At 40.3% G+C, this 144,179-nt stretch overlaps 1 protein-coding gene and 2 pseudogenes across 3 annotated transcripts; 2 read left to right on the top strand and 1 right to left on the bottom strand.

Annotated features, from left to right (window-relative positions):
* The first annotated feature begins 32,902 nt into the window (after window positions 1-32,902).
* On the top strand, window positions 32,903-35,698 carry LOC127485541 (NIF3-like protein 1 pseudogene; annotated as a pseudogene).
* A 44,034-nt stretch (window positions 35,699-79,732) lies between these two features.
* LOC127485540 (zinc finger protein 717-like) lies at window positions 79,733-130,837 on the bottom strand. 3 transcript variants are annotated; one of them, XM_051828642.2, is made up of 4 exons: window positions 130,571-130,837; window positions 86,851-86,977; window positions 86,514-86,606; window positions 79,733-83,228 (listed from the first exon to the last, which is right to left on the bottom strand). In XM_051828642.2, the coding sequence occupies exons 2-4, from the start codon at window positions 86,972-86,974 to the stop codon at window positions 81,298-81,300; spliced, it is 2,148 nt and encodes a 715-aa protein (XP_051684602.2). In that variant the 5' UTR covers window positions 86,975-86,977; window positions 130,571-130,837; the 3' UTR covers window positions 79,733-81,297. The 3 variants fall into 3 exon arrangements, with proteins under 3 accessions (XP_051684602.2, XP_069910914.1, XP_069910915.1); XM_070054813.1 differs by lacking the exon at window positions 130,571-130,837 and adding an exon at window positions 95,088-95,214; XM_070054814.1 differs by lacking the exon at window positions 130,571-130,837 and adding an exon at window positions 91,096-91,440.
* Window positions 104,872-105,761, top strand: LOC100343283 (vacuolar protein sorting-associated protein VTA1 homolog pseudogene; annotated as a pseudogene).
* Window positions 130,838-144,179: the final 13,342 nt, after the last annotated feature.

Here is a 144,179-nt window from a genome sequence, read left to right as displayed (position 1 = left end):
ATTAAGTGCAATGTAAGATATTTGCAGGTTTAAAATTACCAAACATATTTGCATCAGATGTTATGGTAAGTACTAAAGTTACATAGTGGTGAACAAAATTAACATAACCTCACCCATATCAATCTGATAGTCCAAAAGAGAAAAACTTAAATAACCAAAGAAAAACCTATAAATCTTATGAAAAGTCAATATGTTAGACTCAACATTAAATTTATTTCTACATTTTAATGATCTAACATTAAAAATCCAAGTATAAATAAATAAGTAAAAATCATTTCTTAAAAAGTCAGTCCCTGGTATTCTCTAAGACCATTTTTAATTTAAACAAAGATGACAAAAGAAGTGTTATTCTTGAATTTATAGTAAATTCATTTACCTTAACAACAGACATTAATATGATAGTCAATGTGTTAAAAGCATTTCAATGTACTTTCATTAGTTTCAAAAATAATTTCATAGAAAATGAATGTCAGCAAATATTTTGAACATTTTTGATAAAATGAAAATAAATGCTCCTAAACAATTTTTTTAAAGATTATTTATTTATTTATTTGACAGGTAGAGTTACAGACAGGGAGAGAGAGAGAAAGGTCTTCCTTCTGATGGTTCACTCACCAAATGGCCTCCATGGCCAGAGCTATGCCAATACAAAGCCAGGAGCTAGGTCCTTCTTCCTGGTCTCATGTGGGTGCAGGGGCCCAAGCACTTGGGCCATCCTCCACTGCCTTCCTGGGCCACAGCAGAGAGCTGGACTGGAAGAGGAGCAACCAGGACTAGAACTTGGTGCCCATATGGGGTGCCGGCACTGTAGGCAGAGGATTAACATAGTACGCCACCGTGCCACCCCACCCCTAAACAATTTAAAATATTGTCACTATAGTGTAAGTTTTTCTCTTAAAGAGGTACAGGGAAGACATTTTATTCCATCCTGAAGTGACAGGTAATCTCTCTCTCTCTTTTTTATTTTTTTTGACAGGCAGAGTGGACAGTGAGAGAGACAGAGAGAAAGGTCTTCCTTTTGCTGTTGGTTCACCTCCAGTGTCTGCCGCCGCCAGCGTGCTGTGACCGGCGCACCCCGCTGATCCGATGGCAGGAGCCAGGCACTTATCCTGGTCTCCCATGTGGGTGCAGGGCCCAAGGACCTGGGCCATCCTCCACTGCACTCCCTGGCCACAGCAGAGAGCTGGACTGGAAGAGGGGCAACCGGGACAGAATCAAATGCCCCGACCGGGGCTAGAACCCGGTGTGCCGGCACTGCAAGGTGGAGGATTAGCCTAGTGAGCTGCGGCGCCGGTGACAGGGAATCTCTTAGTGTAAATCTCTTACAGTAAAACTGATGCTTGTGTTCACATATATGCACTCTTGTACATATAAATGTCATGCATTTCTTCCAAAACTATGCATATTATACATAAGTAAATAAAAATAAATGTTATAAATATTCATTACTTATACATCCATTTTTAAAAGTTTTTAATTGGTGACTATCAATTCTCTTTTATTTTAAAGATTTATTTCTTTATTTGAAATAGTTACTCAGAGAGAGATGGAGAGGCAGAGAGAGAGAGAGGTCTTCCATCCACTGGTTCACTCCCAACTGGCACAATGGCCAGAACTGTGCTGATCTGAAACCAGGAGCCAGAAGCTTCTTTCAGGTCTCCCACATGGGCACAGGGGCCCAAAGACTTGGACCATCTTCTACTGCTTTCCCAGGCCATTGCAGAGAGCTGGATTGGAAATGGAGTAGCCAGGACTCAAACCAGTGCCCATATGGGATGCCAGCACTGCAGACAGCAGCTTTACCCACTACATCACAGCACTGGCCCCACATATACATCATTTCTATAAAGCATTTTTTTAATCCCAGAAAACAAATATTTTGTATTTTTTATTAACATGTGGTACTTGTAAAACTTATGGAGTATAATCCAATATTTCAAAACGTGTATAAGTAGATCAATCAAGTAATTAGTGTTTCCATTACCTTATAGCATTTTTCTAAGCTCATCAGCTCCTCCCCTCTAATTGTTCATATAGTATATAATGCATTATTGTGATCTATAGTTACTTTCCTGTACTAGAAAAGCTAAGAACTGATTATTCCTATGTAACTAGATTTTCATAGTTTTCATGTCATCTGTCTCTCTTCCCTCATCTTTATTTTGATTAAAATTATTTTAGAATGAAAATATTTTAATTTAAAAATTGGTTATCTTCTGTAATGACTCCAATTCTAACTTTCTCACAAGCATACTAGTATTTTAAAGCTGAATATCATATGGTTATTTTGTATATGAAAAACATAAAAATACCATTGGTACTCCAAGATGTGCAATAAGTATTGTCATTCTGACTACATTTTTAAATATAAAGACATGTAAACATGTAATTTCTTTATTTTCTACTGTTAGGCACACAAGTATGCCTCTATTTTTACTCATCTTATCCTAGAAGAAATAGATAAATTCTTGTACACTTACAACATACTTAAATTGAGCCATGAAGACATAGAAAACCTAAACAGACACATAACAAAGACAGAAATTGAATTAGTAATAAAACCCTCCCAACAAAGAAAAGCCCTGGACTGGATAGATTAAATGCTGAATTCTACCAAATACTTAGAACTAACCAATTCTTCTGAAATTTTTTAATAAATTGAAAGGGAGAGAATCCTCCCAAATTCTTTCTATGAAACCAGCATCACCTTAATTGTTAAAGCTGAAAAAGATGTAACAGAAAAAGAGAATTACAGACCAATTTCCCTGATGAACATAGACACAAAAATTTTCAACGAAATTCTGGCCAATTGAATCCAACAACACGACAAAAAATCATTCACCTGGACCAAATGTGATTCATTCCTGGTATGCAGGGATGGTTCAACATTTGCAAATCAATGTGATACATCACATCAACAAATTGAAGAACAAAAACCATATGCTTATTTCAATAGATGCAGAGAAAGCATTTGACAAAATACAACACCCTTTCATGATGAAAAATCTAAGCAAATTGGGTTTAGAGGAACATTCTTCAACACAATCAAGGCAATTCATAACAAACACATGACCAGCTCATATTGAATGGGGAAAAGTTGGAAGCACTCCCACTAAGATCCGGTATCAGTCAGGGATGCCCACTCTCACCATTGCTATTCAATATAGTACTGGAAGTTTTAGCCAGAGTCATAAGCCAAGAAAAGAAATCAAAGGGATACAACTCAGGAAAGAGGAAGTCAAGCTATCCCTATTTGCAGATGACATGATTCTGTATATAGAGGACCCAACAGAATCTACTAAGAGGCTACTGGAACTCATAGAAGAGTTTGATAAAGTAGCAAGAAATAAAATCAATACACAAAAGCCAAAAGCCTGTGTATACACAGACAATGCCATGGCTGAGAAAAACTTCTAAGATCAATCCCATTCACAATAGCTACAAAAAAAGTCAAATACCTTGTAATAAACTTAACAAAGGATGTCAAAGATCTCTACAATGAAAATTATGAAACATTAAATAAAGAAATAAAAGAAGACACAAAAAATGGACATATAATATTTGTCCCCCTGGGATTGGCTTATTTCACTCAACATAATGTTTTCCAAATTCCTAACAGGGATCACTTTTCAGTTAAAATTTACACACCTAAGAAAAATTGTGTGTCAATTACAGAGTTCAACCAATGGTACTAGAACAAAAAAATTACTAAAATGGATAAAATATTACATTGTACATCAACAGTCAGGACAAGAGCTGATCAAGTCACTGTTTCTCATAGTTATTCTTAAGTGTTGAAACTTAACTGACAAGTGATCGCTGTTAAATATAAGAGTGGGAATAAGAGAGGGAAGAGATGTGCAATTCGGGACATGCTCAAGCTGACTTACCTCAAATGGTAGAGTTAGAAACATACCAGGGGATTCCAATTCAATCCCATCAAGGTAGCATGTACCAATGCCATCTCACTAGTCCCACTGATCAATTTCTGTTCACAATTGATCATAATGATAGGCCTAAGAACCAAAGGGATCACATAAACAAGACTAGTGTCTGCAAATACTAACTGATAGAATAAAAAAGAGAGAGAACGATCCAACATGGGATGCAAGATACGCAGCAGACCCATAGAATGGAAGATGTCCTAAACAGCACTCTGGCCTCAGAATCAGCCCTTAAGGCATGCAGATCTGGCTGAAAAGCCCATGAGAGTATTTCAGGCATGGAAAGCCAAGACACCCTGGTTAAAAAAAAAAAAAATGACCTAAATGAAGGATCTCCGCGAGTGAGATTCCTGTGGAAAGAACAGGTCTTCAAAGAAGGAGGTACCTTTCTCTACAGGGAGGAGAGAACTTCCACTTTGGCTATGGCCTTGTCTAAATATGATCAGAGTCGGTGAACTGAGGGGGATTCCATAGCCTTGGCAGCTCATGACAAGAGCCTAGGGTGATTACTGATGCCATAAACAAGAGTGTCAATTTGTTAAGTCAACAACAGGAGTCACTGTGCACTTACTCCTCATGTAGGATCTTTGTCCTTAGTGTGCTGTACATTGAGATTTAATGTTATAACTAGTACTCAAACAGTATTTTTCACTTTATGTTTCTGTGTGGGTGCAAACTGTTGAAATCTTTACTTAATATATGCTAAACTGATCTTCTGTATGTAAAGAAAATTGAAAATGAATCTTGATGTGAATGAAAGGGGAGAGGGAGTGGGAAAGGGGAGGGTTGCGGGTGGGAGGGAAGTTATGGGGGGGAAGCCATTGTAATCCATAAGCTGTACTTTGGAAATCTATATTCATTAAATAAAAGTTAAAAAAATAAAAAAATAAAAAAATGGACAAATTTTCCATGTTCATGGATTGGAAGAATAAATACATCAAAATGTCCATTCTTCAGAGAGTAATTTACAAATTCAATGTGATACCAATCAAAATACCAATGTCACTCTTCTCAGATCTAGAAAAAATGATGCTTAAATTCATATGGATCCACAGGAGACTTTGAATAGCTAAAACAATCTTATACAACAAAAAAAGTAGGAGGCACCAAAATACCATACTTTAAGACATAATACAAGACAATTATAAGCTAAACAGCCTGGTACTGGTACAAAAACAGCTGGACAGATCAATGTAACAGAATAGAAACACCAGAAATCAATCCAAACATCTACAGCCAACTTACATTTGACCAAGGAGCTAACCAATCCCTGGAGGAAGGACAGCCTCTTCAACAAATGCTGCTGGGAAAACTGGATTTCCACATGCAGAAGTATGAGGCAAGACCCCTACCTTACACCTTACACAAAATTCCACTCAACATGGATTAAAGATATAAAACTATGACCTGATTTCATCAAATTATTAGAGAACATTGGGGAAACCCTGCAAGACACTGGCCAGGCAGAGTTCTTGGAAAAGACCTTGGAGGCACAGGCAGTCAAAGCCAAAATTAACAAACAGGATTACTTCAAATTGACAAGTTTCTGTATGGCAAAAGAAACGGTCAAGAAAATGAAGAGGCAACCAACAGAATGGGAGAAATTATTCACAAATTATTCAATTGATAAAGGATTAATAACCAGAATCTAAGAGATCAAGAAACTCCACAACAACAAAACAATCAACCCAGTTAAGATATGGGCCAAGGACTTAAACAGACATTTTTCAAAAGAGGAAATCCAAATGACCAACAGACACATGAATTTTGTATTCCTTAAAAAAGTTTTCTTTGGGGAAAAAACAGATTGTAATTGGTATTGTTAAGATTGTGATTGGTAATGTGAAGAATGTAATTGAAGTATTAAAGTGACCATATAAATAGGATTAAGTGTTTGGCAATAATAGAATTCAAAAGGAGTGAATTCTCCAACATAGAAAGTAGTCCATACAGCAGACTCATAGCATGACAATTGCTTTAAGTAGCACTCATCTCAGAATCAGCCCTTAAATCATTCTTGCCTGACTAAAAGGCCCGGGGTTGCATTTCAGGCATGGAAACCAAGGCACTGTGGCAAAAAATGCTCTACATGAAGGAGCTTGGTGAGTGAGACATCAGTGGAAAGAAGTGGTCATCAAAGAAGGATATATTTGTCTGAATGGAGGAGAGAACTTCTACTTTGCTTATGGCCTTGTCTAAATATTGATGGAGTTTGTGGATTTAAAAGTCTTCCATTGCCTAGGCTGCTCAAGTCCAGAGTCCTGGGTGATCACTGATGTCATACATAAGAGTTTTAATTGTTAAATAAACAACTGGAGTCACTGTGCACTGACTTTCCATGCAGGACTTCTGTCCTCAAAGAGTTGTATTGTGAGACTTAAGAGTAAAACTTGTTTTCAACAATTTATTTTGTTTTAGTGTATAAAATGGAGCATAGGAAAAGCTCTTGTCTCAACTGTTGAGGAATGATTTTTATTTTTTTTCTGTGTGTGCAAATTGTTGAACTTGTTACTTAATATAGAGTTGGTCTTCTGTGTATAAAGTTAATTGAAAATGGATCTTAGTAGAGAATGGGACTGAGAATGGGAGAGGGAGTAAAAGGAGGGATGGGAGGGGGGTATGGTGGAAGAATCACTTTATTCCTAAAGTTGTACTTATGAAATGCATGAAGTTTCTATTCCTTAAATAAAAGACTTCTTTAGGGAAAAAATACTGTAATTGATATTAGTTTTGCATACATTTTAGGTCAGCTTAACCCTAATGACATGTATTACCCCTCTGCTCCTTGTGGTTTTTGCCTATATAAGCCCTGTTGCTATGTGTTTTGGAGTCTAGAGTTCTTTAGGGCTTGAGCCCATTTTCAACTGCTGGCATTAAAGGACTTCAAAGTCTAAAAACTACCCCACAACAAGGTTCCACCTCACCCCAGTTAGAATGGCTATCATAAAGAAATACACAGCCGGCACCGTAGCTCACCAGGCTAATCCTCTGCCTTGCGGCGCCAGCTCAGGGCACCGATTCTGTCCCAGTTGCCCCTCTTCCAGGCCAGCTCTCTGCTGTGGCCAGGGAGTGCAGTGGAGGATGGCCCAAGTGCTTGGGCCCTGCACCCCATGGGAGACCAGGAGAAGCACCTGGCTCCTGCCATCGGATCAGCGTGGTGTGCCGGCCGCAGCATGCCAGCCGCGACGGCCATTGGAGGGTGAACCAACGTCAAAAGGAAGACCTTTCTCTCTGTCTCTCTCTCTCTCACTGTCCACTCTGCCGGCCAAAAAAAAAATATACAAACACTGAAAAACATCATAATTAGTGAAATAAGCCAATCCCAAAGCGACAAATTCTATGTTTTTCCTGACCTGTGATATCTAATAGAGCACCTAAAAGACAACCTGTAGAAATGAAAATGATGCTTTAAGAAACAATGAATTTGAACAGCCTTTCTCTTGACTGTTGAGAAAGTTGTTTTTTAATTTTTGTTTTTCTTTTCTTTTCCTTTATCATATTTTTCTTATTTTTTCTTTCATACTAATTGTTGAAATCCTTACTTAACAGAATTAATCATATGTGTAAAAAGTTAATAGAAAATAGATGTTAGTAAAAAATAAGGGAAAACAAAAAAGGGAAGAGGAAGGGGGTGGGGGTGTGGGTGGGAGAGTGGGCACAGTAAGAAGAATTACCAAAATTCTAAGTATGTAATTGTAAAATGTATGAATTTTTTAACTGTAAAGCAGTATAGTTCTGCATACATTCATACGGACTTACTTCTAAAGGTACAGTATAAAAACTTGCAATGGCACCCCAAATTCCCTTAAGCTGCTGGTAGAAATAGCAACTCAAGTATTATAGGTCATATGGATAGGCTTAAGTGGTAAAGTGATCTTATAGATAGGATCAAGTGTTAAACTGATCAGATAAGTAGTATTAGGTGTTTGGTAATAATAATAGAGAGAATTCAAAAGGAGTGAATGCTCCAACATGGAAAGTAGTCCATAGAGCAGACTCATAGCATGACAATTGCTTTAAGTAGCACTCATCTCAGAATCAGCCCTTAACATCATTCTGGTCTGACTGAAAAGCCCAGGAGAGCACTTCAGGCATGGAAAGCCTAGACAATGTGACAAAAAATGTTCTAGATGAATAAGCTCTGTGGATGAGACATCAGTGGAAAGAAGTGGTCATCAAAGAAGGATATATTTGTCTCTGAATGGAAGAGAGAACTACTTTTCTTATGGCCTTGTCTAAATACTGATAAAGTTTGTGGATCCAAAAAGCTTCCATAGCCCAAGCAGCTCATGTTAAGAGCCTTAGGTGAGTGCAGTCAACTGAAAGTTCCAAGTTGACCCACCACACTTGGATATTCCTGTGAGAGTTCTCCCAGCCAGCCCTGCACTCACCGGCTATTGAGGCTCTGCTCTCCCTGAGCTGAGATTCTTCTTTTTTGAAGTCCAAACACCAGCCAGATGCTGAGACTCTAATCGCCTTGGAGATCTGTGCTTTCTGACTCAGAGGCACCACCCCTGTAGACTCTGTGCAATTCCTCTCTCTGGGTCTAAGACATGTCATGAGGAGCACGAGAGGTTCTTTGAGATCCCTGGGTGGTTGGTTTATACAGTGTGTTGTATTATACAAATTAAAACATGTGATTTTACTACTGCATAATAAAAAGCCTTATTGGAACCAAGACCAGCTCCATGCCATTACTACACTCATGACAGTTGGTGTAGTCAGCAGGATTTTAAAAATATCCACTCACAAAATCTCTCCCAGGTGATTTTAAGCTTGATATGAGTATCTGGCAAGAGTCATCTCCAAAAGGCACCCAGTGCTAAAGCTAAGTGGCTGAGGCTGTGGTAAGACTGACTCTGGCAGGGGCTTCTTGATACTTACCCAAATTCAGTATTTGGCAAGAGTCACCTCCAAAAGGTACTCATGGCTAAGGCTAGGTGGCTAAGGCTGTGGTAAGACTGGCTCTGGTAAGGGCTCACCAATATCCACCTAAATTGGGGCCTTGATGAAGGGGACCCAAATTAGCGATCTCCAAAATGTACACACAGCTAAGGCTAGGTGGTCAAGGCTGTAAAAAGACTGGCTCTGGTAGGGGCAAAATGGGTTTCTAGATTCAAGACTCCCATACTAAGTCTCTTGACCACAGGGGCACCAGATTAGTTGCCTCCAAAAGGCACCCATGTCTAAGGCTAGGAGAGCAAGGTTATGGTAAGAGCAGCTCTGTTGGGGGTAAAATGGGCCTTTGATGCTGATCTCATGAGAACTAAGTTTTAAATGTGTGGCTGGCTGTCTAAAAGGCTATGTAATTACCTAGAATGGGAATTTTACTATGTAGTTATGTAGTAAGCATTAAAGATCAATGTGTGAAGGTTAGGAGGTACTTGAGGGCTAAGTAGGTTAAAGTGCTAATCAATCTGGCCATCTATATAGCATAATTAACCTTGGTTAAAAAAAAACCCTAAAATATCAGCATAAATACATATGTATTTATTTATATTAGTATAAGCAAGTCATATGGGTATTTTGTACTTTGTGTAGATATTTACATAATATAGGTACAAATTGCCATATTGTTTATAAATATAAGACAAAATTAGTGAGATCTGTGAGAAAATAAAAAAAAATGGAAGAAAAAAGAGGTAAATGAATTAATGGTTAATAAATCTTGATGCAAGGTGGAATTTATTACTCAAGAAAAATTCACTAAGAGTAAAAAGGGGACTGATGTTTATAATTAACTTACACTCTCCAGAAGTAGTGGAGCCAATCCTGACAAGAGCTCCCCTTCATGAAGTCCCTAAGATAATATGCAGATACTGACTCAGATTTATCTAAGGGAAGGGAATTAGACAGACAGGTATTAGACAAGACCAAAATTAATCCATTCTTAAATAATTACCCATTCTTAGAAAATAAACAACCTAAGTCCAGCTTACCAGTAGCTGCTAATAAGGAAAATAGGACTCAAAGAACAAGAGATACCAAAGTCAGCATAGAAATCAGAGTTTACACAAGCTGAACTTCAAAAATACAGGCAGGACGTTGCCCGAAAATGGACTTAAGATGTTGAGTTCTTATACAAGCTCTGGACTAAAGGAGCAAATGGCATTTCAGTTAGTGGGTGAGAAATGAATATTTTAGCTGGAATAGTAGAAAATTGGGTAATACATGACAACTGATTATATGATGAACAGTCAATTTTTGACTGGATAGTGGAAGCTTGGCAGCAAGCTTTCCCAATATTAGATTTAACATCTTTCAATGCCCAGATTAAATGTAATAATATCAACCAAGCCATAAGGCTATGTAGAAAAATTGGGGTGTTAATGATATATTCCTGAGAGGTAACCACTCCAATGATGGTGTCAAGGGATTAAAAATCTAATTATTAAGGGTGGACCACAACACTTGCATCTTACCATGATCTCCACCCAGATGGGGACCAGGGTAAAGCAAGAAATTGTTGATTACTTCCACCAGGCTAGAGACCTAGAAGAGGGTCAAAATTTATCATTTTTAACACCCAAACTCAGACATTTGCCTCTTTTTTTGCAAATCCTAATGGGGAAGGGTTTAAAAACATCCAGTGGAAACCCAAACCAAAACCACAAAATAATTATCAAAGGGGAAACATAGCAAAAAACTTCAACAGGGAACCCCAGAATTATCCACGTTACACCAGAAATCTGTTGGGCCTCAAATTCCCTCCAAACTCTCTAAGGCCAACAAAGGCTCCCTTATACCACCAAAACAGGCAAGAGTCAGGGAATAGCCCAATCAGCTCAACAGCACCCCTCAAGGGGGATACAGGAAATTCAAGTTCCCAAAATGGAAACCCAAACCCAAAAGATACAATTAAAATGTAACTATATAGATAATAGACATTTATAAATTTAGTAATTAACATTAAAAATATAGGTCATGTTAAAATTCTTAACAGATATAGGAAGCCAAGTAACCATAATTAGAAACATAGACACTAAAACTAAAACTAAGATAACTATTGAAGGCATTAGTGGACAGACTATAGAGGTGTATGACATCCTGATTAAAATAAAAAATTATGATAGGAAAGATATTTTAGGTAAAGCAATTCTAGCATAATCCCCATGTAATATTTTGGAAATGAATTGGATCCCAGTGATATTTAAAGACCACATTCACCTTAAAAATCAGTAAAACAATCATTACTAGCAACTATTAATATTCAACCAATTGAATTATCAATACCAAAACCAACTTTTGCTAAACAATACCCCCTAAAATAGAACATAAAGAAATAATACCAAAATAGGGGAGCTTTTAAAGTAGGGAATAATTGAACAAACCCAAACCTTTAATTTCAATAGTCAGGTATGGCCTATAAAAAGACCCCAATGGTGAGTATAGATTCACAGTAGATTTTAGAAACTTAAATAGAAATGTACCTGCCATGCCAGGAAACTTACCAGAGGTAGAAAAAATTATCAATAAGCTTACTATGGACAATCTTAATTATTTTGCCACAATAGACCTAATTGATATATTCTTTAGCACTCCATTATCTAAAAATTCAAGAGAACAAACTATATTTACTTGGAATAAAATTCAATATCAATTCACTAGTCTATGTCAGGGATATAAAAATAGCCCAAATATTGCACATACAATAATAAATGGATATTTAAAACAAATTAAAAATAAAAATCCAGATATGCAAGTTTTAAGATACATTGAGGATTTAATGATTTATGGAGATACGAAGAGTGGCTAACACACTTTAGATAAGCTTCTACTTAATATGACTGGTTTAGTTCTGTAATTGATGCACAGTTATTCTTAAGTGTTGAAAATTAACTGAAATGTGATCCCTGTTGAACATGGGAGTGGGAATGGGAGAGGGAAGAGATGTATAATTTGGGACATGCTCAGGCTGACTTGCCCCAAGTGGTGGAGTTGGAAGCATACCAGGGGATTCCAATTCAATCCCATCGAGGTGGCATGTACCAATGCCATCTCACTGTTCCAGGTGATCAATTTCAGTTCACAGTTGGTCATGGTGGAGGGACTGGGAGTCAAAGGGAGCACATAGACAAGTCTAGTACCTGCTAACGCTAACCGATGGAGTAAATAAAGGGGAGAGTGATCCAACATGGGAAGTGAGATACTCAGCAGACTCATAGAATGGCAGATGTCCTAAATAGCACTCTGGCCTCAGAATCAGCCCTAAAGGCATTCGGATCTGGCTGAAAAGCCCATGAGAGTATTTCAGGCATGGAAAGCCAAGACACTCTGGAAACAAAAACAAACCTAAATGAAAGATCTCTGTGAGTGAGATCCCAGTGGAAAGAACAGGTCATCAAAGAAGGAGGTACCTTTCTCTGAAGGGAGGAGAGAACCTCCACTTTGACTATGACCTTGTCTAAACAAGATAAGAGTTGGAGAACTCAGAGGGCTTCCATAGCCTTGGAAACTCATGACTGGAGCATAGGGAGATTACTGATGCCATAGACAGGAGTGTCAATTGGTAAAGTCAACAACAGGAGTCACTGTGCACTTACTCCTCATGCAGGATATCTGTCCTTAATGTGCTGTGCATTGAGATTTAATGCTATAACGAGTACTCAAACAATATATTTCACTTTGTGTTTCTATGGGGGTGCAAACTGTTGAAATCCTTACTTAATGCATACTAAACTGATCCTCTGTAAAAAAAAAAAAAAAGAAATTATCAACTCCCAACTTGACTCTTTACTGGGATTAAACATGACAATAGGTCTGCTCTGATTTCATCACCATTTAAAAATATCATCTATTATTTTTCACTTTATGTTTCTGTGTGGGAGCAAACTGTTGAAATCCATACTTAATGTATACTAAGCTGATCTTCTCTATATCAAGATAATCGAAAATGAATCTTGATGTGAATGGAAGGGGAGAGGGAGTGGGAAAGGGGAGGGTTGTGGGTGGGAGGGACGGTATGGGGGGGAAGCCATTGTAATCCATAAGTCATACTTTGGAAATTTATATTCATTAAATAAAAGTTTAAAAAAAAAAAAGAAGTACTGGATGGACAATCACCCAATCTAAAATACAAAATTCAAGCCACCAAGTAAAATTCTTAGGCATAGAATGGAACAATGAGGGTAAAACTATCCCTAATACTATAATAGATGAAATAGGAGGTTTATCTGCTACAATAGAAAAAAATGGAGTACAAGATTAATTGGATTATTTGGATATTGGAGGAGTCACATTCCATATTTACAAAGTATATTTAAAGCAATATATAAAATTACTAGAAAAGCATCCAAATTTACATAGGCCAACAACAACAAGCCCTCCAAACTTTCAAATAATATGTATACTATGTTAAAACATACCAAGAATTACATAATATAAAGGGAGATAAAAGTACTATAGACATTATATTCTTGGAAGGGTATGGTATGGTATGGAAGGGCACTTTATAAAATTATTGAAAAACACAGTATACCAATTGAATTCTACTGCAAGTGCTTTCCATACTCAGCTTTCAATTATTGGTTATTTCAAAAAATAATATGGACTTTATATGAAGTGCTGAAAAATGTGAACCCCTGTGCCAGGACCAACCTATAGAAATCCGAACCACGATACCTGTACTACCATGGGTCAATTTGACTGGGTAGGCAATCTGCAGAGTACATCTGGAACCAAAGGTTTTAACTTGGAAATGGCATATTCAAGAATTCCTGAAGAACCACAAGGCAAAGACAGGTGGCAACATATCAAAAGTCACTGCACAGGTGGCTGAGATGACAACTCCACCACCACAAACACAAAACCCACCACCTAAACCCATTGGCACTTGGGGACCAACGTGATCAGAGCAACTCAGGAATGCCTGGTTTACAGATGGCTCAGCCTTGGTAGAACCTGGAAAGGTGCAGCCTGTAGACCCTCAGATGGAATGATCCTGACAAAAGAGGGAATAGACAAATCAGCACAACATGCAGAAACTCTTGCAATTTGGTTAGCAGGAGAGAAAACAATCCAAGAAGGACACAAACACATTTACATTTGCAATAATTCATAGTACTCATACAATGCAGTCACAATTTGGCCTAGTAAATGGAAGAAAAATAATTGGCAAATCTATGGTAAAGATATATGGTCCAATGAGACTTGTACTAAGATATCTGAGTCCAAATAAACTTAAAATAATGATTTAAAAAACTTAAAGTAATGATTACTCATGTAGATGCCCATACTAATAAACCCAATCATGAAGCACAATACAATGAGGTGGTAGACAGATTTAGTAAAATAGATCAAATAGCAACTATTAAGCTAAAAAAACCCCTAATAATTGGTAGATTAACATACCTAAATTGATAATCACTAAATAAAATTGAGAATATAAAGTAAAAATACACTAAAATTAAGGAAAAATCCAAATGGAAAATAGTTAATACTGATCCATTAGAAATAACAAAAGAAACTTTGCAATTACATCAATGGCTAGGATACATAGCAACACATGCAATGTACAAATGGGTTCCTGATTGAAATCTACCGATCACATGGCAACAGTGTAATAATGCTATTAAAATGTGTACAGATTGTCTAAATATATCACCAAGATTTAAACAGAGAACCACTATTAAATTATAAAATTAGAACATTTAGCTGTTTACTACAAATAGACTTTATAGATCCATTACTCAAGTTCCAAAAGAAATGTGCATGTACAATAGTAGACACTGGAGCAGGACTGGAAATTGCTAGAGAATGCAAGCACCCAAACCAGGACAACACTATTAGCACTGTTAATACTTTTCACTCTTTTCACTCTTTGGAATCCCAATAGTGATTGAAAGTGATCAAGGATCCCACTTTATGGGATATAAAGTGAAAAGATGGGCAGAAATGTTTGACATAATATGGAACTGGGGCTGGTGCTGTGGCGCCGTGGGTTAACATCTTGGCCTGAAGCACTGGCATCCCATATGGGTGCCAGTTCTAGTACTGACTGTTCAACTTCCTATCCAGCTCTCTGCTATGGCCTGGGCAAGCAGTACAAGATGGCCCAAGTCCTTGGGCCTCTGCACCTGCATGGGAGACCTGGAGGAAGCTCCTGGCTCCTGGCTTCAGATTGGTACAGCTCAGGTCATTGAGGCCAATTGAGGAGTGAACCATCAAATGCAAGACCTCTCTCTCTCTCTTTCTCCACCTCTCATTTCTCTGTTTAACTCTGACTTTCAAATAAATCAATAAAAAAATAATATGGAACTATCATATGGCATATAATCCACATGCTGGTGTTAGCATAGAAAGGTTTAACAGATGAATTAAACCTGAAATACTTCTAGACAATAATAATAAAAGAATTTCAAAATGCCCTAGACATTGCAGTTTATGAATTAAACTCCAGAACAAGAATAAACACAGAACACCCACATAAAGTATAATACAAAATGCCAATGACTTACTAGAAGTAACACCACAACAAAATTCCAAACACAAAGCAAATCTTATAAGTTAATTTAAAAAAACATTTAAGGATCAAATGTTACCCTCACAAGAAATTATAGCTAACGGACCAGGAAACACATACTAGACTACAAGCAATAAAGAACAATTAAAATTCCCAAGGAGAGATGAGTTAATATTTTTGTAAACTCAGGTCAATACTCTTATACTGGGGCTAGCACTATGGTGCAGCAAGTTAATGCTCTGGCCTGAGGTGCCAGCAAGCCATATGGGCACCATTTGAAACCCAGCTGCTCCACTTCTGATCCAGGTCTCTGCTGTGGCCTGGGAGGGCAGTGGAAGATGGCTCAAGTCCTTGGGCCCCTGCACCCATGTGGGAGAACCGGAGGAAACTCCTGGCTCTTGGCTTCAGATCAGCACAGCTCTGGTCATTTTGGCCAACCAATGGATGGAAGACCTCTCTCTCTTTCTTTGCCTCTCCTCTCTCTGTGTAACTCTGACTTTCAAATAAATGAATAAATCTTTAAAAAAAAAAAAAAAAAAACTTGTGCTTATCTGGAGTAGGACCATGCCAGCAAATAGCCAACCCAACCTGGATCCATCAATAATGCAAGCCATCACTACTTTCATTAAAACCATTACTGCCCTTGGATGGATTTATGACAACCAACTACTAGACATCCTGGTGAGTATCCTGCACAAGAGTCCAACCTCAGAGTTTGAGCCCAACATCTTCAACATTTACACTGACACAGACATTAAATTTAACACTGATCTACCCTGATGATGGGATGCCAATCTGCCTGTGCAACCCCATGAAATCAACTTCAAGATTCTTCCAAACGTACTTCTTAAAATATATACAACCTGTTTAACCTTTACTGCGGTTGTCCTTTCTTGACATTAACATTTTATGAACAGTCAGTGAGCAGCACTGACTGGTAGAGAAAGCTCATCTCCAACTACACCTTCTGTTTGATCAAAACCTTAAAATAAAATTCAATGGATATTAATAACTGAACTATAATCACTACAAACCCATATACATATATGGTAGACCTGCAGAGCCCAGAAGGAATTATACAAAGATTCCATTCATCACCTTTTACACTGGATCAATTCCCAATTGGATACACACCCAGGAATGTGAATAAAGAGCCCAGGAGTGTATGGAAACAGATGAAAATTATGAAGATGTCATCTTGATTGATGATGAGACAGATAGCATTGGTATAAATCAAGAATAGTTCATCAAAAATATAATAACCTATATCAATGACTTACTTCCACAATTAAATATTCATCATCCCACCATTGTATACCAATTATTGGGATGACCAATTAGAAGACATCTTGACAAACTTTACTACTGCTCCTGAGACAGAAACAGAATAGTATGAGATGCTTCATCATTTCCTATATTACCCTTCAATTTCTTCAAATTTCAATCTCAAGCCCCCCCCTCCATATTTCACCACCAACTCTACTACTCCAATCTACAATCATACTGACAATCTGGAAACATCTTGATGAAAATATTACCAAAGTGGCCGGGCACTTTGATCATAAATAGCTTGCCAAAAACATCTCTTATAACATTAATAACTTTTATGCCAAATATGCCTTCTGCTTTTATGTAAGTCAGTATGTTTATACAGAACAATGCAAAAAATACTGCAAAGCAAATAGAAGATACAGTGTCTGGCAAGCAGAGTTTTGGCCAGTGAACAATTTGGCAGAGCTTTGGCAAGATGCAGCAGATCCACTCAGCCATCACTTGCAATAAGCCATTGTTGCCCAAGAGGATGGAAAGCAGTTGTGAGGCTTGATTTTTATCCCCCTCTGGGGTAGGTGGGCAGTGATTGTGATCTAGGGCGTCCCCAATCACAGGCCCATCCTTTTTGGGTGTCACCAACCAGAAGTTGGTTTTGGGTGTGGCCAATGGTGTGATAGAAGCCTTCTGAGTGTGACCAACTGTGATACGGTAAAGTGGGTGAAGTAATGTAGTGGCCAACTGGTTGGCTGCTTCTTTACGATGTAATGTTCCCCTGTCCTTATCATGCTGACAAGCTGTGTCTGTTTCTGGCAGAAGGTCTGGTCAGTTCCTTGTGCTTAGTAGCATTAGCTTAAGTAACTCCATCTTGGTTTGATTTTTCTCTTTCTTTTTGGGCTAGTGGTGCTCTGTAACTCTTTTGGGACTCCTGCGGGATTCCCCACAATGTGCCAGCAGGAGTTGTCTATTTTGAAATTGGAGATATAGATTCAATGGGGATCTTTGAGAAGAGAAAGTGGGAAAGCCACACTCAATTGTTGCTGACTTCCCTTTGTCAACTCAATTCCTCTGTCTGAATCAATGTTATACCTCCCACATAGTGATTAGCGCTTGTAATTTCAAGCCGCTTATCAATGACCTGAGTACTAATATATATTTTGTGTTAAATCTACAAAAATGTATATAATGTAGCTGCAGTGGTAAACATAAAGAGAGTGATAATCAGAGTGGAATTGACTGAGGATCTTACAAGAATTAAGATCTAAGTCAATCTTGTAATAATCATTAATGAAAATATATACATTCATGCATCTTGAGTCTGATTATGTTTAGTTCTATATTAATTCATTTAATATTCTTTAGAAACAGACATAGATAAGATAAATATCACTTTCCTCTTCACCATCCACAGAAAACCTGCTCCCTGAGTTAATCATTCTATTAAGTTTAATTTTCTCAAGCATTTTTATCCATGTCTACATATAGAATGCATAACAAAGAATGAGAATTGTCATTTTATGCAAACTTGATTTTGGAATATTAGTGTATAAAGTGTTACATGAATTCAAATAATTAAATGTACATGTTTTAAAATGATCTGAAATACAAAATTTTAATTACTTATGGAGATATTATTTTCACTTAATTATCATGTAACTTTTCCATTCAGAGTGTACAATTGAGTGGTTTTAACAGATATATGGACTCATGATGGCTGTCAATTTAGAACACATTTACCACTTTAGCTACAAACTCAGTACCCTATAATTGTTCCTTAACGATGGCTTCATCCCTCCAACCCAAACTAAACACAAAACTTCTTATTTTTTTTCATAGATTTTTGTACTGTGAACATCCCATATGATGGATGCAGGTTTCCAAGAGTTCTCATGCCCAGTGTGGAGCCCATCCACAAGTTGGGCCTGGGGCCCACCTCACCGTTGCACTCACCCAGTGCATAGGAACAGCAACAGGCCCATGGAAAGGAGAAGTAGAGATGATTTCTCACATCCACGGTATCCAGTCAACTGGCAGAAAAGAAAACTTCCCATTCTTGGCTTCACACAATTGGACTGCAGTTTACTGACAAAGATTCAGGAAAGGAGAGGGAAAGAGAAAATCTAAATTCAAATATCATTGAATTTCCATGCTGTTACTTAATCTTAGCAGATTTTTTTTAAAAAAAGATTTATTTATTTTGAAAGGCAAAGTTACAGAGAGGCAGAGGCAGAGGCAGAGAGAGAGAGAGAGAGAGAGAGAGAGAGAAGAAGTCTTCCATCCACTCATTCACTCTCCAGATGGCTGCAACTACCAGATATGCACTGATCCAAAACCAGAAGGCAGGAGCTTCTTTTGAGTCTCCCAAGTGGGTTCAGGGGCCCAAAGACTTGGGCCATCCTCTACTGCTCCCCCAGACCATAGCGGAGAGCTGGATCAGAAGTGGAGCTTTACCCACTATGCCACAGCACCAGCCCCAATCTTAGTAGATTTTAGCAGTTATATTTTCATTCACTGCTGTCTTTGAGACCATTTAAAGAGCATTTAGAGGGTTGGATTTCTGTTTATATTTAAGGAATTTTCACCAATTTTAGAATAATGTCTATATAACTACTTGCTGTCCTATGAGAAATCTTTATAAAGATCTTTCAATTGTAATGAATAAATCCTCAGTAATTCATGAATTACTTGTAATTGTCATACAGTAATGACACATTAACTTTGACAAACAATTAACATCATCAATCAGTTGTCAATATCCTGAGAGTCACATTGTTATTGAAATCCTTTGGAGGCCTTGAGGAAGCCAAAGTGTCATATGTGTTGTTATACTTTAGCAACTAAAAAATTCTAGAGGCCGGAGGTCTGGTGTAGCAGGTAAAGCTGCCGCCTGTGGTGCTGGCATCCCATGTGGGTGCCAGTTCAAGTCCTGGCTGCTCCACTTCCAATCCAACTCTCTGCTATGGCCTGGGAAAGCAGTGGAAGGTGGCCCAGGTCCTTGGACCCCTGCACCCACATGGGAGACCTAGAGGAAGCTCCTGGCTCCTGGCTTTGGATCGGCACAACTCCGGCCATTGCAGACAGTTGTGGAGTGAACCAGCAGATGGAAGATCTCTCTATCTCTCTGCCTCCCCTTCTCTCTCTGTGTAGCTCTGACTTTCAAATAAATAAATACATCTTTAGAAAAAAATTCTGTACTAGTCACCCCAAGTTCATTGAATTAATAAAATTCATTCAAGTATTTAAAACACCTTTGACAATAATTTTGAAAACCTTAGATGATACATAAAATTTCAAGGAATTGAAAATTCATTGATAATGAAGTATGAACTTAATTTAATAGGTAATGAAAAGATAAACGAGAGAATATGCCAAAATTTTAGTTGCATCAATAGATTATGCCTTTTTGGATTGTTTCTTTCCTATGTGTTCTATAATCCTAATGGCTAATTTAGAGCAACAAGTTAAAATTTGCAAGGTCTTTAAGAAAACATCTCTCATGTAGACTAGTCTGTATTGATGTAAGGCATGATTTCTAGAAATCATGTATTAGAAATCATGTATTCTAAGGTTTACTTTTTAGGAACAATGAATGGTGGATGTCATATATATGTGAAACTGCAGATTTTATTACCATTTTTCTACTTCTCATCACAGTTAATTGTTCCCTAATTTCATCATATCAGATATTATATTGATTTTACCTGTACAAAACACTTAGACATCCCATACTGGTTTGTGTATGTGTATACAAGTGTAAGTGTCTGTGTGTATGTGTGTTCATGCAGGTGCCCATATAAGAGAGCGATTGTATTGAAAATGCTGTGAGGAGCCCTACTCCTAACTTCAAATACTCAGTCCTCCTTAGAACTGCCTACCTCTGAGGCAGAGCAGTGGGTCCCTTTTCATTGTTCTGGGCTGAATTATTTGTCCTCAAAATTCATATCTTGAAACACTAATCCCAGGGGCCGGCGCCATGGCACAGGTTAATCCTCTGCCTGTGGCACCGGCATCCCATATGGGCACCAGTTCTAGTCCCACCTGCTCCTCTTCTGATTCCACTCTCAGCTATGGCCTGCGATAGCAGTGGAGGATGGCCCAAGTCCTTGGGCCCCACACCCGCATGGAAGACCAGGAAGAAGTACCTGGCTCTTGGCTTCAGATCGGCACATCTCTGGTTATTAAAAAAAGAAAAGAAACACTAATCGCAAATTAAACTATTTACCAATAAAACAAATAGGTAGTTGAGTTTTTTTTCCCCCTCTCATTCTGGTGTGTTGAACTGATTTTGTCTCTTTGCTGCAAAAGGGAAATGGAAAGTTTTATTAAAAGCTGTGAGATGTTTTTATACTCTCTTTCAAAATATGGAAATGCATATTAGTCATATTTAATGTGAAAGAGTTCTGAAGTACAATGTAGTAAGCAGAAACTGGTAGGATCTTTAAGTCAAAATGGAAAATGATCTACTAATTCAAATCATATATTACTAAGTGTGATTTACCCTACCAGAGGAAACCTCCATGGTGTCTCTCACTGTTTCCTTCAGAGAAGTAGTCATTATTCAAAGATGTAGAAATACACATATTGCTAATAAGTTTCAAATGCCTGATTAAGGAATGGGAGAATTAATTTCTTGGTAGCTGTCAGATCACTGGACCGAAAACTCAGAAATATTTGACCTCTTCAAACCAAACCAAGAGATGCTGTAAACACTCAAAGGGCAAGCTCTGAGACCTGGGGCCCTTTGTGTCACTTCTTAGGAGCAGGTGCCAGGGTGTGCTCAGCCATCCCCGTCCCCACACACCAGTGGGTCTGTAACAGTAAGTCCTTTCTCAAACGTGTGATATTTGCAGCATGATGTGTGTGTGTGATTAGAGCCAACTGCGGTTGATTGGTTGCAAACTAAAAGGCTAGAGCTCAAGAGCAGCATGCAGGAGAGCAGTGGGCATGTGGAGTGGTGTCATCACAGAGAAGGGGCTGTGCTGGTGGGTTCTGCTGCCATCTGGAAGAAGTCAGTACACTGTAATTACCGCTTAGCCAGTGATAGTCTGTTGCATCCAGAGCCGAAAACTTGCCCAGATGTGATTTTTATAATAAAGGTGATATGCCAAATAACTTTTTAAAAAAAGATTTATTTATTCAAAAGTCAGAGTACACAGAGAGAGGAGAGGCAGAGAGAGTGGTCTTCCATCTGATGGTTCACTTCCCAATTGGCCGTAATGGCCGGAGCTGTGCCAATCAGAAGCCAAGAGCCAGGAGCTTCTTCTGTGTCTCACTTGTGGGTGCAAGGGCCCAAGAACTTGGGCCATCTTCTACTGCTTTCCCAGGCCATAGCAGAGAGCTGAATCAAAAGTGGAGCAGCTGGGTCTTGAAGTGGCTCACATAAATGATGCTGGCACTTCAGGCCTGGGCGTTAACCCACTGCCTGATATTAAAATAGTGCACTCAGAGAATTTCATCATAACAGCCTCCATTTTGGACTACACCTTCAGCACTGTAAGTTTCTACAGCACCAACAGCAGTGTGGGCCATGAAGGATTCTTGCTGGGAGAGATAAGAGGGAACTTTCAGCATCAGTGAGTCATGCATTAGAAAGAAAGAATTTCTGCAAATAATTTAAATCCATAACCATCAGCTTTGTTCAAAACTTCATTTTCTGTAACTGTGAAAATGAAATTAAGGGAGAGATTTGAGACAGAATTCTTAAAGATACGTGAAACAAGGTTACTGAGTGGTATCTAACTTGGCAAACCTGCAGCAGCAGGCTTTATATAAGGAACAGATCACCCATAAACAGCTCACTCACACCACCAGAGTGCCCAATCTTGGCTTCCTTCTCATCAGCTTCACCTCCACTATTAGCAATTTTATTCCTGTTTTAGAATTTAGGCTTTCTTTAGTTCAATTTGAAGGTATAATCAGAGGATATCACTACTCCCAATCTAGGTAATACTAGCAAGCAAAAACACAGTGTCTTCAGTGTCAAACACTTTTCAGTATTATGCCAAACTTATTAAAGAACATGATACAGGAATTTTTACAATGATGGAATAATAAAAATCATTAGAGCAATTTATCAGGTTTATAGTGCACACCAAAAGAAAGTGTTGTCGTCTGTCAAATGTAGAGCACAGTGTGCAAATTGTTGAATATTGTCAGGGAGAAGTGAAAAAAATTAAGACAAATCATGCTGGGTAAAAGTATATGGGAACAAAATTTCAGCAGGCAATGTTAAGCAGAGAAGCACCACATAGAAGTATGGAATCATTGTTTATTCAATGGATGCCCTAGTCTGGGTTCACAGCTGGGAGGTAGAAATACACTTGGAGATACAGAGGTGCCTTATCCTCTTCATGATGACTTTTACCCAACCAAGACAGTATTCTCAGTCATTCTCACATGGAAGCAAGTGTCTTTTTGCCTTTAGCTCAGCTGTGGGCTCTTTCCGTTATGCTTCCACCAGTGCTGGACTTAAGTATCCTGCAAGTGGAGCAGATTTTCTTCCCCAGCAGAGCAGCTGGAGACAACAGTGGGGAATCAGATGTCAATGATTGTGAAAATGTAATTGAAGCTACAGAGCCCTCTAGTGGTAGATAGTCACATTCAACTGATTCATGACCCATTATTATATCCCAATGAGGACCCCAGCAACACTCAGGCCTCCCAGAGTTAATTAAACCAAAGATGCTCTCCAGTTAGCACATCTTCTCTCACTTGTTATTGAGAGAGGCACTTGAGGACTTAATCTAGGAGAACTTCCTTGTCAGATGCTTTGACCCCCAAGAGGAGAGTTCTTGCACACAGTAATCATAAGCCTCTCTCCCTGGTCCATGTCCTTGGATGCAATGTGCAAGCTTCATGACACAGAAAAATTAACAAAAAGTAAGAAAGAAAAAAAAGAAAGAAAAAGAATGAAGAAAAGAAAAATAAATAAAAAGAAAGAAGAAAAAAGAAATAAGAAAAGAAAAAGAAATAAAGAGAAAGAAAAAAGAAGAAAAGAAAAAGAAAGAAGAAAAAAGAAAGAATAAAGAAAAAGAGAGAGAAAAAGAGAAAGAAAGGAAGAAAGAATGAAAGAAAGAAAGAAGAAAGAACAAGAGAAAAAGACAGAGGAAGGAAGGAAGGAAGGAAGGAAGGAGGGAAGGAAGGAAGGAAGGAAGAAAAAATTATGCTGTGGTGCAACTCATGGGTTTACTGTAAATTTAGATAAAGTGGGGGCCGGTGCTGTGCCATAGTCATTAAGCCTCTGCCTGTGGCACTGGTATCCCATACAGGTACCAGTTCATGCCTTGGCTGCTCCATTTCCAATCCAGCTCTGTGCTAAGGACCTGGGAAAGCAGTGGATGGTGGTCCAAGTGCTTGGACCCCTGCATCCATGTGAGAGACCCAGAAAAATCTCCTGGCTCCTGGCTTTGGACTGGCTCAGCTCTGACTATTGTGGCCATTGGGGAGTGAACCAGCAAAGGGAAGATCTCTCTGTCTCTCTCCTGTCTGTCAAATAAGTAAGTAAATATTTAAAAAAATAGATAAAGTGAAATTTTTCTGTGTAATTTCTGTTCTATAAAGTAAATCAGAAATTAGAGACTAAGCATAATTGGTTTTCCAATGTTCTATAAATCAAAAATTTACCTCTTGTAGATTCATGCAGTAAAATTTACTTTTTCAAAGAGGAACAATTTTAACAAGAGCCTTCAAAGTATTTTCTATGATGAGCCAAATTCATTGTTGTCAGAAAAAAATTTGTAAATTTTAGGAAGGCCTAATAGAATGAATCAGATGTGCCTTCTATTCACATGACTTTGTGAGATTAAGAGAGTGCTTTATTTCCACCTTTTTTTTTTTTTGACAGCAGAGTTAGAGAGAGAGAGATGGAGAGAAAGGTCTTCCTTCCATTGGTTCACCCCCTAAATGGCTGCTATGGCCGGCGTTACACCAACACCAATCCAAAGCCAGGAGCCAGTTGCTTCCTCCTGGTCTCCCATGAGGGTGCAGGGCCCAAGCACTTGGGCCATCCTCCACTGCCTTCCTGAGCCACAGCAGAGAGCTGGACTGGAAGAGGAGCAACCGGGACAGAACCAGCGTCCCAACCAGGACTAGAACCCGGAGTGCCAGTGCCACAGGTGGAGGATTAGCCTAGTGAGCCATGGCGCCAGCCTGTTTCAACCTTTTTCTACGAAGCTGATGAATAATGTCACTTGAAATGTTTTCATTTAAAACTACATTCTTATTACCAATAATCAATCATTCAAATTAATACATGATAATACACATTAATTATTTTTCTTTTAGTACATCATAGTGACAAAACTGCAGTAGTAGCACACTTATAGTCTGTTCTGGAGACCTTATTAAAATATTTATTTATTTATTTTTTTGAAACTGTTCTGCTTTCCTAGTTTCTTTTTTAAAAAATTATTGATTTACTTATCTGAAAGTCAGACTTTTCAGAAGAGAGAGAGGGAGAAGGAGAGAGAGGGAGACAGGGAGAGTATAAAGTACTGTTTGAAGATTACTTTTACAGTTAATTCTCATAGTACAACACATTAAGGATAGAGGTCCTACATGGGGAGCAAGTGCACAGTGACTCCTGTTGTTGATTTAACAATTGACACTCTTACTTATGGTGTCAGTAATCACCTGAGGCTCTTGTCATGAGCTGCCAAGGCTATGGAAGTCTCTTGAGTTCACAAACTCTGACCTTATTTAGACAATGCCATATTCAAAGTGAAAGTTCTCTCCTCCCTTCAGAGAAAGGTACCTACTTCTTTGATGGCCTGTTCTTTCCACCAGGATCTCACTCACAGAGATCTTTCATTTAGGTCATTTTTTGCCACAGTCTCTTGGCTTTCCATGCCTGAGAAACTCTCATAGGCTTTTTAGCCAGATCTGAATGTCTTAAGGGCTGATTCTTAGGCCAGAGTGCTATTTAGGGCATTTGTCATTCTATGAGTCTGCTGTGTATCCTATTTCCCTTGTTGGATGGTTCTCTGCTTTTTAATTCTATCAATTATTATTAGCAGGCACTGATCTTTTTTATGTAATCCCTTTGACATTTAATGCTATATTTCTGATCAATTATGAACTTAAACTGATCACTTCAACTAGTAAGATGGCATTGGTAAATGTCAACTTAATGGGATTTGGAGTCCCATGACCTATGGCAAGAGAACAAGTTTTTCAAATGCTGTTTTATTAAAAGCATATCCATGGGGTCTTGTATATTTTTTCTTATTTAATCTTTGAAGTACACCTCTACTTATGGATTGAATTCTTAATTCCGTGTGAGGAGAAATGTAGGTCAAAGTTTTAGTAACACAACAAAATTGCCTTGCAAAATATAAATGGCAAGAATTTGCATTCATGTGTACTTCTTTTCAAAGCTCAGAATCCTAAACATGTACATCTTTAGGGGTACATATCAGATGCAAATTTTATCTGGAATATCACCTTCTAGCTTATTCACACTATTGTTCTATATGACTCATTTGTAGTACTGCAAGGGGATTCCCCCTCTATTGGACCCACTTCCAATAACTCCAACCTCTTATTCATATTTTCCAGTTCACTGTAGTTATTCATTTAATCATACATTAAAAAAGACTCTAAACTCTCATTCACCACGTCTTCTGGTTAAGGATGTACACTTGGTAACTCCAAACATTTGCAGATCCTGTTACTGCATCTGACAGAGCATATACTGGTGTATTTATACTGGTCTAACTAAACTCATCTTTACAAAATCACTTAATATGTGTATTTGTCTATATCTAAAAGTTACACAATTTTTTATCCATGAATACTTCATATCATCAAGCATGGATTGAGTATTTTCACATATTCACATCACCATTCCCTGTTCATGTGGAATGGATAATATGACATAATGTCTCTACTGATGCCATAAGATTTATACATAGGGGCTGGCACTGTGGCATAGTGGGTAAAGCCACTGCCTGCAGTGCCAGCATCCCATATGGGAACCAGTTCAAGTCCTGGCTACTCCACTTCCAATTCATTTCAATAATAATTTTATTTTGCACATTGGAATCAAAGGGTGAAGCCAACCACAACTCTCTCCATTCATCTTCTCTTCCAGTTATGATCATAAGGACATCTATATATTTCCAAGATCAAAGAAAAATAATTTTTCTCCAGTAAGGTGATTACTTAATTATTCTTCAGCTTATTTTCAGTTTTCTCTTATTTTTAATTCAACTTTCTGCAAACTCTTTGAAGTATGCTTCTTATGTTGGTTGCTAAATAATCTCATGGGCCTGACACTGTGGTATAGTGGGTAAAGCTGCTGCCTGCAGTGCTGGAATCCCATATAGATGCTGGTTCAAGTCCTGCCTGCTTCACTTCCCATCCAGCTTTCTGCTATGGCCTTGGAAAGCAGTGGAAGATGGCCCTAGTCCTTGAGACCCTGCAATCACATGGGAGGCCCAGGAGAAGCTCTGGATCCTGGCTTCAGATTGTCTCAGCTCTGGCTGTTCGTAGCCATTTGGGCAGTGAACAAGTGGATGGAAGATCTCTCTCTCTCTCTCTCTCTCTCTCTCTCTCTCTCTCCTTCTCCTTCTGCCTCTCTGTAAATCTGCCTTTCAAATAAAAAAATAAATATTAAAAAAATCCTTCCCTATTCTCATTAGAGAACAGACATGAACTAAATAAAAAAAAATGGGGCTACTACTATGGCACAACTGGTAAGCCTGTTGCTGGCAGTGCTGGCATCCATATGGGCACCGGTTAAAGTCCCAGCTGCTCCAATTCCAATTCAGCTCTCTCTATGGCCTAGGAAAGCATTAGAAGATGGCCCAAGTCCTTGAGCTCCTGCACCTGCTTGGGAAACCTGGAAGAAGCTCCTGGCTCCTGGCTCCTGGCTTCAAATCAGTGCAGCTCCAGCTGTTGCAGCCAGATGGGGAATGAACCAGCAGGTAGAAGACCCCTCTCTCTCTGCTGCTGCTCCTTCTTTCTCTCTGTAACTCTTTTAAATAAATAAATCTTTAAAAAAATTTTAAATAAAAAATTAATAGTCTCATGGCTTTCTAAAGTTCTGTGCATTTTCCTTCTCTTTTTTTTTAAATTAACATGATATCCTCCAGAAGCTAGTGTTCTGTTTTGTTTTAAAGGTTTATTTATTTAATAGGCAGTATTACAGAGAGAGGGGAAGAGACAAGGAGAGAGAGAGAGAAGGAAAAATAGAGAGACAGAGGAGGGGTAGAGAGAGAGAGAGAGAGAGAGAGAAAGAGAGAGAGAGAGAGAGAGAGAGAGAGAATATTCTATCCATTGTTTCACTCACCAATGGCTGCTATGTCCAGGGCTGGGTCAAGCTGAAGCCAGAAGTCAGGATCTTCATCCAATTCTCCCACATGAGTGCACACTCTCAAGTACTTAGGGCATCTTTTGTTGCTTTTCCAGGCATATTAATAAGGAGTTATCAGAAGTAAAGCAAGCTGGGACTAGAATCAGTGCCCAAATAGGATGCCAGCACTCCAGGCAGCAGTTTAACGTGCTAAGCCACATGCTGACTCTCCATTTTCCTTCTCTCTTTCCTAAAGATAAGAAAATATGTATTGATCTATTTTCAGTCTTAGCCTATTTTGTGTTGTTAAAAACCAGTGTACAATGTGTAATTTATAAAGAAAAAGTGTATCTTACAGTCCATATGAGAAGTCCATGATCAAGAGCCCCATCAGGAGAGGGCCATATTCCTGTAACTTAACGTGGCAGAAGTCATTACATGGTGAGAGAGAGTGTAAGAGATAAAACTTATCACCTCAAGGTCCTTTCAAAATTGCTGTCAATCTATTCCTGAGGGTTGAAACTATTGTCTTGGGGATTTTTTTTAAGATTTTGTTTATTTGAGAGATAGAGCTACAGACAGAGGGAGAGACAGAGAGAAGGGTCTTCCATCTGATGGTTCACTCCTCAAATGGCAACAATGGCTGGAGCTTGGCCAATCTGAACCTAGGAGCTAGGAGTTTCCTCCAGGTCTCTCACATTAATGTAGGGGTCAAAGCACTTGGGTCATTCCCCACTGCTTTCACAAGTGGCAGAGAGCTGGATTGGAAGAGGATCAGCCAGGACGTGAACTGGTAACCATATGGGATGCTGGCACCACAGGCAGAGGTTCAGCCCACAGTGCCACAGCACCAGTCCCAGGTATTAGGTTTTCAATGCATCATCTGGGATGATACATGTTAAAGTCAGACCTTTTTTAAAATTATATTACATTTTTATTACTATTCCAATTTATTTGGCCTACAAGTAGAATTTTTTTATTGTAGTTATTCCATTTTACAGCTATTGAAATTAAATGTCAGTTTTTATTTTTTTTTAATTTAAGGTAAACATATTTCATGTATTTCACATATACAGATTTAGGAACATAGTGATACTTCCCACCCTATCCTCTCTCCCACCAACACATCCTCTCTCATCCTTTCTCTCTAATTCCCTGTCTCATTTTTTCCTTAAAGATCCATTCATTTTTTTTTATTTGAAAGGCAAAGTTACAAAGACAAAGGAAGGAAGAGACAGAGAGAAATCTTCCATCCACTGGTTTACTCCCCACATGGCTGCGATGGCTGGAGATGGGCTGGTCCAAAGCCAGGAGCCAGGAGCTTCTTCCAAGTTTCCCATGTGGTTGCAGGGGCCCAAGCCCCTGAGTGATCTGATCTTTTCCAGACACATTAGCAGGGAGCTGGATTGGAAGTGGAGCCTCTGGGACTGAAACTGGGCACAGTTCTCCACACTACACCGCAGTGTCAGCCCTACTTCTCTTACTTTCTACACTGATCTACTTTCAGTGGACTTTTTACTCTTAAGATTCACCCTATACTAAGTAAAGAGTACAGCACTGTTGTTCAGCAGTAGAGACAAGGGCTGTAAACAATCATAAACTCTCAAAATATCAATTTCACTCCTATACATTCCATTTTTTGCTGCTCTATTAGTTACCACAGATCAAGGAGAACATAAGGTGTTTGTCTTTTTGGGATTGGCTTATTTCACTAAATTTAATGTTTTTTGATTGGATTCATTTTGTTGCAAAACAAAGGATTTCATTGTATTTTATAGCTGAGAGGTTGTTTATTTTATATATATATATATATATATATATATATATATCACAATTTTTTTATCCAGTCATCAGTTGATAGACATCTAGGTTGAGTCCATTATCTTAGCTATTGTCAATTGAGCTGCAATGAACATTAGGATACAGATAGCTCTTTCATATGCCTATTTCTTTTTTTAAATATTTAATTAATTTATTTGAAATACAAAGTTACAGAGATAGGTAGAGACAGAGAGAGAGGTCTTCCATCAGCAGATGATTGCAATGGCCAGAGCTGCACTGATCTGAAGCCAGGAGCCAGGAGCTTCTGCCAGGTCTCCTATGTGGTGCAGGGGCCCAAGGACTTGGGCCATCTTCCACTGCTATCCCAGGCCATAGCAGAGAGATGCATCGGAAGAAGAGCAGGCAAGACCAGAACTGGTACCCATATGGGATGCCAGCACTTCAGGCCAGGGCATTAACCTACTGCACCACAGTGCTGGCCCCTCATGTGCCTGTTTCATTTCACTTAGATTAATTCCCAGGATTGAGATTGCTGAGTCATATGCTATACCTACTTTCAAGTTTCTGAGGTGTCTCCATACATCTTCCACAACAGCTGTGCTAGCTTATTTTCCCACCAATAGTGGATTAAGATGTCTTTTCCCCACATCCTGGCTAGCATGTGTTGATTGTTGATTTCTGTTTGAGAGCCACTCTGACAGGGGTGAGGTCAAACCTCATTGTGATTGTGATTTGCATTTCTCTGGTGACTAGTGATATTGAGCATTTTTCACTTGCCTGTGGTTTTTAAAAATTTCTCTTTTGATTAGTGCCTGTAGAGCAGCTCACATTGGTTGCCCAGAGAACCAGCTATATCCTGTGCCTTCTTATGCAGTCACAGGGTTTCCACAGTCTCAGCACACAGGGCTCCCATTGTCAATGGGTGCAGAGGATTTGATCCACCTTGCTAGACTGTCTCATTCACAGAGAGGCAGAGACATTCCAAGAGCCTTGACAGTTTGAGCATTGGAGCCTGTGACATGTTGAGAGATTGGGGGGACCTCAGTAATATGTGGGTGCACAGACTCTAGTCAATTTGCCCAGCCAGACTCAAAGTCAGTGGGAAACATGGAGTTTTCCTTCTGTTAGAATCTAGATCACACACATGCACAATAGCCACCAACCAAATGCTTCCTTCTCCCCACCAGTTGCAAGTTGCACGCATTCAAGCTGCTGCCACTGGTACTGGTAGTAGATGGCATCTTGTCTCAGCCAGGTGCTGGGCACGTGCACAAGAGCTTCTGCAGCTTCTGTTTCTGTCCAAAATGGTGCCCACCTTCTCTCAACTGATATTGGGCACCATTGCTTAGTGAATGTAGTGAGAGAAACATGCCCCCCCTTGTTTTTTACTGGGTCAGTGGGTACACTTTCCCCTCAGAGCTCCAGGCCAGGCTCACGTCAAAGTCTCCCTCTGTCTGTATCACCAGTGGTATGGGTTGCTGCAGTCTGATCTCACCTCACTCTCCAAAGCTGGTGCTTTCTCCTCCTCTTGGCTGCTGGCATCATGTTGTGTCTGTGTTCATGCTGCATGTCTGCATCTTCCACACAGATCCATGGCATTTCTCTCCTGTAGAATTTCCACCACAGTTTTCTCTAACTCTTCCCCAATAATGTACTTCCAACATTTTTTGAAACTAGTTACCACTAGTATATGCACTTCCCTATTCCACCATCTTGGAATCCTCCAACATGCATGCTTTTTATGAAATTTTAGGTATATAAAATCTGGAGATACTCTATTGAAGAGCTAACATGGCATCCCATGGGTACCCCTGTATTAAGAGGAACATAGTTAATATCATTGAATTATTTTTACATTGTTCAGTTGTTAGTGACACATGATCTTTGCAATTCTGTAATTAATTTGGGTAATAATTCTTAAAATTATATTATCTTTACTAATTTAAATTTTTTACAAAATCAGTAGCAAATGAATGTCTTCATGAAACTAAGTTGTGTTTGATCTTTACTAATTAATAAATTGTGTATGCCCTTTCAAGAATGTCTTTCCAGCCTGTAATCATGGGTAAAACACTATTCTTGCATAGGGAGGTTTATTGTTTTTGTTCTTCCAGCTTATATATCTGTTATTCTGTATACATTTCTATCATAATCTTGTTTTGCACAGTGAAATGTAGGTACAGTCCTGACCAGTTCTCTCAATACCACCTTATTTCATTTTCTCTTCCAGATATAGTTCTATTGACTTCTATATGTCTACATGTTTCTAAGACCAGAGAAATTAATATATCTCAGTAACTTGCTTACTTCATCATTCCTCAGCTCATTTTACATTGTCCTTTAGGACCTTTATGAAAATTTGTTAATTAAAATGGAAAGGCAAACACAACATTCATCCTTAGAGAATGCACATGAACAACATGAAGTTGGCACGGTTATAAGACAATAGAGCCATGTAAGCTGAGAGCAAATTAGTATCTTGTCTTTCTCCCATCCATGCACTAACCAGGCCTGACCCATCTTAGTTTCCAAGATCAGATGAGATTGGGGGTGGGAGGTTCAGGGTTGTATGGCTTTAGACAGTCTCTTGTCTTTCTGATGCTATAGCAAAAAGATATATTTGTTACATTTCAATTTAAAAATTAATTTAAAAATTAATAGGTAATTTGCTAAATACCTATGAGATGTATTCTGAAACAGAACCTTTATGAGTCATAAAGATGATGTTGTGCATAGTGTTTTAGTTCAAGGCTGGAAATAAACACTCAATATACTGCAGAGCCAAGAATTACCTAGTGTTAAAATATAAACACGGGCCAATGCCATGGCTTAGCTGGTTAATGCAATGCCTGTGGTGCCAGTATCCCATATGGGCACTGGAACCCATATGGGTTCTAGTCCTGGTTTCTCTTCTTCCAGTCCAGCTTTCTGCTGTGGCCCAGGAAGGCAGTGGAGGATGGCCCAAGTGCTTGGGCCCCTGCACCTGCATGGGAGACCAGGAGGAAGCACCTGGCTCCTGGCTTCAGATCAGCACAGTGCCATCCATAGCTGCCATTTGGGGGCTGAAACAACAGAAGGAAGACCTTTCTCTCTCTCACTGTCTAACACTACCTGTCAAATTAAAAAAAGTATAAACAGGTTATTTAGCTTATTTTGGAATTGCTAAAACAGTATGATCTTTGATAGCCTTTTGGAGCCTGAATTTATATATAGATAAGATCAGGAGTGTGTGGAGGACAGAATCTATTGTGTGGCCTTAAATAATTGTCCATGCATTTCTCTCAGTCTATTAATGTAGGTTGCACAGACACTTTTTAATGTTATATTTTCAGGCAAATCATTCTATTATACATTTGAATTTTAACCTACTCAAATTAGTCTTAATTGGAGCCCTGAAACACTTACCAGTAACATAAATTATAGTCAGAGCCAAAGGCTATTCTCTAATCATTGCATTAATAGAATCTTTTGTCATGTCTAAAAAGTATTTTTATCTTCAAAAGAAAGGGAGCTAGGAAGAATGAGACATATAGGTAGAGAGAACACTTTTTTGCATTAATTCATTCCTCAACACCCACAGCAGCCAGACCTGGGCCAAAACTGAATACAAGAGCCAGATATGTAGTCCCAGTCTCTCAGAGGTATGATAGAAGCCTAATTAATTGGTTCTAGAAGTCACATCCAGGCACTCTAAAGTAGAACTAGGGTATCTTAATAGGCATCATAGACTGGTGCTGTGGCTCACTAGGCTAATACTTAGCCTGCGGTGCCAGTACTCCAGGTTCTAGTCTGGTTGGTGTGCCAGTTCTGTCCCAGTTGCTCCTCTTCCAGTCCAGCTCTCTGCTGTGGCCTGGGAAGGCAGTGGAGGATGGCTCAAGTGCTTGGGTCCTCGCACCTGCTTGGGAGACCAGGAGGAAGCACCTGGCTCCTGGCTTCAGATTGGCAGTAGTGGCCATTTGGGGATGAACCAATGGGAGGAAGACCTTTCTCTCTGTCTCTCTCTCACTGTCTAACTCTGCCTGTCAAAAAAAAAATAGGCATCATAACCACTACACTAAATGCATAACGCCCATTTAAATGTTTTTCTTTGGCATATTTGAAAGTACTATATATGATTTTCCCCTGGTAATTCCTCTCTGTTTCTATCAGAACTCCACTGATGGTTTCTTGTATTTTCCTCCTGAAACCATCTGCATTCTCCTTAACATTACCCATCTAGGTATTCCCTCTAATCTCCCATTCATCCCAATCTCTGATTCTGCTTGACTGATTTTGCCATCTGTAATCAGACACTTCTCTTTCCAGTATGAACGTCTTCCATGACCTTTAGACTATAGTTCCTTCTCCATCTTGAATGCTTCTTTGTAGCTGTTCAAATAATACCTCACACTTGATGAATCTCAAATGAAACCTGCAGCATTCATTCTTTTTTATTTGTAGATGGTATTAGTACAAGCCAGCCATGACTTAAATCAACATAATGGGATTTTTGTTGGACTCCTCATTTTATGTCAGGTCTAATTTCAGATCTTTCTGCTTCTTTGCCTTTAAATTTGTAAACTCATTTTTTCATTACTTGATTTTATTTTTACACTAGGTGGACAGAAAGCAATCCTCCTTAATAAAGTTGACAATTAGCTTCACTCAGAACATTTTTAGCAATGCACATTAAAAAAATTCATCTTACAAATTGTTCTGCAATCCAAATACACAACAACTTGAAAAGCGATGTTTAGAAAACAAAATCCAATGTAAAAAGAAAGATTAAAGGCTATGGAGATGTACCTGGACTCAAATTGAGTTTTGCTCAAAAATTGCTGTATGTTGTCATTTTGCTTACGCCTGTTCCCCATGACAGTCTGATTTATGTAATCTCTGAACTTCAATTCTTCCTGTTCCTTCATGGATCTGAAGACTCATTTCCTCCTTGAATGACTTTGTGTCCCTGTCCTCTGCTGAGAGTTGAGACAATGTTGGATTGCTGGTGGAACAAGCCCACCACAAACTATAAATACACTCTTCCTGACCAATGACTTGACTGAGCAGGTGATGGGGGAGGCTCTGCATAAGAGAGCAGATCTCATGTTTTCCTACCTTCCACCTATCTTCCTACACATAAATTGTATTACCTGGACATCCTGAAAGGGGCGCCTGGTGTTCCAGGCTTTGGAGAACAGAGTTGGCATCTACTCTCTTCACACAGCCTATGATGCTGCACCCCAGGGATTGAAAAAGTGGTTTTCCAAAGGGCTTGGAGCCTGCACATCCAGGCATATATAGCCTTCCAAAGCTCATGGCTATCCTATAGAGGAACCACTGAGTACAATTCAACATTAACCATACCCAAGATATGGACAAAGTTGTGTCTGCAGTGAGAGAAGTTGAAGGTGTTCCTGTCACTTCTTTTTCTGCTAGGATTGATGAGGAGAAAAATAAGGATCCTCCTGAATTGTACTGAGAAGACTTTGATGCAGGTGGTGGCTCAGCTCTCTCAAAACAGATAACTTTACCAGAGAACTGAAATTCTGTCACTCCAGAGAAGCCTTTGATCTACATACTAGAATGGGTCGATCATGCACCCTGGATGAATCTGTTGCCTTGGCAACCATGATTGAGCAAATCAAAAGACACCTCAAACTAACTCATATTCAATTAGCTCTTGGGGCAGGAAGGACCTTAGCATCATGAGTCAAAGCTGTGGCCCTGTGTGCTGGTTCTGGGAGCAGCGTCCTGCAGGGTGTGGAAGCAGACCTGTACCTCATGGGTGGGATGTCCCATCATGATGATCTGGATGCTACTTCCCAAGGAATAAATGCCATCCTCTGTGAACACAGTAACACTGAATGAGGCTTTCTTTCTGACCTTTGTGATATTCTGGGTGCCCGCTTGGAGAATTAGATTAATATTATCTTGTCAGAGACAGACAGGGATCTTCTTTGTGTGGTATAAAGCATACAGAAACATCAAGATGATACAACCTACAGATTGCATCTCCACTCATGTGGATGTGTAACATGAGTCGGTGGAGCTGATATATCTTTCTGGAAGAGTATCTTAAGATGGATGAGGATGCTTCAAAAAGTTCATGGAAATGTTTATTTTGAGAAAACTACATAGATTAAAAAATTTCACAAAATACACAACTTTTAGCTCCATTTTCTGCAAACCTTTCTTAACTGCCCTTATATTATCTTTTCTAGTTTATCTGGTTCAACAAATGTTGTATAGTTCATAAGGAAATAACTGAACTACCATAATGAAGAGCAAATATTAAGAAAGATCAACTAAAATCAGTTTACTAAAGATTCTTGGGAAGTAACCAAGTAATTCTCTCCTTAGTTTAGTTATAGTCGGGATATGTTAACCTAGATATCTCTGCCATTGGTTAGTTTCAAAATGTCCTTTAAAAACTTGGAATTGAACACCTATTTTTAGGCAGTAGCCAGTTTGGGATGATATGGTCTGTCCCTGTGTCCATGTTCTGTAGATCCACCCAAATTCCAGTCTTTCACCTCAGTTTCAGAATCAACATGAGATTTATTAGGAGGAAGTTGTTTTTAATATGATTGCTATTCAGATTACTATGTCTTTATTGCTTTTTATTTTATAAAAATAAACCAAATTATAACATTAGTCCAAACCCTAATCCTTACCCTGGCCCTAGCCCTAGCCTTAGTCCTAACCCTAACCCTAAACCTAACTCTATATCTAAACCAATTCTGAAGCCTAATACTAGGTCTACCCCTAGACAAAGCATTAACCCTAAATTTGGCCCTCATCTTAACCATAACCTTACCTTAACTCTATACTTAGCCAAAATCCTAATTGTATCCCAACATGGTGCTTTAACCCAATCTAAACTCTAACACTAGAACTAATCCTATCCCTAACTTTAGCCTTAATAACTCAAGCATTAACCTTAATCCTAATCTGAGCCCCAACTCTAACACTAACACTAATACCAAAACTTAAACCTAACCTGCCTTAACCCTAACCCTAACCCTGGCCTAAAACCTATCCATAGTCCTAACTTTAACTATCACACTAGCTCTAACCATAGTCCTAACTCTGGCTCTAACTCTAAAATTTACCATAGAACTAAATCTAACCCTAATCTTAAACTAATTTTAAATCTCACCCCAACACTAATTCTATCTTTCTGCTTAGGCCTAACCCTAAAACAAACTAGCCTTCAGTGTGAACTTGCCCATAGTCCTGATGCTAACTTTAATGCTATATCTAACACTAGCCTTAAACTAACCATCATGCTAACCCAAAGACTAAGCCTCATCCTAGTGATGATGACCCTAACTTCAACTATAACTGTATATTATATATAACCACTGCTCTCTCTATATATATTATATTTAGTTATATAACCATATTTATAACCACATATATTTATAACCATGTATATAAAATAAATTTATATTATGTATATAAAATGTATATAAAACCACAGCTCTAACTCTATCCCTAACCCTACACCTAAATTTATCCCTAATCCTAGCTCTATCCCTAGGTCTAACAATAGTCTTAACCCTACCTATAACTCTAATCACAAATCTAATCCTAAATATAACCCTAGTCCTAGACCTAATCCTTATTCTCACCCTAAAGCTAAACATAACTCAGTGTAGCCCTAACCCTAAGCCTAGCCCTAACCATAACCCTAACCATGGCTTTTAATCTAACCCTAGACCTAAGCCTAAACTTAACAGAACCCTAATCCTACAACTAGCTCCAACTCTTGCCATAAGCCTAATACTATCACTGACAGTAAGTGTCAACCTAGCTCTAAATCTTACCCTAACCCCAACCCTAACAATAGCCTTAATAATAACGCTCATTCTAAACCTTAACACCAATCCTAGCTCTCATCCTAGTCCTAATACTAACCCTAACACTCATCCTATACCTAGCCCTACACTTACTTCTAACCCTAAATGGCAGAATTTGCATTCACATGAGCTGTCAGGGTTTATATACACTTGAGTAACTGAAATGGTCAGAGAAACAGAAAGAGAGCCCAAGCCCATTTGTGTTTGAATGGTGCCATCATTAGTCACCAATTCTGAAACACCCCATTTTCAAGCAAATTGTTGTTAAACTTCTAGGTGTCACTGTGGTGATACATATGGGAAGGCTTGTGGGTTAGGATGAGAAAAAACTGCAACTTGGCAAAAAAAAATTCAGAAAACATCAGTCAGTTATTGAAGTCTAATAGAGGCTTTATGAGTAACTGCCACGGATTGGCCCTCCACTCCTAGTGTAAAGTTTTTAACAGGAGGAAAGCAAACAAAATGCTGAAAATGTATCATTTGAAACATATTAAGTGGAAAAATCCAATATAGAAGGCAGATCAAATGAATTTTATTGTCTACAAATAAGAAAATGAGCTGAATGCCAACAGTGGCTGTGCTCTATGATGAAAGATAATATCTGAGTAGTACTTGTGAAAATAAACTGCACCCTCTCAGGGAGGCCTGGAAAAGTGATGCTCACAGTCAAGCATGTAGATGTAATGGCTACAACACTCCACAGAAAAAGAAAACCTTGGATTTGATCCCAAGTCCAGCTCTAGACAACTCTTCAAATCACAAAAGAGAAAACGCATTTTGCATTTTCCCCATCAGAGTAGCAGCAAAATATGCAGTCATGGGAGCAGGGAGGAAGGGGAGGACTGAGAAACAGTGAGCAAACCTAAATCGGTTTGTGATTTAATGGTGCTGTGACTTTGCACCTGTTCTCAAAACTGCTCATTTTAAAATAACTTTATCTTTTTATCTGCTCATGGTGCATTGGCTTTGGGAAGTGGGTTGGCATGGGGACACAGGAGTCACCTGGACCATTGGCCACCTTGTGGGCTGCCTTAGATATTGGAACTGAAGGCATCAAGATCAGTAATGGGGTCCAGCTCTGAGATTAGACCCGAGGACTCTGGGGCTGGCTGAGGTATCTCAGATTCCAAGCAGGTCCTGGAGGCTGGGGGTGCCTCATCTTGCCAGGCTCTGCCAGATTTCCCCAGGTGCCAAAATCTGTGCTGCAGGAGAGGGTGCTGATGCCTCCCTGCCCCCACTCCTGGCCTGCTCCCACCACTTGCCTCATAGCAAGCAGCCCTGGTTTCTTGAATGGATTCACTATTGTGTACATGGCAGTTTAATTTTCTGACTTTGTGTTGACTCTGAAACCAGATGCTATGGAATTATAGAGATTTACTGTATTTACCCAGAGTAACTAAAATGCTGTTTGTAAAAATTCACCTGAGTATTTATTTTAAATACATAAATCAAAGTTTAGATGGTTTCATTTTTAGATGCTTAATTTTGGTAGCAACCACAATATTTTGACCAAACTATTTGTAGAGAGTTCTTCCAACCATCAATTCATGTAATATAAAATGTGTGTTGTGACTGATGTTGTTATTTGCTGCTGATACTGTAAGTTCATGGAAACTGAGGAACTCAATAGCAAAACCTGCCTAATTCAGTAAGAGGTGAAGCCCACTTGTGCTTTTCATTCCTTTCCAGCAGCTGTCTCCCAGACTTGTTTCCATTACAGAGAAGATTCCTTTTTTGCAACATTTTATGTTTTCAGGTGGGAATGCTGCTTTCATTTTACAACCACAATGCTCTTGGCAAGGGCCTTAATGGGAGGATTGAAGAAATGCTGAGATCCCTTTCAATGCCAGATCAGTAAAGTAAAATAAACAGGAAATCAGATGTCATTTAAGGAACTTTTTCCCAAATGTACAAGTCTTTATATATATATATATATAATATATTTTATTATATTTATATAATTATATATTATATAATATTCACTATATTATATTAGTGTATTATATAATATTTATTTTATTTTATTATATATATAAAATAAAAGAATAAGCACTTGCCAAAAACATAGTGCCAATCTTTTCTTTGCAAGTTTAAACATATTCTTATTTCTTTTATAAATAATCTACTTTGAATTAAAAAGTTAACAAAAAAGGTGTGAGGTCAATTACAGAAATTCCCAGAGAGCTACATTATTAAAATACTCTAGAAATCTCAACCTATTTACTGAAGCTTATTTTTTTAAACTTTTATTTAATGAATATAATTTCCAAAGTAAAGCTTATGGATTACAATGGCTGCCCTCCCAAAACTTCCCTCCCACCCCCCACTCTCTCTCTCCTATTCACATCAAGATTCATTTTCAATTCTCTTTATATACAGAAGATCAATTTAGTATACATTAAATAAAGATTTCAACAGTTTGCACCCACACAGAAACACAAAGTGAAAAATACTGTTTGAGTACTAGTTACAGCATTAAATCACAATGTGCAGCACATTAAGGACAGAGATCCTACATGAGGAGTAAGTGCACAGTGACTCCTGTTGTTGACTTAACAAATTGACACTCTTGTTTATGGCATCAGTAATCACCCTAGGCTCTTGTCATGAGCTGCCAAGGCTATGGAATCCCCCTCAGTTCACCGACTCTGATCATATTTAGACAAGGCCATAGTCAAAGTGGAAGTTCTCTCCTCCCTGTAGAGAAAGGTACCTCCTTCTTTGAAGACCTGTTCTTTCCACTGGGATCTCTCACTCACAGAGATCTTTCATTTAGGCTTTTTTTTTTTTTTTTTTTTTTTTTTTTTTTTTTTTTTTTTGCCAGAGTGTCTTGGCTTTCCATGCCTGAAATACTCTCATGGGCTTTTCAGCTGGATCCGAATGCCTTAAGGGCTGATTTTGAGGCCAGAGTGCTGTTTAGGACATCCGCTATTCTGAGTCTGCTGTGTATCCCACTTCCCATGTTGAATCGTTCTCTCCCTTTTTTATTCTATCAGTTTGTATTTGCAGACACTAGTCTTGTTTATGTGATCCCTTTGACTCTTAGTCCTATCATTATGATCAATTGTGAACAGAAATTGATCACTTAGTGCCAATCTTAAGTGATTTGGAGTGCTAGTTTGTTGTGTTTTATATCTCAGCATATCAATTATATTCTTTTGTATGCATCAAATATTACATAAGAATGTAAAATGTTTAGTCTTTACAAAAGAGAAGTGAATATAAGAAAATAAATATTACTAATATGCAGCAGTACATATTTATTATTTGCAAATAGTTCAAAGCTTACAAGGCCCATTATTAATGGGATAACCACACATGTGAATTGTGACTTAGCAACATAGAGTGTAAAGGAAGTTACATATTTATATTAAAATACACAAGCAAATGCATACCAGTCTCTCTCAAGCACTCACCATACACTGCTTCAGAAGCAGGAGGCATGAAGCTGTAGCAGTTTGAATATACACAACATACTGAAATATCTCAAGCATAAAAACTGCACCTAATTTGCCATAATAGTTTCTTTCTTCAAGTATTTGGATCTGAACTCAAGCAAAGGAAAATAATGAACACCAATGATTTTCATACTATGAAAATAGAAACAGGTTAACAGTTGTAAAAATCTTGAAAAATATGGAGCTTATGAGAATGAGAAATGCATTTCATAAAAAAGGCCATAGTGGATCTGTTTCATTGTGGCTCTATGTTTCTTTTTTTAATTTAAGATCTCTCTCTTTTTCTTCTCCCTCCCTCTTTGTAACTCTGCCTTTCAATTAAATAAGTAAACCAATCTTTAAAAAGAGATGGACAGATATGGCTGCACATACCCAAAGGAATAGATACACAAAGGGAGAATGTTGGATACATGCAGTCTCCAAGTGCAGGATTTGACTGATACAGAACAATCCGTGGTAGGATGACAGCTGCACTGCAGTTATTTTCAGATCAGTGGCAACCCTCATTTCCACAATCCAACTTCCAAAAGTTAGAATTTAGAATTCTCTTTTCCCACTCAAGGATTACCTGAGCCACATGTACTGAAAAGGAACTAAGAGGGAGTATCTTCAAGCACATATAGTCATCATTCAATTTCAAAGCCAGAGCTTTAAATGCTAAGGTTAGTCTGAATGATATCAGGCCCTTTTAGCTTCTTAGGGAACATATTCTATATCTTTATTTTTTTAAGAAAGCTTTTATTTAATAAATGTAAATTTCATAGGTACAACTTTTGGAATATAGCAATTCTTCCCCCCATACCCACCCTCCCAACCCCAGGTCGTCCCACCTCCTACTGCCTCTCCCATCCCATTCATCATTAAGATTAATTTTTAATTATCTTTATATAAAGAAGATCAACTCTATACTAAGTAAAGATTTTAACAGTTTGCACCCACACAGACACACAAAGTATAAAGTACTGTTTGAAGACAAGTTTTACCATTAATTCTCTCGTACAATTCATTAAGGACAGAGGTTCTACATGTGGAGCAAGTGCACAGTGACTCCTGTTGTTGATTTAACAATAGACACTCTTATTTATGATGTCAGTGATCACCTGAGACTCTTGTAATAAGCTGGCAAGGCTATGGAAGCCTTTTGAGTCCACAAACTCCATCAGTATTTAGACAAGGCCATAAGCAAAGTGGAAGTTTTCTCCTCCCTTAAGAGAAAAGTATGTCCTTCTTTGATGGCCCCTTCTTTCTACTGGGATCTCACAGAGATCCTTCATGTAGATCATTTTTTTGCCACAGTGTCTTGGCTTTCCATGCCTGAAATGCTCTCATTGGATTTTCAGCAGCTCTATGTTTTTAAGAATTATAATTCTTGGGGCTGGCACTGTGGCACAGCGGGTTAAGCCCTGGCCTGAAGTGCTGGCATACCATATGGGTGCCAATTCAGGCCTCAGTTGCTCTACTTCCAATCCAGCTCTCTGCTGTGGCCTGGGAAAGCAGTAGAAGATGGGGCAAGTTCTTGGGCCCTTGCACCTGTTGGGAGTCCAGAGGAAGCTCCTGGCTCCTGGCTTCAGATCGGCACAGCTCCAGCTGCAGCAGCCATCTGGGGAGTGAACCTTTGGATGGAAGAACCTTTCTCTCTGTTTCTCCTTCTCACTTTCTGTAACTCTAACTCTCAAATAAATAAAATCTTTAAAAGAGAAAGAATTATAATTCTCTATACACAGCTGCAAGTAAAGCTAGAACAAGCATGTGACAACATCTGAGAACATTTGTACTATGAAGTTTCTGAGTTAAAGGGATTTAAGTCAATAGGTGTGGTTGGATTCCAGTGAATCTTTATTAACAAAAAGAGATGTAATTGGCCTACAGGAACTACTAATGCGGTGAATCTTCCTTTTCAGAATATCTTGCATGCATGTTATTACCCACTTCACGATACCATTGTGTGCCACACCACATTTTTCAAGGGGGTATTCAAATAAAACTTTCAAATCTTTAATTACAAAATAAGGTTTCTTTCTGCTTTTTTCTTTCATTTTTAAGTAATTCAAAATTTAAATATGATTAAGACATGTTATACTTGACTAGGGTAGAATTACCAAATCTTTAAGATTTTCAAACATTTTATGGTATCTACAAATCTAAGCAAGATGATACATAATATACATAATACATATTTGGGATTTTTTTTTTTTTGACAGGCAGAGTGGACAGTGAGAGAGAGAGAGAGAGAGACAGAGAGAAAGGTCTTCCTTTTGCCGTTGGTTCACCCTCCAATGGCCGCCGTGGCCAGCACACTGTGGCCGGTGCACTGCACTGATCTGATGGCAGGAGCCAGGTGCTTCTCTTGCTCTCCTATGGGGTGCAGGGCCCAAGCATTGCGCCATCCTCCACTGCACTCCTGGGCCACAGTAGAGAGCTGGCCTGGAAGAGGGGCAACCGGGACAGAATCCGGTGCCCCAACTGGGAGTAGAACCCGGTGTGCCAGTGCCGCAAGGTGGAGGATTAGCCTAGTGAGCCACGGCCCCAGCCAATATTTGGGAATTTTGAAAAAGTCGTTTTATTCTTAAGCTTTAGATGTGTATCATTTAGTACCTTGATCTGCCTTTTACTGCTATATATTCATCTCATAGTTTAAAAGCTTTCAGGTATTGCCAATATAATTTGTAACCATTATTTAAGGATTAGAAAACACAGATAAAGTAAAATTAGATTGTGCATGATTATGTCACTCAGCAATGATGACTGTGAAAGGACTGCCTTTACACATTGTCTCAAATATCTTTACTCCTTAACTCATTCCAGTAATTTCCACTCCCCTGACCATTCAAAATTTGTTCTCTCCAGGTTGATAGTTATTTTTATAAAATTAGAGGTCATTTCTTCAATGTTTTTATATAACCTGTCAGCAGTATTGTTCTCAACAGAAAAATTTTCTCCAAAATAGCTTCCTCATTTGTCTTCCAAAATATTTGCATCTAGGGAGTTATTTTAGCTCATTTGTCAAATGTTAGTTGGTTGTCAATGTGTGTGTTCATTTCTGGGGTTTCTATTCTGTCCCATTTGTTTACATGTCTACTTTTGTTCCAGTTCAAGGCTGTTTTGATTACAGCAGACCTCTATTATGCTTGGAATCTGGTATTCTGATGCCTCCAGCTTCATTTCTGCTTAAGATTGAGTAATTGGGATCTTCTTTCTTTCCATATGAACTTTCAAATCAGTTTTTTCTATAATTGTGAAGAATGTCTTTGGTATTTTGATTAGGATTGCTTTGACTCTATCAATTACTTGGGGTAGTATGGACATTTTGATGATATTACTTTTTCTGTTCTATGAACATGAGAGATTTTTTCCATTTTTATGTCCTTTGTTTCTTTAATTAAGGTTTTGTAATTTTCATTGTAGATATGTTTCACATTCTTGATTAAATTTATTTATTTATTAAATTAATTTTTTTTTTTTTTTTTTTTTTTTTTTTTTTTTTTGCTGTTGTGAATTGGCCTCATCTTATAGTTCTTTCTCAGGCAGAGAATTGTTCAGGTATAAGAATGACACTGGTTTTTGTGTGTTGATCTTATATCCTACAAATTTTCTTAATTCTCTTATGAGTTCTAATAGTCTCTTAGGAAGTCTTTTGGTTCCTGTATATAAAGGATTATATTATCTACAAACAGGGATAATTGGAATTTCTCCTTTCCAATTTGTATCACTTTGATTTGTTTTTTTGCCTAATGTCTGACTAAAACTTCCAGAAGTATACTGAAAAAGAATAATGAAAAGGATCATCTTTGGTTCCAGACTTAATGAAGTTCCTCACAGCTTTGCCTCATTCAATATGATGCTGCCTGTGGTTTAGTCATATATTGCTTTGATTGTGTCAAGGTATGCTTCTTATATCCTGAATTTTAAAGGTTTCTATCATGAAAGGATGTCATTTTATCAAATGGTTCTCTGCATCTATAGAGAAAATCAAATGGATTTATCTTTCATGTTATTGATTTTAAATAACATATTTATTTGCATATGTTGAACTACCCCTGCATCCCTTGAATAAATTCTACTTTGTGTCTTATGGATGTATTATTGATGATTTTATTGATGTATTTCATACAATTTTGTTGAGGATTTTTGAATCTATGTCCGTTACGGATATTGGTGTATAGTTCTTATTTATTGCATCTCTGTGATTTTGTAATTGAGCTAATTCTTGTCTCAAAGAATAAATTTGGATTGATTTTTATCCCTTTCAATTGTTTTGAATAATTTAAGAATGGGGATCAGTTCTTCCCTCCAAGTTTGATAAAATTCAGTTGCTTCTGGGCTGGCACTGGGGCATAGAATGTCAAGCTTCCACCTGCAGTTTCTGCATCCCATCTGGGTGCTGGTTCAAGCCTCAGCTGCTCCATTTCCAATCCACCTTTGTTCTAATGCACCTTGGGTCCCTGCACCCATGTGAGAGACCCAGAAGGAGCTCTGTGCTCCTGAATTTTACCTGGCCCAGCCCTGACCATTGCAGCCATTTGGGGAGAGAACCAGCAGACTGAAAACCTCTTTCTCTGTCTCTCTTCCTCTCCCCTATCTCTGTCTTTTAAATAAATAAATAAATAAATAAATAAATAAATAAATATTTTAGAAATTAATTCAGTCTCTTCTATAAATGATGTTTGGAAAGTTGGATTTCCACTGCTGTAGTTTAAAATCAAGCCTATATCTTACTCCCTATACAAGAATCAACTCACAATGGATCAAGGATCTAAACCCAACACCTGAAACCATCACATTATTGATGAACAACATAGGGGAAAGGCTATTGGCCTGGGCAATGAATTCTTGAATAAGATAGCAGAAGCACAAGTAATAAAACAAACACCAGCAGACTAATGTGATTACATCAATCTAAGAAATTGTTTCATGAAAAAGGAAATAATTAACAAAGTGAAGAGGTAATCAAAACAATGAGAGAAAATATTTGAAAAACTATGCATCCTATAAAGGATTAATATCAAGAATATATAAGGAGTTGCAGAAACTCAAAAACAACAAAATAATCCAGTTAAAAATGTGCCAAGGGCATAAACAGCATTTTCAAAGGATGAAATAAAAAGGGCCAATATGGGGCCAGTACTGTGGCATAGCAGGTAAAGCCACCACCTGCAGTACCAGTATTCCATATGGGTGTTGGTTCAAGTCCTGGCTGCTCCGCTTCTGACCCAGCTCTCTGCTGTGGCCTGGGAAAGCAGTAGAGATGGCCCAAGTCCTTGGGCCCCTCAACCCATGTGGGAGACCCAGAAAAGCTTCTGGCTCCTAGCTCCGTACTGGCTCAGGCTCCGGCCATTGCAGCCATTTGGGGAGTGTACCAGTGGATGGAAGACCTCTCTCTCTCTCTCTCTTCCTCTCCTTGTCTCTCTCTGTAACTCTGACTTTGAAATAAACAAATAAATCCTTAAAAAGTGGGGGGCAACAGACAGATGAAAAAACTCCAGGATCACTGCCCTCAGGGAAATGCAAATACAAATTACAGTGTGAGTCCCCTTGCCCCAGTTAGCATGGCTGTCATCCAAAATCAAAAATGGCAAATGCTGCTCATTATCAACCATACACATTCTGAAATAAGCATGAAAACTATCACTCACCTAGTTTTCCTATTGCTTTTCTAGTGTACCCATCATAGTCTGTTTTTATTTCTCATCTCCTTTTTAAATATAGAAGTGCTGTAGAGCTCAATCTTTGATATCCTTTCTAATGATTTGTACAACCTTGTTTGTACTAATGGTTTCCTAATTCGTATCTCCAGCCCAGGAACCCCTCCTTAACTTCAGATTGGTATATCACACTGCCTACTTGAGACTTCTCTTTGATTATCTATTGTGTATTTAAATCCCAACAGGTCCAAAATATTACTAATGTTATTCTTTCTCATACCTGTCCCTTAGGTAGTCTTCCCTACTTGAGTTAATGGCAGCTTCTGCAGTTGCTGTGCTGAGATCCACAGTGCAATTATTTATTTATATATTTATTTATTTGCCAGGCAGAGTAGACAGTGAGAGAGAGAAAGAGACAGAGAGAGAGAGAGAGTTATAGACAGTGAGAGAGACAGAGAGAAAGGTCTTCCTTCCATTGGTTCACCCCCCAAATGGCCTACGGCTGGCGCGCTGTGCTGATCCAAAGCCAGGAGCCAGGTGCTTCCTCCTGGTCTCCCATGTGGATGCAGGGCCCAAGCACTTGGGCCATCCTCCACTGCCTTCCCTGGCCACAGCAGAGAGCTGGACTGGAAGAGGAGCAACCGGGACAGAATCTGGTGCCCCAACTGGAACTAGAACCTGGGGTGCCGGCACTGCAGGCAGAAGATTAGCCTAGTGAGCCACAGCACTGGCCCATAGTGCAATTCTTGATTAATCTCTCTTTCACAACTCATCTCTTGTCTGTAAACAAATCCTATCAAGTTTACCTCAAAAATGTGTCCAGAGGCTAGAAATATCCACCTTTAGTTCACCAACAGCTGCAGTCTATATTAGTAGGCTAATTGCTTTTCTTCATTTTTTTTAAATGAAATACTCAGTTAATTGATTTTAATGCCGGAGTCTGCTACAAGTGAATGATGAAAATTGTTTATGTGATCAGGATAAAAAAAGTAAACTAAATCCTTCATTTTCTTTCTTTTGCAAAAATGTTAGCAGTGATAACTTTTTCTGGAAATAAAACAGGATTGTATCTTCCCTGGGTCACAGCAAGAAAATATTTCACTACATCAATGACCTTGAATGCTTTACAGGTAGATGATAATTGAATTTGTTAAGCAACCATTTCAATAGATGGTTGCTATAGAATTTTGAGTGATATGGATAAGTTCTCTGAACTTAAAACATTTTTACTAAGAAAGGCAATAGAAAAGTTGGTGATAACTGAGGAATGCAGAATTCTAAGAAGTTTTCTTTTAAAAATTAATCAATTATAATATGTTTTTACAGTGCTTTAAGTGATCTGGTAGAGAAAGCTGTGTTTATTCTTTTTTTAAAATTTTTATTTAATGAATATAAATTTCCAACGTACAGCTTATGGATTACAATGGCTTCCCCCCCATAACATCCCTCCCACCCGCAACCCTCCCCTTTCCCACTCCCTCTCCCCTTCCATTCACATCAAGATTCATTTTTTTTAACTTTTATTTAATGAATATAAATTTCCAAAGTACGGCTTATGGATTACAATGGCTTCCCCCCCATAACGTCCCTCCCACCCACAACCCTCCCCTTTCCCACTCCCTCTCCCCTTCCATTCACATCAAGATTCATTTTTGATTCTCTTTATATACAGAAGATCAGTTTAGCATACATTAAGTAAAGATTTTAACAGTTTGTTCCCACACAGAAACATAAAGTGAAAAATAATAGATGATTTTTTAAATGATGATGAAATCAGAGCAGACCTATTGTCATGATTAATCCCAGTGAGAGTCAAGTTGGGAATTGATAATTTCTTCTTCTTTTTTTTTTTTTACAGAAGATCAGCTTAGTATACATTAAGTAAAGCTTTCAACAGTTTGCACCCCCATAGAAACACAAAGTGAAATACACTGAGTACTCGTTATAGCATTAAGTCTCAATGTACAGCACATTAAGGACAGAGATCCTACATGAGGAGTAAGTGCACAGTGACTCCTGTTGTTGACTTTACCAATTGACACTCCTGTCTATGGCATCAGTAATCTCCCTAGGCTCCAGTCATGAGTTTCCAAAGCTATGGAAGCCCCTTGAGTTCTCCGACTCTTATCTTGTTTAGACAAGGTCATAGTCAAAGTGGAGGTTCTCTCCTCCCTTCAGAGAAAGGTACCTCCTTCTTTGAAGACCTGTTCTTTCCACTGGGATCTCACTCACAGAGATCTTTCATTTAGGTTTGTTTTTGTTTCCAGAGTGTCTTGGCTTTCCATGCCTGAAATACTCTCATGGGCTTTTCAGCCAGATCCGAATGCCTTTAGGGCTGATTCTGAGGCCAGAGTGCTGTTTAGGACATCTGCCATTCTATGAGTCTGCTGAGTATCTCGCTTCCCATGTTGGATCACTCTCCCCTTTATTTATTCTATCAGTTAGTATTAGCAGGTACAAGACTTGTTTATGTAAAGCAATTTATGAAAAAACCCACGGCCAGCATCCTATTGAATGGGGAAAAGTTGGAAGCATTTCCACTGAGATCTGGTACCAGACAGGGATGCCCACTCTCACCACTGCTATTTAACATAGTTCTGGAAGTTTTAGCCAGAGCCATCAGACAAGAAAAAGAAATTAAAGGAATACAAATTGAGAAGGAAGAAGTCAAACTATCCCTCTTTGCAGACGATATGATTCTGTACTTAGAGGATCCAAAGAACTCTACTAAGAGACTATTAGAACTCATAGAGGAGTTTGGCAAAGTGGCAGGATCTAAAATCAGTGCACAAAAATCAACAGCCTTTGTATACACAAGCAATGCCACGGCTGAGGAAGAACTGCTAAGATCAATCCCATTCACAATAGCTACAAAACCAATCAAATACCTTGGAATAAACTTAACCAAGGATGTTAAAGATCTCTACAATGAGAATTACAAAATCTTAAAGAAAGAAATAGAAGAGGATACCAAAAAATGGAAAAATCTTCCATGCTCATGGATTGGAAGAATCAACATCATCAAAATGTCCATTCTCTCAAAAGCAATTTATAGATTCAATGCAATCCCAATCAAGATACCAAAGACATTCTTCGCAGATCTAGAAAAAATGATGCTGAAATTCATATGGAGGCACAAGAGACCTCGAATAGCTAAAGCAATCTTGTACAACAAAAACAAAGCTGGAGGCATCACAATACCAGATTTCAGGACATACTACAGGGCAGTTGTAATCAAAACAGCATGGTACTGGTACAGAAACAGATGGATAGACCAATGGAACAGAATTGAAACACCAGAAATCAACCCAAACATCTACAGCCAACTTATATTTGATCAAGGATCTAAAACCAATTCCTGGAGCAAGGACAGTCTATTCAATAAATGGTGCTGGGAAAACTGGATTTCCACATGCAGAAGCATGAAGCAAGACCCCTACCTTACACCTTACACAAAAATCCACTCAACATGGATTAAAGACCTAAATCTACGACCTGACACCATCAAGTTATTAGAGAACATTGGAGAAACCCTTCAAGATATTGGCACAGGCAAAGAGTTTCTGGAAAAGACCCGGGAGGCACAGGCAGTCAAAGCCAAAATCAACTATTGGGATTGCATCAAATTGAGAAGTTTCTGTACCGCAAAAGAAACAGTCAGGAGAGTGAAGAGACAACTGACAGAATGGGAAAAAATATTTGCAAACTATGCAACAGATAAAGGGTTAATAACCAGAATCTACAAAGAGATCAAGAAACTCCACAACAACAAAACAAACAACCCACTTAAGAGATGGGCCAAGGACCTCAATAGACATTTTTCAAAAGAGGAAATCCAAATGGCCAACAGGCACATGAAAAAATGTTCAAGGTCACTAGCAATCAGGGAAATGCAAATCAAAACCTCAATGAGGTTTCACCTCACCCCGGTTAGAATGGCTCACATTCAGAAATCTACCAACAATAGATGCTGGAGAGGATGTGGGGAAAAAGGGACACTAACCCACTGTTGGTGGGAATGCAAACTGGTCAAGCCACTATGGAAGTCAGTCTGGAGATTCCTCAGAAACCTGAAGATAACCCTACCATACAACCCAGCCATCCCACTCCTTGGAATTTACCCAAAGGAAATTAAATTGGCAAACAAAAAAACGGTCTGCACCCTAATGTTTATTGCAGCACAATTCACAATAGCCAAGACCTGGAACCAACCTAAATGCCCATCAATGGTAGACTGCATAAAGAAATTATGGGATATGTACTCATTAGAATACTATACCGCAGTAAGAAACAACGGAATCCAGTCATTTGCAACAAAATGGCGGAATCTGGAACACATCATGCTGAGTGAAATAAGCCAGTCCCAAAGGGACAAATACCATATGTTCTCCCTGATCAGTGACAACTGACTGAACTCCAAAAAGGAAACCTGTTGAAGTGAAATGGACACTATGAGAAATGGTGACTTGATCAGCATAGCCCTGACTGTTAATGAACAACTTAATACATTATCCCTCTTAGTAGTTTTTTTTTCTGTTCTACTTAATATGACTGGTTTAATTCTGTAATTAATACACAGTTATTCTTAAGTGTTGAAAATTAACTGAAATGTGATCCCTGTTAAACAGAAGAGTGGGAATAAGAGAGGGAAGAGATGTACAATTTGGGACATGCTCAAGCTGACTTGCCCCAAATGGTAGAGATAGAAACATACCAGGGGACTCCAATTCAATCCCATCAAGGTGGCATGTACCAATGCCATCTCACTAGTCCCAGTGATCAATTTCTGTTCACAATTGATCATAATGATAGGCCTAAGAACCAAAGGGATATGATTATATTGAGGAATGTTCCTTCTATACCCAATTTGCTTAGAGTTTTCATCATGAAAGGGTGTTGAATTTTATCAAATGCTTTCTCTGCATCTATTGAGATAATCATATGGCTTTTCTTCTGCAGTCTGTTAATGTCATGAATCACGTTGATTTGCGAATGTTGAACCATCCCTGCATGCCAGGGATAAATCCCACTTGGTCTGGGTGGATGATGTTCCTGAAGTGTTTTTGTATTATTTTGGTGAGAATTTTATTGAGGATTTTTGCATCTATGTTCATCAGGGATATTGGTCTATAATTTTCTTTCAGTGCTGCATCTTTCTCTGGCTTAGGGATTAAGGTGATGCTGGCTTCACAGAAATAATTTGAGAGGATTCCATCTTTTTCGATTGTTCTGAATAGTTTGAGAAGAAATGGCATTAGTTCTTCTTTAAATGTCTGGTAGAATTCAGCAGTGAATCCATCTGGTCCTGGGCTTTTCTTTGTTGGGAGGGTCTTTATTACTGTTTCAATTTCTGTTTCAGTTATGGGTCTGTTTAGGTTTTCTATGTCTTCATGGTTCAATTTAGGTAGATTGCATGTGTCAAGGAATCTATCCATTTCTGATAGATTTTCTTGTTTGCTGGCATACAAGTCCTTGTAGTAATTTCTGATGATTCTTTTTATTTCTGTGGTGTCTGTTGTTACATTTCCTTTTTCATCTCTGATTTTATTGATTTGGGTCTTTTCTTTTTTTAGTTAGTTGGGCCAATGGGGTGTCAATTTTGCTTATTTTTTCAAAAGACCAGCTCTTCGCTTGGTTGGTTTTTTGTAATGTTTTTTTTTTGGATTCAATCATGTTAATTTCTTCTCTGATTTTAATTATTTCTCTTCTCCTACTAGATTTGGGTCTGGTTTGCTGCAGTTTTTCTAGGTCCTTGAGATGTGCTGAAAGCTCATTTGAAAGCTGTGTTTATTCTATATACTTTTGTTTGCATGTGTAGGCAATACAAATCTTGAAACATATTTTATAAATTTACTGTGACAAAATATATGTATGCTAGCAAAATTGAGACTTTAAAATGTGAATATTGTTTAGTGCCCTTGTCTATACTCTTGAAGAACAGTGGTTTTGTTACTTGATACCTATTGAATTCTTTATTTAGTGGAGTTTTAAAAGTATGTCATTGTAAAAATTAAAAGAAAAATTAAGAAAAGAAGGAAGAGGAAAGAAGGGAGCAAGAGTGAGAGAGAGGGTTGGTGGGACATATTACTATGCTCCTAAATCAGTACATATGAAATGCATGGAATTTGTTCACCTTGTGTAAATAAAAAATTAAATAAGAATTCTATTTAGAACTTCAATTGCTTTATAGTTCATGGTTAGATGTGATTCTTTATTAAATGGCTCAGAAATAGAATTACTTTCACTTTTTAAATTTGGAAGGCATAGAGACAAAGAGATAGGAATGTAATCAAAGAGCTAAGCTCTTCATGTCCACTCCATGAGTGCCTAAATACTTGGGGTTAGGTCAGCAGAAAAGGCACTCAATCAAGGTCTCCTAGGTGGGTAGCAAGAGCAGTTATCTGTCTCCCAGGGTCTGGATTATCAGGAAGCTTGAGTCAGGTTCTAGAGCCAGAAATGAAACCCAGGTACTCTGACATGGGATGCAGGCATCTTAACTGCTAGGTTACATACCTGCTCCACAAATGAAATATTCTAGCACAACTGAACACTGAAATGCTGAACTGAAAGTTGACCTATCATAAATTTATGTGATAATAAACAGAAACACTAAGGACATTCTGAATATAATTTAGCCATTTCTTTCCCTCCCTAGGACTCCTGGAAAAGGATGACATGAGGCAGCTGTGGGAAACTCTGAGGTGTAGACACTTGAGAATTAACTTTTTTTTATTGGAAAGACAATACTGGGTTATGCTGCAAATTTGGGCTTTAGGTTTTGTAATTCACTTTCATGAAATTAATTTTATTTTCCATTTAGAGTTCTGATGGTTTCTTGTAGTAATAATCATTACTTTTTATGCAGAAGTGTACATTTACCTACTTAGAGCTTTGAATGTAGTAAATTATTCAAAGGAAATAGCTGCTGTTGAGAGCACTGCATTTCTAGTAATAATGTCTATTACTGTATGAGTGTCTCTAGAACAGTTGCCACAGACTTGGTGTTCTCATCCTTTTGAGAATTACCCTAACAGTTGCCTTGGAAACCCCAGGAGGCCAATGAAGTGATCCTAACCACCCCCAAAGTTAGAGAAAGCAAATGATGACATTGATTTCATCCTGGAAGGTCTTTACTTGTGGTGAAGAAATGAGCAGAATTCATCATACACTTTGGTTATTAACATCTGTTTTGTTTAGATAATTCTGATCTCACAAACTGGGAATTTGTAGAACTGTTATGTGTGCATGTATATTTTGCTGCATCAAAGTAGCTGCTATATGTTATTCAGATTTGATTTTTTTTATATTCTTAGTTATACTGTAGGATTTGTGTCAAGTAAAATCTAATTCTTGCCTCATGTGCATTTGGGATTGTCTTTTAATAAAGAAATAAGAATTTTAATTACTGTTTTCTGAAGGCCAATTTCATATGTATTTAAATTTCATAGTAGCTCTCAAAGTCGGTGTTTTATCTCTGCAGATGAGGAGACAGATGCTGAGGAGCAAGATAATTGGCTCAAAGTCTTGTTACAGACTAACATGTTGCAGGACCTGTATTGGAACCAAAACTGGTGAGTTAAGTACATGTTGTCTCTACTACTCAAACCTGAATTACACACTTCTCCATATTTCTTTTTATTGTGCCTTGTCTTCACTCAAGTTTGGCTTACCAGTCTCTCTAGTCCATCCAGCTACTGAAGCTGGGGATGTTGAAGTAGGGCTTGGGGATAGACTTCAGTGTTGTAGAAGATAGTATGAAAAAAGTGGAGAGAGTACAGTCTCAAGGAAGAGTTAGGGAAAAAATGGCAGAGGAAACTCCACACAAATTAGAGGGACACTGTGGACCATGTGCAGGGTGTGGACATGCACAACTCAGAAACCCAGCAGCCAAGAACCTCAGCAGCAGTTCAGGAAGTGAGACCAGACTGGAGCAACCCAAGCCACTGGTGATAAAGTTGCAGAAAGATCCTGGTGGGAATCCAGCTAGGAGCCCTAGGTAGGACAGTGTACCTGCCATGTTTCTGTCTCCCTGACCACCCTGAAACTGGCATTCTGTAACAAGCTGATAGAGAGCAGGCATCATTTTGGACATATGTAATAGATGCACCAGTGTCTGCACACCCAGCAAACAGCAGAGCAGAGAAACTTGAATTTGGTGGGGAGAACTGATGGGGGGCTGGGTGCTCATGACTGTGGGAGGCTTGTGTGCTGGGACTGTAAGAACACTGATGCTGTGTGGGAGGGCTCAGGGTGTGGCTGGGGCTTTGGGCAGTCACTGTGGGAAGTTGCATGTACTCAGGGCTCGCTGATAACCTGGTGAGGATCACTGCATATCAGTCTCCCACATATGTGCCAGGGGGTCAGAATATGTGTGGAATCCACTGTTGCTTTCCCAGGAGCATTACTATAACTGGTTTGGAAGTATAGCAGCCAGAATTCAAATCAGCACTCATATAGAATCCCAGTATTGTAGGAGATGGCTCAAACCCATTATTAAACAACAGCTCCCTCTCCTGTCTTCTGTGGTGAACTATTTCTAACATGCTTACTATTTTAGAATTAAGGGTTGTTTTGGTGGCATCTTATGTATTGCACTATAAAATTTAATTTATCAGGTATATTTTTCCTTTTTCTTTTTTTAAAAAAGATTTATTTATTTACTTGAAAGTCAGAGTTACACAGAGAGAGAAGGAGAAGCAGAGAGAGATAAGTCTTCCAACTGCTAATTCACTCCCCAGTTGGCCACAATGGCCAGAACTGTGCCTATCCAAAGCCAGGAGCCAAGCATTTCCTCCAGATCTCCCATGAGGGTGCAGGAACCCAAGGATTTGGGTCATCTACTACTGTTTTCCCAGGCTATAGCAGAGAGCTGAATCAGAAGTTGAGTAACTGGTACTCAAACCAGTGCACATATGGGATGCTGGTACTCTAGGCAGAAGATTTACCCACAATGCCACAGAGCTGGTGTCAGTATATTTTTCAAGGATTTTTTTTGCTTTGACTTTCATTCTTTAAACAGTATTTTGAAAAGAAGTTTTTGGGGCCATGCTATGGCATAGTGGGTAAAGCTGCTGCCTGCAGTGCCAGCATTCCATATGGGTAAGACTTTGAGTCCTGGCTGCTCCACTTCTGATCAAGCTCACTGTTATAGCCAGGGAAAGCAGTAGAAGATGGCCCAAGTGCTTGGGTTCCTGCACCCACATGGGAAATCCAGAAGAATCTATTGGCTCCTGATTTCAGATCAGCCCAGCTCTGGTCGTTGTGGCCATCTGGGGAGTGAACCAGCAGATGGACAATCTCTCTCTCTCTGTGTGTCTGCCACTCTGTAATTCTGCCTTTCAAATAAATAAATAAGTCTTGAAGAAAAGAAGTTTTAGACTTTGATTAAGTGTAAATTATCCCTGTACTCAATTATAGATTTTAATTTTTTCTTGTATCTAGGAAATCTTTGCCTAAGTTAAAGTGAAAAAAAATTTCTTCTATGATTTTTTTTTCTGGAGGTATTGTAGTTTTCAGTACTACAGTTAGATCTGTGGCATATTTTCTTTTCAGTTTTGTAAATAGAAGCTATTTTATTGGAAATTAGTATCTCATTGTGCTAACACCATGTGTTGAAAAGGCTATACTTTCTCCCCTGCACTGCAATAGTGCCTCTGTAGAAAACCTGTTCACTGTTTGTGTTTGGATCTTCTCTGGAACCTCTTTTGTGTTCCAGTCATCTGGCTTTCTGTATGACAACAGCACACTTTCGATTAGTATAAATTTATAACACTTAAAAATCATCCCTTTGATTTTATTGTTTTTTTTTTTCAGAGTTATTTTGGCTATCCTAGATTCTTTGCATTTTCATATGCACTTATATCAGCTTGTTACTTTAAAAATAACCAGGTTGGCCGGCGCCGTGGCTCAATAGGCTAATCCTCCACCTTGCGGCGCCGGCACACCGGGTTCTAGTCCCGGTTGGGGCGCCGGATTCTGTCCCGGTTGCCCCTCTTCCAGGCCAGCTCTCTGCTATGGCCAGGGAGTGCAGTGGAGGATGGCCCAGGTGCTTGGGCCCTGCACCCCATGGGAGACCAGGAAAAGCACCTGGATCCTGGCTCCTGCCATCGGATCAGCGCGGTGCGCTGGCTGCAGCGGCGGCCATTGGAGGGTGAACCAACGGCAAAGGAAGACCTTTCTCTCTGTCTCTCTCTCTCACTGTCCACTCTGCCTGTCAAAAAAAAAAAAAATAAATAAATAACCAGGTTGCTAAATGAAAGATCTCTGTGAGTGAGATCCCAGCAGAAAGAACGGGCCATCAAAGGAGATACCTTTCTCTGAAGGGAGGAGAGAACTTCCACTTTGATTATGGCCTTATCTAAATAAGGTCGGAATTTGTGAACTCAGGCAGCTCAAGATAAGAGCCTTGGGTGATTACTGACATCATAAATAAGACTGTCAATTGTTAAATCAACAATGGGAATCACTGTGCACCTGCTTTCCATGTAGGATCTCTGTCCTCAATGTGTTGTACTATGTGAATTAATGGTAAAACTACTACTCAGGCTGGCGCCATGGCTCACTGGGCTGTTCCTCTGCCTGTGGCACCAGCATACTGGGCTCTAGTCCCAGTTGGGGTGCCGGTTCTGTCCCAGTTGCTCCTCTTCCAGTCCAGCTCTCTGCTGTGGCCTGGGAAGGCAGTGGAGGATGCCCAAGTGCTTGGGCCCTGTACCCGCATGGGAGACCAGGAGGAAACACCTGGCTCCTGGCTTTGGATTGGAGCAGTGCACCGGCTGTAGTGGTCATTTGGGGGGTGAACCAATGGAAGGAATTCCTTTCTCTCTGTCTCTCTCTCTCTCACTCTCTAACTCTGCCTGTCCAAAAAAAAAAAAAAAAATCAGGCAGAATTTATCTTTTCTTTTTAAAGATTTTATTTATTTATTTGACAGGTAGAGTTACAGACAGAGAAAAAGAGAGACAGAGAGAAAGATCTTCCATCTGCTGGTCACTCCCCAAATGGCCAGAACTGGGCCAATTCAAAGCCAGGAGTTTCATTCCGAGTCTCCCACCTGGGTGCAGGGGCCCAAGGACTTGGGCCATCTTCCATGCTTTCCCAGGCCAAAGGAGAGAGCTGGATGAGAAGTGCAGCAGCAGGGACTCAAACTGGAGCCCATATGGGATTACGGCACCATAGGCAGAGGCTTGGGCCACTACACCACAGTGCCAGGTCCCAGACTTTATCTTGAAACTTAACTTAACTCTGACTGAAGCTATCCCATCTCACAGATATTCATCTGCATGTTCAGGCTGTTGAAATAGGATGTGGTATAAAATGCTAATGGCCCACATCATTTGTGAGCTCATTTCCTTTAGCAATAAAATTTTTTGTATGATATGTTATGCCCAGTTCGATTGTCCCCAAAGAGCACCAAGGAGCCTATACTGTTGTAAAATGCATGAGAGTTTTATTGCAGGTCTGGGTTTGGGCGCTCAACTATCACTGATGCCACGGGTCTGGTTGAAAGCCCCAACTTCAGTTAATGGGGTTTTTATAGGGTTTTCAGAGACAATCTACACATTCTAACACCATTCAGCAAATCATCTCATTCCACAGGAAATTCAAAGAACATCTCTTAAAATTGATTAGTGCATCCAGTGGCAGGAATGGACCTAGTAAAGGTGGTGGGATGGCTTTTGGGGTTGATGCCTTTTAAAATGATTGGCTAAAGTATAGGGTCTGAGCCACTAGGGTGTATGTGCCAAACTGCAGGGTCTCAGGATATTATCAATTACCTTAAGTGCCTGAAAAGACACCTGAAACTTTATGTATCTCTCTGCTATCTGATGATTGGCTGTTGCTAGGTGGGGTTTATTGCAAGGGGAGTTCATTTATTTATTTTTTGTTTCATGAGCTTCAGGGTTCAGGGCTCGGTCAGGCCCGAGTTACAAGATGGAGGCCTATTCTAAAATAGCTGCGCCTTGATCCAGGCTCAGGTCTCTTAGAGATACAACACAGTTTACTCATTGAAGAATATTCTGTTTCAAAATTTAGTTTGATTTTTATATTATTGCTCATGTGGAAATTTGATTTCTTCAATCATTGCAGTTGGATAATGTTTGCATTATGGATTAGTCCAGATGTATTCTTCCTCTTTGTCTTTTGAAAAGTGTGTAGAATTACATTGGTTTTTCCCACTTTTTCTCCAGTTTTATTGACTTCTTCATCCTGTCACAATGAAATTAATTATGAAAACAGGCTGGTGTTCAGACATTGGGACAGACAAGTGCTTTTGGGTGCTTGGCTCAGGGGCAGTGGTGTGGCTTCTTTATGTTGACACTATCCTTGCTGACAGAGGCCATGCCATGCACTGAGCAGTGCTGTGGGGCCTGCTTGGCCATGTCTGAGATTAATTCTAGGCAGCCAAGGGGTGAGCCAAGTTTTGCATGGAGCTAAGGCCTCACAGCCAGCATGATTCACGTAGTAACCAGTCCTGAAGTGAGGACTGCAGGTGAGCAATCCTCTGCCTGCAACAGGAAGTCCACCAGAGGCACACTCACTGTCCTCTGTGAGACATGGGGAACTCCTGGCCACACTACCATGGGTCCTTGCTCCTTGTAGAGACTCCAGCTTCAGGCTCCACCTCTGTCACTGTGGGACTGTCCTTGTTCTCTGCAGTGATGCTGGCAACCCAGTTTCCTGTAACAGAGAATGGGGAGCCATGCCGGGGTCATGCTGAGGTCAAGGTGGTCAAAGTCAGAGGGGCCTGTGGGTCCATGCAGGAGGTGCTGCAGATCCTCAGGCTAAGTTTTACTGATTTTCAAGTGCAAATGAGCTATGGCCTGACCAGAGTCACTCCATTTTGTCCCTGATTGTCCTCTATTTTTTTCTAACCAGTCCCACAACTGCTAGCTACTCAAAAACTAATCTTCTGAGAGGTTATCTGTAAGTTTATTTACATTAAGTGCTGGGAAACTTGTTAATATACCCAAGATAAGCATAATGTTGCTTGCTCTAGCTCCTGTAACAAATGCTTGGCTTTGTAATTAACTTCAACAAGATATGGTTTTGGCCTTTAGAAGCTTAACCTTGAGCTCCTTCAGGGCAGTATGATTTGGAGAGCACACATCCCTGTGTAGCCGCTGGCTTTCAGAAATAAAAGACTCCATAATTAGGCCCTGAGACTTCAGCACTTATTAATATTTCTGAAATTAATAATCTGTGTGGGTTCTTGCCATGAATTCAGAGACAAATTCTGAATACTGGCTCAAATAGACCAGAGGATAAGCTGAGTTTTTAAGCTTTTATTCAGTGAGAGAAACACATAGGAGAGTGAGGGCTCTACCTAAAGGAGAAAGGAAAGTCTGGAAATTAGGTAGGGGCCATACCAAGCAGGGAGCAGGCCAAGAGCTGTGGACTTGTCTTGTGAGGCCCACACCATCAGGGAGAGTGAGGCAATGGTGTTCTTCCACAGGAAGCACTGGGGACAGGCTTCAGTGAACATGTCCACCTTTATTAATCACCATGTACACTTTTAAAGGGCAGGGAGAAGGGAAGTAACTAATTCAGGGCAACACTAACTCTATAGGACAGAACCAACACTGGCACCAATATACATCTCCAATTAGCTTGAAGGTCTCATAGTTAGGGTAGCTTTCCAGATGGGCCTGGACCACTGCCAGCAACAGTTTACCTAATTGGCAGAAGGTGGGGGTGGGAGGAAATGTGCCTGAGGCTCCCACCTCCCACCATCAGTCAGGCTAGCCACATGGGCTAGGCAGAAAGTCTCACAGGATCTCCCACATCTCCCCCCTTTGTTTTAGGGCAAGTGTGACTCTGCTTAGTGTGGCACGAAAACAAGCCGCAACCCACAATAAACTTTAAATTAAATTGAAGAATGCCTAGCACGGGGATTAAGGGCAGGGAGGAAAAGAAGGGCAAAGGGAAAGAGGCCAGACCCACCATGTTTCAGGCCTTTGTAATTGGCAGGTGGGTGCACAGGTATGGGAAAGTAGGGGCATGAGATCACACGGGGGCTGGGGAAAGTGTGATGAAGGCGTAGCCTTCCAGCTCTCAAGTCTAATGATATATGACTGCCTGCATCATTCCCCCTTCAGAGACTCCATTCCCTTAATCCTAGGGATGTTGAAGGGTGTAGAATCAACACATCTTCTATAGCTGCTTCCTGTTTATGAGGGATGTAGTGCTGGACCTGCCTGTCCTGGGTCTGGAAGTCTCTGCCTATCTCATCTAACAAATTCTTTTTGTGAGCTGGAGCAATCTTGGTCACCAACAATGTCTGTGTCCCCTGCATGTCAGTGACTCCCAGAAGTTGTTAAGTTCTGGAACATAGAAGTTTGTTAATTAGTATGAGCAAAACTGGAACATGACCAATTGTAAGTGGAGTGCCCCTTTAAGATGAAAAGACCACATCCTACAGACTCCCAGATAGTGAGTGGTGATACATTTTAAACCCTTTTAGCTTGAGTATAGAGAATTATATTAGAAGAACACATTAGGAATTTTATTGTTAATAACAGGGAGAATCAAAGAGGCAGGCACACCATGCCTGCCTTCAGGCACAGCACTCTTGATGTGAGGAAAGCAAAGGCTTTACTTTTCTTTTTGCTTAAGATCTCTGGCTTACAGGAATAATCAGGCATGTCTTTTGAGTACACCTGTGAGGACTTGAGAGGTAGACATTTAATCCTAATTTTACTGAGGTAGTCATGTTCAGTAGCACCTGGTAAGGTCCCTTCCATTTAAGCTGTAGCCCATCTGAAGAGGATCTTTCTATGAATGGCTTGTTCAGGGAAAGGTGCTGAAGTTGGTTTGTAGAGGGTCAGCTTTCAGAGACTGGGTCCAGGGTTTGGCATTTCAGGCTGCTATCCACACAGGCTGCAGAGTGATCTCTGGAAAGCACAAGCAAAACCTTTGCCCATCATTATGAGGGGATCAGGCCCCTTCCATTGTTGGGTGGTTGGGTCCCTCCATCAAACCAGAGGCAATTGGGTTGCACCTGTGAAAGATCTCTAGTGTCTCACTGCTGGTGGCTCTCCATGGGGTGAGACCTGTAAGAACTTTATGGTGAAAGGAGCAAAGTTAATACACTCATAGTGGGGGTACCGTACTCTCCCCTCTGTTTTTTAAGCATAGTCTTAAGGTCCTGCATGGGAAGTTAGTGCACAGTGACTCCTATGGTTAATTTAACAATTCACACTCTTTTGTGTGCTGTCAGTGATCACCCAAGGCTCTTGACATGAACTGTCTAGGCTATGGAAGCCTTCTGAATCCACAAACTCCATCAATATTTAGAGAAGGCCGTAAGCAAAGTGAAAGTTCTCCCTTTGAAGAGAGTACATCCTTCTTTGATGACCACTTCTTTCCACAGGAGTCTCACCCAGGGAGACTCTCCATGTAGGCACACCTTTTTGCACAAGTGTCCTGACTTTCCATGCCTGAAATGCTCTTGTGGGCTTTTTAGCCAGACCAGAATGCCTTTAGGGATAACTCTGAGGTCACTGAACGTTACTTAGAGTAATTATCATTCTATGAGTCTGCTGTATGGACTGCTTCCCATGTTGAAGCATTTACTCCTCTTTAATTCTATTAATTCTATTGATATGATCACTTTAACAATTAATGCCTTCTCCAGGAGATTCCAATTCAATCCCATCAAGGTGGCATGTACGAATGCCATCTCACTAGTCCAAGTGATCAATTTCTGTTCACAATGGATCATAATGATAGGACTAAGAACCAAAGGGATCACATAAACAAGAATAGTTTCTGCAAATACTAGCTGATAGAATAAAAAAGGGAGAGAACGATCCTACATGGGAAGTAAGATACACAGCAGACCCATAGAATGGCAGATGTCCTAAACAGCACTCTGGCCTCAGAATCAGCCCTTAAGGCATGCGGATCCAGCTGAGAGGCCCATGAGAGTATTTCAGGCATGGAAAGCCAAGACACTCTGGGGAAAAAAAACCTAAATGAAAGATCTCTGTGAGTGAGATCCCAGTGGAAAGAACAGATCATCAAAGAAGGAGGTACCTTTCTCTGAAGGGAGGAGAGAACTTCCACTTTGACCATGGCCTTGTCTAAATTTGATCAGAGTCAGTGAACTCAGGGGGCTTCCATAGCCTTGGCAACTCATGACAAGAGCCCAGGGTGATTACTGATGCCATAAACAAGAGTGTCAATTTGTTAAGTCAACAACAGGAATCACTGTGCACTTACTCCTCATGTAGGATCTTTGTCCTTAGTGTGCTGTACATTGAGATTTAATGCTATAACTAGTACTCAAACAGTATTTTTCACTTTATGTTTCTGTGTGGGAGCAAACTGTTGAAATCTTTACTTAATGTATGCTAAACTGATCTTCTGTATATAAAGAGAATTGAAAATGAAAAAAAAAAACAATTAGTGCCTTCTATATGACCAACTTAAAACCTAATGCAATCAAATACAGTCACTTTTAAACTTAATCATATATATATAAATATGTGAAAACTTAAGATGTCACTTTCACCATCTAGCCCAAGGGGATTTGGGATCCCATGGTGAAGTAAATCCAGCTGTGAAATTATGATTTAAGCTCTCATTTTGGCTATGCTGTTACACAGAATATGTTAGTCACTCCTTTCATAAGATCTAAAATTCAAACTACATCTTGAGGAATCCCTCAGGACAGAGTCAGTGTCCCATCTTAAAGAGAATAGAGAAATGTGGGAGCAAGTCAGGCTTGCCAGAATGCCCACTGACAATGTCAAATGGAATCTTAGCAAATGGTTTTAACCATTAAATAATAGCTTATAAAATATTTACTGGAAGGTCCAATGCCTTCTATAAATTTTAAGAATACATGTATTTAAATATATCTTAAATATCTAACATGATGTGGCTTGTTTAAACAGCAAACAGAAACATAAAACATTTTTTAGTTTCTATCAACAAATTTAAAACATCTGACAAAGAGATTCAGGTCACATGGATCAAATGTATCTTCAATTAATTTTAGCTATTAAATTTATGAGCAATCTTTCCTTTATAAACCAATTAAGACAGAGCTCAAAATAAATTTTCCCATGTAGACATACAATATGAACACACACATAACACAACATACAAGGTAGAACAATAAAGCAGTTTTAGTAATGGTTTCCTAAACCAATTAAAATTACTTTCTGTTCTTGGTAAACCTGATTAACCATACTTTCTTTCAGTTGGAACCTGTAGTGCATTATTGACTTCATCTGTTTACAGAACAATTCAAAACTACTGAATTCAATACAAGTGGCTGGAAATAATCCATCAGAACCTATAACAGGGCAGCTAAACACAGAACCAACAATGTTTTAGTTTAGAGCAGCAAATCTGATATACAAAATTGTGGATGAGAAAAGACTTTAAATAGCTATGCTTAAAATGATAAACTCCTTAACCAACAAGAGGCATTTGCTTACTTTACACAGTATTTTCAAAAGCACCTGTAGGATTTTACAAAACATTTAATTCTTTTAGGCCTCTGGGCCTTTCTCATTAAGATAACCATCGTGTCTAGTAACACAAGATCATTAGACTTTTTAACTTTCAGACATTTGTATCAGTGGCATTTTATATTATCAAAACTTAAAATTTAGCACGACTTCACATTTTGACAATACCTGTAATATAACCCAAATAGCCTGATTGATTAGTTGGTGTCTCTCCAAGATGAGAGACATATATCCTTTGACATTTCCAGGAACCTAACTGGAAATATCAAAGTCCAAATTCTTTGGAACTTTGATTTTTTTGAATGCCTGTAAAAGATGACAAGAAGGCTTAAAATATCTGGTTGAAATAAGATCCCTTAACATCATGACAAAATATAGATCATATTTGATCAAATCATAACTCCTTTAAAACTCAGTTGTTTTAAACAATTAGAACTTAAGAGGCATTAAGAGAACATAATAGATTACTTTAAAATAACATAAAATCTGTCTCTTTGGCTGTTCAAAAGTCAGAAATAAAACCTTAAATTTAAGACCTGGTGCATTGAATCAAATCCCATAATTTGGAAGTTTTAAGAGTCAGAACTAGGGAAGAAAGAATAGCACCTGCATGGGAGACCAGGAGGAAGCACCTGGCTCCTGGCTTCAGATCAGCACAGCGCACTGGCTGCGGTGTGCCAGCCGTAGTGGCCATTTGGGGGTGAACCAATGGAAGGAAGACTTTCTCTCTGTCTCTCTCTCACTGCCAAACTCTGCCTGTCAAAAAAAAAATCAACAAATGACAAAACTGATGAGGATCTGGAAAAAAGTTACCCTGGTCCACTGTTGGTGGGAATGTAAACTTCTGCAAGCCATTGTGAAAGACCGTATGGAGATATCTTACAAATCTGATTATAGACCTATCATTTGATCCAGCCATCCAACTCCTTGGAATTTACCCAAACCAAAAGAAATTAGCATATGCAAGAGTTATCTATAACCCCATGTTCATTGCAGCACAATTCACAATAGCTGAGGTCTGGGAAAAATCCAGATATCAATCAATTGTTGACTTGATAAGAAAATTATGGTATATACACACTATGGCATACTACTCAGTTATTAAAAAAAAAAAAGAAAAAGAAACCCTGTCTTTTGCAACAAGATAAATGAAACTGGAAACCATTATACTTGGTAAAATAAACCAGTCCCTGAAAGACAGATATCCTATGTTTTCCCTGATCTGAGGTAGCTAATAGAGTACCTAAAATGTAATGTATTGGAGTTAGATACACATTTTGAGATTTGATGATTGTTTAGAGCCCTTGTCTCTTCCATTGAGGAACAATGATTTTTTTAAATTTATTTTTTTTCTTCATACTATTTGCTGACTTGTTGAACTCTTACTTAGTGTAGGGTTAACTATACAATCATTAAGTAAACTGAAAACAGATTTTGTAAAAGTTAAGTGGGAATGTGAGAGGGAAGAGGAGAAAGGGTTGGAGTGTGTGTGGGAGAGAGGGTATCAGGGGAAGTGTCACTTACATCCGTTAGTCTGTATATATGAAATATATCAAAATTACATTAAATAAAAATTTTAAAGTAAATATTTAAAATTCAAAAAATTTATACCAATAACAAGGAGAATTTTAAAGGTGTTTATATATAATATATATGTGTGTTTAATTTATGACATTACAATATAAATGTACATATATATAATTTAATATAAATAGAGAGCAACATTTTGAAATTTTTATATTTATCATCAGGAAAGAATAGCTCAGATTTCTGTAATAATCCAGTTTCTGATCATTACAAGAATGAAGAGTAAGCCACCAAGTTGTAGCTCATAATCTCTGTTTCTCTGTGTCTCCAAGTCTACCAACCTCTAAAATTAAATAAACATACATAATTCTGGGATAAAAATCACATTAAGATCCCACTATTTTCCCACATAATTTTCAGGAAATATACTAGTATCTAGACACACAGTGGTAAATTTATCTACGTATAAAATATATGTATGCTATATATGTTACATATAATCATATATATATTACATTGGGGAGAAAGAATTATTACCCTTGGCTAAAATGGCCCTGGGACACTGTGTACCTGACAGTTTCCAGGGCAACTTACAGAATGTTGGGGGTGATGATGATCTTACAATAAAAGTGAAATCACCATGGCCACAGATTCACAGAGCTAGGATTGGCCTAGAATAAAATATTTGTGCAAAAGAGTGACTCCAGTGATTTTAAAAATTTACTTAAATTTTCATAATTAAAGGTTAATTTCAAATTCCATGAATGTCTGTAAAGCTAAGAATGAAATCTCCTGCTAATGAGTGATGGAACTGGCCCTAAATTGTTCTCATGTACTGTGAAAATAAAATTTGTACATCCTCCAGAATTTGTTGGCCTTACAATGTTAAAGTAAATCATGGTAGCCTGAAGTTCCTGCACTAGAATTGGCACAAATTAGGTTATTATTTATTGAGGTGGTAATAATAAATTTGAATCAACATGAAAAATAGAGAAATGTATTGTATACTGAGAGTTCTGTGTACAAATGGTAAATTTAGTAGAAGCAGGAATAAGGTTACAAGGAGATGTAACAGATATTAATAAAAAATAGCCCTAAATACACATTTAAATACAGAAAATTTATGCTCTCTTAAATCAAAGAAAGCTTATGCCATTGAATTCAGTAATTTTAAAGCCAAGATAAAATTGTCTTGATCTAATGCATGGAAATTTTAAAGAGAATGACAATTTTGATTCTCGAAATATAAAGAAGCTATAAAAAAATTGTCCTTGAAAGTGTAAAAGAATGTTATGTTCTAAAATTATTTGATAGGCCATAAAGATGGATGTTGCTAAGACAACTTGAACATTATTTAGTGCATTCATGATATGAAAATATAAGTGCCCAAAAGAATCATCATACCTTGGCAGTGCTAAGATTGCTTTCCATGTGGATATTGACATACTCAGATGAAATTAATAAAATGGAAGACAAAATAAAAAATAGAAACCTGATGCACATGGATGTTAAAACTTTGCCTTGCCCTTAGTAACAATGTGTATTTTAATGTGAGCCATAATTAAAAAACAAATATGTGGATGAATATTTGGTGAAAAAACAGTCCAGAATAAACTGGAAAAATTACAGTATGATACAGACTTGCAGTTTGGAAAATTTCCACAATCAGAAAATAATTTACAGTCCCAGGAGCATCTAGAAACATTAAGAATGTATCCTATGCTGATGACCATGATGGTTCTGGCACTGCAATGTACTCAAATCCTATACACATGACAGTTGCTGGGACAACTTCCAGCATTTAGAGGGAGTTGATGACCACACAATTACAAATCAAACCATGGTACCCATCATTTCCCTGTGTTAGGAATGTCACAAATCAGGTTATTCATTACACATGCAGGTGATAGTAGTAAATGACAAAATAAATATGCATTCCATGGAAGGCATTTAATTTTGATTATATGGTGTATAAATTAGTAATTTGGAAGAAACAGAGTCATAATCATTTAGAGATGGGCTAATAATTGGATGGTAGAGTAGGGAGGGAGCTTACTGCTCTAGCCCAGGAGAAGATAGTTTTTTAAAAGTGGAAATAGAGTAGTCTCAGGGAAGAGTTAGGGAAAAAATGACGGAGGAAATTCTACTGACATGAGAGGGACACGATGGACCCACATGGAGGGCGTGGTGCCCACGGCTCATGACTCCAACAGCTGAGAGCCTATGCACCAGAACTGGAAAGTGAGGTGAGATAAGACCACAGTAGCCTGAGCCACCGGCAAAAATGTGGCAGGAATCTAGAGGGAATGAAGCTTAAATCTCCGTGGGGGAAAGTGTGCCAGCCAAACTAGAGGAGAGAAAAAAAAGGGAGAGTACAGACATGTTTCTCTCTCTCCAATCACCTCACAAAGGCACGCAAGCTGATAGAGCAGGAGCCATTTTGGATATACATAACATCTATGCCAGCTTGTGTCTGCACCAGGCAAGCAGCTGAGTAGAGACTCCTGACTCTGGTGGGGAGAAATAACAGGAAACTAGGAACTTGTGACTGTGAAACTTCTGAAGCAAGACTGTGAAAAAATAAAAAACTGAGGGTGTGTGGGAAGACTCGCGGTGTGGCTGGGACTTTGAGCACTCTCAGTGAGAGAGGCCACAAGCTTGGGGGTTCCTGGTTACCTGATGAGAGACATTTCTGGAGAATCTGAACAGATCCTTTGTGTGGTTCTTTGGACAGAGCAGACAAATATTATACCCACTGGGGCTAGTACTCAGGCACTGGTCTCCATTGAGAAGAGACCAACTGAGCAGAATATACTTCCCTTCTGATTAAAAAAAGGAGAAATAAGACTTAACATGTCAACCTTGGGTGTGTCACCTGAGACACACCTTTAACCCTGGAGACTGAACAGAGCTCTCTGGCCACATCCACTACAAGCCTCCAGAGATTCAGAGAAAGCAGAATGTCCACTTATCTACAGTCATAGTACAAAAATAAAATCTGCCACAGTGGAAAAAAAATAAAAAAGAAGAAATCTTGCTGGTCTGGACAAGTGGTGGCAAATTCTTTCAATTTCTGTTTGTTATGAAAGGTCTTTATTTCACCTTCATTCACAAATGAGAGCTTTGCAGGGTATAATAATCTGGGATGACAGCTTTATTCTCTTAGGATTTGGGCTAGATTTTGCCATTTTCTCTTAGCCTGCAGGGTTTCTGATAAGAAGTCTGCTGTGAGTCTAATTGGAGATCCTCTAAAAGTAATCTGATGTTTCTCTCTTATGCATTTTAGAATCTTCTCTTTTAGTTTCACTGTGGCAGTTTGATTACAATGTGTCATGGCAAGGATGTTTTCTGATCATGTCTATTCAAAGTTCTGTGTGCTTCCTGTACTTGGATGTCTCTTTTTCCAAACCCAGAAAGTTTTCTGCTAGTATTTCACTAAAATTGCCTTCTAATCCTTTCTCTCTCACCATGCATGCAGGAACTCCTAGAACCAGAATGTTGGTCTTTTTTTTTTTTTTTTTTGATAGTATCCTGTAGATTCCCAACAGTCTTTTTTTAGATTTCTAATTTGTTCTTGTGTTTGGTTTGACTGTATACTTTCCTGTACTCTGTCTACGAAGTCTGGTATTCTCTCTTCTGCCTCACTGATTCTATTTTTAAGGCTCTCCACTGCATTTTTTTTTATTTGTTGTATTGAATTCTTCATTTCATTTTGATTTCTTTTTAATATCTCAGTTTATGTTCTGTTGAATTTTTCATTTCATCTTGATTCCTCCTGATAATTTTTACTTCATGGGAGAGATTTTTCTTTCATGTCCTTCATGGATTTCAGTAGTTTGTGCATTTGCTTTTGATTACTTCTATGTAATCTTATGACCAAATTTTTGAGTTCTATTTCTTGCATTTCTTCTCTCATCATCTTCATGACCTAGTATTGAAATGCCATGTTCTTTTGGGAGCATGATGATGTTTTCCTTATTCTTGCTTCTTGCATTTGGCATTTGTGGAAATACTCGTTTTTTTTTTTTTTCTGGCAGTTTTTATCATTGTATTATGACTGTAGATAAATGGACTTTCTGCTTTCACTGAATCTCTAGCGGCTTGTAGTGGGTGTGGCCAGAGAGCTCTGTTCAGTTTTCAAGAGTAAAGGGTATGCCTAAGGTGACACACCCAGGTTTGGCATGGTAAATCTCTTTTTATTCAGAAGGGAGTTATATTCTGTTCAGTTGAGTTCTTCTCTTCAATGGAGACCAGTGCCTGAGTACTAAATCAAGTGGGTATAATATTCCCTATGTCCCAAGGACCACATAAGGATCTGTGCTCTCAATGTGGGACCTCTGTACTTAGTGAGAATTAACAGTAAATCTAGTCTTCAAACACCTGTTTAGCTGGGAGCCTAGGAAAAAGTGCTCAGGCAAGCAATATTGTGAAAAATTAGTTCTAAGTAATATGAAAGATAACCCAGACAAAACAGCAGTCCAGCAAATCATTCAACCTCACTGAAACTACCAGCAGCTACATCATTCATTTTCTATTAAATCTGTTTATAATAATATTTAATTTGATGAACACTTGTAAGAAGCTGTGGGGACTTAAACAGGGATGAAGAGCTATTTCTTATGGGTAGTAATGTAGATGGAATGGATTAGTTGCACAGCTATTATCTAGATGGGAAATAAAAGAGCTACTGAAGCTAGATGCATCATAGCATTTGTAGCCCTGTTATCATGGGATAGCCCTGAAACCTAGGAAAAATGTTCCTCCTAAGGGTATCCTGAGGAATTAACTGAATGTAAATCAGATTTATATAAATCCAGAAAGGACTTTGTAAATTGGAAGGAATAAAAACACACATTTTCAATAAAAATGAGGGCCACCTACAGGAGCAGGGAATAATACAACAAAAAAAGGTTATAAAAATTATAAGTTAAATTAATACAAAAGTGTACTACAGGGGCCAGCACTGTGTCACAACAGGTTAATGCCCTGACCTGAAGTGCTGGCACCCCATATGGGTGCCAGTTCGAGACCCGGCTGCTCCACTTCCAATCTAGCTCTCTGCTATGGCCTGGGAAATAGTAGAAGAAGGTCCAAGTGCTTGGGTCCCTGCACCTACATGGGAGATCTGGAGAAAGCTCCTGGTTTTGGATCAGCACAGTTCTGGCCATTGTGGCCAATTGGGGAGTAAACCATTGGATGGAAGATTCTCTCTGCTTCTGCTCTTTCTGTGTAACTCTGACTTTCAAATAAATAAATATTTTTTTAAAAAATACTACATTTATGCTCCTGCTTCTCTTTTTTTTTTTTGATGGCTGTTATGCTTTTATTTATTTTTTTATATCTTTTATTTAATGAATATAAATTTCCAAAGTACGACTCATGTGTTACAATGGCTTCCCCCCCCATACCATCCCTCCCACCCACAACCCTCCCCTTTCCCACTCCCTCTCCCCTTCCATTCACATCAAGATTCATTTTCGATTATCTTAATATACAGAAGATCAGCTTAGTATACCTTAAGTAAGTATTTCAACAGTTTGCTCCCACACAGAAACATAAAGTGAAAAATAATAGATGATTTTTTTTAAATGATGATGAAATCAGATCAGACCTATTGTCATGTTTAATCCCAGTGAGAGTCAAGTTGGGAATTGATAATTTCTTTTTTTTTTTCCAGAAGATCAGTTTAGTGTACATTAAGTAAAGATTTCAATCGTTTGCACCCCCATAGAAACACAAAGTGAAAAATACTGTTTGAGTACTCGTTATAGCATTAAGCCTCAGTGTACAGCACGTTAAGGACAGAGATCCTACATGAGGAGTAAGCGCACAGTGACTCCTGTTGTTGACTTTACAAATTGACACTCCTGTTTATGGCATCAGTAATCTCCCTATGCACCAGTCATGAGTTTCCAAGGCTATGGAAGCCCCTTGAGTTCTCCGACTCTTATCTTGTTTAGACACGGTCATAGTCAAAGTGGAGGTTCTCTCCTCCCTTCAGAGAAAGGTACCTCCTTCTTTGAAGACCTGTTCTTTCCACTGGGATCTCACTCACAGAGATCTTTTTGCCAGAGTGTCTTGGCTTTCCATGCCTGAAATACTCTCATGGGCTTTTCAGCCAGATCCGAGTGCCTTTAGGGCTGATTCTGAGGCCAGAGTGCTATTTAGCACATCCGCCATTCAATGAGTCTGCTGAGTATCTCTCTTCCCATGTTGGATCACTCTCCCCTTTATTTATTCTATCGGTTGGTGTTAGCAGATACTAGACTTGTTTATGTGCTCCCTTTGACTCTTAGTCCTTTCATTATGATCAATTGTGAACTGAAATTGATCACTGGGACTAGTGAGATGGCATTGGCACATGCCACCTTGATGGAATTGAATTGGAATCCCCTGGTATGTTTCCAACTCTACCAATTGGGGCAAGTCAGCCAGAGCATGCCCCAAATTATACATCTCTTCCCTCTCTTATTCCCACTCTTATGTTTAACAGGGATCACATTTCAGTTAATTGTCAACACTTAAGAATAACTGTGTGATAATTACAGAATTAAACCAGTCATATTAAGTAGAACCGACAAAAAAAAATACTATGAGGGATAATGTATTAAGTTGTCCATTAGCAGTCAGGGCTATGCTGATCAAGTCACCATTTCTCATAGTGTCCATTTCACTTCAGGAGGTTTCCTTTTTGGTGTTCAGTCAGTTGTCACCGATCAGGGAGAACATATGGTATTTGTCCCTTTGGGACTGGCCTACTTCACTCAGCATGATGTGTTCCAGATTCCTCCATTTTGTTGCAAATGACTGGATTTCGTTGTTTCTTACTGCGGTATAGTACTCTAAAGAATACATATCCCATAATTTCTTTATCCAGTCTACCATTGATGGGCATTTAGGTTGGTTCCAGGTCTTGGCTATTGTGAATTGTGCTGCAATAAACATTAGGGTGCAGACCGCTTTTTTGTTTATCAATTTAAACTCCTTTGGGTAAATTCCAAGGAGTGGGATGCCTGGGTCGAACGGTAGGGTTATCTTCAGGTTTCTGAGGAATCTCCAGACTGATTTCCATAGTGGCTTGACCAGTTTGCATTCCCACCAACAGTGGGTTAGTGTTCCTATTTCCCCACATCCTCGCCAGCATCTGTTGTTGGTAGATTTCTGTATGTGAGCCATTCTAACCGGGGTGAGGTGAAACCTCATTGTGCTTTTGATTTGCATTTCCCTGATTGCTAGTGACCTTGAACATTTTTTCATGTGCCTGTTGGCCATTTGGATTTCCTCTTTTGAAAAATGTCTATTGAAGTCCTTGGCCCATCTCTTAAGTGGGTTGTTGGTTTTGTTTTTGTGGAGTTTCTTGATCTCTTTGTAGATTCTGGTTATTAACCCTTTATCTGTTGCATAGTTTGCAAATATTTTTTCCCATTCTGTCAGTTGTCTCTTCACTTTCCTGACTGTTTCTTTTGCAGTACAGAAACTTCTCAATTTGATGCAATCCCAATAGTTGATTTTGGCTTTGACTGCCTGTGCCTCCCGGGTCTTTTCCAGAAATTCTTTGCCTGTGCCAATATCTTGAAGGGTTTCTCCAATGTTCTCTAATAACTTAATGGTGTCAGGACGTAGATTTAGGTCTTTAATCCACGTTGAGTGGATTTTTGTGTAAGGTGTAAGGTAGGGGTCTTGCTTCATGCTTCTGCACGTGGAAATCCAGTTTTCCCAGCACCATTTATTGAATAGACTGTCCTTGCTCCAGGAATTAGTTTTAGATCCTTGATCAAATATAAGTTGGCTGTAGATGTTTGGGTTGATTTCTGGTGTTTCAATTCTGTTCCATTGGTCTATCCATCTGTTTCTGTACCAGTACCATGCTGTTTTGATTACAACTGCCCTGTAGTATGTCCTGAGGTCTGGTATTGTGATGCCTCCGGCTTTGTTTTTGTTGTACAAGATTGCTTTAGCTATTCGAGGTCTCTTGTGCCTCCATATGAATTTCAGCATCATTTTTTCTAGATCTGCGAAGAATGTCTTTGGTATCTTGATTGGGATTGCATTGAATCTATAAATTGCTTTTGGGAGAATGGACATTTTGATGATGTTGATTCTTCCAATCCATGAGCATGGAAGATTTTTCCATTTTTTGGTATCCTCTTCTATTTCTTTCTTTAAGGTTTTGTAATTTTCATCGTAGAGATCTTTAACGTCCTTGGTTAAGTTTATTCCAAGGTATTTCATTGGTTTTGTAGCTATTGTGAATGGGATTGATCTTAGCAGTTCTTCCTCAGCCGTGGCGTTGCTTGTGTATACAAAGGCTGTTGATTTTTGTGCATTGATTTTATATCCTGCCACTTTGCCAAACTCCTCTATGAGTTCTAATAGTCTCTTAGTAGATTTCTTTGGATCCTCTAAGTACAGAATCATATCGTCTGCAAAGAGGGATAGTTTGACTTCTTCCTTCTTGATTTGTATTCCTTTGATTTCTTTTTCTTGTCTGATGGCTCTGGCTAAAACTTCCAGAACTATGTTAAATAGCAGTGGTGAGAGTGGGCATCCCTGCCTGGTGCCAGATTTCAGTGGAAATGCTTCCAACTTTTCCCCATTCAATAGGATGCTGGCTGTGGGTTTTTTATAAATTGCTTTGATTATATTGAGGAATGTTCCTTCTATACCCAATTTGCTTAGAGTTTTCATCATGAAAGGGTGTTGAATTTTATCAAATGCTTTCTCTGCATCAATTGAGATAATCATATGGTTTTTCTTCTGCAGTCTGTTAATGTGGTGAATCACATTGATTGATTTGCGAATGTTGAACCATCCCTGCATACCAGGGATGAATCCCACTTGGTCTGGGTGGATGATTTTCCTGATGTGTTGTTGTATTCTATTGGCCAGAATTTTATTGAGGATTTTTGCGTCTATGTTCATCAGGGATATTGGTCTGTAATTTTCTTTCAGTGCTGCATCTTTCTCTGGCTTAGGGATTAAGGTGATGCTGGCTTCATAGAAAGAATTTGGGAGGATTCCCTCTTTTTCGATTGTTCTGAATAGTTTGAGAAGAAATGGGATTAGTTCTTCTTTAAATGTCTGGTAGAATTCAGCAGTGAATCCATCTGGTCCTGGGCTTTTCTTTGTTGGGAGGTCCTTTATTACTGTTTCAATTTCTGTTTCAGTTATGGGTCTATTTAGGTTTTCTATGTCTTCATGGTTCAATTTTGGTAGATTGCATGTGTCCAGGAATCTATCCATTTCTGATAGGTTTTCCTGTTTGCTGGCATACAGGTCCTTGTAGTAATTTCTGATGATTCTTTTTATTTCTGTGGTGTCTGTTGTTACGTTTCCTTTTTCATCTCTGATTTTATTGATTTGGGTCTTTTCTTTTTTTAGTTAGTTGGGCCAATGGGGTGTCGATTTTGTTTATTTTTTCAAAAAACCAGCTTCTCGCCTGGCTGATTTTTTGTAATGTTTTTTTGGATTCAATCCTGTTAATTTCTTCTCTGGTTTTAATTATTTCTCTTCTCCTACTAGATTTGGGTTTGGTTTGCTGCAGTTTTTCTAGGTCCTTGAGGTGCGCTGAAAGCTCATTTATTTGGTACCTTTCCAATTTCTTGGTATAGGCACCTATTGCTATAAATTTGCCTCTCAATACTGCTTTTGCTGTATCCCATAAGTTTTGATATGTTGTGTTGTTGTCTTCATTTACTTCCAGAAAGTTTTTGATTTCTCTTTTGATTTCTTGAATGACCCAGTGTTCATTCAGGAGCATGTTGTTCAGTCTCCATGTGTTTGCATACTTTCTGGGGTTTCCTGAGTTGCTAATTTCCAGCTTCATCCCGCTGTGGTCTGAGAAGCTGCATGGTATGATTCTAATTCTTTTAAATTTGCTGAGACTTGCTTTATGGCCTAGTATGTGATCAATCCTAGAGAAGGTTCCATGCGCTGCTGAGAAGAATGTGAAGTCTGTAGATGTAGGGTTGAAAGTTCTGTAGATATCTGTTAGATCCATTTGGGCAATAGTGTCAATTAAATCTGCTGTTTCCTTGTTGATCTTCTGTCCGGATGATCTATTTCTGAGAGTGGAGTATTGAAGTCCCCCAGTACTATTGTATTGGAATCTAAATCTCCCTTTAAGTCCCTTAACATATCTTTTAAATAGACCGGTGCCCTGTAATTAGGTGCATATACATTTATAATAGTTACATCTTCCTGTTGAATTGAACCCTTAATCATTATATAGTGTCCCTCTTTGTCTCTCTTAACAGTTTTTGTATTAAAGTTTATTTTGTCTGATATTAATATGGCTACACCTGCTTTTTTTTTGGTTTCTGTTGGCATGGAATATCTTTTTCCAACCTTTCACTTTCAGTCTGCATGCCTCTTTGTTAGAGAGATGTGTTTCTTGTAGGCAACAAATAGTTGGGTTGTGTTCTGTGAGCCAGTTAGCCAAACGGTGTCTTTTAACTGAAGAATTCAGACCATTAATGTTCAATGTGACTATTGATACATAGTGACTTTGCCCTGCCATTTTCCCGGAAATATTTTCTAGTATATGCTTTGAGCTTCCCATGCTCTTTTACTGGTAGGTGTTCTTCCTTTCCCTTCTTTCATATTGATGGCCGTGTTTCTGTGTTTCTGAGTGTAGCACATCTTTAAGTATCTTTTGCAGGGCCGGACGAGTGGCCACAAAGTCTTTCAATTTCTGTTTGCTATGAAAGGTCTTTATTTCACCTTCATTCACAAATGAGAGCTTGGCAGGATATAATATTCTGGGCTGGCAATTTTTCTCTCTTAGCACCTGTGCTATGTCTCGCCATTCCCTCCTAGCTTGTAGGGTTTCTGATGAGAAGTCAGCTGTGAGTCTGATTGGAGATCCTCTGAGAGTAATCTGACGTTTCTCTCTTGCACATTTTAGGATCTTTTCTTTATGTTTCACTGTGGTAAGTTTAATTACCACGTGTCGTGGTGAGGATCTCTTTTGGTCATGTTTATTGGGGGTTCTATGAGCTTCCTGTACTAGGATATCTCTGTCCTTCTCCAAACCTGGAAAGTTCTCTGCTAGTATCTCACTAAAAAGGCCTTCCAATCCTTTCTCTCTCTCCATGCCTTCAGGAACTCCTAGAACTCGAATGTTGGTTTTTTTAATAGTATCCTGTAGATTCCCAACAATATTTTTTAGGTTTCTAATTTCCTCTTCTTTTCTTTGGTTTGACTGCATGTTTTCCTGTGCTCTATCTTCTAAGTCCGATATTCTCTCTTCTGCTTCACCCATTCTGTTTTTAAGGCTTTCTAATGTGTTTGTCATTTGATCTATTGAGCTCTTCATTTCATTTTGATTTCTCTTCACTATAACACTTTCCTGTTCTACTAGTTTCTGAGTTTCATTTTGACTCTTCCTTAAAATTTCGTTTTCATGAGAGAGATTTTCAATCTTGTCCATTAAGGATTTCTGTAGTTCAAGGATTTGCTTTTGAAAACTTCTAAATGTTCTTATCATAAATTTTTTGAAATCCGTATCTTGCATTTCTTCTATCTCATCATCTTCATACTCTTGGCTTGGGGTGTTTTGCTTATTTGGAGGCATCATAGTGTCATCGTTGATCTTGCTCCCTCTATTTCTGTGTTTGTTACTCGGCATAGTTAATTCTTCTTGCGTCACTGTGCGTTTTTTTTTCTTTTTTTTTTTTTTATACTGTGTCCGTGTTAAGTGGACTGCCTGCTGTTGGAGGTGCCTTGGAGGCTTGAGATGGGTGCGGCCTGAGAGCTCTGCCTGGTTCTTCCTGGTTAAGGGTGTGCAAAGGTGACACCCTCAGGTTATGCGTGGTAAATCTCTCTCTTTTTATTTATTTATTTATTTTATTTATTCAGGGGGTAAGTAACACCGCAGGGCACGGCTGTGCAGAATTGATGGTATTTAGCTTCCAGTCTTTGGCTCCTCTGGACTCCCACTGTGTTGCCTAAGCTACTGAATTGTAGTGACTCAGTTCCTTAGCTCTCCCCCATTGATATGTAAATCCAGAGAGGAGGCCTGCTCTTTGTCTCTTGGGAATTCTTCAAGCCTTGCAGCCTTGTAACCTTTGCAAGGTTAGGGGGAAGAGAAACCCCGAAGCTTTTTTTTTCCTTCTTTCCGGTAGTGAGTTTGCTGCACTTTCCGGCCCCCCTCTAGATTCTGACCCCCGTTTCCCCACCAATGTCTCGGGTTATTGAGCTCACCTCCCCTTCCAGCGCCGATGTGTGGACTCGGAGCCCTGAGCGTCCCAAGGCTCCCCGCTGTTGTCTGTGTGGCATGCGGCTCGGTCCCACGACTTGGCTTCCGCGCGGTGGGCGACCTTGTTCTCCCAGTAGGTCCTCCGATTCACGATTCCCGTGCAATTTTTTCCTGGTTCTTTTTTCTGCGGCTACCGTAACTCCCCTTTTATTAAACTAAATTTTCCCGGACTATCGGTGCGCGCCCTCACTATTCTGCCATCTTGGCTCCGCCCCTATGCTCCTGCTTCTCTATTGCAATGGGTACCACATGGATAGACTTCATTCCATGTTCTTGTCACAAGGCAATTAGGAAAGAATTAAAAAGGGTAGAAAAGGGGCATCATGAATGAAAAAGGCATTATGCACTCAGTAATACAGGAAAATTCAGATGAGTGTTGCAACTTATAGGGTTTGAGGTTGTCCCTTTAAAGAATGAGGGTAATGTGTGTGGCAACATTTACTTGCATATTCAAATAGACCTTGGGTAGTGGAGTCTAATCCAGATGTGCACACAGATAAGTTGAAATTTCTCATGGGTATATAGGTCACCACAAACTCATTCCCTTGTGTTGCACACAACACTTATTATCCAGAGCCAGGGTACACTATTATGGCTGGAACATGTGTCACTTGATATGCCTATGGTCACATCACTGGTTTGCACTACAATAATGTGGGGAAAGAATCCTGGGTGGCCAAAAGAGCAGCTATAAAACAAATAACTTTGTAATTGATGAAGATGGTATTCCAAATAACTGTTACTCAACTTTTAAATATTTATTTAACAAAATTTACACTAGAGCACAGTTCAGTTCATATACTTGATCCCACTCACAATAATGAGAAACCAAAAGTTCAGGTTGAATAAGAGAAAAATTTCTGAAGAACGGTTAACCACTCTCTGTCACAATTCATCATGAAAACTGCCCAATACTCACTAAGGTGTGATTCCACTAAAGAATTCGTCCAGACAAATTATATTTCAGGGACTTCTCTCTGTAATCTTGCTATGTTTTGTGGAAGTCTGCCTAATAATAAAGGTATTTCACATTACAATACAGTCACAGGATTTTTTCTTTCTGTGAGTTGTCAGGTAACCATTGAGAGGTGACATATGGTACACGACTTTTCTATGCATGTATGTTTTCTCATTTCGGAGTCTCTTCATGTGAATTGATTAATGGCAGAAGAATTTTTTCACATTCATTAAATTGACATTTTACTATATGAATTCTCTGGTGTTGGTTGATGTTTAATTTCTTGTTTTTTAAGATTTTTATTTATTTGACAGGTAGAGTTACAGACAGTGAGAGAGACAGAGATAAAGGTCTTCCTTCTGTTGGTTCACTCCTCAAATGGCCACAATGGCCAGAGCTGCACTGATCTGAAGCCAGGAGCCAGGTGCTTCTTCCTGGTCTTTCAAGTGGGTGCAGAGGCCAAAGCACTTGGGCTGTCTTCTACTGCTTTCCCAGGCCACAGTAGAGAGCTGGATTGAAGAGGGGCAGCTGGGACTAGAACTGGCACCCATATGGGATGCCAGCATAGCAGGTGGAGCATTAACCTACTGCTCCATGGCGCTGGCCTGATGTTTAATTTCTGGCTATGGCTTTTTGAGGTCTATTGCACTTAAAGGATATCACCTTTTTTGAGTTGCATATTTATGCAAGCCTGAATTCTATGAAAATATACTTCCACATTCATTACACTCCTAAGAAACCCCTTGTGTGAATTTTCTGATGTATAATGCAATTTCTGACAAATGGCTTTTTGTCACACTAATAATATTTCTGAACTTCATTTTTTTTTTAACAATTTACTTTATTTATTTGAAAGACAGAGTTACAGAGACAGAGAAGCAGAAATAGGTCTTCCATCTGCTAGTTCACTCCCCAGATGGATGCAATGGCTGCAGCTGCAGCAATCCAAAGCCAGGAGTCAGGAGCTTCTTCTGGGTCTCCCATGTGGGTGCAGGGCCATCTTCTACTGCTTTCCCAGGCCATAGCAGAGAGCTGGATCAGAAGAGGAGCAACTGGGACTAGAACCAGTGCCCACATGGTATGCTGGCATTTCAGGCCAGGGCTTTAACCTACTGTGCCACAGTGATGGTCCCAACCTTTCTTCCTTATGGGAGTGCCTATTGTATGGGATGTAATTTCCAGCAAAAGGCTCTGTCACATGGTTATTTTGATTTTGGAAAAAGTCCTTCACATGCATTATATTCTTAAGTTCTCTCCCTTGTTTGATCTACATGTGTTATGAGGTATTCCTTATGACAAAAGGCTTTCCCGCATTTATTATAAGATTTCCACCATGTAATAAATTCTCTGATGTTATATTGTGTGATTTTGGCAGAGTTTTCCAACATTCACTCCATTCATAAGGTTTCTCCCACATGTGATGTTTTATGAGGTGTTACTTATGGACAAAGGCTTTTCCATATGCATTATATCCAAAGTGTTTTCCCCCATATGAATTAGATGATGTGCAATGAGGGCTGAATTATGGGAAAAAGCTTTCCAAGTCATTATGTCCAAAAGGTTTCTGTTCATGTGAATTTTCTGATGCATTCTGAGATGTGACTTATTGCCAAGGGCTTTTCTACAGTCATTGCATTCATGAAGTTTCTCCCCGGTGTGAATTCTCTGGTGTGATATGAGCTATGATTTATAACATATGATTTATAAAGGCTTTTCCACACTCATTAGATTCATAAGGTTTCTGCCCTGTGTGAATTGTTTTGATATGAGTATAACTTATAGAAAAATGCTTTTCCACGGTCATTACATTTATGAGGTTATTTCCCTGTGTGAATCCTCTGATGCATTTGGAGTTGGAACTTCAAATCAAGTTTTTCCACAGTCATTACACTCATGAAGTTTTAACACTGTGTGCATTCTCTGGTGCATTATGTTTGACTTTTGTCCAAAGGCTTTTCCAGTGATTACATTCATAAGGTTTCTGCCCTGTGTGAATTCTCTGATGCATGATGAAGGTTGACTTATGGCTAAATGCTTTCCACAGTTATTACAATCATGAGTTTTCTACCCTGTGTGAATTCTCTGCTGTGATATGAGGTTTGTCTTTTGTCCAAAGGCTTTTCCAAAGTCATTACATTTATGAGGTTTCTTCCCTGTGGGAATTCTCTGATGTTTCCAAAGGATTGACTTTTATCCAGAGGCTTTCCCTTGGTCATTACATTCATGGGGTTTCTCCCCTGTGTGAATTCTCCAGTGTGATATGAGGTGTGATTTTTGTCCAAAGGCTTTTCCACAGTCATTACATTTATGAGGTTTCTCCCCTGTGTGAATTTTCTGATGTATGATGAGGTGTGACTTTTGTTCAAAGGCTTTTCCACAGTCATTTCATTTATGAGGTTTCTCCCCTGTGTGAATTCGCTGGTGTATGATGAGGTGTGACTTTCTTCCAAAGGCTTTACCACAGTCATTACATTTATGAGGTTTCTCCCCTGTGTGAATTCGCTGATGTTTCTTGAGGTTTGACTTTGTTCCAAAGGCTTTTCCACAAGCATTACATTTATGAGGTTTCTCCCCTGTGTGAATTCGCTGGTGTACGATAAGGTGTGACTTTTGTCCAAAGGCTTTTCCACAGTCATTACATTCATGAGGTTTCTCCCCTGTGTGAATTCTCTGGTGCATTACAAGGTTTGACTTTTGTCCAAAGGCTTTTCCACAGTCATTACATTTATGAGGTTTCTCCCCTGTGTGAATTCGCTGGTGTATGATGAGGCATGACTTTCGTCCAAAGGCTTTTCCACAATCATTACATATATGAGGTTTCTCCCCTGTGTGAATTCGCTGGTGTACGATGAGGCATGACTTTCGTCCAAAGGCTTTTCCACAAACATTACATGTATGAGGTTTCACCCCTGTGTGAATTCGCTGGTGTATAATGAGGCATGACTTTCGTCCAAAGGCTTTTCCACAATCATTACATTTATGAGGTTTCACCCCTGTGTGAATTCGCTGGTGTACGATGAGGTGTGACTTTTGTCCAAAGGCTTTTCCACAGTCATTACATTTATGAGGTTTCTCCCCTGTGTGAATTCGCTGGTATATGATGAGGTGTGACTTTCTTCCAAAGGCTTTTCCAAAGTCATTACGTTTATGAGGTTTCTCCCCTGTGTGAATTTGCTGGTGTACGATGAGGTGTGACTTTTGTCCAAAGGCTTTTCCACAGTCATTACATTTATGAGGTTTCTCTCCTGTGTGAGTTCGCTGGTGTATGAGGAAGGCTGACTTGTGTCCAAAGGCTTTTCCACAGTCATTACATTTATGAAGTTTCTCTCCTGTATGAATTCGATGATGTTTCTTGAGGTGTAACTTTGTTCCAAAGGCTTTTCCACAATCATTACATTTATGAGGTTTCTCCCCTGTGTGAATTCTCTGGTGTACTATGAGGTCTGACTTCCACAGAAAGCCTTTTCCACAATGAAGGCATTTATAAAGTTTCTCTCCTGTGTGAATTTGCTCATGGTTTATGAGGTATGACTTTTGTGTAAAGGCTTTTCCACAGTCACTACATTCATGAGGTTTCTCCCCTGTGTGAATTTGCTGATGTTTCCTGAGGACTGACTTTTGTCCAAAGGCCTTTCCACAGTCATTACATTCAGAAGGTGAATTAAAACTGAGTGATTTTCCACAAGGCTTACATGTGTAAAGTTTTTCCCTTGTATTTATTCTCTGGTTTATTGTAAGATGTGACTGGTGAATGACAGGTTCAACATACATGATGTACTTATAAAATTTCTTTCTTGTGTGAGTTTGTTGATGCATATTGAGGCTAGAATTTCCATAGATAGCCTTTTCTATTTGAGTTGCTTTTCCAAAAGTGACAGTTGATTTATTACAGTTTTCTGCCATATGAACCCTCTCAGATTTACAGAACATCTTTCTTGTGAAGACTTTTGCTTGTCCAGTGGGTCCAAATGGATGCTTCATGATGTGAATCTTGTCATGCTGACTAAAAGGCTCACGGAACTGGAGAGATTTTCCAGGTATCATAGTGTTATCAAATTTCTCTTCACCCTGTAGTTGATCAGACCCACTGGGGGGATACACAGTGTGACATTTATTGCATTCCTCTGGCTTCAATCCTGAATAGATTCCCTTTTTAATAATCAGTGTTGGAATATGGCTTGAATTTAAACTAAGGGTTTTTCTTAATTCAATTCTCTTGAGAGCTGATGTCTTCTTATTTTTCATAAAATCCTGATTCAGATTGTTGTCCTGACTTTCCTGGTTGATCCTAATCAGGTCATCCCTTTTCATGCCCACTGAAATGAGAAAAAAGCAATCATGTCACTGAATCACATGTAACTGTTTCTCCTGGCATACTCATGTAAAGGGAATGGAGTTACTTGTTATCCAAGTGGCATAAGATTTTCACAAAATCAGTATGAAGTACTTATTTGTGACCATTATATGGTGTTTCTCCTTAATACATTAATATACCATGAGGTTTCCCAATGTTCAAACATGATCCTTTTTACTATGGGAATTTGTCAAGGATGGTAGAATGACATTTGTGCTATGATGTGTGGGATGCCTGCATCTCAAAACAGTGTCAGCTTGAGCCCTGGCTACTCTGCTTTCAGTACAGCTCTCTGCCTATGTAAACTGGAAGGAAGCAGATAATGGTTCATGTGCCTGGGAACCTGTGAGAAACCAGGGAAGACTAGAGGGATTCTAGAGTTTTGGCTTCAGACTTGTTAGACCTAAGTGTTGCAGGCATTTGGGAAGTGAGCTAATAGAGGACCTCTTTCTCTTTCTCCTCTCACTGTCACTCTGCCTTTCACAAAGATGAAATAACTATAAAGTATTTTAAAGAATGGACAAATATTTAATAAAAATATTCACCCACTACCTAGCAATCATTTTTTTTCCCTGTCCTTTTTCCCCAGTTTATTTTTATAAAAATTGTGTGATTTTGCTTCTCTGATATCTCCACCATAAACATGAAAATTTTACTGATCATTTACTTCACGTGGAGAAGAGTGAAATGTGCCTGTAATTTAAGCAGGACATTTAAGGAGTATGATTTGAATCTATGACTGTCTCATGCTCAGTCTTCCTAGGTAAACATCATTTGTGGGATTTTTCAAATGAAAAAGTACTTTGTCTCTATGACAGCTTCCCAAATTCTTAAGGACACCCAACACCTTCAGCTTCTCAGAAGTACAACAGGTACAGAAAATTCCCAGTATACCACTTTAGTTAAACACTCCCTATCAGTTTGAAGAATTTGTTTCTGCAAACCGGGATGTGCTCATCTTCTTTGAAAAGTGTTTTCTAGCTCATTCTGAAATCATCAGTGCTGGTTATCTCCTCTAAATTCTTTCTAGAAACATTCCTGTGTGATAATTTGAATTTCTGGAGGTTTCTGATCAGTTGCCTCCTATTTTCACTGAAAGCTCCATTTCCTATGCTTTTCTTATCTTTTTATTTGGTTATTTTTCAATGATTCTGAAAAATAAGAGAGAAATCATACTTCAAACTCCACCCTTTCGGCTGGCGCTGTGGCTCACTAGGCTAATCCTCCACCTTGCGGCACCAGCACACCGGGTTCTAGTCCCGGTCGGGGCGACGGATTCTGTCCCGGTTGCCCCTCTTCCAGGCCAGCTCTCTGCTGTGGCCAGGGAGTGCAGTGGAGGATGGCCCAGGTGCTTGGGCACTGCACCCCATGGGAGACCAGGAGAAGCGCCTGGCTCCTGCCATTGGATCAGCGCAGTGCGCCGGCCACAGCGCGCTGGCCGTGGCAGCCATTGGAGGGTGAACCAACGGCAAAGGAAGACCTTTCTCTCTGTCTCTCTCACTGTCCACTCTGCCTGTCAAAAAAAAAAAAAAAAAAGAAAGAAAGAAAAAAGAAATCTGAGCCACTCTACATAAACCCACAAGGCTACTTGACCTTGGGCCTCAAAATCTCATTACTTCCTTGGTGAGTCTAGGATCACTTATTTTCATGTTTCATATAAGTTCATGCTTAGTTTATGATTTCTTTTTTTCAAAGATTTACTTTATTTATTTGAAAGTTAGAATTATAGAGAGAGAGACAGAGAGAAGTCTTCCATCTGCTGGTTCACTCCCCATATAGGCACAACAACCAATGCTGGGCCAAAATGAAGTTAGGAGCCAGGAGTGTCTTTTTTGTCTCCCACATGGGTACAGGGGGCCAAGGACTTGGGCCAACCTCTTCTCTTTTCTCAGGTGCATTAACAGAGAGCTGGATTAGAAGAGGACTAGCTGGGACTTGAACTGGCACCAATATGCAATGCTAGTGTTGCAGGCTGGAGCTTTAACACACTGCACCACAGTGTCATTCCTAGCTTCATAATTTCTGATGTCACAGCACAGAGGCTTACTCATGACCATCTTTGATTTTTAAAGATTTATTTATTTATTTGAAAATCAGAGTTACACAGAGAGGAGAGGCAAAGAGAGAATAAGGTCTTGATCCAATGGTTCACCCCTCAATTGGCCACAATGGCCAGAACTGTGCTGATCTGAGCAATGAGTCAGAAATAAGTTTCTGGGGGCTGACATTGTGGCATAGCAGGTAAAGCCACCACCTGCAGTGCCAACATCGCTTATGGGCACCAGTTTAAGTCCTAGCTGCTCCACTTCTGATCCAGCACTCTGCTATGGCCTGGGAAAGCAGTAGAAGATGGCCCAAGTCCTTGGACCCCTGTACCCATGTGGGAGACCTGGAAGAAGCTCCTGGCTCCTAGCTTCAGATCAGTACAGCTCCAGCCACAACAGCCAATTGGGAAGTGAACCAGTGGATGGAAAACCTCTCTTTCTCTCTCTGCCTCTACTTCTTCTCTCTCTCTGACTTTCAAATAAATAAATATATGTTTAAAAAAAACAGAAACAGGCTGAAATAGCGGCTCAATAGGCTAATCCTCTACCTGTGGCACTGGCACACCGGGTTCTAGTCCCGGTCGGGGTGCCAGATTTTGTCCCGGTTGCCCCTCTTCCAGGCCAGCTCTCTGCTGTGGTCCAGGAGTGCAGTGTAGGATGGCCCAGGTCCTTGGGCCCTGCACCCACATGGGAGACCAGGAGAAGCACCTGGCTCCTGGCTTTGGATCAGTGCGGTGTGCCAGCCACAGCACATCAGCCATGGTGGCCACTGGAGGGTGAACCAAGGGCAAAAGGAAGACCTTTCTCTCTGTCTCTCTCTCACTGTGCACTCTGCCTGTCAAAAAAAAAAATTAATCTTAAAAAAAAAGTTTCTGTATGTAACAAGCACTGAAGGAACTAATAAGTGCATGAAGGAAAAGGTATGAACGTATAGAGAAGGACAAGTTAGAATCAGGGGAATGTATCAAACCTAAATAAAAGCCTTAGTAACATCAGAAAATGACTGGATTTTTTTTTTTAATCAAAGAACATCTTCACTAAGAACAAAAGTTAGAAAGATACTGGTATCTCTAAATGCCTGTGTCTGAGGCACAAAACCAGCTTTCATCAGGAGTAAGGCTTGAGAAAAATTCATGGAAAGAACACCAGTCAACATCTACACACTCTGCCTTGGCCTCCCTGTATCTTATGTGCAGACTGACCTGAAAGGCTCTGATTCAAGCATTCATCCACCATCCATGGCTCTTCTCCTTGCTCCAACTTGAAGATCAAGTCAGGTTTGGTAATGCAGTGCCCTATTAACGGAAACAAAGTAAGACTTTGTGAAATCACTATCTTGGGTTATTTAAAGGACTACAGCTTGGTTCAGGAGCTATGCAACAAATGTTCCAATTTGAATCTTTTGTTAGGTGGTAGATGTTCAGATTATTCATGGACTCAAATTCTAATCCTGCCCAATATTAAACATTATAAACTGTTCCCTTATTTATCAAATAGCAAGAAAATGTTATCACTGGGCATGTGAAGGGTGTCACTCACCCAAGGAGAAGAGGCTGCTGTAGGTCTCCAGCATCACATCTCTGTACAGGATCTTCTGAGCATTGTTCATGTTCTGCCATTCCTCCCATGTAAAGTACACAGCCACATCTTCAAATGCTGTCATCACCTATAATAATACACTTCCAGTCAACATGTTAACTCTGTCACAAAACAAACACTGACAGTTGTGTATGGATATGAAGGAAAAAAGAAGGATATGGTTTCACATTAGACTTGTTGGGTGTTTAGAAAGCCACACAGAGCATTCAACAGAGTCCAACCGATGATCTACAGGCTGTGAAACATGCCCAACCTAGAGGGAAACAGGAGGTTCAAATCACAAAGGCCGCATCTGTCAAGGGAAATTGCACAGCAGGCTAGAAGAGGGGCAATACTGACTCTTGACTGGGCAATGTTAAGGAGAAGTATGTAGAAGCATTGAGAAAAAAAGGCAAGAAACCATCAGTGAAACTACAATGGGAATGAACAGAAAACAATTTCCAGGAAAACACCATGCATATCATTTCCAATATGTCAGAGAAAAAATATATTAAAAGACAGGGCAGACATTTAGCTTAGTGTTGTTTATGATGCCACCTCAGAGTGTCTATGATTTCCGATGCCAGCTCTAGTTTCTAGCTCCCAGATAATGCAGACCTGGGGAAGCAATGGTGATGTCACCAATGAAGGAGGCCTAGATTCCATTCCTCAATCCTGGCTTCAGTCCTACCCCACCTATTTGGTATGGTTATCTAGGAAGTGAATTAATGTGTTGAAGCTCTCTATCTCTCAGTCCATCAACTTTTTTCTCTATCAAGCTAATAAATATTTTTAAGTAAGAGAGAAAATACAGGTAAGACAAAGATTACAAATTAGCTTTTGCCCTTGTCTATGATTATTCTACTGATAAACAATTGAAATAACATTATACCTAATTAAAGTGAAAGCAATGGAAATACTTGCCCAAAACATTCAAATGATAAACATTTGAAATAACATTATACATAATTAAAGTGAAAGCAATAGAATTATTTGCCCAAAAAGAGAACCTGGGAATGTCTGCAGTACAATCTGCATTTGTGACTCACTGAGAAAAATGCTTAGAGATTTATTTCAGAACCTGCAATAGTCACCAGAATTGTGATCCAGCAGGCTAAGCCTCCACCATCAATGCTGGCATCCCATGTAAACAGGACTTGACTCCTTGCTGCTCCACTTCCAATCTAGTTCCCTGCTAATCTGATTGAAAGAGCAGTGAAAATGGCCTGAGTATTTGGATCCTTCCACCAATGTGGGAGACCCATGGAGTCCCAGGCTCCTGGCTTTGGCCTGGCCCAGTCTCAGCCATTGTGGGCATTTGGGGAATGAACACTAGAAAGAAGATATCTCCTTTTGTCTCCCTGTCTCTCCCAATCTCTGCAAGTCCACCTTTCAAATAAATAATCTTAAAAACATAAATGAGCCTCCAGTAGATTCTTTTCTCCACACATTCCTTATCCTATTCCAGAATCCAATTCAGCTTCTCAAAGGTATTAAGAACTCCGTTACTCTAACAATTTGAAAACAAACTTAACTGATTTGTTTCCAGCACTAGGGAACTCTTCCTCTTGCAGAATGCTTCATGGGTAGCACTAAAACACTGTTCAGTACATCATCTATGTGTAGAATGTTTCAGACATGACCCCAAAAATGTAGCACATTGTGCTTAGTTTCAACTCAATTCATGTAACAAATATATATTTTGCTATAGCAACAGAAAGACAAGAGACCAAACTGCATTATTATAGATGACAGTAATGTTTCATAATCATGCCAAATTCATAATTCATTTCTGTATATTCTGTGAGAACAAATTTTATGTTTATTTTTCTATTTTAAAATTTTTTAAAGATTTATTTATTTATTTGAAAGTCAGAGTTACACATAGAGAGGAAAGGCAGCGAGAGAGAGAGGTCTTCCATCTGCTGGTTCAGTCCCCAGTTGGCTGCAATGGCTGGAACTGCACCAATCTGAAGCCAGGAACCAGGAGCTTCTTCTGGGTCTCCCACATGGGTTCAGGGGCCCAAGGACATGGGCCATCTTCTACTGCTTTCCCAGGCTATAGTAGAGAGCTGGAGCAGAAGTGGAGCAGCTGGGTCTCAAACCGGTGCCCTTATGGGATGTCGATGCTTTAGACCAGGGCATTAACCCACTGAGCCACAGAGCCAGCCCCATATTTTCCAATTTAATTAACTAGTATACTGGGACTGGCACTGTGGCTAGCAGGTAAAGCCACTGCCTTCAGTGCTGGCATCCCATATTGGTGCCAGTTCAAGTCCCAGTGGCTTCACTTCCAATCCAGCTCTCTGCTATGGCCTGAGGATTCAGTAGGAGATGGCCTAAGTCCTTGGGCCCCTGAACCCATGTGGGAGACCCAGAAGAAGCTCTTCACTTCTAGCTTTGGACCAGTGCAACTCCGGCCATTGTGGCAAACTGGGGAGTGAACCAGCAGATGGAAGACTCTCTCTCTCTCTTCCTCTGCCTCTCTGTAACTCTGACATTCAAATAAATAAAAAAAATCTAAAAAAATAAATATATAAACTAGCATTAAACACCTAAAATGAGTACTGACAAGCTGGGGAATAATTTAGAAAAAAAACACTTACAGGTGATATATTAATTTTCTTTCCTCTTAGAAACATGTGGAGGACCCAGAATCATACCTCGGAGAGAAGGTGAATGGCAGGAGTTCAAAGAAAACTCTGGAGGCCAACGCTGTGGCATAATGGGTAAAGCTGCTGCCTGCAGTGCCAGCTTTCCATATGGGTTCTGGTTCGAGTCCTGCCTGCTCAACAACAATCTAGCTTTCTGCTATCTCCTGAGAAAGCAGTGGAACATGGTCCAAGTCCTTGGGCCACTGCACCTGCATGGGAGACCCAGAAGCTCTTGGGTCTTGGCTTTGGATTGGCTGAGCTCTGGCCTTTGCAGTAATTTGGAGGGTGAGCCAGCAGATAGAAGACTTTCTCTCTCTGCAACTCTTTCAACAAATAAATGAAACCTTAAAAAAAAAAAAAAAACCTTCTGGTTTCCTTCTGCACTGAACAGTGTGAAAAAAGGATACAATAGAATGAATAAAGAATAATAAATACATTAACCAAGAAAACATCAGCTCCACTGTTGAGGAATAAACCTGTAAAAATAGAAATACATAGGAAAATGCACCCACCTATATTAAGTGGCAGAGATTAAACAGAAGTTATCATTGGTTTAATGAAAGCATCATCTACAAATTTTGTAAAATAACAATGTAAAAGTAAAAAGTTGAGTGTTCAAATGAATGAGGTTTTCAGAGATAAACATTATGTTATTAAAGTTTATACTAAAGAAAGTTAACAAATACACACAATGTATATTTAATGCAGTGCACTTTACCAGTAATGATTCCAAGTAGCACCTTTCCCTGTATTCATCCCTTCACAAAACCCTGGATTGGGGCTGGCACTGTGGCCTAGAGGGTAAAACTGCCACCTGCAGACTGGCATCCCATATAGGCACTGGTTTGATTCCCAGCTGCTCCACTTCTGATCCAACTTTCTGCTATGGCCTGGGAAAGCAGTAGAAGATGGCCCAAGTCCTTGGGCCCCTGTACCCATCTGGGAGACCCAGAAGAAGCTCCTGGATCCTGGCTTTGGATTGGCACAGCTCTGGCCATTGCAGCCAACTGGGGAGTGAACCAGCAGATGGAGAGCTCTCTCTCTCTGCCTCTCCCTCTCTCTGTGTGTAACTCTTTCAAATAAATAAATAAATCTTTTTAAAGAAGACCCTGAATTTCACCAGTAAAAGTTATAGAAATAGACAATTTGTTAAAATATTTATTTATATGAAAGAGTTACACACAGAGAGAAGGAGAGGCAGAGAAGAGAGAGAGAGAAAGAGAGAGAGAGAGGGAGGGAGGGAGGGAGAGAAGGAGGGAGAAAGGGAGGTCTTCAAACTGCAGGTTCACTCCCCAGATGGCTGCAATGGCTGGAGCTGTGTAGATCCAAAGATATGAACCAGGAGCTTCTTTCAGGTCTCCCACAAGGGAGCAGGGGCCAAAGGACTTGGACCATCTTGTACTGTTTTCCCAGGCTGTAGCAAAGAGCTGGATCAGAAGTGGAGCAGCCAAGTCATGAACTGACACCCATATGGGATGCTGGCACTGCAGGTGGTGTCTACCTGCTATGTCACAGAACCAGCCCCAGCAAAGACAATTTGTAAAGTATTTACCTTCTCAGATTTTCTTTTTCTGACAGTTATCTTCTGAAAAACCCTGGGGCCTGCCTGTTGAGGAGATAGTATGTAAGCTGGCACCGTGGCTCACTAGGGTAATCCTCCACCCGCAGCACTGGTACTCCAGGTGCTAGTCCCAGTTGGGGTGCCGGTTCTGACCCAGTTGCTCCTATTCCAGTCCAGCTCTCAGCTGTGGCCTGGGAAGGCAGTGGAGGATGGAGACCAGGAGGAAGTGCCTGTCTCTTAGCTTTGGATCAGCACAGCATGCTGGCCATAGCGGCCATTTGGGGGGTGAACCAATGGAATGAAGACATTTCTCTCTGTCTCTCTCTCTCACTAATTCTGCCTGTCAAAAAAAGAGAAAAAGATATAATATGTAGCCAAGATTCACCACAAACCCCAGACACTTAAGAGAAGCCTCAATCAGTTCCACAAATGGCTAAACTCTCATTTCTGCTCCTGGACTGATCATAGGAACTGCCCAGCTGAGTACAGCCTATAACACAGAGTCAGAACTGCAAATCAAATGGCTATTTGTTAAGCCATTGTGTTTTCTGATTTGTCCTGCATCAAATGCTGATATATATCAGTAAGTATGGCAGAAAGTTGAATTACATGCAAACTACAATGCATACAACTTCAAAATTTCATTTGGAAGTTCCCATAAAACAGGGCCAGCATTGTCACATAGCAAGTAAACATGCTGTCTGCAATACAAGCACCCCATATGTGCACAAAATAATCAACGTGATACACCACATTAACAGACTGCAGAAGAAAAACCATATGATTATCTCAATAGACGCAGAGAAAGCATTTGATAAAATACAACACCCTTTCATGATGAAAACTCTAAGCAAATTGGGTATAGAAGGAACATTCCTCAATACAATCCAAGCAATTTTTGAAAAACCCACGGCCAACATCCTATTGAATGGGGAAAAGTTGGAAGCAAGACTAGTATCTGCTAATACTAACTGACAGAATTAAAAAGGAGAGAACGATCCAACATGGGAAGTGGGATACACAGAAGACTCTTAGAATGGCAGATGTCCTAAACAGCACTCTGGCCTCAGAATCAGCCCTTAGGGCATTGGGATCTGGCTGAAGAGTCCATGAGAGTATTTTAGGCATGGAAAACCAAGACACACTGGAATAAATAAAAAAATAAAAAATAAAAACCTAAATGAAAGATCCCTGTGAGTGATATCTCAATGGATAGAACAGGCCTTCAAAGAAGGAGCTACCTTTCTCTGAAGGGAGGAAAGAACTTCCACTGTGGGGAGCAACTGGGAGCAACTCGGACTAGACTAAGTTACTGGAATTAAGACTTATTCTATGCATCTGCTCTCCCACAATATGGCGCTGGGAGAGGAGGAACCAGCTTCTACACAGCTGCCTCCAGTTCAACCAATAAACAGCAGGACCTGCTCCTGATTGCAGGAGAGCAGCGTACTCGGTGTCTGGGTAGCAGAGTTGGGATTGGTGGAAGAGGACTATAAAGGAGGAGAGAGACAACATGCACCAGGAACATCTAAGAGGAACATCTATCTGAAGGAACACCTGTGCAGCCCCCGAGAGAGCCGGCCGGCGGTGTGCCGCTCCCCCGCGGAACTGGGGAAAGTGGCTAGGGGGAACCGCCCTTCCATGGAGGTGGAAGGGTCGGTAGCCAACCCGGGAAGAACCAGCAGCAAACCCGGGGAGGGCCGAGCAGATGAAAGAACAACGCAGGGTCCTGTGTCGTTCCTCCACAAAGACAGGGAGCAACATAATGGCGCTGTGACTTGGATATGAAGCCTAGGCAGGGTTTAGTATCGTTCCTCCATGAAGAGGGGGAGCGACATAATGGTGCTGTGACTCGGATATGAAGCCTAGGCAGGGTTTAGTGTCGTTCCTCCGCGAAGAGGGGGAGCGACATTCCACTTTGACTATGACCTTGTCTAAATAAGATCAGAGTCGGTGAACTCAAAAGGCTTCCACAGCCTTGGCAACACATGACAAGAGCCTAGGGTGATTACTGATGTCATAAACAAGACTGTCAATAGTTAAATCAACAACAGGAGTCACTGTGCACTTACTCCCCATGTATGATTTCTGTACTTAATATGTTGTCCAATGTGAAGTAATGCTATAACGAGTACTCAAACCGTACTTTACACTTTGTGTTTGTGTGGGTGAAAACTGTTTAAATCTTTACTTAATATATGCTAAATTGATCTTCTGTATATAAAGATAATTGAAAATGAATCTTGATGTGTTGGAATGGGAGAAGGAGCTGGAGATGAGAGGGTTGCAGGTGGGAGGGGAGTTACGGGGCGGGGAAGCCATTGTAATCCAAAAGCTGTACTTTGGAAATTTATATTTATTAAATAAAAGTTAAAGAGAAAAAGAAAACAGGGGGCAGAAGCATAGCCCAGGTACCAAGTATATAACAGACTAGATTTTACAGACCTCCATTTCTAGAGATGCTGATAGTGGAATGATGTAATGGGCATGTGGTAGGAAGCAATGCAAATAGTGACTCTCAGATTGGAGAGGTTATCCCTCCACCCCAGGCTGCACCCTTAAGACCACTGTCTTTCTAATCCACTCACAACTCTCTTTTGAATGCTGGTCCAGAACTTCTATTACCACCAAGTCTTGAAAACTAATGAATGAGGCAAGGTATTATCAAGTATATCTTGTTCACTCTGGTCAATATGATCCATAACTGCTTGGACCATGCAACTAGGATCTTTACTTTTTAATGACTCTTGTCTCTGCTCTGAGCCTTAAGGTGTTATCTCAGCATTAAGTTGTATTCTGTTAGAAAAGATTCCTATTTACTGAGCTCCCTTCTTCAAATGCCATAAAAACTTCTCACTTCCAAAGGAAATGGGACTGTCCCCCAGTATCCAAACTTCCATGTTCCCAGAAACTATGTATTGTATAAGTTCTGTAACCTCAAATGAGTAGCACTGGGAAGACTATACAGTGCAGGAAATGAGAAACTTCATTTAAAGAAGATACACCAGAAACCCCATAAATGCAATTGCAACACAGTGTAAGTCAGCATGCACACATCTCACAGTAAAGACATTTCACTAGTTTTGTTGCTATACTCATCTTAAAGATGAGTAAACAGTGACAGGTGCAACCTACATTCAGCTCATATACAATTCGGCTCAAGTGGTCTGAACACCCATCTCCATCCCACGGCCATCTTGTATGAGACTAGTTATCTACAGAAATTTTAGAACCCCTTTCTGTATAGCTGGAGACCCACTGGTCTTCTGTCAGACACATCATCTTCTTTTTTTAAAAAAAGATTTATTTTTATTTATTTGACAGGCAGAGTTACAAAAAGGGGTAGAGACAGAGAGAGAGGTCTTCCATCCGCTGGTTCACTCCCCAGATGGCCACAACGGGGCTGTGCCAATCCGAAGAGGAGCCAGGAGCTTTTTCTGGGTCTCCCACATGGGTGCAGGGGTCCAAGGACTTGGGCTATCTTCTACTGCTTTCCCAGGCCACAGCAGAGAGCTGGATCAGAAGAGGAGCCGCCAGGATTAGAACTGGCACCCATATGGGATGCTGGCACTTCAGCCCAGGGCACTAACCCACTGAGCCACAGCGCTAGCCCCTCATCTTCTGACAAAAAAAAAAAAAAAAAAAAAAATCCTTGAAAATCCAACATTATTCATTCCTTCCATGGCTTTGGAACTGAGGATCTACCACTGGTATCCCTTCCTGAACCAGCCAAGGTCTATAGGGTGTACCTGAAAGAGAGATTATAATGCCTCCAATCTACAACTGCACCTATGCCATCAAGAGACAGGAACCTGCCCTGCTCTCCAAAGTTCCTTTTACCCCTACACTAACATTCACAGACATAGAAACCAATCACACAGTCCTTGAGCAATATGAGGACAGCTTCAGGACCAGAAATTCTCTAAAGATGGTGGGCGTGGTCGCAATGGCATATGCTGAGAAGGAAAACAAAGGAGACTTACCATGATCTTTCCCTGTTGACATCACAGGCTGATGGAGCTACTTTCCCTGTAAAGCAGTGCACACCTCCGTTAGGAAGAAATTTGCTGGAAAATCAACCTCTTAGGATACAGTGAGGATACATAAAACTTGTCTAACCACACGAAGTGCTCGCATAATATTATAATTCCTCATTAATTCCTGGCTTGGCAAATACATTTGAAAGAAACATACTATAAGTTGGCTGGCACCATGGCTCACACGGCTAATCCCCCACCTGTGGCACCAGCACCCTGGGTTCTAGTCCCAGTCGGGGTGCTGGATTCTGTCCCAGTTGCTCCTCTTCCAGTCCAGCTCTCTGCTGTTGCCCAGGAATGCAGTGGAGGATGGCCCAGGTCCTTGGGCCCTGCACCTGCATCAGAGACCAGGAGGAAGCACCTGGCTCCTGGCTTTGGATCAGCACAGCGTGCCGGCCGTGGCGGCCACTTGGGGTGTGAACCAATGGAAAAAGGAAGACCCTTCTCTCTGTCTCTCTCTTTCTCTCACTCTCTCACTGTCTAACTCTGCCTGTCAAAAATAAAAAAAAAAAAGAAAAGAAACATAGTATAAGTGGAGAAATTAAAATGTGGAAAGAATTTTTGGAAATTGTCATTATATATATTAATATTTTTTCAATTCTCATAATTAAATTGTGGTTCTAAAACCTCAAAGACTTCTACAGATACTTAGAAAAAACCTCCAAGGACTCTCTTTAACTTTAGTGTTTAAAGAAGAAAATAATATCCTGAATAAATCATTTTTAATCCTTTAAAATGATGCTTGATCTTACTTACTAAAATAATTTGTGGACCATCAATGGATCATATTTTACAGTAAAATAGTAATAATTTGGTGCATTAATATGGCTGGAAAACAGGGTGAATGCCTTGTAAAATCTTTGTGAATATTTAAAACTGTACTATCTAGAAATTCTTTACCTGGAACATCCTGAAATTCATCTATCCATCACATCCAATTATCTGTATATTTTTAACAAAGCTATATTTAAAAAAAAAAAACTGCACTTAAGTAGTGGTTTCTGACACAAATTAGACAAGAGACAAATATTAGGGTGTCATTGAGCTCCTGCTTTTACTCCTCTTCTAGTCTAAATGAGAATTGCCATGAAATTATAGACAAACTCTTGAGGATTTGAGTGATGGTCTCATGGGCCATTGACTGTTGGCCCACAGCTATTGGTCATTTTTTTCTATGTATAGTGTATGAATTGTGCCTTGCAAATGCCTGTATCAGCACTTATCTGGTAATTGCCTTTCAGTGACTTCATTCTGCAAATTGAAGGACCTCAGTCTTGAACTTCAATCTTACATAACTTCACCTCAGACCCAGAATAAAATTATTACTTAATTCCCAGCATCATACAATGTAAACAGAAAATGAAGTTGTAGGCATCAAACAAGAATAGTATCATGAAATAATGAATTCCCTTGTCCTTTCTAAAAATTATTGCTCCCCATAGTGGTAGTCACACACTTCTGACAGCAGGAGTTGCTGATTTTAGAATTATGGTTGAAAATTCTGTGGGGATTCCTGAGAAGAAAGTGGGAGGGCAGCATGCAACACTCAATTGTTGTTGATTGATCTTTTACAATTCATTTTCTCTCACTGATTTTAAATACACCTTTGTTTTTATTTGACAGGTAGAGTTATAGACAGTAAGAGAGAGACAGAAAGGTCTTCCTTGTGCTGGTTCACTCCCCAAATGGCTGCTGTTGCCAGTGCTGCATTGATCCAAAGCTAGGAGCCAGGTGCATCTTCCTGGTCTCCCATGTGGGTGCAGGGGCCCATGCACTTGGGCCATCCTCCACTGCCTTCCCTGGCCACAGCACAGAGCTGGACTGGAAGAGGAGTAACCAGGTCTAGAACCTGGTGCCCATATGGGACGCTGGTGCCACAGGTGGAGGATTAACCAAGTGAGCCATGGCGCCAAGCCCTAAATACACCTTCTGACTAGCATTTATAATTTCAAGCACTTAGAAATAGGAGCTCTAACACTTGATTTTACTGAATCAATACTGAAAAATATAGTCCCTAAGATATAAAGAGAGTGAGGATCACAGACTGAAACTAATTCAGGATCCTACAAGGACTAAATTTGAGGTCAAGCTTGAGCTACTTATCACTAATAGAAGCAACCAGTGTTATCTGATCAAGTTTTACTAGATGGGAATGGTATCCCATATTTGTGCCAGTTTGTGTCCCAGTCTCTCCACTCCTGATCCAGCTCCCTGCTATTGAACCTGGGAAAATAGCAGCAAAAGATGGCCCAAGTGTGTGGGCCTCTGCCCACACCATAGTGCCAGCCCTAATAAGTCTTAAAAACCTAAAGAATGAAAATGTAAAATATATCAATTATAGTTGTATATAGGTATAAATTTCTGAAAAGTACATAATTTCATCCTTTTTGACATCTAAAACTTATTTGTAAATTATATAATTAAAAAAGATAAAAAGACATTGATTCTTATGTCTCTTCAGCATAAGACATCAACTTTTCCAGGTTCTAGATGCACTTATTCACAGAGTTTCATAGAAGTAATCAGTAATGTGGCTCAAATAACAGTCTTACCCAGGGAATCCCCCTAAATTTAAACAGGGTGCTCAATACCATGTTAGAAAAGTTTCAAAATATGTATCAGAAGAAAAAAATAATTTATTTGGTACATCTCATTTTAACTATAGTATTACCTAAATTTCCAATAGTCAGATGTACTCAAAAAATCCCACAGGTGGGAGAGATGGCCTAACACAGAAAGTAATTATTAAAATAAAAATTTTAAGCTACAACTAGGGAAAATAACACTCCACAGGTCCCAAACTAAAATAATTAAGATGACATAATAAAAGGAAACTCAATGTCTTCATGCATTAAAATGTATTACATTAAACTTAATAAACAAAAAGGTGATTATTCCAGCTGTTTCCCACTTAGCAGCCCAATTTTACCTGTTGAATCTGGAAAAAAGTAAATGGCATCTCACGGTAGATTGCTAAAATCTTAATGCTATATGCCATCGATTATGTCCACCACACTTTATATCTAATATTAACATATCTGATGCCTCTTAATAGATAAATGACCTGTCTTAACTATTACAAAAGTGGCAAATGTGTTTTTGCTCAAAGCTTTTCCAATAGCTCCTCAGTCTAGTTTGCCTTCACTTTGAAAAGACACTTTTTCTAGGGTATACATGAGCATTTCATTGACTTGGCCATCAAACATAATTTTTGCAAAGAATTTAACTGTACCCAGCTTTTATCAGGAGCACAAGAATATATCACATTGATGACTTCCTGCCTTCATGAGACTATTTAACACACTTGTGAAGAACATACAATGCTAATACCTTTTAGTCCTTCCTGGGTTTTGGTGTAATGCATGCCTCATTTAAAAAATTAATTGTCATGGATGCTACAAATCAGCCCAGCTTATATGGCCTCCCTTCCAATGAAAAGTGCTAAAATCAGTCAAATTGAATTCTGTAGGCACTATCCTTAGTGCTCTCAGTGACTTCTTCACTCGTGGAGCTCATATGCCTTCTAAATTCTCTGGATCATTTGTGATATCCATTACTTCTCAAGGGCTGTGATGCAAGGAATAACCTCTCTTGGAACCTTGCTATGTGCCAGTAAAATTAAATTAGATGGCTATTAATTGTGCTAAACTGGAAAAACAGTCACCTACATGCCTTGAGCCTGTGATTCTCCAAACCTTGTTATCTAGTAGGACTTTGGCCATGGATATAGAACAGTGAAACATGAGAATGGCTACTAAGGCCTCCTTAATAGATGATGGACCCAAACTTGACATACTCCGTTTGGCAAAGGGGATGGCTTCCAATGTCTGCTGTCTATGTCCAGATGCCAGAGTACAGCAGGAAGTCACTATTCTAGCATTAAAAAAGAAAAACCATTTAAGTTCAGCTGGACACCATTCTGCTGACTGTTGATCTCATTACTATTAATCTGGATGCCTTCACTGGTGACAATCCAGAGACCCAAAGTAGTCACAGCCATTATCTGCTAACAAAAGCTTAAACCAAGAGTTATGAATTAGTATCTGTTATATCACAATTCCTCAGAACCCATCTAGTCCAAACCTTGAAGCTGTTATACTTGGCTCACCCATAAATAGGACATTAATTGTGCCAGATGGGCTCTATATCCTTGTACTGCAAGGAGGATGTCACAGATATTGATGCTCCAAACTTATCCAGCTCCCTACTAATGTGTCTGGGAAAGCAGCAAAGGCTTGCCCAAATGCTTGGGCCCCTGAACCCATGTGATATCTAGAAGAAGCTCCTATCTTACGAGATCAGCCTGGTCTAGCCCCAGTCATTGCAGCCATTTTGGAGGAGAACAAACCAAAAGGAAGATCAGTCTCTCCCTTTCTCACTCTAACACTGCCTTTCAAATATATAAATAAATCTTTTAAGTGTAATCATTTTAATAGATTCCTCAGTGCTCAATCATGATGACTTTTGCCTCCTTAAGAACATTTTCATTTATTTTTTAAAGATCTGTTTATTTGAAAGGTAGAGAGGGGGCTGGTGTTGTGCTGCAGTATGCCAAGCTGCCATCTGTTATACTGGCATCCCATATAGTCACCGGTTCAAGTCCCACTTGTTCCACTTCTGATTTAGCTTCATGCTAATAGTCTGATAAAGAGTGGAAGATGGCCCAAGCACTTGGACTCCTGCCACCCCAATGGGTGACTCAGAAGAAGCTCCTGGTTTCAACAAGGCCTAACACTGGCCATTGGAGCCACCAGGGGAGTGAACGAGATGATGGAAGATCTCTCTATGTCTGTCTGTCTGTCTGTCTCTCTCTCTCTGTGACTTCCAAATAAAGAATTAAATAACTTTTAAAATTATTTTAAAAAGGACAGAGAAACACACACAAAGTGGTTGAGGAGAGAGAGGCAAAGAGGTCTTCCATATGTTAGTTCACTCTCTAAATGTCTGCAAAAGCTGTGGCTGAACCAGGCTCTCAAGTCCCCTAATAAGTAGTAGATCTTGCACTTAGGTGAAAGGAACTGAAGAATTTGAGCCACTACCCCATGATTCCCAGAGATATTAAGCAGGAAACTGGTTTGGAAGTAGAGCACTGAAAACTTAGATTAGCACTGCAATATAGAATGTGGGCATCACATGCAATGGCCAACAAATTAGAAAACCTAGAAGAAATCAAAACACATGCTAGATAACAAAATTGAGTCATGAAGACATATGGAAAACCTAAACGAACCAAAAACCAAGACAGATATTGAATCAGTAACAAAAACTCTCCAAAGAAAAGCCCAAGGGCTGGCGCCACGGCTCACTAGGCTAATCCTCCGCCTAGCAGCACCAGCACACCGGGTTCTAGTCCCGGTTGGGGCACCGGATTCTGTCCCGGTTGCCCCTCTTCCAGGCCAGCTCTCTGCTGTGGCCAGGGAGTGCAGTGGAGGATGGCCCAAGTGCTTGGGCCCTGTACCCCATGGGAGACCAGGAAAAGCACCTGGCTCCTGGCTCCTGCCATCGGATCAGCGCAGTGCGCCGGCCGCAACGCGCCGGCCGCGGCAGCCATTGGAGGGTGAACCAACGGCAAAGGAAGACCTTTCTCTCTGTCTCTCTTTCTCACTGTCCACTCTGCCTGTCAAAAAAATAAAAAAAAAAATTAAAAAAAAAAAAGAAAAGCCCAAGACCAGATAGCTTCAGTGCTAAATTCTACCAGACTTTCAAAACAGAACCAATTCCAATTCTTCTTTAAGCTATTCAAAACAATTGAAAGAGAAGAGTATTCCCAAACTCCTTCTATTTGGCCAGTGTCACCTTATTTTCTAAACCAGAAAATGATACAATAGAGAAAGAGAATTAAAGAACAATATCTCTGAAGCACGGATGCAAAAATTCTTAACAAAATACTAAATAATAAAAATCCAACAACAGATCATATAGATAATTTACCTGGACCAAGTGGAATGTACCCCTGGTATGCAGGGATCATTCAACATATGTAAATCAATAAATGCAATACGTGACACTCAAAAACTAAAGAATCTCAATAGATGAAGAGAAAGTATTTGATAAAAAACAGCCTTTCATTATAAAAACCTTAAGCAAGTTGGGTATAGAAAGAACATTCCTTAACACATTCAAGGCAATATATGACAAATCTTCAACAACATCATATTGAATGGGAAATCTTGGAAGCATTTCCATTAAGATCTGAAACCACGGTTGCTCTCCATCACTACTAACAGTTTTAGCCATGGCAATAATTCAAACAAAAGAAATTAAAAAAAAAATTAGAAAGGAGAAAGTCCAATAATCTGTTTGCAGATGACATGATCCTATATATTGGGAAACCAAAAGACTCCAGCAAAAGATTATTGAAACTCATAAGAGAGTTTGGTAAAGTTGTAAGATATAAAATCAACACACAAAAATCAATAACCATTATATACACAAATATGCCATTGCTGAAAAATAACTTATCAGATCAGTGCCATTCACAATAACCATAAAAATTTTTTATTACCTTGGAATAAATTTAGTCAAGGGTGTGAAAGATCTTTACAAGAAAAATTACAAAACATTAAAGAAATACATGTTCATAAATTGGAATATCATCAAAATTCCCATACTACCAAAATAAATTGTTTTTAATTTTATTTTTACAATCATTTTATTTGAGTGGCAGTTATAGACAAAGAGAGGGAGAGACAGAAAGCGATGTCTTCTAACTGCTGGTTAATTCTCCAAATGGCTGTAATGGCTGTAATGGCTGGTGCTGGGCTGATCTGAACCCAGGAGCTACAAGCTTCCTCCTCATCTTCTATGTGGATACAGGAGCCCAAGCACTTGGGCCATCTTCCTCTGCCTTGAGCAGAGAGCTGGATCAGAGGAGCAGCTGGGACCCAAACTGGCATCCATGAGATGCCAATGCCACAGAGGCTCAACTTACTATTCCACAGTGCCAGTCCCCCAAAAGCAATTTACAGATTCAATGTGATCTCAATCAAAATATCAACAACAGTTAGGAAAAAAATGATGTTAAAATTGGGATGAAATACCAAGGCAATCTTAATAAAAAGCAAAGAGGAAGGCATCACACTTCCAGAATTCAAGATCTACTACAGGGCAGTTATAATAAAAATAGCTTGTTATTGGCATGCCAAAAGACATGTAGACCTATGAAAAGAATAGAACCTCTGAAAATTAATCTGCATGTCTAAAACCAGTTAGTTTGTGACAAACAAATTTAAAGCAATCTCTGGAGAAAGGACAATCTCTTCAAAAATAGTGCTGGGAAAATTTGTTCTTCACAATGTAGTAGGAAACAAGATCCCCACATTGCAACTTGTACAAAAATTAACTGTAATTGGATCAATCATCTAAATCTAGGGGAAAATATCAGGGAAACTCTGCAAGACATTGTCATAGTCAAAGACTTTTGGAAAAAGACTCCATGAAGCACAGACAATAAAAGGAAAAATAGCCAAAGGAGATTATATCAAGCTAAGACACTTCTGAACTGCAACTAAGGAAGCAACTGACAGAATACAAGAAAATATTCACAAACTATTAGCAAAAATCTCCAAAATCTCTATGAGCTCAACAACAAAACAAAGAATCCAGTTCAAGAAATGGGCAACAGGCATTTTTCCTGTTATATTAACAGGCAGTTTTAACAAGCATTTTTCCAAGGAAGAAATTCAAATGGCCAACAGACACATGAAAAAATGTTCAGGATCACTAGCCATCAGGGAAATGCTAATAGAAACCACAGTGAGATTTCTCCTCACCCCAGTTAGTATGGCTATCATACAGAAACCAAAAATCATTTTGGGACAGACACTGTGGCCTAGTGGGTTAAGCCACTGTCTGCAGTACTGGCATCCCATATGAGTGCTGGTTTGAGTCCTGGCTGTTCCACTTTTGATCCAGCTTTCTGCTAATGAACCTGAGAAAGCAGTGGATGATGGCTCATGTGCTTGGATCCCTGTACCCACGTGGCAGACCTGGATGAAGTTCCTGGCTCCTGGCTTCAATCTAGCCCTGCCTTGGCCATTGTGGTCATTTGGGGAGTGAACCAGCAGAGATCTCTCTCTCTCTTTCTCTGTAAATCTGCAATTCAAATAAATAAATAAATCATTTTTAAAAAATCACCAAGTATTTTACTGAACAATTTTAAATGTTGTATGAGCAGACATCTACAACCATTGAATTATTTTTACAATAGTCAGTCTGGTTTAAACTGCTTTTCTGTGAATTTAAGAATATGTACTTGAGGGCCGGCGCCGCGGCTCACTAGGCTAATCCTCCGCCTAGCGGCGCCGGCACACCGGGTTCTAGTCCCGGTCGGGGCGCCGGATCCTCTCCCGGTTGCCCCTCTTCCAGGCCAGCTCTCTGCTGTGGCCAGGGAGTGCAGTGGAGGATGGCCCAAGTGCTTGGGCCCTGCACCCCATGGGAGACCAGGAAAAGCACCTGGCTCCTGGCTCCTGCCATCAGATCAGCGCGGTGCGCCGGCCGCAGCGCGCCGGCTGCGGCGGCCATTGGAGGGTGAACCAACGGCAAAAGGAAGACCTTTCTCTCTGTCTTCTCTCTCACTATCCACTCTGCCTGTCAAAAAAAAAAAAAAATATGTACTTGAAAAAAGTATAGGCTTGAGCCAGCGCCATGGCTCACTACGCTAATCCTCCACCTTGCGGTGCCGGCACACCGGGTTCTAATCCCATTTGGGGCACTGGATTCTGTCCCAGTTGCCCCTCTTCCAGGCCAGCTCTCTGCTGTGGCCAGGGAGTGCAGTGGAGGATGGCCCAAGTCCTTGGGCCCTGCACCTGCATGGGAGACCAGGAGAAGCGCCTGGCCCCTGGCTTTGGATCAGTGCAGTGCACCGGCTGCAGTGGCCATTGCAGGGTGAACCAACGGAAAAGGAAGACCTTTCTCTCTGTCTCTCTCACTGTCCACTCTGTCAAAAAAAAAAAAAAAATGAAGATGGCCCAATTCCTTGGGCCCCTGCACCCATGTAGGAGACCTGGAAGAATCTCCCGGCTCTTGGCTTCAGATCAGCACAGCTCCAGCTATTGCAGCCATTTGGGGAGTGAATTAGCAGATGGCAGAGACCGACTCTCTCTCTGTCTTTCTGATTTTCTGTAACTCTGCCTTTCAAATAAATAAATAAATCTTAACAACAACTGTTAGACTGGACTTGGATGGGACTCAAGTATCCCAATGAGAGACTTCAATGATACAAAAGCAAAGAGGTTTATTGTTCTAGCTCAAGCTAGGGTCCACTCCTCCAATCATCACAGCAGTCTTCTGATGAGAATCCATCCCATTTCTTTTGTGGGGTTTATATAGGGTTTTCAGAGACATTCTATACATTATAGCACCATTCAGCAAATCATCTCATTCTGTGGGAAATTTAAAGAACATCTCTTAAAATTGCTTAGTAAATCCAGTGGTGGGAATAGACTAGTAAAGGTGGTTGGATGGCTTTGGGGTTGATGCTTTTTAAAATGATTGGCTAAAGTATAGGGTATGAGCCGCTGGGGTGTATGTTCCAAACTGCAGGGTTTTGGGATGTTATCAATCACCTTAACTGCCTGAAAAGATACCTGGAACTTTAGGTATTTCCCTGCTATCTGCTGATTGGCTGTTGCTAGGAGAGTTTATCACAAGGGGAGTTTATTTTTCTTCTTCCAGAGCTTTTGGCTTAGGATTCAGGGCCTGGTCATGCCCGAGTTACAAGATGGAGGCCTAGTCTAAAATAGCTGCACATTGATCCAGGCTCAGGTTCTTCACAACAACAAAAAGAAACAGTTGAGTGATAATGAAGCTGTTACCTAAGGAGCAGTTGGTTCTGCCCATTTGGGGATTTATTCTTGGAAAATGTTTATATATGCAGACAAGGAACATTGTGCTGGGCAATTTCATAAAAAAAACATGATCAAGTTCTTCTATACTGCAAGTCTTTTAATAGATGTCATAACCGTGTTTGACATAACACTGATGAAAATGTGAAACACAGAAAGTATGCAAGGTGGAAGGCAACATATATCCATAATTGCTTAAAGAATGAGGAGACTCCTCAAGCAGGCCCTATTGCAATTGAGGAAGATACTGATGGTGAAGAAAATGAAGATGGTGTAGTAGCATCTCTGCCCATTCAACACACCTCAGCCATCATCATCTTCAGCAGTTGACCCAGGCAGCATGCCATCAGACAGCTATAGTTGAATACAGATTCCTCTGGGTGCACATGCCCCAGCCAACACACCAACGAAAGTGCCTCATAGCATGGGTGTAACAAGGAATACCATCCAACCTACTCTATAGACTATGCCAGCCATTGATCCTGCACTTTCCAGTACGGTTTCCCAAGGCGATACCCACCTCACCCCTGAGGAGTTTGTTGAGAGCTTAGAGATACTGCAAATATGCTGGCAGTGCTTTTCAATATGAAGATGTAAGCACTGCCATTCAGAATCTACAGAAAGCCCTCAAGTTACTGATGACTGACAGAGAATGAAGACTTTGTACAACAGATCCACGAATCTTTGGCATAAAGAACTAACTCCATTACCCTATCTTCAGCCTATCAAGAGGACAGCTTTAAGAAAGACTTCAGTTGAATTGAATATGATGATAAAATCTGTGATTATCAGATTCCTTTTGAAGCATTCATCAGTAGCCTCAACCAGTTTTTATTGTCCATTTAATGGCTCCAATAATTTATGGGCACATAGGGCTGATGTTGGCAAGATCCTAAAAACACCCTTTGAACCCTGCTTTAGCAAGTGAAAACACAGAAAATATATATTGGAAATAAGCTTTATTAATTTACATACATTAAGAGAATTTTTTAAAAGCCATAATATTTGGACAAACAGATCATATTACTTTGCAGTAAAATTGTAAATCTAATAAAAGATTCCAGAATTGTCTAGATTAGAGATTACCTTTTTGTTTTCCTTAAGACTTATAAAACAAATACAAATGTCCTAAAGTGTTAGATTAACCTGAAAAAATTATGTTCAAAACACAATTTTTATTCATTAGAGTTTATAGTTGACAGAAGGAAAAGTCATTCAGTAAAGAGGTAGAAGTGCTTTCAGACTTAATATTAATAATGTTTGTTTCCCAAATGCTTTTTCTTATCCATTAAGCTTAAGGTGAATTGGTATTTGCTGCATCAGCAGTCTGACTGCATGTCTTAGAGAATGAAAAATAGAGGTCGGTCTGTAGAGATGCGTGAAGAGTTGGTGCTTTTAAGTTAAGATTCTTCTCAGCTGCTGAGGAGTATGTTCCATTGAGTGCATAACTATGAATGATTCAGAAGATTTATGAGACTTAAGATACTCAGTTGTTAACTTTATGAATTTTGTGGGAAATTATGGACTTACTGTGTCACCTGAGTTTGCTGTGTTAAAAAAATAAATACAAAGATTCTTTTTAAATAAAACTTTAAAAAAAGTATAGGATTGTATTGAACAAGATGTATTTAAACTTCATAAAATGCTGTTATTTTAATACAAAACATACATAAGCAAATGTTTTAAACATAAATAATTGATTATAAAAGCTTGTGTTTCTACTCAAATACACTTGTGAAAAGAAATTGCAATTTATCCCCAAAATAATCTAAAATTTCTTAACAGTATCTAACTTAAATAATGAAGGAAAACATCCTAAAACATCTTTTGTTTGTGTGAACTTAATTACAGTACCTTAAATTAGCATTCTCCATCCCAAAGGTTATTAAAAGTTTTGAAAGGGAGATAAACTCCATGAGGTTGGTAGATTTTCTGTTCAAATTCTTCATGTACTTGGGGCTGGTGATGCGGTGCAGAGGTTAATCCTCTGCCTGTGGTGCAGCATCCAGTATGAGTACTGGTTCTAGTCCCGGCAGCCCCTCTTCCAGTCCAGTTCTCTGCTATGGCCTGGGGAAGCAGTGGAAGATGGTCCAAGTGCTTGGGCCCCTGCACCTGCATGGGAGACCAGGAAGAAGCAGCTGGCTCCTGGCTTTAGATCCGTGCAGCTCTGGCCATTGCAGCCATCTGGGGAGTTAATCAACAGAAGGAAGACCTTTCTCTCTGTCTGTAATTCTACCTCTCAACTAAATAAAATCTTAAAAAATATATTCTTTATATACTCATATTAATTACAACCTCCTATTTTAGAAAAATGAGGGTTAATGGTTTATGACTTCTGCTAGTCTGTGATTGTTACAAAGTAAAACTTCTAGTTTTATCTAGAAGATAATTCCTTATCTGCAATCACCTTATTTTAACAAAAATTGTGGTACTAAGTTAATAGTCTTTAAGTAAATACAAATTAGGAGAATATTTAGCAAATTAAAAACACCTGGCTAGAAAATTTATTCAGACACAAATAAGATTCCTTGTGGGGTAACCTCATGCTGAATTTCTGGTTTTTCCTTTACGTGTCTCATTGTCACAGGCTGAACAGCAACAGAACACAATATGAGAATGATGAGCACTCCTCTAATGCTAGGGACATATGTGCCCTGTCAGGACTTCATTGGCCTAACTGTAGATGTTAACAATGCAGGTCCTTTTAAGAAACTAGTCATAGAAAATAATCAAAGGATAAAAGAGAACTCCAAAAGAAATTAGACATCATCTTCTCCTAAATATATGAAAAGTAAAATACTCAGGAATAAATGTTTCTGTTTTCAAGAGAATGGTGGGGCTGGTGCCATGGCGCAGGAGGTTAATCCTCCACCTGCAGCACCGGCATCCCATATAGGCCCCAGTCCCAGTCCCAGCCACACCTCTTTCAATCCAGCTCTCTGCTATGGCCTGGAAAAGCAGTATAAGATGGCCCAAGTGCTTGGGCCCCTGCACCCATGGGAGACTGGAAAAAAGCACCTGGCTCCTGGCTTTGGATTGAGCAGCTCTGGCTGTTGCAGCCATTTGGGGAGTGAACCAATGGATGGAAGACCTTTCTCTCTGTCCTACCTCTCACTGTCTATAACTCTACCTCTCAAATCAATAAATAAAGTCTTTCAAAAAATCTTTTAAAGTGAATTGCAAACACTACTGCATGTTTTCTTTCACAACTTCAAGTGGACATAGCTCATAAAATAAAATGAGTCATGGTTTCATAAACATTAAAGCTTATCATAGACAATTGGTACCAATGAATAGCTTCTTTCATAGTCTCTCTATATAAATAATTAATAAGCCAATTATTTTCTTCCTACTCTGCAAAGCCAGTCAATGCAATTGATTTCAAATTTAGAATTTTCAAATCACCCAGAAATGCACAATGTTAATGCTTTTGGAGCTTTATAAGAGCACAAAATATCAATTTTTAATTCTTGTACTTTTTAACATTAGAGAGTTCTAAGACATTAAATAGTATTTTTTCTTTCTAATCCATGTAAGACTAACCATGTGCAGAAAAAATATGAGGATTTTTGTTATGCAGATAAATAATTGTGCTTTGCCTAGAATCATGCTTCAACTTTGGTTATTTTTCCTCTTCACTGAATCCAGGAAGACGAGAATCCTGTGAAACTAATAAAATGCCCCTGGTGTTCTTAAATGATTACTTTTTGGACAGGAACTTCCAAGAAACAACACCACAGTTGTAGTGAACATTTTCTGTGGTTGAATCTTCTCTTTGCTTTCAGGAGACCAAGAGAAGCCACCTGGAGATCTCAGAGAAGGCCACGTGGGAATGGAGGGGCATGCACCTTCTCTGGAAGCAGTTGTGTCTGTGAAATTTTTTGTTCATGGTAAACTTGACAGGTCTCTATCCATTGACAAAGAAGAGACTCATCATAAAAATTAGTAATACAGAAAAAAATCATTGAAATTTCATTTTTTTCTGCCACAGGCAAGTGGAACAATATCTCTCACAATAAAACAAACAGACTGTAAAGAGTCTATCCAATATCTCTGGCTCTCCTCACATTCTAAGGACAGACCTCGGAGAACTTCTAGCTGCCTCTTCCAGAAAGGTAAATCAGTAAATAAACTATTAATAAAAAGAAAAGGAGGTAACTTTTTTTCTGTATTTCTGGATAGGATTCCTGTCTTTGAATCAATATGTCATGATTTTTATTCATTTTTCCTTCTTTGGAATTGGGGTAGGAGTAGGCAAAAACATGCATGAAAGAAGGGGGAAAAAGCTTAAAGCACTAGATTGTAAAGTAGGAACAAATAGGAAGGCTGGAGATGAAGGGGTAAAGACTAGGTTAGGGAAAAAACCCAGCTTATTAAATCCTTAAAAAGAGAAAGGAAGAAAGGAGGAGGAAATAGAGAAGTATGGTTATGTTCTTATGGAATTACATTCTTATGCAATCTGATCTCTTTGTATTAATAAAAATAGAAATGTTTAACAATTGAAAATTTATTCCTTTATTGAATCACTACTGCCTCATTCCAACACTCTATAAAAACAGAATCCAAAGGCAGGCATAGGTTGCAGGGTGGGGCACAGTGCAAGTGGCAGTGACAGACTTCTTTCTCTAATATCAAATTCTGCACCACAACTTCTAATCCAGCAAAGTTCTACACATCACCCAGAATCAATTGCATAAAATAAACAACTTAGGGAAAAAGCTCAGAGAAAATCAATGTCCACATTATTCTTTGCCTGTGAAGCACTCATAAAAATTAGCATGCTGCTAAAGAAAATGAGATTATGGCCAAGCTATGTATAAAGAACACAGGAATGCAAAGTCAGGAGGCAGTTTGGTGTTTTATGAGCACCCAAAGTGAACTGCAGATGAAGAAGGGGATGCATTACAGAATGGGAGCTGAGTAGGCAGCACAGCCAGCAGTGATCACCAAGCCATTAACCTGAGATTGATGAGTATTTGTGAAGTGTACAAATGAGTTCTACCTATAACAACAGTAATTACTTTTTCCTTAGGACACAAGGCAAAACACATTTTTTTCAATTTTTATCTGTTTTTCATTTTATTTGAAAGGCAGAGGGAGAGGGAGAGCGAGAGACATTTCTTCCACTTTCTGGTACATCGCCAAATGCTCACAACAGCAGGCAATGTTCAGCCTGAAGCCAGGATCCTGGAACTCCATGCAGGCCTGGGAGAGTTCAGTTAATTCTGAGGATACACAGTCTTCAGTGACACCTGTCTTTACAAAGACACATCTCAATACAAAATAAAACTCTCTACTCAGGACTTTAGAGATCCAAGAGAAAACTTTCAAATATTTTGCAGATAAATGCAAAACAGAAATCTGGAGACTTCTGTGAGCCAACAAGTTCCCTGCCTACCTGAGAATCAGCCTGGTCACCAGAGAGATCAAGGGAAGAGGATCAAGCAAAGCCATTTGGGACCTGTGCCCAGAGTCTTATCTCTTGAGTGAGCCTAAAGGCAGCCCAGTCATTGGGCACTGGCAGTTTTGGACCGCCTTAATCCTGAAGTGGCTACACAAACTAGTCAACTCCAATTTGGGCTGAGTTATCAGACTGGAAGTCTGGTCAAAGATTGCCACCCATTAAGCAATCTGGACACAGGAATGGCCAAAAAAGTACCATTAGGAGGTGCTCACAATAGGAGTCAGAGAACTAAGTGGGTAATAAATGCACAGATCCTAGACCAAGGCAACAGGCAATGAAAACCTTCTCTTTTGTTGCAAAATTTTCTTATTTTATCTTAAAGGCCTTGAGAAACAGATCTGTAGACATCTCATGTGTAAGACAAACATGCATCATTCATAATTGGCCTATAAATATTAGCATTCTTGCCCTGATCAATCAACCTCAGGAGCTAGCTCAGGGAGGGGCAAGTAAAGGGAATTACTTCAATCTCATTTCTAAGGAAATATACATCCTCCATGAACTGCTTCTTACAAAACATTTCTCCAATTTTCCAGGAGAAATACATCAACTCTGAAGAGGCTACTTTTTTTTTTTTTTTTTTTCCATAGAGCCCAACACCTGTCTTGGGAATCACCTGTGATCCAGGTAGATGGATAAGAAAGACAACTGGAATCATCTACTATAAGACAAGATACTTTACCCAAATCACTATATTTCACTCTACAGAAAAATGCAAACTGAATCACAAAAAACTCCAGTGGATTGATCCACTGGTTTCAGCAAAGGGCATATTTGCATTACTCCAGATATGCAGGCCTCTCTTTCTGTGTACCTTCATGTGGACTATCTGCAGATACAGAGTGAGGGGGAGGCTGCAGCAGTAAAAATGGTCAATGTTTCAATTATGAAACTTATTTTTAATTATCTCAAATTCAGTCATAAAAATTCTGCTCTAAGCAAGAGACACATTAATCCAATTCAGGACATACTACAGGGCAGTTGTTATCAAAACAGCATGGTACTGGTACAGAAACAGATGGATAGACCAATGGAACAGAATAGAAATATCTGAAATCAGCCCAAACATCTACAGCCAACTTATATTTGATCAAGGATCTAAAACCAATTCCTGGAGCAAGAACAGTCTATTCAATAAATGGTGCTGGGATAAATGGATTTCCACGTGCAGAAGCATGAAGCAAGACCCCTACCTTACACCTTACACAAAAATCCACTCAACATGGATTAAAGACCTAAATCTATGACCTGACACCATCAAATTATTAGAGAGCATTGGAGAAACCCTGCAAGATATAAGCGCAGGCAAGGACTTCTTGGAAAATACCCCAGAAGCACAGGCAGTCAAAACCAAAATTAAAACTTGGGATTGCATCAAATTGAGAAGTTTCTGTACTGCAAAAGAAACAGACAGGAAAGTGAAGAGGCAACTGACAGAATGGGAAAAAATATTTGCAAACTATGCAACAGATAAAGGGTTAATAACAGAATCTACAAAGAGATCAAGAAACTCCACAACAACTACACAAACAACCCACTTAGGAGATGGGCCAAGGACCTCAATAGACATTTTTTCAAAAGAGGAAAACCAAATGGCAAACAAACAGATGAAAAAATTTTCAAGCTCACTAGCAATCAGGGAAATGCAAATCAAAATCACAATGAGGTTTCACTTCACCCTGGTTAGAATGGCTCACATACAGAAATCTACCAACAATAGATGCTGGAGAGGATGTAGGGAAAAAGGGACACTAACCCACTGTTGGTGGGAATGCAAACTGGTCAAGCCACTATGGAAGTCAGTCTGGAGATTCCTCAGAAACCTGAATATAACCCTACCATTCAACCCAGCCATCCCACTCCTTGGAATTTACCCAAAGGAAATTAAATTGGCAAACAAAAAAGTGGTCTGTACCTTAATGTTTATTGCAGCTCAATTCACAATAGCTAAGACCTGGAATCAACCCACATACCCATCAACAGTAGACTAAAGAAATTATGGGATATGTACTCTATAGAATACTATACAGCAGTCAAAAACAATGAAATCCAGTCAGGCGCCATGGCTCAATAGGCTAACCCTCTGCCTTGGGGCACCGGCACACTGGGTTCTAGTCCCGTTTGGGGTGCCAGATTCTGTCCCGGTTGCTCCTCTTCCAGGCCAGCTCTCTGCTATGGCCCGGGAGTGCAGTGGAGGATGGCCCAAGTGCTTGGGCCCTGCACCCCATGGGAGACCAGGGGAAGCACTTGGCTCCTGCCTTTGGATCAGCACAGTGTGCCAGCCACAGGGCGCCGGCCTTGGCAGCCATTGGAGGGTGAACCAACGGCAAAAGGAAGACCTTTCTCTCTGTCTCTCTCTCTCACTGTCCACTCTGCCTGTCAAAAATAAAAATAGGGGAGAGCGGCAAGATGGTGGAATAGGAAGGGAGCACACTGATAGTCCGGGGAGAGACAGTTTCATAAAAGTGGAGATACTGCAGGTTCAAGGAAGAATAGGGGAAGAAACAGCAGAGGAAACTCTTCCGGAACTAGTGATTCACAGTGGACCTGTGTGGAGAGCATTGGAGTCCACAGTTCAGGACACCAGCAGCAGAGTCAACACACCAGTGCTGGAACACGTGGTGAGCCCAACCTCAATAGCCCGAGACACCGGCAGGCAAGCAGAAAGTAGAGACTAGAGGGAATGAGGCCTGAAACCCCATGGGGAAATGAGAGAGAGAGAGAGAAAAAAAAGTGACCAATACGGACACGAGTTTCTCTCTCTCCGCTCAGCTCTCAAAGGTGAGCAAGACAAAGAGCAGGTGCCATCTTGGACATACGTCATAAGCAGGGCAACCTCAGGTCTGCACTGGCCCTGAGCCTAGCAGAAAAACCTGACTCTGGGGGTAGTGAAATAACAGGAGATTAGAACCTGGTGAATGTGTGGTGCTACTGAAATGAAACTGTGAGGGAAGAGAAGGTGGGGGAGAGAACTCGTGGAGTTCACGTGAGTGCTCTCCAGAGATGCTGCAGTTTGGTAACCTTGGCAACCCAGTGGGAGATTGCAGGAGAGTTTGAGCACACACTGAGGGCAGGACAGATTCCCTATGTGGTCCTTGGGAAAGAGATTCTGATCTCTGGCTCCTGTGGGTATATCATTTGCCTGCTAACCACCTCCATTCCATTCAGCTGTGCAGAATTACTTCCCTTTTGAATCAACAAAAAAGAAAGAAAAAAGAGAGAGAGATTTACTATGCCTAACCTGGGAGTGTCACCTTTGGCACACCCTTAACCATGAGGAACCAAACAGAGCTCTCAGGCCACACCCATCACAAGCCTCTAAGGATCCATCAAAAGCAGACAATCCACTTAATCTAGAGTCATAGTATAACAAGAAAAAACACCACAGTGAAGAAACCAAATAATATCTCCAATATGCCAAACAACAAATGCAAAAACTGAGGTAACAAGAACAAGGAAGACACTATGATGCCCCCAAATGAACAAGACACCCCAAGCCAAGATTATAAAGGTGATGAGATAGAAGAAATGCAAGATACGGATTTCCAAAAATATATGATAAGAACACTTAGAAGTTCTCAAAAACAAATTCTTGAACTACAGAAATCCTTACTGGACAGGGTAGAAAATCTCTCTCATGAAAATGAAATCTTAAGGAAAAATCAAAATGAAATGAAGCAATTAGTAGAACATGAACTTGTGATAGTGAAGAGAAATCAAAATGAAATGAAGAATTCAATAGATCAAATGACAAATGCATTAGAGAGCCTTAAAAACAGAATGGGTGAAGCAGAAGAGAGAATATCAGACTTAGAAGACAGAGAACAGGAAAGTAGACAGTCAAACCAAAGAAAAGAAGAGGAAATTAGAAACCTAAAAAATATTGTGGGGAATCTTCAGGATACTATTAAAAAACCCAACATTTGGGTTCTAGGAGTTCCTGAAGGCATGGAGAGGGAGAAGGGATTAGAATGCCTTTTTAGTGAGATACTAGCAGAAAATTTCCCAGGTTTGGAGAAGGACAGAGACATCCTAGTACAGGAAGCTCATAGAACCCCTAATAAACATGACCAAAGATATCCTCACCACGACACGTTGTAATTAAACTCTCCACAGTGAAACATAAAGAAAAGATCCTAAAATGTGCAAGAGAGAAACGTCAGATTACTTTCAGAGGATCTCCAATTAGACTCACAGCAGACTTCTCATCAGAAACCCTACAAGCTAGAAGGGAATGGCGAGACATAGCCAAGGTACTAAGAGAGAAAAACTGCCAGCCCAGATTATTATACCCTGCAAAGCTCTCATTTGTGAATGAAGGTGAAATAAAGACCTTTCACAGCAAACAGACATTGAAAGACTTTGCCACCACTCGTCCGGCCCTGCAAAAGATGCTTAAAGATGTGTTGCACACAGAAACACAGAAACATGGACATCAATATGAAAGAAGGTAAAGGAAGGAAACCTCACAGCAAAAGATCACAGGGAAATCAAAGCATATATTAGAAAATATCTTCGGGAAAATGGCAGGGCAAAGTTACCACTTATCAATAGTCACGTTGAACGTTAATAGCCTGAACTGTCCAGTTAAAAGACACCAATTAGCTAATTGGGTTAAGGAATAAAACCCATCTATTTGCTGCTTACAAGAAACACATCTTTCCAACAAAGATGCATACAGACTGAAAGAGAAAGGCTGGAAACAGATATACCATGCCAACAGAAATGAAAAAAGAGCAGGCATAGCCATCTTAATATCGGACAACATAAACTTTACCAAAAAACTGTTAGGAGAGACAAAGAGGGACACTATATAATGATTAAGGGATCAATTCAACAGGAAGATATAATGATTATCAATGTATATGCACCTAATTACAGGGCATCAGTTTATTTAAAAGATTTGTTAAGGTACTTAAAGGGAGACTTAGACCCCAATACAATAGTACTGGGGGACTTCAACACTCCACTCAGAAATAGACAGATCAACAGGACAGAATCAACAAGGAGACAGTAGATTTAAACGGCACTATAGCCCAAATGGATCTAACAAATATCTACAGAACTTTTCATCCTACAAAAAAAGCATTTACATTCTTCTCAGCAATACATGGAAGCTTCTCTAGGATTGACCACATACTAGGCCATAAAACAAGTCTCAGCAAATTCAAAAGAATTAGAATCATACCATGCAGCTTCTCAGACCACAATGGAATGAAGTTGGAAATTAGCAACTCAGGAATCCCTAGAGCATACGCAAACACATGGAGATTGAACAACATGCTCCTGAATGAACCATGGGACATAGAAGAAATCAAAAGAGAAATCAAAAATTTTCTGGAAGTAGATGAGGATAACAGCACAACATACCAAAACTTATGGGATGCAGCAAAAGCAGTGTTACGAGGAAAGATTATATCAATAGGTGCCTACATCAAGAAATTGGAAAGGCACCAAATAGAGGAGCTTTCAATTCATCTCAAGCATCTAGAAAATCTGCAGCAAACCAGACCCAAATCTAGTAGAAGAGAAATAATTAAAATGAGAGAAGAAATCAACAGGATTGAATAAAAAAAATTACAAAAAACTAGCCAAACGAGGAGCTGGTTTTTTGAAAAAATAAAATTGATGCCCCAATGGCCCAACTAACTAAAAAAAGAAGAGAAAAGACCCAAATCAATAAAATCAGAGATGAAAAAGGAAACGTGATAACAGACACCACAGAAATAAAAAGAATCATCAGAAATTACTACAAGGACTTGTATGCCAGCAACCTATCAGAAATGGATAGATTCCTGGACACATGCAATCTACCTAAACTGAACCAGGAAGACATCGAAAACCTAACCAGACCCATAACTGAGACAGAAATTGAAACAGTAATAAAGGCCCTCCCAACAAAGAAAAGCCCAGGACCAGATGGATTCACTGCTGAATTCTACCAGACATTTAAAGAAGAACTGACTCCAATTCTTCTCAAAATATTCAGAACAATCGAAAAAGAGGGAGTCCTCCCAAATTCTTTCTATGAAGCCAGCATCACCTTAATTCCTAAGCTGGAAAAAGATGCAGCACTGAAAGAGAATTACAGACCAATATCCCTGATGAACATAGATGCAAAAATACTCAATAAAATTCTGGCCAATAGAATACAACAACACATCAGAAAGATCATCCACCCTGACCAAGTGGGATTTATCCCTGGTATGCAGGGACGGTTCAATGTGCGCAAAACAATCAATGTGATACACCACATTAACAGACTGCAGAAGAAAAACCATATGATTATCTCAATAGACGCAGAGAAAGCATTTGATAAAATACAACACCCTTTCATGATGAAAACTCTAAGCAAATTGGGTATAGAAGGAACATTCCTCAATACAATCCAAGCAATTTTTGAAAAACCCACGGCCAACATCCTATTGAATGGGGAAAAGTTGGAAGCATTTCCATTGAGATCTGGTACCAGACAGGGAGGCCCACTCTCATCACTGCTATTCACTATAGTTCTGGAAGTTTTAGCCAGAGCTATTAGCCAAGAAAAAGAAATTAAAGGGATACAAATTGGGAAGGAAGAACTCAAACTATCCTCTTTGTGTATGATATGATTCTTTATTTAGGGGATCCCAAGAACTCTACTAAGAGACTATTAGAACTCACAAAAGAGCTTGGCAAAGTAGCAGGATACAAAATCAATGCACAAAAATCAACAGCCTTTGTATACACAGACAATGCCATGGCTGAGAAGAACTTCTAAGATCAATCCCATTCACAATAGCTACAAAAACAATCAAATACCTTGGAATAAACTTAACCAAAGATGTTAAGGATCTTAACGATGTAATTACAAAACCTTAAAGAAAGAAATAGAAGAGGATACCAAAAAATGGAAAAATCTTCCATGCTCATGGATTGGAAGAATCAATATCATCAAAATGTCCATTCTCTCAAAAGCAATTTATAGATTCAATGCAATACCAATCAAGATACCAAAGACATTCTTCGCAGATCTAGAAAGAATGATGCTGAAATTCATATGGAGGCAAAAGAGACCTCGAATAGCTAAAGCAATCTTGTACAACAAAAACAAAACCGGAGGCATCTCAATACCAGATTTCAGGACATACTACAGGGCAGTTGTTATCAAAACATCATGGTACTGGTACAGAAACAGATGGATAGACCATGGAAAAGAATAGAAACACCAGAAATCAATCCAAACATCTACAGCCAATTTATATTTGATCAAGATTCCAAAAACAATCCTTGGAGTAAGGACTGTCTATTCAATAGATGGTGCTGGGAAAAATGGATTTCCATGTGCAGAATCATGAAGCAAGACCCCTACCTTTCACCTTACACAAAAATCCACTCAACATGGATTAAAGACTTAAATCTATGACCCGACACCATCAAATTATTACACAGCATTGGAGAAACTCTGCAAGCTATAGGTACTGGCAAAGACTTCTTGGAAAATACCCCAGAAGCACAGGCAGTCAAAGCGAAAGGTAACATTTGGGATTGCATCAAATTGAGAAGTTTCTGTACTGCAAAAGAAACAGACAGGAGAGTAAAGAGACAACCAACTGAATGGGAAAACATATTTGCAAACTATGCAACAGATAAAGGGTTGATAACAGAATCTACAAAGAGATCAAGAAACTCCACAAAATCAAAACAAACAACCCACTTAAGAGATGGGACAAGGACCTCAATAGACATTTTTCAAAAGAGGAAAACCAAATGGCCAACAGACACATGAAAAAATGTTCAAGATCACTGGCAATCAGGGAAATGCAAATCAAAACCACAATGATATTTCACCTCACTCTGGTGAGAATGGCTCACATTCAGAAATCTACCAACAATAAATGCTGGAGAGGATGTAGGGAAAAAGGGACACTAACCCACTGTTGGTGGGAATACAAACTGGTCAAGCCACTATGGAAGTCAGTCAGGTTTCCTCAGAAACCTGAATAAAACCCTACCATTCAACCCAGCCATACCACTCCTTGGAATTTACCCAAAGGAAATGAAATTGGCAAACAAACAAGCTGTCTGCACATTAATGTTTATTGCAGCTCAATTCACAATAGCTAAGACCTGGAATCAACCCAAATGTCCATCACCAGTAGACTGGATAAAGAAATTATGGGACATGTTCTCTATAGAATACTATACAGAAGTCAAAAACAATGAAATCCGGTCATTTACAACAAGATGGAGGAATCTGGAAAACATTATGCTGAGTGAATTAAGCCAGTCCCAATGTAACAAATATCATATGTTCTCCCTTATCGGTGACAACTAACTGAGCACCAAAGGGGAAACTTGTTGAAGTGAAGTGGACACTATGAGAAACAGTGACTTGATCAGCTCTTGTCCTGAGTGTTGATGTACAATGTAATACTTTATCCATTTTAACATTTTCTCTTTGTTTTGTTCTAGTACCATTGGTTGAACTCTGTGATTAACACACAATTTTTCTTAGGTGTTTAAATTTTAACTGAAAAGCAACCCCTGTTAAATATAACAGTGGGAATAAGAGAGGTGGAGATGTACAATTTGAGACATGCTTAATCTGACTTGCCCCAAATGGTGGAGTTAGAATCGTGCCAGAGGATCCCAATACAATCCCATCAAGGTGGCATGTACCAATGCCATCTCACTAGTCCAAGTGATCAATTTTGGTTCACAATTGATCACACTGATAGGTCTAAGATTCAAAGGGATCACACAAACAAGACTAGTGTCTGCTAATACTAGCTGATATAATCAAAAAGGGAGAGAACGATCCATCATGGGAAGCGGGATACACAGCAGACTCATAGACTGGCAGATGTCCTAAACAGCACTCTGGCCTCAGAATCAGCCCTAAAGGCATTTGGATCTGGCTGAAGAGCCCATGAGAGTATTTCAGGCATGGAAAGCCAAGACACCCTGGAAAAAAAAAAAAAAAGACCTAAATGAAAGATCTCTGTGAGTGAGATCCCAATGGAAAGAACGGGGCCATCAAAGAAGGAGGTACCTTTCTCTGAAGGTATGACTATGACCCTGGCAGAATAATATTGAAGTCGGCGAACTCAAAAGGCTTCCATAGCCTTGGCAACTCATGACTAGAGCCTAGGGAGATTACTGATGCTATAAACAAGAGTGTAAAATTTGTTAAGTCAACAACAGGAGTCACTGTGTACTTACTTCTCATGTGGGATCTGTCCTTAGTGTGTTGTCCAATATGAAGTAATGCTATAACTAGTACTGAAACAGTATTTGACACTTTGTCTTTCTGTGTGGGTGCAAACTGATGAAATCTTTACTTAATATATACTAAATCGATCTGTATATAAAGATAATTGAAAATGAATCTTGATGTGAATGGAATGGTAGAGGGAGTGGGAGATGGGAGGGGTGTGAGTGGGAGGGAAATTATGGGGGGGAGCCATTGTAATCCATAAACTGTACTTTCGAAATTTATATTCACCAAATAAAAAAAAAAAAAAACAATGAAATCTGGTCATTTGCAACAAAATGGAGGAATCTGGAAAACATCATGCTGAGTGATATAAGCCAGTCCCAAAGGGACAAATACCATAGGTTCTCCCTGATCAGTGACAAGTAACTGAGCACCAAAAAGGAAACCTGTTGAAGTGAAATGGACACTATGAGAAACAGTGACTTCATCAGCCTTTTCCCTGACTGTTGATGAACAACTTAATACTTTATCCCTTTTAGTTTTTTTTTGTTCTATTTAACACTATTGGTTGAATTCTATAATTAATACACAGTTATTCTTAAGTGTTGAAACTTATTGAAAAGTGATTCCTGTTAAATGTAAGAGTGGGAATAAGAGAGGGAAGAGATGTACAATTTGGGACATGCTCAATTGGACTTGCCCCAAATGGTAGAGTTAGAAACATAACAGGGGATTCCAATTCAATCCAATCAAGGTGGCATATACCAATGCCTTCTCACTAGTCCAAGTGATCAATTTCTGTTCACAATGGATCATAATGATAGGACTAAGAGTCAAAGGGATCACATAAACAAGACTAGTGTCTGAAAATACTAACTGATAGAATAAAAAAAAGGGAGAGAATGATTCAACATGAGAAGCGGGATACACAGCAGACTCATAGAATGGCAGATGTCCTAAACAGCATTCTGGCCTCAGAATCAGCCCTTAAGGCATTCAGATCTGGCTAAAAAGCCCATGAGAGTATTTCAGGCATGGAAAGCCAAGACACTCTGGCAAAAAAAAAAAAAAAAAAAAAACAACAACCTAAATGAAAGATCTCTGCGAGTGAGATCCCAGTGGAAAGAACAGATCATCAAAGAAGTAGTTACCTTTCTCTGAAGGGAGGAGAGAACTTCCACTTTGACTACGACCTTATCTAAATATGATCAAAGTTGGCGAACTCAAAAGGCTTCCATAGCCTTGACAACTCATGACAAGAGCCTAGGGTGATTACTGATGCCATAAACAAGAGTGTCAATTTGTTAAGTCAACAACAGGAGTCACTGTGCACTTAACTCCTCATGTAGGATCTCTGTCTTTAATGTGCTGTACATTGTGATTTAATGCTGTAACTAGTACTCAAACAGTATATTTCACTTTGTGTTTCTGTGTGGGTGCAAACTGATGAAATCTTTAGTTAATATATACTAAATTGATCTTCTGTATATAAAGAGAATTGAAAACGAATCTTGATGTGAATGGAAGGGTAGAGGCAGCGGCAGAGGGGAAGGTTGCAGTTGGGAGGGAAGTTATGGGGGGGAAGCCATGTAATCCATAAGCTGTACTTTGGAAATTTATATTCATTAAATAAATGTTAAAAGAAAATTAATGTTAACTGCATATTTAGGAGTGTACTATTGCATTTAATTACAGTGCTTCTCTATATCTTATTTTTTAAGATTTTATTTATTTATTTGAGAGGTCAAATTATAGACAGTGAGAGGAAGAGACAGAGATAAAGGTCTTCTATCTGCTGGTTCACTCCGCAAATGGCTATAACAGATGAAGCTGCACTGATCTGAAGCCAAGAGCTTCTTTTCTGTCCCCCCTTGGGTACAAGGGCCTAAGCATTTGTGCCATCTTCTACTGTTTTCCCAGGCCATAGCTGAGAGCCAGATCAGAAGAGGAGCAGCTGAGGCTAGAACTGCTGCCCATATAGGTACCAGCTCCTCTTCATCTTATAAGCACATCTTATGTGTAAGAAAAAAACTGAAAAGGGAGTCAAGTATATCACAAATTATGTTAGAAATTATCTCTAATTTAAATTAAAAAAAGGAAAACCCTAAAATAGAAATGGTTAATTTTGGCAATCTGCACAAATGACTTGTGTCCTATTTATCCTTTGCAATAATTTTCAAGATTTCTTCTGGCCTTCCCATTTTCCCTTGTTCCTCAAACCATTTCATTATCACTGCCTCTCTGTCCCTGCAGCTCTCTCCCTTTGGAAACAGTCTTGTAGACTGTCAATCATTATTTCAAAATGTTTTGTAGGGAGTGCCTGAATGGCCTTCTAATATCCCATAAATATATATTTCCATAAAACAGACAATAGAGGCACTGGTACTGTGCCCTAGCAGGAAAAGCAGCTGCCTGCATTGCTGACATCCCTTATGGGCACTGCTTTGAGTCTCGGCTGCTCCATTTCTGATCCAGCGCTCTTCTACTGGGGAAGCAGTAGAAGATGACCCAAGTCCTTGGGCCTGTGCACACATGTGGAATAACTAGAAGAGGCTCCAAGCTCTTGGCTTCAGTTCGGGGTAGCTCCAGCCATTGCAGCCATCTGGGGAGTAAACCAGAAGATGGAAGACCTTTCTCCCTCTCTCCCTGCCTCTGCATCTCTCTAAATCAAATCAAATCAAATCAAATAAATAAAAATTTTAAAAATAGATGGTATAGCATAGTGGGAAAGCTGTTGCCTGTGATGTTGGTATTCTATATTGTGCATGAGTTCATGTCCCACCTGCTCTACTTCTTTTTCTTTTTCTTCTTTTTTTTTTTTTTTTTTTTTTTTTTTTTTGACAGGCAGAGTGGACAGTGAGAGAGAGACAGAGAGAAAGGTCCTCCTTTTCGGTTGGTTCACCCTCCCAATGGTTGCTGCAGCTGGCACACCATGCTGATCCGAAGGCAGGAGCCAAGTTCTTCTCCTGGTCTCCCATGCAGGTGCAGGGCCTAAGGACTTGGGCCATCCTCCACTGTATTCCCAGGCCACAGCAGCTCTACTTCTGATCCAGCTCCTTCTTGTGCCTAGGAAAGCTGCAAAGAATGGTGCTTGTGCTCCTACTCCCACATGGGAAATGTGGAAGAAGATACTGGCTCCTGACTTTAATCCAGTTCCAACCCCAGCTGCTGTGGCCATTAGGGGTGTGAAACAGTGGATAAATGATTTACATATCTCTCTCTCTTTGTAACTCTGCCTTTCAAATAAATATTGGCTGGCACCGTGGCTCAATAGGCTAATCCTCTGCCTGCGGTGCTGGCACCCCAGGTTCTAGTCCCAGTCAGGACACTAGATTCTGTCCTGGTTGCTCCTCTTCCAGTCCAGCTCTCTGCTGTGGTCCAGGAGTGCAGTGGAGGATGGCCCAAGTCCTTGGGCCCTGCACCTGCATGGGAGACCAGGAGAAGCACCTGGCTCCTGGCTTTGGATCAGCGAGGTGCGCTGGCTACAGTAGCCATTGTGGGGTGAACCAGCAGAAAAAGGAAGACCTTTCTCTCTGTCTCTCTCTCTCTCTCTCACTGTCCATTTTGCCTGTCAAAAAATAAATAAATATTTTTAATTTTTTAAAAAATTTAACAAATGGCCCTAAATATTCTGATTCATCTTGACTTGTAACAGGAGACAAGAAAGTTGCTGCTGACTTTATGTAGTGCCTCCTCAATCTGTTCTATAAGAAATAAATATGTATTTCTTTTTCTATCCAAGCACTCAAATCCAAAAGAAATAATACTACCCAGTACAGCTCTGTTTAAGGCTGCTCCTGCACTGAAGAAAAGTAAAGGAGCAACGTGCCCAAACCCTGTGTGGCAGGGTGACAGTCCCCTTCTCACTCTGCATCTGAGTTTCTGGTTAGAGAGGGAGACAAAGGCAACTCCAGATACTGCAGCAGTACACAAACAGCCTCAATCACAGACACACCTTGTGTGTGTGCAACAGAAGGAGAGCACAGAGCACTATGTAAGGGAGGAATACAATGAACAAAAAGGAAAGGATGTGAATGGACATAGCAAAGATTTTCCCCACTCTGCTGATCACGATCTCAAGGATGTCCAGGCCAGAATTCCATTTCACTTTCGAAAACCCACTCCTTGAAGTTTTCTCCACCTAGGTGTATTCTTATGTGAGGAATCTGTCTTCCTGTGAGAGATGGCACCACCACAGACTGAAAACCAGTCAAAAAGCAGAGTGATGGCTTTAATTCTCAGAGGTGAATGGACAACCACATCTATGAATTCTGCCTTGAAAAATAAGCTTCCTTCTGCTCTAGGAATCTGGTATAGTTTAGGGCTAAAATGAGAAACACAGAGACCAGTTGGGTCAGTTACGTGAGAAGAAAGGAAGCTTGATTTCCAGTTGTTACTTTGTAGCATGTTAGTTTTGAGAGGATTTCATTTTCCACTTCTACTTGAAGAAATGGAAAGGTAGAATCAGCGCCAGCTTAACACATGGCAGCTTTAGCCACTGATGACATCACAGCTTGCTACCCGAAAGTGGCAGCCAAAATAAACTCAACAAACAAGAACCAAAATAAAACAGAAGAGGCTAACATAATACCAACAGTTGTTCAGCAGATATCACCAGGATCTTGACACAGAAGTCATCAGAAGGATAAAGGGTGGGGCTGGCTTTGTTGCACAGTGGATTAAGCCACCACAAAATAAAATGCTGGGATCCAATATGTGTGTCCACCCTTTAAAAAAGATTGATTTATTTGAAACTCAGAGTTTTGGGGACCAGCGCTGTGGCACAGCTGATTGAGGCCCTGGGCTGCATCCCATATGGTCCCTGGTTCAGGTCTTGGCTGCTCCACTTCCAATCCAGCTGCCTGCTAATGTGCTTGGGAAAGTGGCACAGTATGGCCCAAGTCCCTGGCCATATATCTACATGGAGATCTGGAAGGAGCTACTGGCTCCTGGCTTCAGATCAGCTCAGATCTGGCCACTGCGGCCATTTGGGAAGTGAACCAGCAGACTGAAGACCTCTCTATCTGTCTCTATCTCTATCAGTAACTCTGTCAAATAAATAAAATAAATCTTAAAAAAATGTCAGAGTTATAGAGAGGAGGGAGAGTCAGATGGGATGGCATTGTGGATTAGCAGGTAAAGCTGCTGCCTGCAATGCTGGTATCCCATATAGGCACCAGTTCATGTCCTGGCTGCTCCACTTCTGATCCAGCTCTCTTCTAATGTCTCTGGAAAAGTAGAAGATGGCCCAATACCTGGGTCCTTGCCACCCAAGTGGGAGACTTGAATGAAGCTTTTGGTGCCTGGCTTGGGCCTGGCCCAGTTCTGGTCATTGTAGCCATCTAGGGAGTAGATAAGCAGATGGAAAATCTTTCTCATTCTCTTCCTTTCTCTATCTCTGCCTTGCAAATAAATAAATAAATGCTAAAAGAGAGAGAGATCTGCCATCTGACATGGCTGCAATGGCCAGGGCTGAGCCACACAGAAACCAGGAGCCAGGCACTTCATCTGGGTCTCACACATGGGTTACAATGGCCCAAACACTTGACTCATCCTCTGCTGTTTTTCTCAGGCCATCAGCAGGGAGCTAGTTTAGAAGTGGAGCAACTGGGACATGAACTACTGTCCATGTGGGAAGCTGGCATTGCAGATGGTGGCTTTCCCCATTGTGCCACAATGCCAGCCCCATGAGTGCCAGTTTGAGTCACAGCTGTTGCACTTCTGATCCAGCTCCCTGCTAACACAATTGGGGAAGCAGAAAAAGATGGCACAAGTACTTGGGTCCTTGCACCAATGTGGGACACTGGGTTGGACTTCCAGGCTGGGCCAGCATTATTCATTGCAGTCTCTTGAGTGAACCAGCAGATGCAAGATCCCCATCCTTCTGTCTCTGCCTCTTTCTCTGTAACTCTGCCTTTAAAATAAAATTTTTAAATCTTAATAAAATAAAGAGAAAGGGTGAGAGAGTGTCCACAGTAAAGTAACAGAGCAAAGCTACAGTTGTGCTGTCCCTCAGCAGCCTTCTGCCTTAAGTGGGAAGTCTTTGGCTTACAGACACTGACATAAAAGACACATTCACAACGCATTTCAAAACAAGAGATGAGAGGTTTACAAGGCATATTGACTTTATGATGACTTTAATTCAATAGGTACACTGGGTTTAGATATATGCCTTTTGTGCAGCCAAGTTAACCCAGGGTCTAACTCAAAGAGATGTACTGAGGGAGATGTGCTGCCAGGGGAGAGAGCTGCAATGTTCCATTGTTCTTCTAGTATCATAAAGAGAAGGAAAAGGGCTACTCATGTCCGTGGTTATAAGGAGGACAGAAGCACAAACATTTCAGAAGGGGGGAGCAAATTACAAATATAGTTATTTTAAGAAAATAAAAGGAAGTAAATTTCAGAATATAATGTGGGGTAGAAAAACACCATCAGTTCATCAATTCTCACAGGGATCCAGGAAAACTGCCCTGCCTACCCATAAACCAAATGTTTCAAAACACATTTTCTGATTAAATTCAGAAGAGTATAGGAAACAGCACTCTGGGTGTTCAAATGCCAAATTAAGTTTTAGTTTCCACTATGGGCGCATGTAGCCCAATCACTCAGAACATGAGAAAAACTTTTCCATAAGAAGGAACATGAAATATTCAGTCACACAGAATAACTGTGCTTAGTGCTCAAAGTGAACCAACCCCAGGATAAGCACCCAGAAAACCTGTTAGGTCTTGGGGCCAGCTCCATGGTGTAGCATGTAAAAATTTATTTATTTATTTAAAAGGCAGTTACAGAGAGGCAGGGCACAGAGAGAAGTCTTCCATGCACTGATTCACTCTGAAAATGGCTGCAATGGCCAGAGCTGGATCTATCTGAAGCCAGGAGCCAGAAGCTTCTGTCAGATCTCCCATGCAGGGCAGAACTCAAGAACTTGGGCTATCTTCCACTGCTTTCCCAGGTGACAGCAGGAAGCTGGATCTCAAACCAGCACCCATACAGGATGCCAGCACTGTAGGTGGCAGCCTCACCTGCCATGCCCTCAAAATAAACCTATTTTAAAAAGCATTTTAACTGAGGGATGGGAGAGAGTTCATTTAGCCAAAGCAAGGATAACATAAGATAACTACTACACAGAAGAAGCTCCTGGCTCCTGGCTTTGGATCGGCACAGCTCTGACCACTGAAGCCAATTGGGGAGTGAACCAGCAGATGAAGACTTATCTCTCTCTGCCTCTCCTCCTCTCTGTGTGTAACTCTCACTTTCAAGTAAAATAAATAAATCTTTTAAAAAATAAGATAACTACTAGTACTCATTAACTTCAAAAATACAGAAATTTAATGAAACTCAAAATATAACCAAAATCATCATCTACCACAAATTATAATGTTTATTTTGAGAGTCATATTAGAAAAAATTTAACCCTTCCCCCCCCTTTGAAAATGCACATGGGACTGGTGTAGTAGGTTAATCAGACCCTGGCAATGCCAGTACCCCACATGGGCACTGGTTCAAAACCTGGCTGATTCATTTCCTTTTTTTTTTTTTTTTTTTTTTTTTTGACAGGCAGAGTGGACAGTGAAAGAGAGACAGAAAGAAAGGTCTTCCTTTTTGCCATTGGTTCACCCTCCAATGGCCGCCACTGCCGGCACGCTGCAGCTGGCACACCGCACTGATCCAAAGGCAGGAGCCAGGTGCTTCTCCTGGTCTCCAATGTGGGTGCAGGGCCCAAGGACCTGGGCCATCTTCCACTGCACTCCCAGGCCACAGCAGAGAGCTGGACTGGAAGAGGGGCACCGGATTCTGTCCCCGGGACTAGAACCTGGTGTGCCAGTGCCACAAGGTGGGGGATTAGCCTATTGAGCCATGGTGCCGGCCTGCTTCATTTCCAATATAGCTCCCTAATTCACCTGGGAAAGCAAAGGATGATGGCCCAAGTGTTTGGGCCCCTGAAGTCAAGTGTGAGAACCAGAAGAAGCTCCTAGCTTCTCATTTTAGCCTGGCCCAGCCCAAGTCATTGTGGCCATTTGAGGAGTGAACCAATGGATGGAAGACCTCTCTCTGTCTCTCCATCTCTCTGTAAATCTGCCTTTCAAGTAAATAAAATGAATTAAAAAACCCTATACAATGTAGTATTTTGGTTATTCCCTCATACAAAGAAAGCTCAGATAAACTGTAGATGAATCCTCCTGGATTGATGCAATTCAGAAGCAGGATTGCTTCTGCCACCCTGTGCTAGACATCAATGAGAGTTATTAATGGGAAGATGAATGGACACATCAGACTGCTTCCTTACATGGCACCTTTTCTTAAAGACATCACTGCTACATTACCAGATTATGTCTCTCATATGAAATATGTCTCTCCTAAAAATTTTAAAGAACTTGCCTGAAACTTATTGCAGAGCAGGGAATGATGTGCCAAGGACAGTGAGTTAGCCTGAGTAGTCCAGGAATCCTGTTCTTGGCTGTTTTCAAGTTCGTATTAATGTACACACAACATAGTTGCTGAGAAAGTGTCTTACAGTTGTTTCCTGGGTGTGAAGCAGCTCTTTTCAGCAGAAACACAAAACTGCTTGTCCACTCGCAAGCACTGTGATAGGGAGTACATGGGAGAAAAGGTCAAAAACACACTGGGTTTGAGAGGAAGAATGCTGTCACCCTAGCAACCTCTATCCAGGATTCCCTTTCTATTTTTACTTCCTAGATAACCTTACTCTGCTAAAGAGTTTCACAGATTATTAATCTGGTGACAACAGGACTCTAACAGAATCTATGAATCACTCAATCAAGTGAAAACTTCATTATACTGAAAGTTAGTCTATAGCAATAGTTTTCAGGGCCACATTACTCTTTCTTTAAAAGATGTTTTATTTATTTATTTGAGAGGTAGAATCACAGATAGTGAGATGGATAGACAGAGAGAAAGGTCTTCCTTTTGCTGCTTCACTCCCCAGTTGGCCAAAATGGCCAGAAGAGCTGCACTGATCTAAAGCCAGGAGCCAGGAGCTTCTTCTGGGTCTCCCACATGGGTGCAGAGGCCCAAGCACTTGGGGCATCTTCTACTTCCTTCCCAGGCCATAGCAGAGAGCTGGATCAGAGGAGCAGCTGAGACTTGAACCAGTGCCCATATGGGATGCTGGCACCACAGGCAGAGGATTAACCTACTGAGCCACAGTGCCAGCCCAAAGCCACATCTTTTACCGTACTGTGTGGGCATCTCTGTGGGGGGAGAGGGGCACATTTTCTCTTTTCTTCCTTACCCATCTTCACATTAACACCTTGTACAAAGGCTTCCACAGACCAGTCATTTTGAAAATCTATCACTAATATCCTCCCGTGTTGAAAATGTAATGGGGTTAAACACAGAACCCAGAATAAGAAAAGTAACTTGAAGCTGGTGTTGTGGCTGAGCAGGTAAAACCATATGGGTGCTGGTTCAAGACCTGGCTGCTCCACTTTTGATCCAGCTCTCTGCTATGGCCTGGGAAAGCAGTGGAAGATGGCCCAAGTGCTTGGTCCCCTGTACCTGTGTGGGAGACCTGGAAGAAGGTCCTGGCTTCTGGCTTCAGATCCATGTAGTTATGGCCATTGTGACCATCTGGGGAGTGAACCAGCAGATGGGAGATCTCTCTCTCTCTCTCTCTCTCTCTCTCTCTCTCTCTGTCTTTGCCTCTCTGTAACTCTGCCTTTTAAATAAATAAATATTTTTTTTTTAAAGTAACCAGCCAGCGCTGTGGCTCACTTGGTTAATCCTCTGCCTGCAGCGCCAGCATCCCATATGCGCACCGGATTCTGTCCCATTTGCTCCTCTTCCAGTCCAGCTCTCTGCTGTGGCCCAAGTGCTTGGGCCCCTGCACCCACGTAGGAGATGAAGAGGAAGCACCTGGCTCCTGGCTTCGGATCAGCACAGCACACCAACCATAGTGGCCATTTGGGGGGTTAACCAACGGAAGGAAGACCTTCCTCTCTAACTCTGCCTGTCAAATTAAAAAAAAAAAAAAGTAACTGGCCCTCTTAATTAAAACCATATGGACTGTAAGATAATCAGCTTGGTGGAGCATTGAGTGACTGTAAAGAACTAGACAAGAAAAATTGATACTTTTCTGTATTTATGTTTTCATAGCTCTCCACTATGAAAATCCAGATTGAAGTAGCTCATTATTAACTCACATGGTAGACTTGCATTAATTTCAGTTCACTTCTCACTTTCGAAAGGGATTGGCAGCATCCCTAATAACATGAGGAGAAAGAAGGGTTGAAGACAGAAATCGAAAAGCAGGAAAATAAATCAGCTATGTTTCCATGGCCTCAAGCTCCAGATTGAAAAAGAGTCTGTTAATTAAACACAGAGGAGAGATCAGTCCACAAAGCTACTGCACAAGCTTCACATGTTGCTGGGAAAGTCACCCAAACACATAGTGCCCTGGCTGTCAAATGTGTCCGCGGGGTCCAGCATGGGGGCCAGGAGCCAGATCCTACTCTGATCTTCCATTTCCACCTCCCCACTGCCTTGGGCTCCGGCTGAGGGCCGCTGAGCCCTGCCCAGCTGGAACTACCAGGGGATATAGCCGGAGGCCAGCCACAAGGCATTCTCTGACCCACCCAAAGTGGGAACTGGGCTTATTTAAATATAGGGAATGGGACTCCTTCCTTCAGTGTGCTCTCAACTGCCCTGCTTGTGCCATTCCTCGTCCAGTGTACTTTAAGGAGAATTTGAGTGAGGCAGCCCGTGGGACTGGCCGTGCATCGGGAGACTGGGAAACGGCAGTGGGAGACACAACACCTGGGTTCCAGCCTTGACTCTGCTGGAGAAGCTCCCAGGATCACTGAGAATCAAGTGATCAATGTCTGGGAGCCGCTACCTGCCATCGCACCCACCCTCTCCCACACACGCATAGATGCCCCTTCCTGTTCTCCATACTTGCCGTGGAAACTCTCGGGAGCACGTCCCCTTTCTTCAGGACACCTGGAGAGCAAAGCAGAAAGTGTGGGACAGGAGAAGTCGCTGGAACTTGGGGCCCACGGTGGCAGATGCAGAGGCACAGAAGCAGCGGGCGGCAGGTCTGGGGTGTGTGCTCCCGAACCGCCTGCAATTGCACTTGCAGAGCAAGACTCCCCAGTGAATGTGGGAGAAGGAGCAGTGCGGCCTCTCAGGGCACACTCTGATCAGTAAATGAACTTCCTCTGTTCTCAGCCCCCGGGCCACAGGGAAAGGCACGCGCATGCGTACGTTCTCCCACATGCACACGCACAGGCGCTTAGAGCAGGAAAACGTTAGAGCACCGGGTGACTCTGGGAAATGGAGTCCAGGTCAGGGCATTCCTGGGTAGACTTACTGGCCCTCTCCTAGGACTTCAGTGTGGGGTGGGTGGAGACAGGCTGGGAACCAGAGGGCACTTGCTTTTGTTTCCATCCCTCCTTCCCTTCCTTCCCACCCCAGATCTCAAGGGTCAGGTGCTGTTCTTCCTTTCTTGAACAAAATCTTAAGAAGTGACAGCCACTGCTGTTGAGTCCCAAATCCCAGTTCCCTCACACATGCTGTTTCTCAGAAAAATCCCCTGCTGCTTTATTCCTGCACAGCTTCTCTCAAGTAACCCATGACAAGGATTTCAATGTAACTCTCAGCACAGGTGTACATGGCACAGTTTAACATCTAGATTTGAGAATACAATTTTTACTTGTGTCTTTTATTTGTGGTTCTTTTCAAAGTATTTTACACCACCCTCTAATTCACCAAGTACAAAAAAAAAAAAAAAGAAAAAGAAAGAAAAAAAGAGAACTGGATACAGGACTAACATTGCCAAGTATCTTCTAGGGGCCAGATTAACAGAGTAAATGACTTACTTTGTATCAATTATACCTCAGGTTAATTCTGGAGACAGTATTCTCGATTTACAAAGAGAAAGCTGAGGTGGAAAAAGATTAGAATTAAATTTGCCCATGGAACTATGGTAAAAAAAGTCCAGGTTAAAGGCCAACCAAAGTGAAATACTGGTTTAAGATATCTTTCAGGACCAGCACTGTGGCATAGTGGGCTAAGCCTCTGCCTTCAGCACCGACATTCTTTATAGGGGCTGGTTCAAGTCCCTGCTGCTCCACTTCCAATCCAGCTTTCTGCTCTAGCCTGGGAAAGCAGTAGAAGATGGCCCAAATGCCTGGGACCCTGCATCCACATCAGAGACCCAGAATTTCCTGGCTCCTGGCTTTGGATCAGCTTAACTATGGCTATTGCAGCCATTTGGGGAGTGAACAAGTGGATGGAAGACTTCTCTCTCTCTCTGCCTCTGCCTCTCTGTAACTCAGCCTTTCAAATTAAAAAAATCTTCTTTAAAAAAGGAAATATTTATTTTACCTTGGGGCTCAGTTTCTAAAACCCCAGATTTCTCATCTCTAAAATAAAAAGTGAGGGAGAGGAAGAGTATCTACAATCCTAATCCTCACTGTAGAGAAACACATAGGATTATAACTTATCTAAAAAAGAAAGGAGGTTCAAAGTTGCTATTGCTGTATGGTTATTTTTCTCAAGTTTAATATCAAGATAGCATAAATATTATGCATTCTTAGGTATATGTGTGGTGTTTGATTTTTAAGATTTTAAGTAGAAATATAAATGGAAGCAGGATGACATGGAGTTCTGTTTGTGATTACTTCTGTCAGTTATAATTCATGGGATTAGAATTGCTGGATTAGGAATGCTTAAATGTATCCATTCATTTCACACTAATGTTTATTATATCAGGCAATATTATTTGTGTAGACTGCTTTTTCTTGCCAGATTGAAAATTCAGGAGAGCAAGAAACATGTTTGCTTTGACATTAAAACTCAGCATCTTGATAGTCATTCTGTTAGTTGAATGAATAAATGAGGCTATAAAAATTAAACAAATACAATTTTTGATCCCCAATAACTACCTAGTTGAAGAGACAATGAAATAGATATCTATTTGATAACAGACACAATTAGATGAATGTATAATTTGTTGCTCAGAGACAACTTTGATAATAAAAGAGACATATTAATAATGACACAGGGCTGAAATGTATAAGCAGAAACCATCCAGGGCCAAGCAGGTTAAATGTTCACCCTAGCTTTGTAAGGCATTCCATTCACTATTTAGTAAGCATTTACTGAGCATTCTTTTGTGTGGTGTGTTGAAAGAACTACCAGCAACATGATTTTCCTAGATATTGGAGCAAGAGAACCTGAGCAATCAGAAAAAGTTGGGATGAACTAAGAGGCTTTTGACACAAAGGTAAGAAAAACAAAAAGCAGAGATGTCAATTAAAAAGTATATCAAAGGTAATTTAGTAGGACCTGAACCAAGGTATGGTGGTAGTGGGAATGAAGAAGAGGCAACAGATTACAGGGAGATCCAAATGGCAGAAACAACAGGATTTCAGTGGTAGATGAAGGCAGGAGGGAACTCATGTGTAAATCTTCATTTGGATTTTATTATTTAATGGACAAGGAGTTCTCAGTACATTCATGTTCATCAGTAATAAAAGGCTACCTGCAACTGACTTATAAACTTCCCCTAAATCCAGCACACAATCTCATGGGTAGCTACTATCTATAAGCCTTATGTTGATCATCAAGCCAAATATTTTTAACTGCTACAATCTACAATGGTCCTCATTATGATGCAGTTACTTAGAGACTAGAAGACATAATCCGTGTCTATAAGAAAGGTCTAAATAAAAAAGTAAAATTCAGGAGCATGCGCTGTGGTGCAGCAAGTTTGGCACAGCAAGTTAACACCCAGGCCTGAAGTGCCAGCATCCCATATTGGCCCCTGTTTGAAACCCGGCTGCTCCACTTTCAATCCAGCTCTCTGCTATGGCCTGGGAAAGCAGTAGAGGATACTTGGTCCCCTGCACCCACATGGGAGACCTGGAGGAAGCTCCTGGCTGCTGGTTTTGAATCAGCACACCTCTGGCCATTGTGGCCAATTGGAGAGTGAACTGTCAGATAGAAGAGCTCTCTCTCTCCCTCTCTCACTCTCTCTGCCTCCCCTCTCTCTGTGTAACTCTGATTTTCAAATAAATAAATAAATATTTTTAAAAAAGAGTAGTAATGGTAAATATTTATTAAAAATTTAAGTTAAAAACCCACAAAATCATATAATTCAAAGCTAAATTTGGAATACCTCGCTAATTCACAATTTATATATTCACCAACCTTAGGTAACTAAAGCACAATTAAGCAGGAAAGAAGTAAAAAAAATTTTCCCTAGAGAGGGGCCAGCACTACGGCATACTGGGTAAAGCTGCCACCTGCAGTGCCAGCATCCCATATGGGCATCAGTTCAAGTCCTGGCTGCTCCATTTCTGTTCCAGCTCTCTGCTATGGCCTGGGAAAGCAGTAGAAGATGGCTCAAGGCCTTGGGCCCCTGCACCCATGTGGGAGACCTGGAAGTGGCTCCTGACTCCTGGCTTCAGATTGACACAGCTCTGGCCATTGCAGCCAATTGGGAATGAACCAACGGATGGAGGACTTTTCCCTCTCTTTCTTCCTCTCCTTCTCTCTCTGTGTAACTATTTCAAATCAATAAATAAATCTTTAAAAAACCAATTTCCTGGAATAGTCAAAAATGCACATTATAAAGTCCAAGTAAGGTGTCTAGCCACTGGCTCACCATCCTGACTCATAAAAACTCACTCTGTCCTGGCTACTCTGATATGAGTGGATGGACACAAAGCAGAAAACAAAGCAACAGGTTTGAGCAGTGAATAAATGGAAAGGGCTCCAACAACAATGCTGCAGAGCTCTGTGGCTCCTAAATGAATGTGATATGCAGGCAGGCATCTCCTTAATTTCTGCCATACTCTCAGTTGTTCTAGGACCATAGAACTGAGCACAAGAATCAGAGCTTTCAAGTCCAACATCCACAATTCACTTAGTGATAGGGGAGCACTGTAGCTTTGCTTCATGAGTACAACTAAACCTCCACACTTGATATGTCATCCTGTTTGGATCCACTGGAGCTGGAGAGCATATGGGGTCAGAGGGAGTATAGGAGCAAGGTGTGTGAGGGACTCATGGTGGTGGTAGCTGTGCAGAGGAAAGGGTGGAGGAGGAGGAGAAGAGCAAGAGCCCCTAGCACTGTGGGAATGAGGAGCCGAGGATGAATGGAGACAGGGGTGACTTGTCTGCATTATGCCTGGTACTCTCCTGGGGTATAATTGATGCAACATGAATAATGTGAATATCATGATTACCCTAAAGGCAATTTCAGTCCTGGTAGATGGATGACAAGGACATAGATAATTAAAAACAATGTGACAAAAGTTGTAGGTGCACAATACAATCACCTACATCATTTGTGGATGCCATGCCCATAAGGCAGGAACCACCAGGTTAAGGTCAGATCTCAGGGCTGCCATTGTGGTGTAGAGGGTAAAGCCACCTCCAGCAGTGCCAGCATCCCATATGGGCACTGGTTCAATTCCCAGCTGCTCCACTTCTGATCCAGCTCTCTGCTGTAAACTGGGAAAGCAGATGGCAGAAGCCCTTGGGCCCCTGCACCCTCATGGGAAGACCTGGAGGAATCTCCTGACTCCTGGGTTCTAAGCAGTGCAGCCCTGCCTATTGCAGCCACCAACTGTGAAGTGAACCAGTGTATGGAAGACCTCTTCTCTCTCTGCCTCTCCTTCTATCTCTGTGTAACTCTGACTTTCAAATAAATAAATAAATCTTTTTTTTTAAAAAAAAAAGAGTCAGATCTCAGAGGTAGCAGAGCCCAGAAATGACAACATTGTATGAAATGAAAATAGGCAGATGGTAGGTAGAAGCTTGGTAACTAAAGCTGGGATCAGCACATGGATCTTGACTGGCAAGCTGTCAAACCAATCATTAACCTGGACTAGGCTGGGATCTCCCAACTTCTATCCTAGTGCCCATGTCTTTGCAGAGAGGCATAACCAAGGAAGAGAAAATCATCTCTGGCTTTGGCTGAGGGGACTGTGGGAGCTCCCCACATTTGAAGCCAGAATATTTTTAACCCTGAGATTCCCTCTTTCATAGGAAGGCTCTTTTCTGGCCTTGTCTTCTTAGCATAAACCTCTCAAGCCACCAGACCTCCCATAGCCCCACATCACAGGGCACATGTGAATGTGAATGGCTGAATGAACAGAATCTTGAGGTATCATGCAAATGGAAGACTCATGAATCTGTTCTCGCGTCATGGGTGTACTTGAAGGTGAGAAAACTGAGGCAGGGGACTTTGGTCATGCTCAACCATAGAGTCCTCCTTACAAAGCAGAAAAAAAAAAGAGAAAAAAAAAAGAAAAAGAAATCCTACTGACACTTCAGAAGTGCCCAGCCACCCGCCTCCTGAGTGCATGCTCTAACAATGACAAATCCCCTAAGACCAGAGTTGGGCAGGCACTGTCTTGACAGTGTAGAAAACATTTGGGGAGGGAAAGCCCTGCCCCTCTAGAGCCCATTGGTCAAAGGATCCAGCAGAAGACTCAGAGGCTTGCCGCATCACACATCTGCCCACAGAGAAGGATGGTCACAGATGTGCTGTGAGCTGTGGCCTCGTGGTACTGGCTGCAGCTGTTGACACATCAGGGATGACTGGTGGCAGTGGTTTGAGCTAATCCTGCCTCTGCCTGGCCAGCACTGCACTATGCATGGAGTGTGTCTGCTCCTGGAGTGCCTGATGAGGCCAAGGGATGTGTATAGACCTACAGTCAGAGGAAGTATGAAGTACTGGCCTCAAGATTGGAAAGTTGCCATAGCCACAATATTTTCAGAAGGTGATGTGGCAGGGGTAGCCCTGCAAGGCAGGGTGGCCTCCTGACTACATGTCCTTCCTGTTATGCTCCTCTGAACGTAGATGAGCCTGAGTTGAGTGCAACAACCTGGGTGGGTGATGCTGAGAGACCACCAGATGAGATTCTGGCTAATGTATGCAAGTTGTGGGTCATAATGACAACCGAATATGCAATGTTGGGTGCTGTCCCATGTGTTCACTCACATGTCTGATATGAATGAGGGTCTGACAGAGGGAGAGTGGGCCATGGGATTTTCAAGAACGACCTATGAGCAAGTGAAGCAGGCTGATTTCTTACCTGGGGCTACTAGAGAAGAAGAAAGGTTTGCAGGCTAGAAAATGAGCAGAGACAGGAAACACAGCATCTCCTTTGCCCCTTCCCCAAGATGCACACCCAAGGTTAGCAATTGACCTCTTCTTAAATCTGAATTGGTGGTAGTAATGATGTTGGAACTTGTGAATAAAGGGCCTAATGTGGCTAATATTCTGCTTGTCTTTCCTACAAATGGCCAACAAATTATATTTGTTTAAAACAAATATAGGCATGCACATTGCTTGAGACTTGACTGAGAGTTCTTGCAAAATGTAAGTACTCCTTGCTGATGTGAAAGATGCTAAATGTGTGGCCCCACATTGGGGATTGGGAGTTCTGTCATTAGAGCTGGATTTTGCCTTTGGTGGTGCACATCATTTTCTCTACTAGGTCTCTGACAACTCCTATGGCATTTACCCTTGCTAGACATTTCCTCAGGTTCCCAGCTGAAAGGCAGCCAAACATGAATCCCATTATCTAAAGGCTGACATCTGTGGTCTCTTTGTGTGAGACCCTCAGCTGCTGGGCTGGAAGAGCAACAGCATCTCTCCACAAGAAACACTGGAGACAGGCCTGATGAGCCTGTCTGTTTATTAGCAATCAGGCTCAGAATTTAGAGGGGAAGAGGGGAAGAAAAAACCTTGGGCGGCAACAGCAAGTCTATAGAGCAGAAGGGCAGCATGCCAAAAGGCCTCTAACTAATTGACTTATAGGTCACGTAGCACACATAGGCCCCTGGGCTCCTTTGTGCAACCAGCCCACGTCTGGGAGTTGCTTATCAGCTCTCTGTTTATGAACCACAAAAGCACAGCCACAAGGCTTCCAACAGGAAAAGGGGATGGAGGAAATGGGCCTGGAGCTCCTGCCACCTGCCAGCAGCCAGGCTGTGGGGTCCCTCCTGGGAGGCATAGCCCACCATGCCCTCTCAACCTCACACATGGGCAGGGCAGGCAGTCCCATGGGATCACCCACAGAAATCTATCTGAACTGCAAAAGATTGTGATTGGCTAAATTTTATTACAGAATTTATATCAGAAATTTCCCACCAAAGTCTGCTTTATTCTGACTTTGTCGTACACATACACAGTGATGGAGAAAGGACAAAAATCCTTATGTCCATGTTGACCTCTCACCTACACAACAAGCAGTCCCCTGTTTCTCTGTCTTGCTAATGCAGCCTCTCCCCCCCCCCAACCCCCACCTTGACCAACCTTGCCCTACCTCAACTTTTGGACACAACACTATGTGAAAACTCTGCTATCAGCCTGAGATCTCCCCCCCTCCTCCCAAGCTGTCTCCCGCTATCTCAGCGCTCAGCCTCAGAGTCCAGCCTCAGCCCAAACCCCTCCCAGCTCACACTGTGACCTCAAAGGACCTTTAAATCTAGCCGAAGTTCTTCTCTATCTCAGCAGCCCTGCTTTAGCTCAGACCTCCAAGCTCCTTCCCACCACTTTGTGCTATATAAAGCACCAGTCTGTAAGACAGGGGGTTCTCTCTTTGCTGTGTTTGCTGGGAACTCTCTGCCATGCATTCACCTTGGAGTGAACCAACCTTCTGAATAAACCTGGCCTGCCTGTGGCTCCATGCTCTGTCTCCTCTTTCTTGGCACAAAGCTTGTCTTGTTTTGTGAACTTGTGCATGGAGATTTAAGATTACTACCCCAATCCCCAACCATAAACATGGACTTGGAATGTGGCTCCATTAATGTGTGTCTGTGATCTTAGAAGTTCTTTTGGCTGCTTTTATTGGGAGGTGACTGTCAGGAAATAAACTGCTAGGAAGAGATTGATGAGATTTCCTTTGAATTCTGTGGTGCTTCACTGAAACTTGGAACACTTTGGTGATTTAAGATTAAAAGCTCATTAACGGCCAGCGCCATGGCTCAATAGGCTAATCCTCCACCTAGCGGCGCTGGCACACTGGGTTCTAGTCCCGGTAGGGGCGCAGGATTCTTTCCCAGTTGCCCCTCTTCCAGGCCAGCTCTCTGCTGTGGCCCAGGAAGGCAGTGGAGGATGGCCCAAGTGCTTGGGCCCTGCACCCCATGGGAGACCAGGAGAAGCACCTGGCTCCTGCCTTTGGATCAGTGCGGTGCATTGGCCGCAATGCGCCAGCCATGGTGGCCATTGGAGTGTGAACCAATGGCAAAAGGAAGACCTTTCTCTCTGTCTCTCTCTCACTATCCACTCTGCCTGTCAAAAAAAAAAAAAAAAAAAAAAAAAAAAAAAAACCTCATTAACAATTCTTGCTCAAAGATGCTAAAAATAATCAGCTATCTAGATCATGGACCTTGGATAAATGTTCTTTCCAACTTGAAATTTCTTTTCTTTTCTTTTTTATTTGACAGGTAGAGTTATAGACAGTGAGAGAGAGATAGACAGAGAGAAAGGCTTTCCTTCTGTTGATTCACTCCCCAAATGGCTGCAATGGCCGGAGCTGCACCAATCTGAAGCCAGGAGCCAGGTGCTTCTTCCTGGCCTCCCATGTGGGTTCAGGGGCCCAAGCACTTGGGCCATCCTCCACTGCCCTCCTGGGCCACAGCAGAGCTGGACTGGAAGGGGAGCAGCTGGGACTAGAACCTGGTGCCCATAGGGGCTGCCAGCACCGCAGACAGAGGATTAACCAAGTGAGCCACAGAGCTGGCCCATCCAACTTGAAATTTCTAAAGAAGACTTCACTTAAATGTTTTCAGCATTGATGTTTTCAGAAAGGAAATACAAAGAGCTACCCTTTTCCTTTGACTTAGCTGAACTTAGTTGTGGGATGGAAGGGGAATGTGGAACCCAGTGACTGGTGATGTCTGGAGACCTAAGCTCCTAATGGCTACTCCCATGATTTCCTACAGCTTTTAAATCTGAGTGAAATCAGGTGAGAAACTCTAGTGTGCAAGCAAAGCACTCTGACAATCAGTATGTGGTCCACAGTAGAGACTAGGGTACCTGAGGAGTCAATATAGTCATTTTTCAGCATGGTGATTGCCTTAGAGCCATGAGCTTCAGCCCCCTGGGTGTAAGAAATTCCCAATTTTTGGTCCCCCAAATCCAGAGAGGATTCCATACAGTTCATGACAAGAGAAGTTTTGACCAAACATTTGAAAGCCCTTTTTGCATTCTTGATAGGATTTCTCAGGATCAAGGTTCTGAGCATTTTGACCTTGAGATTTCTAGCTGGACCCTTGGATATGTCAAAGGATATGCATCTCATCTTATAGAGGTAATAGCTACTTAGTCTCTTTGGATTTTATATAAAGTTCTGTTATACAAAATCATGCTAAATGTTATATTAACATGGATATGTTATTGATTTAAATGTCATAGAAATGATATAAAAGTGGTCTGGCACGGTGGCATAGCAGGTGAAGCCACTGCCTGCAGTGCCAGCATCCCATATGGGCACAGGTTTGAGTCCCAGCTGCTCCACTTCTGATCCAGCTCTCTGCTATTGCCTGGGGAAGCAGTAGAAGATGGTCCACTCATCTTGCCATGAGACCTCTCTGGGACACATATATGTGAATTATCATGACATTCAACAAGTGTGTACTAGCAGGCTGGATCTCACAAATGTCCCTTTAGCAGGAGTAGGGAACATCCATAGCGTAGGCCATAAAAAGCCCATGAAATCACTTGGTCTGACAGTGCTAAGGCAACTGCAAATGGGATTTGAAATTCAATAAACCTATAGCAGGCTAAATTTTTTAAAGATTTATTTATTTATTTGAAAGGCAAAGGGAGGGAGAGAAAGCAAGAGAGAGAGAGAGAGAGAGAGAGAGGTCTTCCATCCACTGTTTTACTCCCCACATGGCCACAATGGTAGGAGCTGGGCCAATCCAATGTCAGAAGCCAAGAGCTTCTTTTGGGTCTCCTGAGCAGGTGTAGGGGCCCAGGGATTTGGATCATCTTTTAACTGCTTTCCCAGACCATAGCAGAGAGCTGAGTCAGAAGTGGAGCAGCCAAGACTTGAACCAGTGACCATATGGGATGTTAGCACTTCAGGCAGTGGCTTTACCCACTACACAACAGTGCTGGCCCCCAGGCTATATCTTACATTGATACTTTGGTATGGCCTGTGAATAATGGTATAGATATACAGATGGCCCTTGGAAGAAACGTCCTTTGCTTTAGAAACTACAGACCAGAAACAATCATGGGTGGAAACAGTTTCACAGACAAGAATCACATGCTGAATATGCAGCAGTAACTCCCCAGGAAACTTTGGAAGGAGTAGCATTGCTACAGTGTATCTTAGCACAGAATGCTAAACTCAAAGCCCTCACTCATAACTATGTCTAAGAGAAAGTTAAGAGTCACAATTCACACTGACTTGAGTTAGGAAAGAGGGATGTTGATCGTCTGAATATTGATTAAAGACATATTTTGGGCCTTCCCTGGGTTCAAGAAAGGTGGAAAAGGTATACAGAAATCTGTGTTACCCAAACTTTCTTTGTAGCTAGTCCATATCTCTGTTCCATTCATATGAAAACTAGCTATTCATCTTTGTTCTATAGATAAGACTGGAGAGTGTGATTTTGCACATTAAACACTGGCAAAGTGTTTTCAACATGTCTTAAAATGCTATGTCTAGACCAACTCTAAGGTTTTTTTTTAATATAAAGATTTATTCATTTACATGCAAAACAGAGTTACAAAGAGAGAGAGAGGCAAAAATATCTTCCACCTGCTGGTTTATTCCCCAAATGACTGCAACAGCCAGAGCTGGGCTGACCTGAAGTCAGGAGCCTGGAGTTTCTTCCAAGTCTCCCAAGTGGGTGCAGGGGCCCAAGCACTTAGGCCAACCTCTGCTGTTTTCCCAGGTATCTCAGCATGGAGATGGATCAGATGTGGAGCAGCTGAAACTTGAACCTGTGCCCATCTAGGACACAGGCTGGTGAAGCAGGTGGTGGCTTTACCCTCCACACGATAGTGCCAGCCCCATCCACACTAAGCCTGAATTCATAACTCTACTCCTGGTTTGGACTGGAAGTTTTCTGGCAGAAAGATTATTAATGTCTCTGGCTTTCATTATAGGTATAGAAATAGTAGTGTGTTCTTGGTTTCATTGATATAGAATGGTGATGCATCTGCAGAATAAAGCTGTGCAGAGAGGCTGGCACTGTGGCATAGTGGGTAAAGCTGCCACCTGCAGTGCCAGCATCCCATATGGGCACTGGTTTGAGTCCCAGGTGCTCCACTTCCTATCCAGCTCTCTGCTATGGCCTGGGAGAGTAGAGGAAGATGGCCCACATACATGGGCCTCTGCACCTGTATGGGAGACCTGGAAGAAGCTCCAAAAGCTCTTGGCTTTGAATCAGCTCAGCTTTGGCCATTGTAGCCATCTGGTGCGTGAACCAGCAGATGGAAGACCTCTCGCTGTTTCTGCCTCTCTATAACTCTGCCTTTCACATAAATAAATAAATCTTTAAAAAAAATCTGTGCAGAAAATGGCAGTAAAACACTTTGGGGTGCTCTGCTATGAGCTGCTGGTGGGAAATCCACCCTTCGAGAGCGTCTCTCACACTGAGACATACAGACGCATCCTTAAGCTGGATGTGAAGTTTCCTGTAACAATGTCTTTGGGAGCCCGAGACTTCATATCCAGGCTTCTGAGATACCAGCCATCAGAGTGGCTGCCCCTGGCCCAGATCCTGAGGCACCCCTGGACCCAGGCCCACTCCCGGAGGGTGCTGCCTCCTTGTGCTCATCCAGCTTCCTGAATCCTGTCTGCCTTTGTCTGCATTTGTGCAGGGAGCTCTCCTGGCTCTGCTAACTCATCTGTTTTTTGTTGGTTTCCTTTTTAAGATGCAAGATATAAATTAATAAAAGCTGAATTGTTTAGTACCAGCTGGAAAAAAAAATGCAGAGGATCTCAACAGCTAAACCCAAGACTAGGAACTTTATTTAAAGAAATGCCTACAGGGATGGTGTTGTGGTGTACGAGGTACAACTGCCATCTGTGACTCAGCATCCCCTATGGTGCTGATTTGAGTCACAACTGTTCCACTTCTGATCCAGCTCCCTGCTAATGGCCTTGGAAAGCAATGGAAGATGGCCCAAGTTTTTAGGCCTCTGCATCCAAGTGGGAGGAAGCTTTTGGCTCCTGGATTCAAATCAGCAGAGCTCTGGTCATTGTGGTCAATTGGGGAGTGAACCAGCAGGTGAAAGACTTCTCTCTCTGTCTTTTCTTCTCTCTCTGTGTAACTCTTTCAAATAAATATATCTTTAAAAAAAAGAGTTGTATGTATACTTATTTCAGAATATCTGACTGATCACCTAATTAAGATGTATCAAATTTATAAAATAAAAATAATCAGATTTACAATTTATACAAATTTATAAAATAATCAGGTAGAATAAATCTGGTTTATAACTGGTTGGATCACTCTAAGTGGATGGATGTTATTTCAAAATTAATAGGGAGTTTATTTTTACCAAATATTTTAAGCCCCTTTGTCATCCTTAGCAGATTTTTCAGAATCAAGGTTCTAAATTTTTTCATTTTGAGATTTCCAACAGGAACCCTTGATGTGTCAAAGGATATATCCTATCTTGTAGAGGTAATAGCTGATTATGCAATTTAGATTGTATGTAAAGTACTGTCATGAAATTATGCTCAATTTTAAATTATATTAATATAGATATACCATTGATATATAAATTTCCTAAAAGTTATATAAGTCTTAAAATCTGATAGTTCTGTTTTGTTGTTATCAGTCATGATGGTTATCTTGATAAAAAGGAGACCCAGAGGCCTAAAGGAGACAATAGGTTTGTAAAATCATTCCGTTTCTTTCTTTCCTTTTAAAAAGATTTATCTATTTCTTTGAGAGGCAGAATTCCAGAGAAGGAAAGACAGAGGGAGAGAGATCTTCTGTTGGTTCACACCCCAAAGGGACACAATGGCCAAGGATGAGCCAGGCTTTGGTGATCATATCTTCTTTATTAATAACCATGTATACTTTTGAAAGGGCAGGCAGCGGGAGCATAACTAATTCAGGGCAATACTAATTCTATAGGATGAAGCTGACATTGGCACTGCTATGCTTCTCCATTCAGCTTGAACAGTAGATTTCCAGGTGGGCCTGGGCCACACCCAGGAGCAGTTTAGCTGATTGGTGGTCATTGGGGGAAATGCACCCAGGGATCCCATTGCCTGCCAGGAGGGAGGCCGTGGGGTCCCTCCCGGGAGGCATGGTGCACCATGCCCTTTCAACCTCCTGCATGGGCAAGGCAGGCAGTCTGACAGGATCACCCATATCTCCCAAAAGGGTGTAGGAGCCCAAACACTTGGCCATCCTCTGCTGCTTTCCCAGGTGCATTAGCAGGGAGCTGGATCAGAGTGGAGCAACCAGGACTTGAAGTATAACCCATATGGGATGCCGGCATCATAGGTGGCAGCTTAACATGCTATGCCACAATGCTGGCCCCCTCTTTAGTTGCTTTGTAACATGCT

The sequence above is a fragment of the Oryctolagus cuniculus genome, chromosome 12 (assembly GCF_964237555.1).
Source record: "Oryctolagus cuniculus chromosome 12, mOryCun1.1, whole genome shotgun sequence".
Lineage (NCBI taxonomy): Eukaryota > Metazoa > Chordata > Mammalia > Lagomorpha > Leporidae > Oryctolagus > Oryctolagus cuniculus.
Note: the sequence above shows the minus strand (reverse complement) of the source record. Positions and strands in the feature narration are given on the sequence as shown.

Excerpts from the sequence above, each read along its gene's own strand:
- LOC127485540 (XM_070054813.1), bottom strand. Across the intron at positions 86,607-86,850 it reads CAGCAGCCTCTTCTCCTTGG|GGCACTGCATTACCAAACCT; the intron begins GTGAGTGACACC and ends TTCCGTTAATAG. Across the intron at positions 83,229-86,513 it reads CTTGAATCAGAGCCTTTCAG|TGGGCATGAAAAGGGATGAC; the intron begins GTCAGTCTGCAC and ends TTCTCATTTCAG.